The sequence below is a fragment of the Sus scrofa genome, chromosome 9 (assembly GCF_000003025.6).
Source record: "Sus scrofa isolate TJ Tabasco breed Duroc chromosome 9, Sscrofa11.1, whole genome shotgun sequence".
Lineage (NCBI taxonomy): Eukaryota > Metazoa > Chordata > Mammalia > Artiodactyla > Suidae > Sus > Sus scrofa.
The window spans coordinates 66239313-66381565 of record NC_010451.4 but is presented as its reverse complement, the minus strand read 5'-3'; the positions used below and the strand labels follow the sequence as shown (position 1 = coordinate 66381565).

The following is a 142253-nucleotide window of genomic DNA, read 5'->3' as shown; positions in this document are numbered from 1 at the left end:
GCGCAGCCCTCCTCCCAGCTGGGTCTTTGATCTGACAAAGATGCTTAACCTTTCGATCCCGTCATTGGACTGTCCCCAGCCCTAGGCCACTGGAAAGGGAAAAAGAGAGGCTCCTTTCCTTGTTCCCACTCTTGTTTCTTTTGAATGAGGAAGAGAAGGAGATCACAGGCTCTTGATACCCTGGTCCCTGTTCCCATCTACTCATCCTGCCTCTGGCACCTCCCAGGTCCAGGCTGGGGCCAGAGGTGCAGCTGGAAAGAGCTCCTGGCCTTTGAAGCCAGTAGTTAGAGGGCAGGGGGCCACAGACCACGGCCCCCCGGATAGCCCTCGTCTTCTCACCTTGCCAGTTCCTTCTCCTGTGGCTCTTTGGGGATCAGAGGGCTTGCCTCCTCAAATGCAGAGGTGATGGTAGAGGAATTAAGAGTTGGAAGATAGAGGCAGAGCCCCCCTTGTGTGTGGCTGGTCACAAGGATCCCTCCGCACCCTGCTCAGGGTCCTCCAGGCCATGCCAGTGGTTACTGCAAACGGTTTTGTTCCACGTGTCTCTGTGGCCATCAGTGCTTTTTTTTCACTGGAACTAGTGATACGTCTCCCTGCCAAGCTCACACCTCTCAATGTGACCTTTAAACACATAAATCAGGGGGTCCTGCTATGGCCCAGTGGATTAATGACCCAACTTGTCTCCATGGAGGCATCAGTTCGATCTCTGGGCCCAGCAGAAGTGGGTTAAGGATCTGGTGCTGCTGCAGCTGTGGTGTAGGTTGCAGCTTCAGCTTGGATTCAATCCCTGGCCTGGGAACTTCCCTATGCCACAGGTATGGCAGAAAAAAGAAAAGGAAAGGAAAAAAAAAAAAAAACATATATCAGATTATGTCACTCCACTGCCTGACTCCTAGTGTCCTGTTGCACAAGATCAAATCCACACCATCTGGTTATCCAAGCCCATCTCTGCCTCCTCCTCCTCTGGCGCTTTCCATTCCTGGCACTCACTTGCCTCAAAGGCTGGTCCTGCCCCAGGGCCTTTGCATTTGTGCTTCCATTTTCCTAGTCCTTTCCTCCTAGATCTTTCTGGAATGGGATCCTCCTTGATTTTCTATGCAGCTCAAATGTCATCTCCTCTCTTCTTTGACCTCCCTCCCCAGCCCCAGCCCCAGCTCCAGCCCCCACCATAGGCACCCTCACACGTCAGCTTATTTTACTTCCTTTATAGCCATCTGAAGTTATTAAGCTATGAGTCTGTATGGTTTCCCTCTTGGAATGTATATTCCAAGAGGTAGGGACTTACAGTGTGTCCCCAGCATCAAGAAGGGACTTAACCAATATTGTTTTGGATGACAGGTGCATCCCCCAAGGTAGGTAGCAACAGGACCGAGAGAGGCCCATGTTGTAGGCAGAATGCTGGCTGTAGAGGCTAGAAAACCAAGTTTAAGTGTGCAGCTCAGCTTTGCCATATATTAACTGGGCAGCCCCAGACAAATTGCTTATCTCTTTGCATTTCATTTTCCTCATCTGTGAAATAAAAGCGCTACCACTTGGCTTCATAAGATTTCGGTGAGGCTGAGAGAGTCATGTGAAAGCACAAAATAGAGGGAGTTCCTGTCGTGGCACAGTGGTTAATGAAACCGACTAGGAACCATGAGGTTGTGGGTTTGATCCCTGGCCTCGCTCAGTGGGTTAAGGATCCAGCATTGGCATGAGCTGTGGTGTAGGTCGCAGACATGGCTTGGATCCCACATGGCTGTGGCTCTGGTGTAGGCCAGCAGCTACAGCTCCGATTGGACCCCTAGCCTGGGAACCTCCATATGCTGTGGGAAGCGGCCCTAGAAAAGGTAAAAAAAAAAAAAGAAAGCACAAAATAGGGAATAAGTACTGGTTTAAAAATCAATCCACATGGAGTTCCTGTTGTGGCTCAGTGGTTAATGAGCCCGATTAGCATCCATGAGGACACAGGTTCGATCCCTGGCCTTGCTCAGTGGGTTAAGGATCCAGCTGGAGGCTTCAGCTCAGATTCGACCCCTAGCCTGGGAACCTCCTTATGCCATGCGTGTGGCCCTAAGAAAATAAAAATAAAAATCAATCCATATGGTTATGCAAAGATAGGGCAATAGATCCTAGGTGCTGTTACACACTAAACTATTCACTTTTTTTTTTGGCCACACTCAGGGCATACAGGAGTTCCCAGGCTAGGGATCAAACCCAAGCCACAGCAGAGACAATGCTGAACTGCTAGAGAGGCTGCCTGATGGCAATAAGAGGGACATCGTGGTCCCTGGGGACCACTCCTCTTTCAGAGCTCTCTGCTGGGGAAAGTCTTGTCACCCCCCTGGCCATGGAGGCAGTGCCAACTTCTTGGAGTCCAGTGAGACACTGAGGGGCACTGCACACCTGTAAGCCCACTGGAGCCCCTTGTCCTGTTGCAGTTTCTCTGATCACCCTTTGCTTTTATTTTTTCTAGAAGGTGGGAATGGGGGTGGTGAAAGTGGCTTAACCTCTGGGAGGTCAGGTCTCAGAGACAAAGGCAACCTAGCCAGTGGAGGGGCCCTAGGCAACCCCTCTCCTCCGTGAAGCTGTTGCACGTCTACACTGCACGTCCCTATAGAGGAGGCAGCCTGCGAGAGCCCTGGGAGCTTCTTAGAAAAAAGCAGGAAAGCCAGCTGCTTGGAGGATGTGGAAAGTCTGCTCTTAATGACAGGCCTGTCCCTCCCGGGAGATTATAATCACCTTGGGAGGCTCCCCCTTTGGGCAAAGTCACAGGGCCGAGGGTCAAGGAGGCTGCTGTGCGGCCTCGGGGGTGGGCTGTGTGTGCCCATCCTGGGGCTGTGAAGAGAAGTGATGAGAGTTAAAATGCAAATGCAAAGACTCAGGCCTCGCAAGAGCCACAGGGTCCTGGGGTGAACAGGAAGCCCAGAGCCAGAGGGGTCAGGCTGCCATCCTCAGGGCAAGGCTGAGGCCCAGGGCAGAGGGCGCCCCTCTTCTGCTCCCTTCCATCTCCTTGCTCTTTCTCCGGCACCTTTGGGAGGTTAGGAGGGCAGGGCCAATACCCCACCACTGCCCTACTCCCTCTAAGGAAAAGGTCTTTCTTGGGAGTTCCTGTCATGGCGCAGTGATTAACAAATCCAACTAGGAACCATGAGGTTGTGGGTTCAATCCCTGGCCTTGCTCAGTGGATTAAGGATCCGGCGTTGCCGTGAGCTGTGGTGTAGGTCACAGATGTGGCTGGATTCCGAGTTGCTGTGGCTGTGGCGTAGGCCGGGGGCTACAGCTCTGATTAGATCCCTACCCTGGGAACCTCCATGTGCCTTAGGAGCAGCTCAAGAAAACAAAAAAAAAGACAAAAAAAAAAAAAAAGTCTTTCTCAGGAAGCAGAGATAGACCCTGTCCTGTCTCTCTGTGCTCAGTCCCAGCACCCAGCAGCCTGTGTCCCCATAGCTCACCCTCCTTTAGAGGCAGGCCTGGCAGGGGACCTTTGGTCAGGCCAGGCTGTAGCATGGATGGCGATGCAGCCCTAGCCAGTCACTTTCTTCTTCCTCTTCTTCTTCTCCTTCTTCTTCTCCTCCCCGCTCCCTCTTCTATTTCTTCTCCTTCTTCCTTTTTTCAGCATATGGAGTTCCCACAGCTGCAACAACGCCGGATCCTTAACCCACTGTGCCAGGTCAGGGATCGAGCCTGCGCTCCAAAGATGCTGCCCGTCCGCCCATCTTTTGCATGGGAATTCCTCACTTTCTACTCTTTTTTTTTTTTTTTTTTTTTTTTGTCTTTTGTCTTTTGTCTTTTAAGGGCCATACCTGCAGCATATTGAGGTTCCCAGGCTAGGGGTCCAATCAGAGCTGAGGCTGCCAGCCTATACCACAGCCGCAGCAACGCCAGATCCGAGCCGTGTCTGCGACCGCCACCATAGCTCATGGCAACACGGGATCCTTAACCCACTGAGCGAGGCCAGGGATCGAACCTGCCACCTCATGGCTCCTGGTCAGATTTGTTTCCGCAGTGCCATGACGGGGATGCCACTTTCTACTTCCTAAGTTTACATTCCTGTCCTTTTTAACACCTGCCTCCCAAGGTCACTGTGAGGACCGCATGGGACCCTGCACACGAAACCACTTTGAAAACCGTAAAACCCAGAAAGGAATGTTTATGAGCAAGAGCTGTGGGCTTTGTGCTCACACCACACAATGGACAGGGTCAGCCTCCCCTTGCACTAACGGCAAGCTGGACCCCAAGCGGTTCAGGGACTTTGAAATAACCTACGCACAACCTGCAAGAGCAGAGTTAGAGGGCCTGGAGGCCTCCACCAGGGAGGGGAGGAGGGCCTGGGAGTTCCTGGAGGTGCTAATCATGGGCTCAGATCACAGTCAGGCCCCTGCCTAAGGTCTAATCGCGGCATCTCTCTGGTGGGGCCCAGCCTTCCTGTGGCAGCTCCGGCAGTTAGACGGGGAGAGCTTCTGCTTCCCACCGAGCCTAGTGCCGCAGCTTCTCCTGCTCCTTGGCTCTCCTCTGCTGCTCATCTGCTCAGGGCTGCGAGGGTGCAGGACAGGTTGTGAATGTGTGGATGTCCGACGGCACCTGCCTCTCCCCTCCTTTTTTGGGGTAGCCGCTGGCCTATGCCACAGCTACAGCAACGCCAGATCTGAGCTGCATCTGCAACCTACACCACAGCTCATGGTAACACCAGATCCTTAACCCACTGAGGGAGGCCCGGGACTGAACCTGCATCCTCGTGCATTCTAGTTGGGCTCCTTAGCACTGAGGCACAACAGGAACTCCTCCGCTCTTTTATTCATGGAAGGCGCTGATGAAGTTCTAGAAATCCCTGTGTGACTGCTGGGGAGCTTGGCACAAGGGTGTGGGCCTTGGGGTCTAGTCCAGTTCTGCCGCTCTCGCCACATCACCCTTGGTAAGCCACCTCTCGAGGGCCATGTCCTCATCCCATAAAACACAGAACTGACGCCGTCCTGTCCGGGGCTGAGTGGTGAGGAGCACAGGGGAGGTGTCTGTGCAAGTGCTTTGAAAACAGTGCCATGTACCAGCAAGGACTGCTATTGTCTTGAAATGAGGCCTGGGGAAGACGGGCAGGGCCTGAGCCTGGGGTAGGAAGCAGAGGATGGGGGAAGGGGATCAGGGCAGTAGTGATTTACTGCTCTGTGTCAAGCACGAAACTAAGTGCTCTCTGATTCTCACAAGACTTTCATCTCCATTTAGTGGGGGGGCGGCCTAGGCTCAGCTAAGTTAAGGCATCTACCCAAGTTTACTGCTAGTAAGGCCAGCAAGCCCACATCTGTCTAACTCGAGTCCCTGATCTGCATACCCCACCAACTCTCTAGAGAGCCTATTTGGGGGTGTGGGCATAAGATTAAAATGAGTGTAGGAGGGAGTTCCCGTTGTGGCTCAGCAGTCACCAACTCAACTAGTATCCATAAGGATGTGAGTTTGATCCCTGGCCTTGCTCAGTGGGTTAAGGATCTGGCGTTGCCACAAGGGGTGTTGTAGATGGCAGACGTTACTCAGATTTGGCGTGGCTGTGGCTGTGGCGTAGGCCAGCAGCTGCAGCGCCAGCTCCAGCTCCACCTCCAATTCCACCCCTAGCCTGGGAACTTCCATATGCCCTAAAAAGATCAGAAAAAGGCAGGGGGAGGGTGTGCAGTGGGAGGTGAAGAGGGAGTGTGGTGGAGGGAGGGAGAGAGAGGAAGCATTCCTCAGTGCCAAGAGTGCCTGGCCCATCATAGATGCCGGCTTACTAGTCCCTAAAGGACTTTCATGCAAATTAGGAAAAGGTAGATCAGGCCATGAGCCTTGCCTAGTTATGCTTGTAAGTGAACCACATGTACAGCTGTACATGGGAATGACTCTGAAATTAACTAATCCAAGAAAAGAAACACCGGAATTCCCGTTGTGGCTCAGCCCATTAAGAATGTGATGTGGTCTCTGTGAGGATGAAGGTTCGATCCCTGGCCTCGCTCAGTGGATTAAGGATCTGGAGTGGCTGTGAGCTGCAGTGTAGGTGGCTGCTCAGATCTGGTGTTGCTGTTACTGTGGCTTAGGCTGGCAGCTGTAGCTCTGATTTGACCCCTAGCCTGGGAACTCCCATATGCCACAGGTGCGGCTGTAAAAAGAAAAAAAAAATGTTTGGGAGTTCCTGTCGTGGCGCAGAAAAAAACAAATCTGACTGGGAACCATGAGGTTGCCGGTTCGATCCCTGGCCTTGCTCAGTGGGTTAAGGATCTAGCGTTGCCATGAGCTATGGTGTAGGTCGCAGACACAGCTCCCGTGTTGCTGTGGCTGTGGCGTAGGCTGGCAGCTGTAGCCCCGATTGGATCCCTAGCCCAGGAACCTCCATATGCTGCAGGAGCGGCCCTAAAAAAACCAAAAAGACAAAAAAAAAAAAAAAAAAAAAAAAAAGGTTTTAAAAAAGAAAAGAAAAACCAAACAGGAGTTCCCCCTATGGCCCAAGGGGATAAGAATCCTACTTCTTCAGTTCAGGTCACTGCAGAGGTGCAGGTCCAATCCCCAGCTTAGCACAGCGGGTTAAAGGATCCATGTTGTTGCAGCGGCAGTGAAGTTCACAGTTGTGGCTCAGATTTGATCCCTGGCCTTGGAACTTCCATATTCCCTGGATATGGCCATTAGAAAAAAACAAAACAATCCAGATAGAGATTTTGTGGCTTGTTCCCCCTCGGTTTCCCGGCCTTGGAGCCCAGCAGAGAGATGCCTCCCACCAATTCCTTTTGTCCCTCTGGAGCTCTGGTCTGGGGACTCTCGGCCCGGCCCAGGCACCTAAACCAGGCCTGTGCCTCTATTCCCTCCAGGCCTGGGGATGGATTGTGCAAAAGTGGTACCATAACCTGAGGCAAGAGGTTAGTTCACAATCTAATTATTAATTACTCACTTGCTTATTATCTCAAGCATTGCATCAGGAGCGTGAGAATGGCTTTATAGACACTTAAATTAGTATCAGCTCCCCTTTCCCTACAGACACACACACAAGTCCCGGTACAGTAGTAAATCCTGCCCCAAGTCACTCCAACCCCAGCCTATTGCTCACAACTCCTGGCACATTCAGGCCATCCCTTCCAGAATGGGAAAAGCTGCCTAGCAGCAGGATCCTCAACCTCAATCCTCAGAGATGGGGCTGCTGCTGGTCATCTCACCCTGATCCCTGGGCTAGCATTCATTGCCCAGAATGTGGAGAGCTTGGGCGACAGGTAAGGAAAGGAGGTTAGAGATTTTACACCTTACTGCAGATGCCCAGGGAAGTCCCTCCTCTAGTCTGACTTGCATCCCTCTTGCTGCAGTTCTAGTGTTTTCCCCCTCGTTTGACCCTCCTTGGCCCTGATTGAGTAAGAGTGTGAGAGCACCTGTTGGGGGCAGGAGTAGCAGATCCTTCTTTTATTCCTGCTTTGAGGTTGGAGAGTCAGTCCCACAGGAAGAATGGGAATGAGCTCTCGAGGCCTCCTCCCTTGCACCCTCCTGCCCCCTGCTTGACTCTGGAGACTCTGGAGTCACAGCCAGCAACCAAATCCCCTTTGAGCCCCTCAGCCTCCTGATCTGGGCTCTGTCCGGGCCTGCTGCTGCTACTGCTGCTGCAGGAACGGAGCTCCACTGCGGCACTGAGTTGAGTGAGTCCTGAGTCCCGCTTCTGCTGCTGGGCTGGGGACCAGGGCTCGGAGTGTGCCAGATCACAGGCCTCAGGTCCTCCGTTTCTTCAGCTCTGCCACCGTAGGTAAGCGACTCGACCTCAGTTTCCCCATCCATAAAAGAAAGTGGCACCTGCCTACCTTAAGGTTACTTATGAGAATCAAATGTGCTGATGTCTGTGAAAGTCTCTGAAGTCTTTAAGTATAGCACAGAAACAGGTAATTAGCACTCACGGTCCCCATCATGCTGGCCTCAAAAACCCAGCTCAGAACTTCCTGCTTCCCTGGATTTATCCCCCTGAACTCTGATCATGTTTGACCTCAAGGTTTACAGCTGACGTGTTGCTGAATCATATTTTTGTACCACTTTCTCTTTCCCAGAGGAGTCTGTAATCTCCACGAGGGCAGAGAAGGTACCTCGTATGTTCTTCCCCATCTCCTCAATCACTTTGGGATTCTGTACATGAGACAGAGTTGCGATTCTCCTCTCAGTACATTATTGATGCAGTGGCCCTGCATTCTTCAACAGGCTTTTTGCATAAAAATTAACTCTGCGATTAAATGACTTGTTGGCAGGCATAAAGTTACGATACCCTAGCACTGAGCCTGATCCGTAATTGTTATTTAATACATGTCTGATGAATGAAAAAAGAATGCTTGGATGCATAGCGAAGGGCACTAGACCTGTCTGATTCCAGAGCCCACACTTTTTCCAGTGGAGCACAGGGCTTCTCAGGGATTGGCTGGTGAAAGATCACCATGGGGGGTGTGAGATAGGTGGAGTGTGGTTGCCCTGCCACAGGCATTAACCCCTCAGGCAGTCTGAGCTCCCCAGTAGAATCCCAGGTATTCACAGTGACATAATCACCTCCTTGCTCCAGGCATTTGAGAGCCCAGCCCAGTTAACTAAGTGCTTTTCCCACTAGCGACTTAAAGGGAAGTTGTCTGGTTCACTCCTGAAACCCTGAAGGGGAAAGAGATAGCATTATCTTTTTTGCCTTTGCCTCACTGCCCTGAGCAAGTCCCATCAAGCTTCTAACCCCAGTTCTAATGCTTCCTGTTACCCAGGTTTCTAAAACTAAGCCATTGTAGTGCCAGTTCTAGGCTCCTCAGCTCAGATTCAACTGATGCCCCTTACAGTAAGGGGGTCTAAAGGACTCGGTTCTGGCCTTGAGGGTGGTATTGAGAGGAAAGGTATATTGTGCTGATCCAGGCTCAGGCCTTACCTGGTGCCTGGGAGCCCTGCGAATGTCCCCGCCACGCTTAATCTGCTTAAAGCTGCTTGGGTCCTTCCCCTTAGTAAACTCAGCTGTGAGCTGGCTCCCCGTGACCCTCTCCTCTGGCTTAGGATGGCCCTACGATGCCATTCTTCTTTTTTCTTTTCCTTTTTTCTTTTGCACCCACCAGGCTAGGGGGTCAATCAGAGCTGCAGCTGCCGGCTCACACCACAGCCACAGCAACGCCCGCTCTGAGCTGCATTTGCCACCTATGCCACAGCTTGCAGCAATACTGGATCCTTAACCCACTGAGCGAGGCCAGGGATGGAATCAGCGTCCTCACGGATATTAGTTGGGTTCTTAACCCACGGAGCCAGAGCGGGAACTCCTGAAGGCATTCCTTTTGGACATGGACTTTCCTGTTGCCTACAGAAAAGCCAACATGGCAAAATGGGCCCAGCGTCCCCCACCCACCCCACCCCCTGCTCTCGCTCAGCTGGCTCTCTCTGCTTTGGGGTAATTCTAGTCTCTCCCCTGACTTCCCCATGGGCCTGGGCCTGGTGGGGGGAGGACTCAGGAGGAAGTTTAAATCCAGAGGAAAGTTCTCTTTGTCGAAGGCTTTCTGTTTTCTCACGGTCAGAGGGAAGTTTCCTGAAGAAAGTACCCTCGAAGGTGTTTGTTGTTGTTGTAGGAACTTCCCTGCATGGGGCACCACTCAAATCGGACTGTCCCCAGCTGCGCAGTGGGGGGACCACATTCACCAGCAATTCTAAGGCTCTGCCTTCTAGCGATGACAGTCAGGGGGCAACACAGGGGATCTCAGGACCTAGAGGCCACGGTAATTCCAAAGCTTGAGGTTTGAAAGGGAAGATGCAACTGTTCAGTTCTTTTTTCAGTGGTTTCAATTTCCTCCTCTTCTGTGCCCACACTGCATGTTGTTGATAGTGGACACTCTTCTCCAACTGCTCCATCTTAGTTCTTCACTTAAGGAACAGGGGTGTGTGTGTGTGTGTGTGTGTGTGTGTGTGTGTGTGTGTGTGTGTGTGTGTGTCTTTCTAGAGCTGCACCCACGGCATATGGAAGTTCCCAAGCTAGTGGTCAAATCAGAGCCGTAGCTGCTGGCCTGTGCCAGAGCCACAGCAACCAGAGCCTAGCCACATCTGTGACCTATGCCACAGCTTACAGCAACGCTGGCTATGTAACCCATTGAGCCAGGCCAAGGATCGAACCCAAATCCTCATGGATACGAATCGGGTTCTTGACCCTCTGAGCCACAACATGAACTCCCACTTAAAGAGTTTTAAACCTCTCAGTTGAGGAGGCCCAGTGGTATTCCTGCTCCAGTCCCTGATCTCACCACCCCTAACCCTCTGAACAGAAATGGGGTGTGGGAGGAGTTCCTGTTGTGGCTCAGAATGGCCCTAAAAATACAAAAGAAACCCCAAAAAACAAAAAAAAAATGGGATGAGGAAGTCCACAATGGGGGGCAGACTAGGGGTGATATCTCATTCCTCTTTCTTCTGCTTTTTTTTTTTTTTTTTTTTGCTTTTTAGGGCCACTCCTGCAGCATATGGAAGTTCCCGGGCCGGGGTCGAATTGGAGCTGCAGCTACTGGACTACAACACAGCCATGGCAATCAGATCCCAGCCAACCTATGACCTATGCCACAGCTTTCGGTAACCCTGGGTCCTTAACCCACTGAAGGAGGCCAGGTATCAAATCCACATCCTCCTGAATACTAGTTGGGTTAGTAACCCACTGAACCACAACAGAAACTCCTCTCCCCCCTTTCTTTTTGTTTTTTCCCTTTGGCATTCCCATCGCAGCTCAGGGGAAACGAATCTGACTAGTATCTGTGAGGACACAGGTTCAATCCCTGGCCTCACTCAGTGGGTTAAGGATCCGGTGTTGCCGTGAGCTGTGGTGTAGGTTGCAGATGCGGCTCAGATCTGCCATTGCTGTGGCTGTGGTGTAGGCCGGCAGTTACAGCTCAGATTTGACACCTAGCCTGGGAACCTCTATGTGCCGAGGGTAAGGCCCTAAAAAGTCAAAAAATTTAAAAAATAGAAATAATACTTATTCTTTTCTATTTACAAAAGCAATTTATGATCCACGTGGACTTGGAGATACAGAACAGCTTCCCAAGTGCCTCCTGTCCCCTTCGAAATCATCTTTCACATTCATTGAAAAATCAGTACTCACCTTTCTGTTCTGTTTTGTTTTTTTTTGGCCAGCTGGTGGTATATGGCATTCCTGGGTCAGGGATCAGATCCAAGCTGCAGTTGTGACCTACACCACAGCTGCAGCAAGGCCAGGTCTTTAACCCACTGTGCCAGGGGTGACAACCTGTGTCCCAGAGTGATGCCCCGATCCTGTTTCGCCACAGCAGGAACTCCAGGTTACGCCGCTTTAAAATCATTTCTTCTCTATAGATACACATCTCATTTTAAAAACTTACTTGGCAGTTATTTTATTTTATTTTATTTTATTTATTTATTTAGTCTTTGTTCGCCTTTTCTAGGACCGCTCCCACGGCATATGGAGGTTAACCATTGAGCCACGATGGGAACTCCTGCAATAATTTTAGGTTTACAGAGAAGTTGCAAAAATAATAGAGTTTCCATATGCCCTTCAACCAGTTTCCCTGGATGTAAACATAGCTGTAATATAATAATCAAAGCAGAGAAATTAATACTGGTGGAGTCTACTCACTAAACTACAGGCTTTATTCAGATTCCATTAGTGGGGAGTTTCCGTCGTGGCTTAGTGATTAACGAATCTGACTAGGAACCATGAGGTTACAGGTTCTATCCCTGGCCTTACTCAGTGGGTTAAGGATCTGGCATTGCCGTGAGCCGTGGTGTAGGTCACAGATGCGGCTGGGTCCCATGTTGCTGTGGCTGTGGCCGTAGACCGGCAGCTACAGCTCCGATTAGACCCCTGGCCTGGGAACCTCCAAATGCCATAGGAGAGGCCCTAGAAAAGGCAAAAAGACACACGCACACAAAAATTCCATTAGTTTTCCACTAATGTCCATTTTTTGTTCCAAGATCCAAACCAGGATATCATATTGCATTAGTATAGATCTAATTTTTAAAAAATGTATATTCCACTGTGCACACTGTTTTGTATCCAGCTATTTTCACTGGCAATAAATCATAAACATTTCCCCGTTCAGTTAAAATTCTTCTATGTCATTACCACTTCTTTTTTTCTTCTTTTTAGGACTGCACCTGCAGCATATGGCAGTTCCTAGACTAGGGGTCGAATTGCAGATGCAGCTGCTGGCCAATACCACAGCCACACAATATGGGATCCTAGCCGTGTCTGGAACCTACACCACAGCTCTTGACAGAGCTGGATCCTTAACCTATTGAGCGAGACCAGGGATCAAACCCTCATCCTCATGGATACTAGTCAGATTCATTACCACTGAGCCACAAAGGGAACTCTGTCATTACCACTTTTTTTTTTTTTTTTTTTTTTGTCTTTTCGCCTTTTCCAGGGCTACTTCTGCAGCATATGGAGGTTCCCAAGCTAGGGGTCAAATTGGAGCTGTAGCTGCAGGCCTACACCAGAGCCACAGCAACGAGGGATCCCAGCCTTGTCTGCAACCAACACCACAGCTCATGGCAATGTCGGATCCCTAACCCACTGAGCAAGGCCAGGGATCGAACCCACAACCTCATGGTTCCTAGTCGGATTCGCTAATCACTGCGCCACAATGGGAACTCCTTTCATTACCACTTTTAATGGCAGCATAATGTTCCATTATATGGATTTGCCATAATTTGCCTAGCCAATAGCTTATTATTCTACATTTAAATTGTTTCTAAATTTTCATTATTACAAAGAATGACGAGATGAATATCTTGTACATACTTCCAATATAAATACCTCTGGTCATTCTGCCACAGGAGAAATTCCAGAATGGAATTCCTGTGTCCAGGGGATCCACCCCGTCCCTTCCAAGTCCACAGTTAGAAGGTGGGCCTATTGGTGGCCTTGATGCTTAAAGAGATTGTTCACCCTTCCTCCTGAGGCAGGCGGGGGATGAAGCAAAGAAACCACAAAGGGGACCACAAGCTTTGGGTGGTGGAGATGGCGAAGGAGGTGGAAACCTCAGGGGAACTCCAGTTTCTTTACAGCTTTCTTAGTCTTCTTCCAAACTAGCCAGCCCCTGCTGGAACTCTTATCACTGTAGAAAGAGAATGACGCTTGCTCTGAGCCCAAGCGTAATGGGAAGGGGCTGTGGGTGGGGGGTAGAGCAGAAGCTGCTAATGCATTTTTGCCAGCATCTTTGGTTTCTCCAATATCCAGCCAGACTATTAGCAGTTCCCCAAGGAGGGCCTTGCTTCTCACGTCATCTCCCATTTCCTATCAATAGGAAGTGGCTGGGGAGTAGTGTGTGTATGGTGGGGGAGGGTGAGGGAAGGAAGGGAAAGGGACATGGTGGTTTTCCTATAGCTGACTTAGTGGGGAACTGAAGCCCAGGGAAGCTGTTACTTGTCCAGCATCGTGAGAGTAGTATGGGTGTTAGGACTTTCGTTAAGGCTTTGGAAGTCACCGGCCAGGAGAGATGAGTGATTGCTGCCTCTGCCTTGTTTCTGGGGCCCAGAGACTGTGTGTATTTGTCTTCGCGCATGCATGTATGTAGTAATAGTGGTAGCAATAGCAATAGTAATAAGAGCAATAGTAGTAATTAGACTGAGCAATTGCCTCAGTTTCTTCATCTGAAAATGGTACCCATTTCTTGAGTTATAATAAGGATTGAATGAGTTAACACGTGAAATGCATTTAGAACAGTGCCTGGCACAATCAATACAAGTTAATGATTGTTGGAGTTCCCGTTGTGGCTCAGCAGGTTAAGAACCCGACTAGAATCCATGAGGATTCGGGTTTGATCCCTGGCCTTGCTCAGTGGGTTAAAGGATCCGGTGTTGCCGTGAGCTATGGTGTTAGGTCACAGACACGGCTGGGATCTGGCACTGCCGTGACTGTGGCGTGGGCCTCAGCTGCAGCTCCAAGATGACCCCTAGCCTGGGAACTTTCACATGTTGAGGGTGTGGCTCTAAAAAGACCAAAAAAAAAAAAAAAAAAAGTTTAACGATTATTATAGGAGGCTACCCCAGCAGATAAAAGGGAGGGAGTGTCTTCATAGCAAAGGGCCCTACAGCACTGTGTGCTGGGCAGGGGTGGGGCCCAGGCAGTATATCCACCTGGCTCTTATGCAGGTGGCCGGACCACTGGATGGGGTCCAGGATCTCACACCCTGCTGTCACTGTCTCTGCTCATTCTCCTGAGCCCTCTTCCTCTTTCCTCCAGTCACAAGGCCCAAGGCACGTAGGCCCCTGGTAACATGTCACTGGGGGAGAGAGGGCTCCCACTCCTCGGAAGAGGGACAACTCCCTCCTGCTCCCCCAGTGCTCCTTCCCCAAGCCTGGAAAATACCGCCGTCCATTCTCTTCTGGCTCAGTAATTTTCCAGCTGACCTGGAATTCCCCCTGACTCCTGCCCTCTTTTCTGGGGCAGAGGGGACACCATTTCAGGGACCCAGGACTCCACCCTAGTCTCTCTGCTGGTCACAATGGGCATGCCAAAGGCTTTGGAAAGCCACCAGGGCATGGAAGAATCACCCACTGGGGGGTGGGGGATGAGTGCACCCAGGAAGGCAAAGCTGAGATGGTTGTCAAGTTAGTCTGGACCCAGAAGGTAGATGCTTGGTCCCCCACCCCAGCCCTTCTGTTCTCTCCCGCAGCCACTCTCCTTCCCATTGCTGCCAGGCTCCACTGGTCCCTTCTCCCTTCAAGATGTCTCTTTTTTCTCTGCCTCCAGTTGGAAGTGCCAACTCCTTGTTGTAGAGGCCCAGAATATAGAGAGGACTTGTCCCACATCACACCTGGTTGGTGGTAAGGCCAGCATCAGAGCCTAGTGCCCTGTCCACAGCTACAGTCAACTGGGCTCTTCCTTTCAAAGCCATCTTCCTGCAATTTTGCAGCATTTAAATCAACCATGCACATAAAATTGAGTTCTCTCCCATCCTATAAAACTCCATGGAGGAAGAAAAACACAACTGCCCCCCCTCAAGGCCAGTAGGGACCCCCAGTTCTCTCCCACCTGCCTTGATCCCCTCTTGTCAAAGGCATTCCGGAAACAGCTATCTTTTGAGATCTTGCTCAACAACTAACAAAGAGAACATTTAATGTCAATGTAGCCTATCACTCCCCTTCCCCATACGCACCCCTTAAGGATAAAAAAAAAATTGAAATTTGGCTTCAGGAAGAGGGATTGGGTTAGCCACCAGGAAGCTCCTTCTGCCTCAGAGAATAGCAAATGGTAGGAAGAGTAACTCTGGGCAGAATGTGACATCAAGGGCCGGTCCGGGATTGGGATGGGTGGGATACTGCTCTGCCCGGGGACAGGGGATGGCCGGAATAGCACGTGTGGGTAATGATCCAGACTGGCTCCAGGGACAGGAGGCACCCCGGGAAGCCGGGCAGCGTTTACCTAAATGTTTCGGTGCTGAGGGCGAGGGGGCGGCGTACTGCCCTAGGTAATGACAGGGCAGTCTCGGAGCCACGCGGGGGCTGCCCGTCGCGGTCGCGGCTACAAAGACATCTGGGAGACCTCCTGCTTTCTTCCCTTGGGTACCAGCCCCACCCCTCCACACCCCCTCTCAGCACCCCCACCTCCGTCCCGCCTCGCCCCGCCCCCTCCTGGCCGCCCCAGCGCGCATGCTCTCTCCCCCCGCGGAGTAACCTGGAGATTTAAAAGCCGCCGGCTGGCGCGCGTGGGGGGAGGTGTGGGACGAGCTTGCACGCGCCGGCCTCGGGTGACAGCCTCCCTCCTCCGCCAGGTAAGGGGCGCGCCCGCTCTTCTCCGCGGGGAGGGGGTCCCGGTGCGGGAAGGGGAGGGGCGCTGCGCGGCCGAGCTCTGCGGTGTCGCGTGTTTTGCGCCCCGCGGGAGGGGGCCGCACTGTGGCGGTCCCGGGCCCCGAGTGCCCAGCCCCGCGAGTCCCAGAAGAGGTGGCTGGGCTGCGGGCGCCAGTGCGCGCCCCCTCGTCCTGCGGCGGGCGGGCTGCGGGGTGCCGGGCGTCCGCTCGGGTCCCCACGGAGCCGCGCTTTCTTCCGCGGAGGCGGGCCGTGCAGGAGGCGCCGGGTCCCCTGAGTCCTGGACCGGGCGGCAGGGTGGGCGGGGAGCGGCCCCTTCCCGAAGCCCCGGGCCGGGCCGGGCCGGGCCGGGCCGACGGCAGGCGCACCGGCCGCTCGCTCTTGTTGCCGCCTCCCCCGTCAGAGTTTTCTTTGGAAAGTTGCATTTATTTTCTTCCCTTGTCTAGGCTTCACCGGAAAGGGGCAGGATGAGTCACCGCGGCGCGCACAGTCAGGGACCTGGGAGCCGCTGGGGGCCGGGATGCCGCGGGGTCCTCGGGCGCGGACCAACTTGCTTGGGGAGGAGTGAGCGGTTATTAAAGAGGCAAAGGTGGCCGAGCTCTTTCGGACGTTAGTCCGGGGCTAGGTTCTGGGCAGAGAGTTGGACTGGAGTGCCGGGTCCTGAGCCACAGGGGAGGAGGAAAAAACGAAAGGGCGTCTTTCTCCTCTCCTGCGGGCTCAGGTGGGGATGGTGAGAATCCTGAGATCAGCATACAGGTGTGATGAGGTGGTACCTGGGCATCCACTACAGCTTCTCAGGGCTCTGTACTTAGGCACGGCAGGCCTGCTGGACAAGGCCCCAGGGATCTGCAGTATTCCTCCTGAATGAGGGTCAGCCCTTCCGAGTCTCCTGTTCCCCCTCGGCGCTGCAGCCCTGTGAGTTGCTCTTGCCCTTGACCTCTGAATCAGTTTCCGTCTTCCTGACGGACACTCTTGACCTGCTCAGCTTCCCCTGCTTCCCAGGGCCACACCCCCCTCCTTTCTTTTTCTTCAAGGGGCCGGAGCTGAGGGTAGGAAGAGGTTTGGCCTGGTGGGTACCTGGTGAGGGCTTGCCCTTCAGCTGTTACACAGACCTAGTCTAGGTGGAACAGAGATTAAGAACAGCCCAGCTGCTGTCCTGCTGCCCTGGAGTCTGCAGCTGGGCATAGCCAGTGGACCGGGGCCCAGAGTGACTCTTGCTGGACTCCTGGAAGCCTTGTTCATCAGTTGGGGGTGAGGCTCTGGGGGCCTTCTGGCTGCCTTTTTTTTTTTTTTTTTTTTTTTTTTTTTACTTTTTAGGGCTGCACTTGCGGCATGTGGAGATTTCCAGGCTAGGGGTCTAATCAGAGCTGCAGCTGCTGGCCTACACCACAGCCACAGCCATGTGGGATCCAAGTCGCATCTGTGACCTACACCACAGCTCACGGCAATGCCAGATCCTTAACCCACTTAGCGAGGCCAGGGATCAAACCCGCATCCTCATGGATACTAGTTGGATTTGTTTCCCCTGTGCCATAGCGGGAACTCCCTGGTTGCCTTTCCTGATGCAGTTAGCACTTCAGAGTGGGACAGCCTTGGAGTGGAGGCACCTGCCCAAGGCTGGCATATGGGGTGGGGAGGGCAGGGCCAGGAAGCATGGACCAATAGGAAGCCTGAGGAAACCTATAGAGCAACTTCTTCTAGGTTGTGATTGCGATGTTATTTGAGGCTTTCTGTTGGACGGGTCCCATCCTCTCATTCCTCCCTTATCTCCTCCCCCAGCCCTGTCTGGAGCCAGGACTCTGTTGTTCTAAAAGTGCTTCGGAAAATCGAGCTTGAGTCAGCAGGATGAAGCTGAGGATACAAATACAGCTGTGGATGAATGTACAGCTGTGGACATTCAGGCCTCAACTTAGTGGAGGTGTAGGGGGTGGGGAAGGTTTCCTGTGTACATATGGAGTGTGTGGTGAACTCCCCGTCTCTCTTGGCTCTGAGGTTTCCTGGACAAGGAGGAGGAGGGGGAGAGTGATCCTTGGTGGCCACTGAGGTACCTCCAGGCCAGTGGGTGGTGGAAGGATGGCATGGGTTCCTCTCTTTCAGCCTGGGCAGGGCTCTGGAGAGAAAAGGCAGAATGGCAGGGATGGTCTGAGGACTCTGAAAGTGGAATTAAGCTCTATCATTTGGACCATTAGAGCCTGATAACACAACATTATGGATAACAACGCAGACAGTCGGAAAGATAATGTTTATGTCCTGGCCGCTCCACCAGCTGTGGGACGCAGGGCAGGTTACTTAACCTCTCAGTATCCCTGGCTGCAAAATGGGAATGATGATAATGAAAATGCCTCCTCTGGGGAGTTCCCCTTGGGGCTCAGTGGATATGAATCTGACTAGCATCCATGAGGATGCAGATTGTTCCCTGGCCTCGCTTAGTGGGTTAAGGATCAGTGTGGTGAGCTGTGGTGTAGGCTGCAGACATGGCTTGGGTCTGACGTGGCTGTGGCTGTGGCGTAGGCCAGCGGCTATAGCTCTGATTTGACCCCTAGCCTGGGAGCCTCCATATGCCGCGAGTGCGGCCTGAAAAAGACAAAAAAAAAAAAAAAAAGAAAGAAAAAAGAAAATACCTATGCTGTGGTTTTGTTATTTATTAAGTAGTAAATATAAAAATGACAAATATATAATTATACATATAAAATATGAAAAGCTATAGCTTTATTAAATCACACCAGTAGATCACTGGACTGTGCGCCTGATAGGTAATTAGTGTTCATTAAACGTTAGCTAGTATTCACTCTATCCACTCTGTCTGTACCTGTGACCCAATGGACAGCAGCACCCAGCTGAGGCCTCTGTTCTTTTTTTTTTTTTTTCCTTCTGAGGTGATGTTCTTAGGTTCTGCTACAGATCTTGTTTCTCTGGGACCAAGGTCTCCCAGACTTTGGGGAGTCAGTTTGACTAGTTAAGAGACGGAGCTCTAACGGCCAGGGGGCCTGGGTTTGAATCCCATTTCCTCTTTCACAAGTTACTTGACCTCTGGGTGCTTCCACTTCCTCCTCAGTAGAATGAGGATAATAGTACCTCCCTCATCGTGTTGTGAGGCTTAAATGAGCTGATGTAGGTAAAGCTCTGAGTCCAGCAGCTGCAAGTAAGAAGAGCTTGATACATGTCAGCTGCTGTTCTTTGGCGGTAGCAATGGAGGGAATCACTGTGGTTTACTGCTCAGGAACCAACGTTTCCTAGTAAGGGAATTAATTATACTGCCTACAACTGTACACAAACTGTGAATGACACATTTGCAGTTGAACTTGCGCTTTGGTGCAAAGAACACACCAGGACTTGATGTCTGCTCTCTCCCCTGTCAGCACTGTGTGTGTGTGGTGTGTGTGTGTGTGTGTGGTTTTTTTTTTGGTTTTGCTTTTTAGGGCCTCACTGTGACATATGGAGGTTCCCAGGCTAGGGGTCCAATCGGAGCTGTAGCTTGCCAGCCTACATCACAGCCACAGTGACAGGGATCCGAGCTGCATCTGTGACCTACAGCACAGCTCACGGCAACACAGGATCCTTAACCCACTGGGGAAGGTTGGGGATCGAACCTGCATTCTCATGGAGACTAGTCAGATTCATTAACCATTGAGCCACAAGGCGAAATCCGTGGCTTTTTTTTTTTTTTTTTGAATGGTCCAGAAACCCCTGCCCTGCCTAGCGAGTAGAAAGAGAGTACTATAAAGAGATGGAGGTGTATATCCTGAAAGATTAAGTGCCTTCCGTGCATAAAAGATTATTTGTTCTGATTTTTAGGGAAATTGTGCGAGAGGGAGGGAATTAAGTTCGGGTTCTGCTCTGTCCTCCCTCCCCCACCCCTGGGATTGTTTGCACTGCTTTCTGGTGTCCGTAAGAGAAACCCAGTCTGGCTTTTCTTTGAACAGTCAGTGGCCCTGTTTGCTGGATAGTGAGGGTAGAGGCTGGACCAGTTGGTACCAGGCCCAGTGTCTTGAACGCTGATGCCACTCGGACTCCCAGCAATAGAGCTGGAGTGTGAGCTTTGTCCAGTGTATTAAGTGTCCCTGCTTGGGGGCAGGGGCTGGTGACAGAGCCATCACGGGATGGCCCTGATGTCTGGCCAGAACTTCCTGTTTAATCCCTTTTTCTGCTGCATGGTCTGTGTTTCCTCCTCCATGGGAAAAAGACCACAGTTTTGCCGCTGACCCTCAGTGACTGGGGTGGGGGGCTTCTTGCTTCTGATGCTGGAGACAGGCCTGCCTCACCTGTTGGCCTTAGTTTCTGTGTCTGCAGAATGGAGATGATCATATTCACCTTGCAGGGTTGCGGGGAGGATTCCCTGAGACTGCCCTAGTTAGCAAGGAAGCCGCACAGACGAGGTGCTCAGTACAAAGTTTGTTCCTTCCCCCCTTCTTTGTTAATTCTGGAGCTCTCTCGCTCGCTCTCAGGGAAGCTGGGATGAGCCAGCAAGCAGGGGGTTGGAGCCCACAGTCCCTGTCACCAGATTCAGGCCAGATGAATGCCTCGCCAGATAGGGCGCCCTCAGGAGCAGCCAGCCCGAGACAACCCTCCTTCCCCAGTGCCCCCGTTATGCCCCCTGCCCCTTTCATCTCAAGTGTACTTTAAGCTGGCAAATAGTGTCCAAGCTGGGCGTGCCCGGCCCATCCCTATGGGTGTGGCTCCCACTCCTGGCTCCTGTCCCTAGAGAGAGCTTAGCACCCTGAGTGTGGCTCTGCCTGCATCTCAGCCACGCTGGTGGGTCACATCGGACGGGAATCCTGAAAATCCGCCTGGCCTGTAAGGCCCCTGATTGAGCCTCTCCCTTTGCAAGCTGGGCAGGGGTGGCGCTCCCTGCTGAGGGGTTGGTGGGGTGGGGCAGGGCAGGACCGCAGCCAGAGACCCCGAGGACCGTGAGTGATCCCTGACCTTGATGGGTGTCCAGTGAGTATAGTCAAGGTTTGGGAGAAAGGGGTCCTCACTAGCCTGGGGTCCAAGTAGCCCTCGGGGCGGGGTGGGAGGCACTTGATAGGGTTCAAGTGAAAGGGAGAGGACGTCCAGGGGAAGTAACTGGAACACGGCAACTACTTTTTTCTTTTTTTTTCTTTGTCTTTTTGCCATTTCTTGGGCCGCTCCCGTGGCATATGGAGGTTCCCAGGCTAGGGGTCGAATCGGAGCTGTAGCCACCAGCTACGCCAGAGCCACAGGAACGCAGGATCTGAGCCACATCTGCAACCTACACCACAGCTCACGGCAACGCCGGATCCTTAACCCACTGAGCAAGGGCAGGGATTGAACCGCAACCTTATGGTTCCTAGTCTGATTCATTAACCACTGCGCCACAACGGGAACTCCAAACACGGCAACTACTTTGAAAGCAAAAGTAGGCCCAGTGCTGATCACTGTCCCCACCATTCGGGGTCTGGTATTCCTTCCAGCATGGCCTGACTGGGGAGGGGCTAAAAGGGGAGGTGATGGAGTTCCCTTCGTGGCTCAGAGGTTAACGAACCCAACTAGGATCCATGAGAATGCGGGTTCAATTCCCTGACCTCGCTCAGTGGGTTAAGGATCCGGTGTTGCCATGAGCTGTGTTGTAGGTCACAGATGTGGCTCGGATCCTGCGTGGCTGTGGCGGTGGTGCAGGTTGGTCCCCTAGCCTAGGAACTTCCATGTGCTATGCGTGTGGCCCTAAAAAACAAAAGAAAAAAAAAAGAGAGGTGGATGCATATGGAAATCCCAGCTCCAGCAGCTGTGTTTTGCAGACATCTACCTGCTGCTCTTTGGAAGCTCAGCCTCCTCTAAAAAGCATTGCATATGCCCCACCAGAAGGACTTGGGTCTCAGCTCCTGTACCACCTCGTTGCACCCTGACTGCATCTTGGCCCTTTTGCTGAAGGGGCTGCAGACAGTTGTTTCCGAATACCCAGCCCCTCCACAGTGGGCTTGCACCTCACCAGAGCTTAACAGGAGTGGGTGGGTGGGTGACCGGGCTTTCAACGCTGACATTTCTCTTCAAGATGGACGAACAGGGCTCTGTAACAAAAGCCATCTTTTGTGGAACCCACTCACTCCCTGCTCACCACTGAGTGACTGTGGTGACACATCCTTAGGACTGAGTCTGGCCCAGAGCCCTCTGATGATAAATGGGGCTGGTCACAAACCTTAGGGTATATAGCAAGGCTGAAAGGGCCTTTGAGACCCTTGAATTTGAGGTCCGAGAGGTGAGACATGGCAGAGCCGGGTCCAGCACCCTGGTCTAACTCCCAGCCCCCAGGCTCTGCTCATTTTTAGGCCTGCACAGACCTCCAGCCCCTGGCCTCTTTCCTGTATCCTTCACCTTCTAAGGGAGGCCAGGCTGCGGGGAGGGGACCTAGGTATGCATGGGTGGGGAGAGCTGCCTGTCTGGCTGACTGGTGGAGTTCAAGTTCACCAGGAGAGAGGCTGGTCAGGTTTCCCTTTGCGTGCAGGGGCTGTAGGAAGAGAAGGGAGCAAGGGGAGGGGACTTCCCGGTGGCCTGGATGTGCCAACCTCCCCATTGTCCTCCCTTGTTCCTCTCCCCACACCCTGCTCCAGGGGACTTCTGGGTCCTGCTACCCTCACCTTCTCTGCAAGCATTGATTGTGGCCCAGGTAGAGAAAGAATGGAGTTACAGATTTCTGCCAGGAACAGAGTCTAGCTCTGGAAAGGAGTCGGGAAGAGGGCAATTCTGCCCTCAGATGTCTTGGTCCTTGGATCAGTTTCAGGTGACCTCTGACCCTTGGTACACTGTTGTACTTGAACAACGCGTCGGCAGGTAAGGAATGGGATTGAGTGCCCCTGGGGAGCCCTTCTCTACCTGGTTCTCATTGATGGAGGCCTGTGACCTCCCCAGTGCCATGTGGCCTTGTCATTGAGCGCTCAGTGGGCACCTGTCCACAGTGAGGATCCTGCCTGGGGCTCACATCTCATACGAACAGTGTGCGATCACATAGCCGTTCAGTTGTAAAGAACCTTAGCATCTAGCCTGGCTCTCATTTCACAGGTGGGGAAGCTGAGCCCAGAGAGGTAAGTGGCTTATTCACAGCTATAGCTTTCACAGCTATAGAAGTTGCTGAAACTGGACTACACTGTCCTGGCTTCTAGTTCAGAACACTTTCTAGAATTTTTGAAGGGTTTGGATTTTCCATTCAACCCACTTTACGTGTGCACCCTTGGGCCTGTTAATGAATTTTTCTAAGACTCCCTTTTCTTTCTTTTTTTCCCTCCCTTTTTGGCTGCACCTGTGCCATCTGGACATTCCCTGGGCAGGGATCGAATCCAAGCCACAGCTGTGGTTGCCGGATCTTTAATCCACTGTGCCTAGCCGGGGATCAAGCCGGCACTGCCATGGAGATGCGCCAGGTCGTGAATACCCACTGCCCACAGCGGGAACCCTGAGACTCCATTTTCAGTCTTTGTGAATTAGGAATGTTAAATACTGACTTTCAGAGTTCCCATTGCGGCTTAGTGGTTTAGAACCTGACTGGTATCCATGAGAATGCAGGTTCAGTCCCTGCCCTCGCTCAGTGGGTTAAGGATCTGGCATTGCCGCAGGTTGCGCTCACGTGGTGTAGGGCTCAGATGCAGCTTGGATCCTGCGTTGGTGCAGCTCTGATTCAACCCCTAGCCTGGGAACTTCCATATGCTGCAGGTGCAGCCCTCAGGGGCGGGACAGGGGGGAGACTTTGTAGGTATGTCAGGTACCCAGCGTAGGAGAGACAGTGAACAGGTGTCTGCCACGTAGTTGTTTTCCCTGTGGTTGGGAACCACCCTGTCTCCTAACCGGGATGTTTATCCCTTCCTCTGTCAACCTTCAACTTGGCAGGGGGGCAGTGATCTCACCTGCTGGGGCCAGCACCTGGGGAGGTTTACATTCTCAGCATTCCTCTTGCCTTTGGGGGCTGAAAGAGGCACTAGGGCCCTAGTGGGAGGCACGTGGGTGAGGGGATGGGAGCCCAGAAGAGAGGCAGTGTTGGTCCCCCTCTGCCATTCCTCTTGGGAACGAGAAACCCCTTCCCCGGTTTCTCCACGGTGGTAGCCCAGACAACTGGAGAAGTGGCTGCCGGGAACTTCCACGTGTTTTCTCTCAAACGCACTACACAACTGGTATTAGATTTTCCTTGCCTGTCAAATGGGTATGCTCGTTGTACCCACCTCCTTAGGCCGCTAGAAGATGACAGCGCTCAGAAGAGGGCCCCAGTGTTAGCTGCTCCTGTTAATTGCCGAGGAGGAAACTGAGGCTTAGGGAGGTCAATTGAAAAGTCACATAGTGGGGTCCCCTTTGTGGCTCAGCGGTTAACCATCCCGACTGGGACCCATGAGGATGCTGGTTCCATCCCTGGCCTCGCTCAGTGGGTTAAGGATCCCAAGTTGACATGAGCTGTGGTGGAGGTTGCAGACTCGGCTTGGATCCTTCATTGCTGTGGCTGGGGTGTAGGCCGGCAGCTGTAGCTCTGATTGGACCCCTAGCCTGGGAACTTCCCTATGCCCTGGGTGCAGCCCTAAAAAGAAAAAAAAAAAAAAAGGAAGTCACATAGTTATAGTGATGTAGTATGGCCTGCCACCCCAGGCCCGACTGCCGAACCTAGGTCACCCTGTAGAATCCCCTGGGTTCGGGGAGGTCTGTGCACAGAGGCCTTCCTGGAGTGGAAGAATTCTTCTCCAGGTTGAAGAATACTGACTGTCTTGCTTCGCAAGGCACTTGGTCAAGGTGACCCCGAGTGACCTTGTGTCACAGCTGTTGGCAGAAAGGAAGTCTGATGGGGAGGCTGGGTGCTTGGAGTCAGATGTGATTCCACGATGACTGCCCCCATGGGATGGCCAGGTGATCCTGGGAGGGTGCTTTGCCTGGCCGGGTCCGGGGGAGGGTCAGGCCAGCTCCGGAATCCCTGTCACTGGATGGGAGAAGGGAGGGGAGAGTAGAGCAGGCTCCAGGAACTGCCCAATGTCCTTCCCCCTCCCCTTCCCCCAGCCTCCTCCGCATTTGTTTCCTTTCAGTAGCTGGGCTGGGGCTCTCAGACAGGGCAACAAAAGCAACTTTCCTCCAAGCCACTGCCACCTGTTGGGTTTTCACACATTGGGGGTGAGTGGAGGGAGGGAGCCGTTGCCCTTTTCCCAGTGTCTGCCGTGTGCCCCCTCGCCCCCCCCCCCAGGGACCGGGATTCTCTTTGCTGCCTGATGTGACAGGGCTCAGGAGCTGGAGGGGGTGGGGGCCCACAGCAGCTGGAAGGGGGATTGAGTGGGAAGGGGCCGGCGCTGGCAGCCGGGAGGGAGTTTGATGGATTACTCTGCAGGCCGAGAGGTTTCTCCCTAATCCCTCTTTGTGTCCCGGCCTGCAGCCCCTCGCTCTCTCTGACAAGCTGCTAAGCAGAAGGCTTCCAGTCCGAGTGAAGAAAAGGCAGCGCAGCAGGGCAGACTCTAAATCCCTGGCCTCTGGGCCCTGGGGAGGCAGGAGCTAGGGAGCAGTCTGGGTGGGGGTGGGCTCTTCCTCTCTGCTTACAATTCCCTCGAGGTGGAGAGGTTGCATTCTGAGCGGGGGTTCTCAGTGTCTGTGGAAGCTCTGGGAGGTCTGGGGTGGGGGGTGCCCTTGGCTATTTGTGCAAATCACCGTTGCCTTTGGTAGGGTGGAATTGGGGGGTGCGCAAAACGACTTTTGCTTCTTTGGAAGTGCGTCCGTGAACCCAGAGAGTCAACTGACTATGGCCTGGAAGCCTCATAGACTAGTCCCAGGTCCCCCTCTCCCTGGCTGCCCAGGTAGGACTTCCCACGGCACAGCATCCTGGCCAGGGCGTCTGTGATCACCATGGGGAGCTCACTGCCCACAGGCTCTTCATTTCCCGGCTCCTGTCTGGCCAGCACAGGCTCTTTTGGGGGGCGTTCCGAAGCTCCTTGTGGAGCTGCCGTGGGGGCAGAGCTCATGGGGAGTGCGGTGTGCCCGGTTTTACGAGGTAGGCCAAGCGCACTAGTCCCCTGGGACCAGGGCAAGAAGGGGGGCGAACCCAGCAAGAGGTTTCAGTGACCCTCCAGACCTTTGCGCTGCCCCCAGCCGAGAGCGCCTGGGAGAGGGCAACATGGAGTGAGATTCTGGGGCCCCTCTGGAGTGGAGGGGTCCTGCACCTGCACCCCGGGCCTGGGCTGGCCAGCCTGGGCTGGGGTGCACTGGGGAATCGGGTGTGGAGTGACCCCACCCCTTTCTGCTGCTGAGTCATTATTCCTCAGGCTCGCCTACCCCATCCCCAGTTTCCTCCTCTGCGGGGAGGGGCTTCCTGGTGGCCACGGCTTCCGAGGAGCGTGTGAGAAAGAGCCCAGTCTTTGTGAGCGTGGAGGGAGGACGCAGGGTCGCCAGCTCACAGGGTCAGGGTGGGGGCTGCAGCCGTTTGATGTGCCTGGGCGGGTGTGGGGACGCGGGCCCCGCATAAAGGGGCCTTAGAATTGCTGCCTGACACTGGCCCGCGATGGCAGGGCTGCCCCCAGCCCGGCTCCCTCTGGCCTCTGTCTGTCAGTCAGGGGAGGGAGTCGGTTCCTCCAGCTCCACCTCGGCCAGAGGGGTTGCAGGAACCCCTTTGAAAGCCCTCAAAGGGCTCTTTATACGGCCCTCTGACACTCCCTTCCCCGAGGAGCTACCAGGGGTTGCCTTTCCTCCTGCCTCCTCCACTCCTTTGACTGTTGGAGAAAGTTCAGGCCAAGTTTGTTCCTGTTGCTCAGTTTCATTTCCCTGTACTCCCTGCTGGGGCCTAACCTGAAGGGGCAGTGATGGGGCATTCCAGCCTGGGAAGCTCTTGTCCCACCCTTGCTGGATGTGGGGAGTGGGAGGCGCTGAGGTCTTTCCCATCTCTTCCATCTCCCACCTCCACTCTGCTCTCAGCCATTTATCCTTTAGGTAAGCATTTCCCAGGCCCCTTCTCATGCTCAGGTGGGTACCAGAGGGTTGCAATGGAGCCTGCTCTGGCAGTGCCTCGTGTTACCCCCAGAGTCTCCCAGTGTCACCTGCAGGGCAGATAAAATGCAGGTTCCCCCAACGTACCCAGGGCCTTTGGCCCCCCTGGGGCTTGAGCTTTGCAACCCAGGGATGAGGGAAGAGGGCCTGGGGCAGCGCTCCCTAAAGGTTCCCAGGAATCTTGGGTTTCCTCCAGCTTTCTTGCAGTCCCACAAGGTCAGGCCAGATGCCTGCTTTCTGTACCTCCACTTTGCCCTCTTCCCGCCCCCTCCCCTCCAGGTGAGCACTGGAGGCTGGCTCTTCTGGTTGATCTTCTGTTTGCCAGACAGAATATTCCAGGAGCGGAGGAGCAGGAGGATTTGAGTCGCAAGCATCTCGGAGGCTGGAGGTTAGAGGGGAGGATGGGATCCTGTCTCCCCGCCTGGATTCCTAAGGAGGCAGGAATACAGGGGGACCCAACAGGGATGGGTCACTTTCAAGCTTTGGGCAAAGGTGTGCCCTGGGGCTGCAGGAAAGTGGTGATGGAACAGCTTCCCCTACCCCTGCCTCTCTGAGCCTGGGACCCTGGGACCTGGGCTTCTCTGTTAGTGTCCCAGGGAAGCAGGCCCTGGAGGGACCGCTGGTGACCAGCGTTGGTGCTGCGGGAGTCCTCTGTAGTTCCCTCCGCCTGAGGGCCGGGGTCGGGGTGACGTGGGGGAGACTGGGGGAAGATGTGAGGAAAAGAAAGGGGAGGGGGCTTTGGAAGGGAGAGTATTCTGAGGGGCTTGGGCTTGCTTGAGCAATTCCTGGCTGGGAAGAGTCAAGCCGGGATGACAAGACTGCCCTGGACCCCAGGGCATAGTAAGTGACAAAAGAGGGAAGCCGGGCGCAGCAACCTAAGAGCAGAGGGGTGCTGAGCAGGGCTGGAGCCTGCCCACTTCCTACCAACTCCTTTCAAGGAATTCTTCACCTGGCCCAGCCCCTGGTTACCTGGTAAAGCACCTCTGGGCAGGTGGGGAGAGGCGTGGGCGCGGAGGGGGAGGCGAGGATTTTTTTGTGTTTCTCTCCTGTGGACTGAGGAAGGTCCCGATCAGTGAGGAGCTGGATTCCGGGAGGAAGGCAGGCAGGTGGGGGGATTCATGGTTGTTGGAGAGCGGCAGTTTGTTTTAAACAACTGGGAGCGACCAGGGCTTGGGAATGGGTGTAGGTTGTGGGTGAGGCTGGGTCTGATAAAGTCTGTTTGCTCAGGGAGGACCTGGTCCCTTAAAACCCAGAGCAGGTGAGTGTCCAAGCCCTCCTAGACTAAAGGGAGTGGAAGGACTGGAAGACTTTTGACCCAGAATCTTTCCCTCCAGATCGGATAGCGCCGCACTGTGGTCTCTGCGGTCCCCTGCTTTCCTTCTGGGGGTGCCTTGGCCGTGCAGCAGCTGGGGAGAACTCAGCTCATGCTGAACCCCCAAGCAGCCAGCTAAGCCAGATGTCTGGTCCCCCAACACACTTTTGGGGGCTGTGTGGGTCCATGTTTTACAATTCTCCCCATGCCAGCCCCATAGGAGTCCACGCCCCTTCCCAAAGTGGACGGATGATCTGGGTCCGAGTGGAACTTTGGGGAGGAGGCTGCTAGTTTCCCAGCCTTGTCTGAAGTCCCTTACTTGCTGGTCTACAAGCTGCAAAGCCTGGGAAGGCAATTCTGGGACAGACACGTCTACCCAGGATTGATAGCCCTCTGATTTCTTTGTGGCACAGCTCACAGAGCACCTCCGGCATGCTTTGTAACACACAAGGCCCTGCAGGGCTTGGTGACATTTGAACCGAGTCAAAGCCTGGAATTCTGAGATGTGCAGATTGGAAGAGGGCACGTGGGAGGGTGGAGGGAGCCTCCAGGAAGGCTCCCAGGTGGGGGTGGAGACTGGAGCCACGCCCTGGGCACTGTGACCCCTGTACAGGGGTTGTGTCTTCAGTAGCATTTATGGGATTGAGTCAGTGAGGCCAGGAAGGCACTCCAGACTCAGCCACAAGTGGAGGAAAGCTCTGTCCACGTGTCTCTATGGGATGGATGACAGAAGAGGGGACTCTTGCCCTTGCTCCCCAAGCCCTGCCCTCTGTACCTCCTCTTCAGGGCTGACTTTTTAGGGCTACACGCATGGCATGTGGAGGTTCCCAGGCTAGGGGTCCAATTGAAACTACGGCTGCTGGCTTACACCACTGCCACAGCAAAGCAAGATCCGAGCCGCGTTTGTGACCTACACCACAGCTCATTTCAGTGCTGGATCCTTAACCCACTGAGCGAGGCCAGGGATCGAACCCACGTCCTCATGGATGCTACTGGGTTCGTTAACCGCTGAGCCACGATGGGAACTCCTCTTGTGGTCATTGCAAACATAGCAGACAGCACATTATCAGGAAGCAGGACCTGGAGACCCGCTGACTGGGATGGGGGTGGGGGGCCCAGGGTGGGGTCTCTGCACAGGAGGCGGGCCTAGCAGGAAGGGCTGTGGGGGCTTCTCTGCTGAGAATGGAGCTGTTTAGGGAGAGAGCCTTCCCCAGGGGTCAGTGGCATCATTGTAGTGGCTGCCAGGTGGTGTAGTTTCGTGTCCCTTTGAGGCTGGGACTTGGGACCGGCCCCACTGTCCCCTGACAGTTGGGCAGTGCATGTGGAAATGTTTCCTTCCCGTGGACGTTGAGCATGGAGAGGACCTCAAGGGAGAGGTTTTCAGGCCGAGGTTCTTCCAGGGGAGCACGTTTCGTATGGTTTCAATGACAGGTTGAACCTCAACCCAGCAAACCACAGCCTCTCCTCCCTTCCCTCTCGTCCCCGTCCTTGGGGTGGGAGTTACGGTGCAGCGTGGCTTGTGGCCAGGCAGCGTGGAATAGGAAGTGCGACTCTTAACAAAGGGGTATTGAACAGCCCAGCTTTGGGACATGGAGAGAGAAAAGCAAACAAACCCGGCCTGGCAGAGGGTCTCTGGGGGCACCTTGATAACAGGGCCTGGGGACCTGGGAATTCAGCTGGTCTGATTTTTTTTTTTTTTTTCCTTTTGTGCTGGCAGACAAGGGCAATTGCAAAGATATTCCAAAACAGAGAATTACTGACCTCTAGTTGGCTCTGGAGTGTACTGAGGTTTAAAAATCCTGTTTACCTTGTTAATTATGTCAGCCTTAGGCTAATATTAACATGCACTTCCTGTGAGACAGTGAGGGGTGGCACCTTGGTGGCAGGGCCACACCATCAGCCTGGGAGTGAACAAGGTTCAGAATTCAGAGCCACTCCTGGAGATCTGGTTCCCAGCACTTAACACTCTGTGTGATTGTCCACGTTCTTTCAGGATCTGAGCCATGAGTTATGTCCCACCGAAGCACCCTACAGTGACACGCGGTTAGCATGGCTGAGAAGCTAGACCTGCATGGAGGGCTGGCAGAAATGGGTGCCTGGCCGAGTCCTAGGCAGTTGGTGGCAGCAAGGAGGAGAGGCCGGGGCGTCGGGGGCAAGGCCGAGCTGGAGCAGTTCCGAAGTGCATGAACGGGCCAGAGCCCTACCCACCCGGCCCATCATGGTCCAGAGACTGTGGATGAGCCGCCTGCTGCGGCATCGGAAAGCCCAGCTCCTGCTGGTTAACCTGCTGACGTTCGGCCTGGAGGTGTGCCTGGCCGCAGGCATCACCTACGTGCCACCCCTGCTGTTGGAAGTGGGGGTAGAGGAGAAGTTCATGACCATGGTGCTGGGTGAGTCACACATCCTCCCTCCCTCCTGCCCCAGATATAAGCCACCTGGGAAGCAGCGAGACAGTGCCTCCGCCCACAGAGCTGCTCGGAGGGAGAGGTGGCTGCCTCCTGTCCCTGAGCCTGGTGGGGAGACGGCCAACCCTGGGCTGAGGGGGTGCATGTCCAGATTAAAGAGTACAGGGATGTTCCCTGGTCCTCTCTGTACCCTGGCCCCTGCATGGTGCCTGGCCCATCACAGATGCTGGAGTAGCTTCCCTTTATAATTTATACCTATGGTCTTTTTTTTATTTTATTGTTTTGTATTTTTTGTCCTTTTGGGGCTGCACCTGCGGCATATGAAGGTTCCCAGGCTAGGGGTCTAGTCAGAGCTGTTGCTGCTGGCCTATGCCAGAGCCACAGCAATGCCATATCCGAGCCACGTCTTCGACCTACACCACAGGTCACGGCAACGCCGGATCCTTAACCCACTGAATGAGGCCCGCAACCTCATGGTTCTTAGATTCATTTCCGCTACACCATGATGGGAACTCCTAGTTTTTTTTTTTTATGGTCTTATTTTATTCCTGCAGCAACTCTTTGAGGTTCCCCATTTCCCAGAGAAGATAACGGAGGCTAATGAGAAGTTAGGTGACTTAGCCGGGCCATCCAACTGGTTTAGCTACTGATTAGTAGGGCTGGGGTCGCCCCAGCAGGGCTCTTTCCTGTCCCTCGGGCAGGAGCTAGGCTCCTGACTGCAGATGAATTCTGCAAAAGCCACAGAAGGCAAGCGGTCACCATGAGGGGCCTTCTAGCAAGGGGGGCGGGATGACAGGCTCTGGGGTCAGACTGGCTGCTGAAACCCCGCCTCTCGCCTTCCCTAGCTCTGGGCCTGTGCCCTGCTAACACTTACTGGTTGCTCCATGTCTCAGCTTCCCCGACTTAACGTGGGGGGCATTCGTGATCTTTGTTGTGAGGCGTAAATCGGGGTCCCGCGACACACTCAGCATAGAGCCAGCGCAGAGGTGGCCCTCCCTGTCCTGTCATCCTCATTTCCATCCTTCTCTGGGAGGCTGGTCCCTTCCCCCTGCCCCTGATGGGCTCCAGCCTTTAGCTCATCCTCCTTGCCCTTCTTGCAGGCATCGGTCCAGTGCTGGGCCTGGTCTCCGTCCCACTCCTAGGCTCAGCCAGTGACCACTGGCGTGGGCGCTATGGTCGCCGGAGGCCCTTCATCTGGGCCCTGTCCCTGGGCGTCCTGCTGAGCCTCTTCCTCATCCCGAGGGCCGGCCGGCTGGCGGGGCTGCTGTGCCCGGACACCAGGCCCCTGGAGCTGGCGCTGCTGATCCTGGGCGTGGGGCTGCTGGACTTCTGCGGCCAGGTGTGCTTTACTCCGCTGGAGGCCCTCCTCTCTGACCTCTTCCGGGACCCGGACCACTGCCGCCAGGCCTTCTCCGTCTATGCCTTCATGATCAGCCTCGGGGGCTGCCTGGGCTACCTCCTACCTGCCATTGACTGGGACGCCAGTGCCCTGGCCCCCTACCTGGGCACCCAGGAGGAGTGCCTCTTTGGCCTGCTCAGTCTCATCTTCCTCACGTGTGTGACAGCCACGCTGTTTGTGGCCGAGGAGGCCGCGCTGGGCCCGGCCGAGCCCGCAGAAGGGCTCTCGGTCCCCTCCATGCCGTCCTACTGCTGCCCCTGCCGTGCCCGCCTGGCTTTCCGGAACCTGGGCGCCCTCTTTCCCCGGCTGCACCAGCTCTGCTGCCGTATGCCTCGCACCCTGCGCCGACTCTTTGTGGCCGAGCTGTGCAGTTGGATGGCATTCATGACCTTCACGCTGTTTTACACGGACTTCGTGGGCGAGGGGCTGTACCAGGGTGTGCCCAGGGCTGAGCCGGGCACTGAGGCCCGGAGACACTATGATGAAGGTAAGGCCTGGGTAGGGGTGGGGCGGGCATGGGGAGGGGGTTCTGTGGGAGCTGCCCTTCAGTGGATGTTCAGGCGCAGGGAGAGGCCCACGGCCAGTGCCTGGGCTGGAAGCAGTGTATCTGGGCCCCGATTTCCCCATCAGGAAAATGGGCCCATGTACAGGTTGCGTGTGTGTGTGTGCGGGCATTGCTGTGGTCTCGGCAGAGCCTCCGGCTGCTCAGAGTTTGACCTGTCATCACCCCCACTTGACAGAGGAAGAGGTGGAGCTTTTTAAGGTTCCCAGGCTGGGCCTCAGGTCCACCTGGCCCCAACTTTAGTGTCCCCTCCGCTCTCCTGCTGACTTCCCCATCGCCAGCCCCTTCCAGCTCAGGCATTCTGGAACTCTGTCTTGGAGCCTGTGCAGAACCGCCTTTGTGTCCCTCCGGCTCCCAGCAAGCTGAGCACAGTCAGCCCTTTGAACATCTTCCTCTGCCCTTAGCCAGTGGCTTTGGCCACATCCCCTGAGGTCAGTGGAAGAACCTGGACTCCCGTTCCTATGGGCAGGGTGCGAGAGGCTGGGGAGCAGGTCCGGAATACAGCAGGTGCCTGTGGCTCCTAATTCTGAGCCACCCCCACCCCAAAGATTGTATTGGGCCTCCCCCACCTTGTCTGACCGCCTTTCCCCCTCCCTCCCCAGGGGTCCGGATGGGCAGCCTGGGGCTGTTCCTGCAGTGTGCCATCTCCCTGCTCTTCTCTCTGGTCATGGACCGGCTGGTGCAGCGCTTCGGCACCCGGGCTGTCTACCTGGCCAGCGTGGTGGCTTTCCCCGTGGCTGCGGGTGCCACGTGCCTGTCCCGCAGTGTGGCTGTGGTGACTGCTTCGGCCGCCCTCACTGGGTTCACCTTCTCTGCCCTGCAGATCCTGCCCTACACGCTAGCCTCCCTCTACCACCGGGAGAAGCAGGTACTGGCAGCCGAGCGGAGGTGGGAGGGAGGCTTCCCCCGTCTGGCAGGAGAAGCTGCAGAAGGCATATTCTTTGATGGAGGAGGAAGCCTGTTGTAGCCCTGGGGGCTGAGACTGGGGCTGCGGAAGAAGAGTACAGATTAGATTCTGGGAATGACTTCCTGGTGTCAGGACTATAAAGCCCTTGAGTGGATGATGCAGGAAATGCAAAATCCTTCTCTAGGAATCCTGAAGAATCAGGCCGCACTGGGTGGTTCTCTGCAGCGGCGGGGGGCTTGGATCAGATGACCACTGGGGCACAGCTTCAGCAGCCCCTGGTGAGGGATGGTCTGGTGTTGACCACGCCTCTCTGTATTCGGGGAGGGGCCTTGTGACTGACCAAACTTGCCTGCATCTCTGAGATGGGGAAGGCTCCTCGCTGACCCCTGTCTTTCAGTTTCTCTTCCTTTTCTGTCTAATTCTCTCTTTTCTTTTGCTGCCTCACTCCTTTACCTCGTCCCCTTTCCCTGCCCTCATTGGCTGATCTCTGAGCCTGATGCACCTGACACTGCTCGCTGGGGCACTGTGTAAGGTGGGGGCCTCCTTCCTGCCCTGCCCCACCCTCTCCAGCCCCTCCAGGGGCCCCCTTCTGTGGGACGCCTTCTGACCCAGGTTGTGCGGTCACCTTTGCTGCCCTCCACTGGCCTCACTGAGCTACAGCCCTGGGTAACAGAGCTCTGCTCATGGGGGCAAGAAGTTGGGGTGTCCCAAGGAAAAAGTGATGCCACCTTCGTAGAGCTTCTAGACCGTAGGGAAGGCACATTCTGCCCCTGGCAGGACATGAGTGGGGTGGCAAACACCCAGCTGGAAGGCTGGATAACTGACTAGGTAGCTGCAGGGGTGGGTGTGGAGGGGTGTTGTGTGGGGTGGCAGGAGGAGAGGTCCTGGGACGCCTGTTCCAAAGAGCTGCTGAGGGCAGGGTTGGCCCCACACCCTGGCTGTACCCGCTTTGTCCCCTTCCAGCAGCACCACGAGCCTTGGGCTTCCCTGGTGTCAGGTTTGAGCTCTGCTGTCGCTCCCAGCTCTGATGCAGCCAACTCTGGGAGCTCTTCGTTAGCACTAGTGGGCCCGGGGATGGTGGTCCTGTGAGTTCTGACCTTGTCCTTAGACGGGAGGCTCTGGGGCACTGTGGGCAGGGCAGGGGCAGGTCATGCTGATCCAAGGCAGACAGCGAGAAGCAGCAAGAAGCCTTCAGCATTAGCACAGCCGGGCCATTCCTCTGCTCCTTGCTTCTTCCAGGCCGGTCTGAGGACCCTCCCTGCACCAGGCTGGGGCCACAGACCTCACAGTAGGGCAGCAGCTACAGCCTGGGCCCCGCGCCCCGCAGCGGGAGGGGAGCATCTCTCTGTGGAGGTTGATGAGGGCAGGCAGGAGGAAGGTGAGGAGCTCCTGCAGGGACTTGGGGCCTCGGGGGCCCCACCTTTCGATCCTGTTCCTCTGCTCTTACATGTGTGTCTCTTCTTGCCTGTGTTCATTCTTCCTGTGTCTTTTCCTTTACCTGGGCTTCTGTTCTCTTCCTAACCTCAGTACTGAGTTTGTCTGCCACTCACCGATTCTAGGAGCAGCCAGAGGAGACCCAGACTTCTGGTTTCCCAGCCCCCTCTCTGTGTCCCACTCATGGGGAGGGTCCTTACTAGACCCAGACCAAGCAGGGTCTGCTGTCTTCTGGCCTGCTGCCTGGTTTCTGCTAGCCCCTGGAATAAAGGCAGAGTCTGTTCTCATAGCTGGGGTATGCTTGGGTACATACCTGTCCTTGGGTGTCCCCCCTTCCCCCAGGTTTTCCTGCCTAAATACCGAGGAGACGATGGAGCTGGCGCCAGTGAGGACAGCCTGATGACCAGCTTCCCGCCAGGCCCTAAGGCCGCATCCCCCTTCCCCAACGGACACATCGGTGCTGGAGGCAGCAGTCTGCTCGCATCCCCACCCACACTCTGTGGGACCTCTGCCTGTGATGTCTCCATGCGTGCGGTGGTGGGTGAGCCACCAGAGGCCAGGGTTGTTCCGGGCCGGGGCATCTGCCTGGACCTTGCCATCCTGGACAGTGCCTTCCTGCTGTCCCAGGTGGCCCCGTCCCTGTTTATGGGCTCCATTGTTCAGCTCAGTGAGTCTGTCACTGCCTATATGGTGTCGGCCGCAGGCCTGGGTCTGGTTGCCATTTACTTTGTCACGCAGGTAGTATTTGACAAGAGTGACCTGGCCAAATACTCAGTGTAGGGTACCTCTAACCCGCTGAGAGAGGGCGGGCCTCCCTGGGTCCCAGCTCCCGCTATCCCAGTCTCCTGTGAGCCCAGCCATTGGGCTGGGGGCTGGCCTTCCCGTTTCTATTGCTGCCAAAGTGGCGTGGCTCTCTGCTGCCTCCCTGTGGCAGTGAGGTGCATAGCTGCACAGATGGGGGACTGGGGCTCCTTCCCTCCCACTTCTCCCCAGTCTTTAGGGCTGGTTGACTGGTAGTTCTCCAAAAAGCTTTAGTCTGGACTTCTACAAGGAGAGCAGGGCAGGGCATTCCATTAGCTCCGTGCACTGTAATGCAGGCCTCTGCTAGGGGATAACCCAGGCTCAGGGTTAACAGCTAGTGCCCTGGCCGAGACATACCCAGAGAAGGGACATGGGGAGCTGAGTAAACTCAACCACCTGGTCTCCTGCCACCAAGGCCCCTTATCCTATAGGTTCCCCCAATGTTGCTCTTGCATGGCAGTTTCTAATATGGAACTCTCCTCTATAGGATTTGATGTATGAAAATCACTGAGGGGCATAGTCCTAAGGGGAGAAGGGAAGCTGCCTGGCTCCACAGGGTTACAGCCTTTCTGCTGTTCCCTAATTTTATTAGGATGTGGCTTGTTGGCCCCTGTGTTGCCATCATAGGGACATAAGTCTTTAAATATTTAACTTATTTATTTAAGTAGAAGGGGAATCAGTTTCCAGCTCTGCTGGTGTCTAGGAGTTGGGTAGGATGAGATCCCTAACGACTAGGTCCCCTGAGATGGTTGGTGACTGGGCCAGCATCTCCTTCTCCTGGAGTGATTGGTCCAACCCCCGCGTTGCCTAATCCTGAGCTTGGAAGCTCTGCTCAGCCTAACTCATATCCCAAATCCTGTTACCCAAGGTGGGGAGGGCTGGGGAAAAGTGGCTGGTGGGGTTCCAGGTCTCAGCAGCCTTCCTAGCCTCTCCCCCTCTCTTGGCCGAGCCGCCCCTCAACTCCCCTCTGCTCCCTCTAGGACTGGGCTGATGAAGGAGCTGCCCAGCCCCCACCTTTCCCCACTGGCAACCACAGCCCCTCTCCTTGGGGCTGTTCTGACCAGAAGCACAGTGTGGCTCCTTGAGCCTTTCTCCGTCTCAGCCCCCAGGGCATATCTGTACTTGGGGAATCTAGCACAGACACTCAGGAGCACACCCCCGCCCCCCCCAAGGAGGTCTTATCTCTGGGGGGGTTTTAAGTGCCGTTTGCAATAATGTTATGTCTTATTTATTTAGTGGAGTAAATATTTTATACTGTATGTGAGCAATCAGAGTATAATGTTTATGGTGATGAAATTAAAGTCTTCTTATATGTTTAACTGGTCTTTGTCTCTTTTCTGAAGGGAAAATTTATTATTCTCTCTAAAATCACCCTAAATTTCCTTCTGGGATCTGTTTGGCAGCTTCAGTTCCCAGCACCACCAGCAGATGGAGCCATAGGCCAACATTCTCGAGTCCTTTGGCACTGGGTGTGGCTGTGCCACCCCAGAATTGGGGTGTCCCTTTACAGGGTGAGGGAGAGGGTGGGAAGAGTAAGGATACAAAGGAGCAAGGGAATTTTCCTTCTCAAAGGGCTCACAGTGTGGCCAAGGAGATGGAGCTAGCACCCATGACCAGTTACAGCAGTAGGAAGCCCCTGGGGGAGGGTCTGACACCACTGTGCCTTGGTGCTCACCCTTTCCCATTCCTTCCTGCCAGGCTCAGGTCAAGTTCAGTGTTCTCGGCCTTGCCACCTCTTCTACCCCTTCAAGTGTGAATGACTTTCCTGTCCCTTAAATTTAGGTGGTCAGTATGGTTAACACCCTGTGCAAGAACTAGCTTTATTTTTTTAAATGTTCCTTTTTGTTTGTTTGTTTTTTTGCTTTTTAAGGCTGCATCTGTGGCATATGGAAGTTTCCAGCTAGGGGTCCAATTGGAGCTGCAGCTGCTGGCCTACACCACAGCTCACAGCAACACCGGATCCTTAACCCATTGAGCGAGCACATGGATGGAACCTGCATCCTCATGGATACTAGTCGGGTTCGTTACTGCTGAGCCACGATGGAACTTCAAATGTTCTACGTTTTATTTAATTTTCTATTATAGAAGTTTTCAACATATATGAGAAATGAGCCTAGTATAATTAACCCAACATCGACAGTGATTAACATTCTGCAATGTTTATTTCAAACTCCCTCTCCCACCCTTTTCTCTGGGGTATTTTTAAAGTGTATGTTAGATACACTCAGAAAGTATTTGCAGGTGAAATGAAATTGTATCTAAGAAATAGGATTTTAAAACAATTTGGGGAGTTCCCGTCGTGGCGCAGTGGTTAACGAATCCGACTGGGAACCATGAGGTTGCGGGTTCGATCCCTGCCCTTGCTCAGTGGGTTAAGGATCCGGCGTTGCCGGGAGCTGTGGTATAGGTCGCAGACGTGGCTCGGATCCCGCGTTGCTGTGGCTCTGGCGTAGGCTGGCGGCTACAGCTCCGATTAGACCCCTAGCCTGGGAACCTCCCATATGCCGCGGGAGCGGCCCAAGAAATAGCAAAAAAAGACAAAAAAAAAAAAAAATTAAAACAAAAAACAAGAAACAATTTGATCACAATACCATGAGCATATTCAACAATATTCCTTATTGTCAGATACCCAGCCTATGTACAAATTTCCCCATTGCAAATCTCTCTCTCTCTCTCTTTTTTTTTTTTTTTTTTGTCTTTTTAGGGCCACACCTGCAGCATGGGGAGGTTCCCAGGCTAGCGGTTGAATCAGAGCTACAGCCCTGGCCTACGCCACAGCTCACACAAGGTTGGGTCCTAATCCGCTGAGCGAGGCCAGGGATCGAACCTTCATCCTCAAGGATGCTAGTCAGAATTGTTTCCGCAGAGCCACAACAGGAACTCCAAAAATATCTTTTTACAGTTGGTTCGTTCAAATAAAGATCTTAAAAAACAACCAAGAAGTTGCATTTAGTGGCCACGCCTCCTAGGTTTGTCTTAATTCCCTCTTTGTTTCTTCACCAATGAGTGGCAATTTTTTTTAAGTCATTATTTTTTCTACAAAATTTCCCACATTCTATATTTGGCTGACTGTATACTCAGTGTTATTTAAGGGGTTCCTCTTTCCTCCTTTTCCCCCACAATCTGGTTAGACACAGATTCGATTTTAACCAGAAAGCCACTGGCCTTTCAGTATTTAACTTAATACCTCTGTACACGCCTATGTAATTTTGAAACACATTTCAGGTATCATATTCCATCCCTAAATATTGCAGAATGTATTTCAAAAAGATAAGCACTTATTTAACACACACACACACACACACACACACACTTTGCTATTATCAGACCAAAAAATAATTCTTTTTTTTCTTTTTTTTGTCTTTTTTCCATGTCTTGGGACGCTCCTGCAGCATATGGAGGTTCCCAGGCTAGGGGTCGAATCGGAGCTGTAGCCACCGGCGTAGGCCAGAGCCACAGCAACACGGGATCCGAGCCTCATCTGCGACCTACACTACGGCTCACGGCAACGCTGGATCCTTAACCCACTGAGCAAGGCCAGGGATTGAACCTGCAACCTCATGGTTCCTAGTTGGATTCGTTAACCACTGAGCCACGACAGGAACTCCAAAAAATAATTCTTAGTAAAATCAAATATCCAGTCAGTGTTCACATTTTCCTGTGTCTCATAAATGGTTTTGTATAGTTTTTGTTCAAGCTGAAATCTAAATTAGTTCCTTATGTTGTAACTGGCTGATGTGTCTCTTCAATCTTCTGTAACCCAGAAGGCACCTCCTCAATTTTAATTTTTTCCGTTTTCTTTTTATCTTTATAGAGCCACACCTGCAGCATGTGGAGGTTCCCAGACTAGGAGTCGAATTGGAGCTGTAGCTGATGGCCTACACCACATCCATAGCAATGCCAGATCCGAGCCACGTCTGTGACTACACCACAGCTCACAGCAATGCTGGATCCTTAACCCACTGAGCAAAGCCAGGGATCAAACCTGCAACCTCACGGATGCTAGTCAGATTCATTTCTGCTGAGCCATGGTGGGAACTCCTCATTTTTTCCCTTATTTAAGGAAACTAGGTTGTTTGTCTGGGAGATCATTTGGATTTTACTGATTGCACTCCTGTGGTGATATTTCACAGGTTTTTATTACCCCTGTATTTTCTATAAATTGGTAAAGTCAGAGACCAGATCAGATTTGGGGTTTTTTGTTTGTTTTTGCAAGAATACGTAATAGGTTTGTGTACTTCCATAGGAGGAAATATGTATTGTCTTGTTGTCTTCCTTTTTTATTTATTTATTTATTTTTTCTTTTTGCCTTTTCTAGGGCTGCTCCTGCGGCATATGGAAGTTCTCAGGCTAGGGGTCTAATCGGAGCTGTAGCCCCCGGCCTACACTAGAGCCACAGCAACTCGGGATCCAAGCCGCATCTGCGACCTACACCACAGCTCACGGCAACACTGGATCCTTAACCCACTGAGCAAGGGCAGGGATCGAACCCGCGACCTCATGATTCCTAGTTGAATTCGTTAACCACTGCGCCGCAACGGGAACTCCTGCCTTCCTTTTTTGATGTTAGCAGTCACTGATATCTTTACTTGGATCCATTATTTCAAGGGAATTGATAAATTTGATATTCTTTTCTTTCTTTAATAAATGCTGGGCTCCTTCCTGATGTTTACCACTTTTCAAAATAATGGATGTTTTTTCTTTTTTCTTTTTTTACTGCTGCACCTGCGGCAAATGGAAGTTCCCGGCCTACGCCACAGCCACAGCAACACTGGAACAGAGCCGCATCTGCAACCTATGCTGCAGCAGCAACCCTGGATCCTTAACCCACTGAGCGAGGCCAGAGATCAAACCTGCATCCTCACAGACACTATGTCATGTTCTTAACCCACTGAGCCACAACAGGAGCTCCCAAAGTAATGGACTGATCACTTAGCATCCCCTAGTGACGACAGACGTCTTCCCCCAGTATTATTATGTATTCGTGGGTTTACACATACGTGATGTGTTTCAGTCCTTTGCCTTCGTTACTCATGTCCAGATTGTTCCCATCTTTGGCCAGTGGGAGCCTCTTTAAGTTGATTTCTTTGAGTCCTTTGGACAAATTCCTAAATGATTTTCGAAAGCTTCTTTGCTTTCTGGCATGATGAGATATCTTGGCCCCTCTTGTCTGTTTCCTGCCACAGGCCTGGAATGAGCTCTTTTCTCTAAGTCTCTGCTTTTTGTGGAAGAAGGTATTTTTCCACAGAGACTCTAGTAGCAGCATTGGGAGTGCTTGTTACTGGGTTTGATCACTGGTTTTAGGCCTTTTCAATGGACAAAGCTAGGGAATTTTTTTTTTTTTTTTTTTTTTTTTGGTCTTTTCTAGGGCCGCTCCCACGGCGTATGGAGGTTCCCAGACTAGGGGTCTAATCGGAGCTGTAGCTGCCGGCCTATACCACAGCCACAGCAACTCCGGATCCGAGCCTCATCTGCAACCTACACCACAGCTCATGGCAACACCAGATCCTTAACCTACTGAGCAAGGCCAGGGACCAAACCTGCAACCTTATGGTTCCTAGTCAGATTTGTTAACTGTACCACGAGGGGAACTCCGAAAAAAAATTTTTTTTTTTTTTTTGTCTTTTTTTTTTTGTTGTTGTTGTTGCTATCTCTTGGGCCGCTCCCGCGGCATATGGAGGTTCCCAGGCGAGGGGTTGAATCGGAGCTGTAGCCGCCGGCCTACGCCAGAGCCACAGCAACGCGGGATCCGAGCCGCGTCTGCAACCTACACCACAGCTCGCGGCAACGCCGGATCGTCAACCCACTGAGCAAGGGCAGGGACCGAACCCGCAACCTCATGGTTCCTAGTCGGATTCGTTAACCACTGCGCCACGACGGGAACTCCCCGAAAAAAGAATTTTTAATGTAAATACATGGTGAGTATCTATTGAAACTCCCAGTTCAAGTTCAGGATTATAGGTTGGATATATATACATACACATGTATTTTACTGCTCTATTTAATTTCTACCACACTGAAACAGAGCTGAAGGCCTGGCCCAGGGCTTTCAGCCTGTAGGTATGTGTGGTGGGAAGAAGCAAAAAGAAACACCGGTCAGCCATTAACGTCAGCCTGTCTGTGCCACCGGAAGGTAGAACCTGGCCCAGTGTGTTCATTCTTTCTCCCTTGGACCAGTAGCCATCCTCCTTACTTAGGCAACCTGGTTCCGAGTACACAAAAGGAGACTGCGAACTGTCAGGGAACAGGAAGCTTGGGCTCAGATGGACTTTCTTTTTTCTTTCTTTTTCTTTTTTTTTCTTTTTAGGGCTGCACCTGCAGCCTGAGTAGGTTCCCAGACTAGGGGTTGAGTTGGAGCTGCAGCCCCTGGGCGATGTCGCAGCCACAGCAATGCAGGATCCGAGGCTCATCTGCGACTTACACCACAGCTCACAGCAAGAGTGAATCCTTAACCCACTGAGCAAGGCCAGGTAATGCGTCCTCATGAATACTAGTAAGGTTCATTACTGCTGAGCCCGTTCTTTTTTATTGTTATTTTTATTTTTTTGTCTTTTGAGGGCTGCACCTGTGGCATGTGGAGATTCCCAGGCTAGGGGTCTAATCAGAGCTGTATCCGCTGGCCCATGCCACAGCCACAGCAACACCAGATCTGAGCCAAATCTGCAATGTACACCACAGCTCACGGCAAGGCCGGATCCTTAACCCACTGAGCAAGGCCAGGGATCAAACCCGCAACCTCATGGTTCCTAGTTGGATTCGTTTTCGCTGAGCCACGATGGGAACTCCAGCCCTTTCTTTTTTAAATTGAAATATAGTTGACCTACAATATTTATGTTAGTTTCATGTGTACTACACAATGACATTTGCATATGTTATGCAATGATTACCACAGTCTAGTAAGCATCTGTCCCTATACAAAGCTATTACAATATTATCATGTTCCTTATGCAGGATATTACATACTCAGGACTTGTTTATTATGTAACTGGAGGTTTGCACCCCTTAATCCCCTTCATCTATTTCAGCATCCCCTGGCCCCCTGGCCCTTCTTAGAAACCACCTATTTGTTCTGAGTCTGGTTTTATTTTGTTTTTTAGGTCCCACATATAAATAAGGTCCTGTGGTATTTGCCCTTCTCTGTCTGATACTTCCCTTAGCATAATACCCTCTAGGTCCATCCATGTTGTCACAAATGGCTAGATTTCCTTTTTTATGGCTGAGTAATGTTCCAGTGTGTCTACACACATATGTATGCATTTACTACATCTTCTTTATCCATTTGTCCACTGATGGACACTTAGGTTGCTTCCACGTCTTGGCTACTATATATAATGCTGCAATGAACAGTTGAATGTGTATATTTTTCATACAGAAACATTAATTCTAGTGTTTTTGTTATCTTGGGATAAATACCAAGAAGTGAAATTGCTGGATCATATGGCAGTAGTGGTTTTAATTTTTTGAGGGACCTCCATACTGTTTTCCACAGTGGAAGCAGCAATATACATTCCCACCAACAGTATACTAGGATTCCCTTTTTCTGCATCCTCACCGGCATTTGTTATTTGTTGTATTTTTTAGTAAATGCCATTCTGACAGGTACGAGGTGATATCTCACTGGACTTCCCTGGTGGCTAGTGATGTTGAGCATCTTCTCATGTACCTGTTAGCCTGTTTCATGTTCTGTACATGGTCTTTAGAAAAATGTCTATTCAGGTCTTCTGTCTGTTTTTTTGTTTTTGGCCACACCCACAGCATGCAGAAGTTCCAGGGTTGGGGATCGAACCCAAGCCACAGCAGTGACAACGCTGGATCCTTAATCTGCTGCGTCAGCAGGGAACTCCCAGAAGAGAAGCTTCCCTGATGGGAATCAAACCCAGCTTGTGGTGGTGAGAGCATCTACTCCTAACCATTAGACCACCAGAGGGCGTCGTCCATTTTTAAATCAGTTTAGGAGTTTCTGTGTGGCTCAGCCAGTTAAGGATCTGATGTTCCCACTGCAGCAGCCTAGGTTGCTGCTGTGAGGTGGGTTCAATCCCTGGCCTTTGAACTTCTGCATGCTATGGGTGCAGCCAAAAAAAAAAAAAAAAATAGGTTGTTTTCTTGATGTTGAGTTGTGTGAGTTCTTGTGTATTTTATCCCCTTAGATATGTCATTTACTAATATCTTCTCCCATTTGGTAGGCTGGCTTGTCATTTTTAAAAAATTTAAAAATTTTTAATTTATTAAAAAAATTTTTTTTTGTTTTTTGCTTTTCAGGGCCACACCTGTGGCATATGGAGGTTCCCAGGCTAAGGGTCGAATTGGAGCCAGCCTACACCCCAGCCACAGCAATGACAGATCCGAGCCGCATCATTGGAGGTTCCCGCTGCGTCATTGGAGGTTCCCAGGCTAAGGGTAGAATTGGAGCCAGTCTACACCACAGCTCACAGCAATGCCAGATCATTAACCCACTGAGTGAGGCCAGGGATCAAACCTGCAAGTTCATCGTTCCTAGTCATATGCATTTCCACTATGCTACAACAGGAACTCCTGGCTTTCATTTTGGTGATAGTTTCCTTTGCTGTGCAAAAGCCTTTTAGTTTAACATAGAACCATTTGTTTATTTTTGCTTTTGTTTCCCTTGCCTGAGGAGACATATTTTTAAAAATGTTGGAGTTCCCACTGTGGCTCAGTAGAAACGAATCTGACTAGCATCCATGAGGACATAGGTTCCCTGGCCTCGCTCAGTGGATTAAGGATCTGGCATTGCCTCGGAGATGTGGTGTAGGTTGCAGACGGCTCGGATCCTGAGTTGCTGTGGCTGTGGTATAGGCCAGCAGCTACATCTCTGATTCGACCCCTAGCCTGGGAACCTCCATATGTTGCAGGTGGCGCCCTAAAAAGACAAAAAAAAAAAAAAAAACCCTCTTGCTAAGACCAGTGTCAAAGAGCTTATTGTCTATGTTTTCTTTCAGGAGTTTTATGGTTTCAGGTATTACATTTGAGTCTTTAATTCATTTTGAGTTTATTTTTATATGTGGTACGAGACAGTAGTCCAGTCTGATTCTTTTGCTGTCCAGTTTTCCCAACACTATTTGTTGGAAAGGCTATCTTTCCCATTATATATTCTTGCCTCCTTTATTATGGATTAATTGATGTGTCATAAATTAATATGTCTGAGTTTATTTCTGGGCTCTCTATCCTGTTCCATTGATCTGTGTGTCTGTTTTTGTGCCAGTACCATACTGTTTTGATGACCGTAGCTTTACACTGTAGATTGAAGTCTGGGAGCATGATACCTCCAGCTTTGTTCTTCTTTCTCAAGATTGCTTTTGGCTATTTGGGATCGTTTGTGTTTCCATACAAATTTTAAAATTACTCATTCTAGTTCTGTGACAAATGCCATTGGTATTTTGATAAGGGTGGATTGAATCTCTGGATTGCCCTAGAGAGTATGGCCATTTTAACAATGTTAATTATTCCAGTCCAGGAGCATGGTTGGTGTATCTTTCCTTTGTTTTCTCATCTTCAATTTCTTTCTTTTTTTTTTTTTAGGGCCACACTCACATCATGTGGAAGTTCCCAGACTAAGGGTTGAATTGAATCTATACCTCCACCACAGTCATAGCAACACAGGATCCTAGCCACGTCTGCAAACTACACCACAGCTCATGGCAATGCTAGATCCTTAACCCACTGAGCAAGGCCAGGGATCGAACCGACATCCCTCATGGATCCTAGTCAGGTTCATGACTGTTGAGCCATAATGGCAACTACTGTTGGCTTCAGTTTCTTTCTACAACATCATAGTTCTCTGAGCACAAGTCATTTACCTCTGTGGTTAGATTTATTCCTAAGTATTAAGTATTTATTCTTTTTGATGCAGTTTTAAATGGAATTGTTTTCTTAATTTCAGAGGGCCTTTTTCTAGCACAACTTTTCAGTATTTGGGACTAGCTAAACTGGCTCTCAGGCTGTGGGGCCTTGTGTTGGTAGTTCCTCAGGTTTTAAAGTACATTCCTCAGAGAAATGCCAACTTGCTAAGAAAAACAGAAGGAGAGGAAAGAAGCAGGAAGAAAGCAAACTCTGGAAAGGAGGAGGAAACTGCAAAGACATGACAGCTAACATTTACAGGGTCCTTTCCATGTGGGTTTCAGACAAGTGCCATCTGGCCAATGACCTTAATGACCATTTAATTGGGATGGAAAAGGATAAGCAGGTGTGAATCAAATTACATAGATGTATCAGGCAGGATGTAAGTGGAAAATGCAGAACATGAGCCAAAGATATGAATAGAATTTAGAGGAGGGAAAAATAGGGTTTTTTTTTTTTTTTTTTTTTTGTGGTGGAGAGAAGAAGGGTCAGGCTTTTTCACAGCACTCTCTGCCCTCATCATGCTGGATCCTGCCCATCTCCCAGAAGGGGATGGAGCCCTGGGTCCTGGCTTATGGTTTGAGCCCAGGAATTGGAGAAAGAGGGGCTGTGGTGGGGTTAGATGGGCAGTGCCCTATTCTTTATACATTCAGGCCTGGGCTCTTCCTTTCTGGCCTGGGGTGCCTCTCCCTGCAGAGTCAGCTACAGCAAGAAGGGGGAGCAGGTAGAGTTGGGGGAGGGGAGACATCCAGTAGATGGGCAGCTGGGGTCTCAGGTTACTTCTTTTGCTGCTGGGGAAAAAGCCCTTGGTTTCCAGGAGCAGATTTGATTACAGCAGCCTGGCAGTTTTGTCACTGTTGGCTGGAGGGCTGTTCAGAGTTGGAACTTTCTGACACCCAACACTGACATTGGATCTCCATGCACATTAGCAGGGAGCTTGGTGAGCCCTGGCGACCGGGTCACTTGACCTCAGTCTGCCCCTTTCTAGCCATTGACCTTCAACAGGTCATCCAATTATGTGTGTCTACAGTGAGGGGGGTTAATGGATCATCTCTATTTTATTTTATTTTTTATTATTATTTTTACTAGTTGTAGGCACCTTGTTCAGCATTTTATTCTTTTTTATTATTTTTAACAATTATTTCAATTTTTTATTTTTTTATCATAATTTTTATTTTTTCCATTATAGCTGATTTACAGTGTTCTCTCACTTTTCTACTGCACAGCAAGGTGACCCAGTCACACATACCTGTGTGCATTCTTTTTCTCATCTCTAAAGACACAGCTCTAGACTTCACACTCCGGGGTTCTGTGCCTGTGTTTAGCACTTCACAGGAGACTGCTTAGCACTTTCCAGTCCCTGGTTCCCCAGCCCATGCTCTCTTCTTCCTTCCTTTTCATCAAATAATATTCGTCTACCTTCTTTTTTCTGCCCTTCATTTTTTGGCCACAGGGTGCAGCAGCTTGATAATGCGATCTCAGTTCCAGACCAGGAATTGAACCTGGGCTGCAGCAGGGAAAGCACCAAGCCCTAACCACTAGACCACCAGGGAACTCCCTGTCAACCTTCTTTTTTTTTTTTTTTTTTTTTTTTTTTTTGTCTTTTTGCTATTTCTTGGGCTGCTCCCTCGGCATATGGAGGTTCCCAGGCTAGGGGTCCAATCGGAGCTGTAGCCATCAGCCTACGCCAGAGCCACAGCAACGCAGGATCCGAGTCATGTCTGCAACCTACATCACAGCTCACAGCAACGCCGGATCCTTAACCCACTGAGCAAGGCCAGGGACCGAACCCGCAACCTCATGGTTCCTAGTCGGATTTGTTAACCACTGCACCATGACGGGAACTCCTAAAATTTTTTTATTAATGACTTTTATTTTTCCCATTATAGTTGGTTTCCAGTGTTCTGTCAATTTTCTACTATTCAGCAAAGTGACCCAGTCCCACACATATATATACATTCTTTTTCTCACATTATCCTCCATCATGCTCCATTACAAGTGACTAGACATAGTTCCCAGTGCTATATACATCAGGATCTCATTGCTTATCCACTCCAAATGCAACAGTTTGCATCTATTAACCCCAAATTCCCTGTCCTTCCCACTACCTCCCCCTCCCCCTTGGCAACCACAAGTCTGTTTTCCATATCTATGCTTTTCTTTTCTGTGTAAAGTTTCATATGTGCCAAGTATTAGATTCTAGATATAAGCGATATCATATGGTATTTGTCTTTCTCTTTCTGACTTACTTCATTTAGTATGGGAGTCTCTAGTTCCATCCATGTTGGCTGCAAATGGCCTTATTTTGTTCTTTTTTTATGGCTGAGTAGTATTCCATTGTGTATAGATACCACATCTTCCTAATCCAGTCATCTGTCGATGGACATTTAGGTTGTTTCCCTGTGAATAGTGCTGCAATGAACATGAACTTTCAAGGAAAGTTTTGTCTGGATATATGCCCAAGAGTGGGATTGCTGGGTCATAAGGTAGTTCTATATGTAGTTTTCTAAGGTACCTCCATACTGTTTTCCATAGTTGTCCTGTCTACCTTCTTATATGCTGAACCCTACATGAGCCCTGGGGCTGTGGCAATCACCAGCAGCTCAGATGGGGCTGTGAGGAGGCAGATGGGGTGAAGCCTTCTGCCCTCCATTCTGGAGAGGATGCAGGCTCCAGGGAAGCACGATGTGGGTCTGCCAGTGAGGGCCTCCCAGGCTAGCCCCTTCTCAGTTTTTTCTCCATGTGCGTAGGGAGACTCTGTCATCCTTCTCTCACCAGTGACACAACGGAGGCCTGCTACGATGATGTGACTTGTCTAAGGGCACACTGACTCAGGGCTCTGACCTATTTTATTTTATTTGTTGCTTTTTAGGGCCACCCGCACACTATATGGAAGTTCCCAGGCTAGGGATTGAATCAGAGCTACAGCCGCCGGCCTGTGCCATGGCCACAGCAACACCAGATCTGAGCCGTGTCTGTGACCTACAGTTCATCCAACGCTGGATGCCCGACCCACTGAGTGAAGCCAGGGATCAAACCCACATCCTCATGGATACTGGTCAGATTCGTTTCCACTGCACCACGATGGGAACTCCCCATCACCAGTTTTATAAGGTGGTGAGGAGTAGGTAGGGAGCCTCTGCATCATCTTTGCAGCTTTTCTGTAAATCTAGTATTATTTCCAAAATGAAAAGGTTTATATATATATATATGTATATATATATATATATACACACACATACATATATATATATTTTAATGTGGAGGACTTTTGACCCATCTCCCCACCTTCTGATATGCACCAACACACCAGCCAATCAACCATGACTGTTCACTGCACACCTGATAGGTATGAGGCACCGTGGAACATACAACTGAGGGGTTATGAAGATGGATCAAACATGATCCTTGCTCTCTGTGAGTTCACAGATTTCCCCATGGAAAAATAAGACACATTCAAATGAAAAGTTATTTCTCTTCTTACTTTTTGTCTTTTTAGGGCTGCACCCTGGGCATATGGAGGTTCCAGGGCTAAGGGGTCCAATCAGAGCTGTAGCTGCTGGCCTCTGCCAGAGCCACAGCAATGAGGGATCCAAGCCATGTCTTCAACCTACATCACAGCTCACAGCAACACTGGATCCTTAACCCACTGAGCAAGGCCAGGGATTTGACCCACGTCCTCATGGATGCTGCTCAGGTCCATTAACCGCTGAGCCACAATGGGAACTCCCTGAAAATTTATTTCTAACAGTACAAGACAGTTTGACAAGTGCCAACAACACAGAGGAGAACAAGGGAGAGCTGGGAGAAACCACTGCTAGGAGGATGTTAAATAGGGACAAAGATTGTTTCCTGCTGTGAAACCCGTTCCGAGTGTTTTTGACTTAATGAACACTTTCAAAATACATGAGCGCTTCCATCGATCGCGCATACATTTTCTCAGGCTTCCTGCATTAGTCATAAAGAAACCCACCACGTCTTATTGAGTCTACATCTGAAACATCCCTGGTGTGGACTGCCCCACTGCGAATGTCACTGCCACTGTCATGTCATCCCTCTCTTAGACTGGAACCTCAACCTAGCCATCTGCTTTCTCGAATCTCCAGGCACCCTGACTGCCGGTCTGTTAGGTCTCTGCTGGTCCTGCAGCCTGAGTTTGTTTCCCAATGCACTGGGCTGATCGCTCCCACTTGGGTGGCAGGGGTGCAGGTGTTTCCTTCATATGTGGCTCTGTCCACCTCTTCATCCCCTTCATTGCCACCCCCATTCCCTTAGCCCCTCAAACCCTGCTTCAGCCACCGTGCGTTTCTCTCATTGCTCAACCAAACTTTGCTCCCAGGAGCCTTGTTGCCTTTGCCCTTTACTTGCCTTGGGGAAAGCCCCCTGGGTCCAGGAAGTGCCGTCTTTGCCAACCCTCAGCTTAAACATCCCCTTCTCTGGTGCCCCAAAGTTAATCACTTCCTCCTCTGTTTTCCCATGATATACTGCTACTGTGCTGCTCGTGTACTTTGCACAAACACTTGATGTCGTCATCTACCAATTCTTTCCACAAACGCTTAAAATTTTTTTTGTTGAAGTATGGTTGATTTACAATGGGAATTTCTGCTGTACAGCAAAGTGACTTAGTTCTGCATATACATATTCTATTACATATTCTTTTCCACTGTAGTTTATCACAGGATATTGAACATAGCTCCCTGTGCTATAGAGTAGGACCTTGTTGTTTATGCATCCTCCATATAATAGTTTGCATCTGCCAACTCCAAACTCCCACTCCCTCCTCCACCTTTACCCTCCCCCTTGGCAACCCCACGTCTGTTCTCTATTCAGTGGGTCTGTTTCATAAGTATGTTCATCTGAGTCATATTTTAGATTCCACATATAAGTGATATCATATGGTATTTGTCTTTCTCTTTCCAACTTAACTTCACCTAGTATGATAATCTCTAAGTCCATCAATGTTGCTGAAAATGACATTATTTCATTCTTTTCATGGCTGAGTAATATTCCATGGTGTGTGTGACATATATACCACTTCTTTATCCCTTCATCTGTCGATGGACTTTTAGGTTGTTTCCATGTCTTGGCTGTTGTGAATAGTGCTGCTATGAACATAGGGGTGCAGGTATCTTTTCAAATTATAGTTTTGTCTGGGTCACAAGCACTTTTTAAGCAGCTGTCATGGGCTGGAGGTGTGGAGGGTGAAAAGATAGGAGCAGCCCCTGCCCTCTTGGAGGTCCCCAGCCAGTGAGGCATTTGGAGATACTCAGAAGCAATTATAGAATGTGTGACAGTGCTATGGTGACGGGCACAGGGCCAGGGAAGTACACAGAGGGGCGCTGACCCAGTCTGGGATGAGTCCTGGTGGGGGGGGATCAGAGAAGGCTTCCCCGGAGAAAGGATGCTAAAAGAGATGGGAAGCCCAAGCAGGCATTTGCAATCTGTTCTCCCATCAAGTTTTTCCAGGGCAAAAGCATCTTATTCATTGTTGTGTTGCCCCTTACCTAGATCTGCAGCTACACATAGTAGGTGCTCAATACATTTGCTTGCTTGAGTAAATAAATTACTGAGCAAACAAATTGAATGGGCAAATGAAAACCATCTTAGTTTTAAGCAAGTGGACAACCTTACCTCAACACCCCTGCTTCCAGTATCAGGTGGTAGGACTGAAGATGAAGGCTGTGTTTTGCCTTTTCACAGTTTATTGTAGTTTTTTTTTTGGCCGCACTCACGGTCTGCAGATGTTCCCAGGCCAGAGATCTAACCTGCACCACAGCAGTGACCCAAGCTGCTGCGGTGACAACAGCGATACTTAACCTGCTGCACCACAAGGGGAACTCCTTACTGTGGTATTTCTTTTTGACCTTTAGACTTGCTTTAGTAATAGGTGTGAGTGGTTTCGTGGTTTTTTTTTTTTTTTTTGGAAAGAGTTTGTGGCTTTTATTTCAGTATGCTATAGAAGGAAATATTTCATTGAATTTATTAATGTCTATGACGTTTATGGATAATATTTTCCTTAAAATGCTTGTACAATTTTCTTTTTCTTTCTTTTTTTTTTTTTTTTTGTCCTTTTGCCTTTTCTAGGGCCGCTCCTGTGGCACATGGAGGTTCCCAGGCTAGGGGTCGAATTGGAGCTGTAGCCACCGGCCTACACCAGAGCCACAGCAGCACGGGATCTGAGCCGCGTCTGCGACCCACACCACAGCTCACGGCAACGCCGGATCCTTAACCCACTGAGCAAGGCCAGGGATCGAACCTACAACCTCATGGTTTGTAGTCGGATTCGTTAACCACTGAGCCACGACGGGAACTCCCTAAGATTTTCTTAATGGAAAAAAAGAAAACCTAAAGTTGTGAAGTGGGAGTGGAAAGAAATTGGGGGGCGGGCAGCAGGAAGAGCTGGAATGAAAAACCAAGAATGACCTTGCCTTTGTGTCCGTGGGTTCAAAGCACTCTCTTGTTCACAACCGGGGCCAGGCCTTTCGAGTGACCATCATCCACTTCTATGAGTGTGATGGTTAATTTCATGTATCAACTTGACTGGGCCGCAGGGTCAAATATTATTATGGGTGTGTCGTGAAGGTGATTGGGGATGAGATTAACATTTAAATTAGTAGATGGAGTGAAGCAAATTAGGTGGGCCTCATCCTATCAGTTGAAGGCCCATAAACCAAAAAGGCCGACCCTCCTCTGAGTAAGACAGAGCTCCTTCTTCCTGAATCCCCTCGAATTCAACCCTTTCCTGCCTTTGGCCTTGAACTGAAACTTCGGCCCTTCCTGAGACCTGAGGCTGCCGGCCTTCAGCCTGCAGCTACACCACCTGGTCCTCAGGCCCTGACTCGGACTGGGAACTCGCACTGCCAGCTCTCCTGGGTCTCCAGCTCACCAACTCCCCCTGCAGATCTTGGGACTTGTTAGCCTCCATGAAAAATTGTGAGCCAATTTTTTTTTTTAACTCCACTTGTAATAATATCACTTTAATTCAGAAATTTAAATTTACACATTCGTAGCAACTATCTTAAAAAGTATATGCCTTGTTTAAAAAAAAATGGCATTTCCAGAACAGGAGTTAGCCAAAAGCAATAGCAAAATCACATGATTACAGTCGGCTGAATTTGCACATAACATCCCTTAAACATCAAAAAGTAAAATAATCACACATACTCCTTTCCTGTCATCAAATTATTTTTAAAAACCTAATATCGGTACTCCAATGAACAAAAGTATAAACATCTTCCTCTTTTTTTTTTTTTTTGGCCACATGCACAGCATGCAGAAGTTCCCAGACAAGGGATCAAACCTGCACCACAGCACTGATCTGAGCCAGTGCAGTGACAACGCTGAACCTTAACCCATTGAGCCACATGGGAACTCCTAAACATCTCTTTATGACCAACTGTGTGAGCCAGCTTTTTATGATGACTCTTTCTCTGTACATAAATCGGATTGGTTCTGTTTTTCTGGAGAACTGTCACTAATAGATGAACGTTTTACTAACAGCAGGTAAATCATTGACTCATAGATGCCAGAGCTGGGGCTCAAGCTCCTCCCTCAGTTTATGGATGACGAAACTTAAGCCCGAGAAGGAAGTTTCTTCCCATGGCACACTCCTCCTACTGTGTTCACTACCTAGCTGATGCTGGGATGCTCCTTAACTGGAAACCAGATTTAGAAATAGTTCTTTTTATTTTTAAATTTTTTGTTCTTCTTTTTATGGCCAGACCAGCAGCATATGGAATCTCCTGGGCCAGGGGTCAAATCAGCTGCATCTGCAAATTACACCGCAGCTTGTGGCAGTGCCGAATCCTTAACCCATGGGCATGGCTAGGGATCGAAACTGCATCCTCACAGAGACAACGCTGGGTCCTTAAACTGCTGAGCCACAACAGGAACTCCAACAATACTTTTTAAAAAAAAATACTTAAAACATATTTTTGGCCATGGCTGCAGCGTGCGGAAATTCCTGGGCCAGGGATTGCCTATGCCACAGGAGTGACCCAAGCCACAAGCACATCCTTAACCCACCAAGCCACCAGGGAACTCCTAGAAATAATATTTAAAATGCAAATATCCCTGGGAAAATAACATACTGATCTGAATTCATAAGAGACTATAAATGGCCTGACGAAATGTTTTCTGAAGAGCACTTTTTTAGGGGGAAGACACGGGTACACTGTGAAAAGGTAGGTATAGTTAGTTCCTAGCCTCCTGGAGGTCTTTGGTAAATGAGTTTCAGAGATGGACAGGAGAGAGCCCTGCTCAATGGGCATCGTTTGGTTCTTGAATGTGAAAGGAGGAGAGGAGTTCCCATCGTGGCGCAGCAGAAACACATCAGACTAGGAACCGTGAGGTTGCAGGTTCCATCCCTGGCCTCGCTCAGGGCATTAAGGATCCAGCGCTGCCGTGAGCTGTGGTGTAGGTGGAAGTCGAAGCTCGGATCTGGCATTGCTGTGGCTGTGGCATAGCCAGTGGCTACAGCTCCAATTAGACCTCTAGCCCGGGAACCTCCATATGCTATGGGTGTGGCCCTAAAAAGCAAAAAAAAAAAAAAAAAAAAAAAAAAAAAAAAATAGTGCCTGATGCAGAGTAAGCACTATATAATACTTTGTTAAATCCCATTTGGGACAGTGGGAGGTGGGGTAGAGGAGGGGCAGGGCCGGCCCACAGACCTCACCTCCTTGTGACCTCGAGAGCTGGCCCAGACTGCTGTGGTGCTGGGAAGCTGAGACTTTGCACATCTGGGGGAAGGCATGGCTGGAGCTGGCGCGATCCTTAATTTCAGTGAGCTCGCAGGCAATTTCTGAAAATACAGCTTCTAGCAGTAATGCTTGCATCTTTTTAAAAATAACACTTTGTGTGCATGCGTCTGCCTTCTGGCTACATTGGAACGTGTCAAGGGTAGAGTGGGTGGAGGGTGTTTGGAGCCTATTTTCAGACCTGTGTAACTTTGCTTTTTGCTTGCAAGAAGCTTCTGAGAGAGTTTCCTCTTTGGTTCAGCAGCTTGAGAGAGAAAGCCGTGTTGGGCCGATCTGGCCAGTATTATAACTGTCCTTCCTATTTAGAGCAAGGGCAGTGGGCAAGATGGTAGAGAAACTTGAAATCCCACCACGTGATGAAGGTGTGAAGGAAATGGGGGTTTGGTTAGTAAGGGAAAGAGACTCCCCAGGGGATTTTGGAACATTCTTCAGCTTTTTTTGTTTTGTTTTGTTTTTTGTTTTTTTTTTTGTCTTTTTAGGGCTGCATCCACGGCATGTGGTGGTTCCCAGGCTAGGGGTCATATCAGAGCTACAGCTGCCAGGCTAGCCAGAGCCACAGCAATGCAGGATCCGAGCTGTGTCTGTGACCTACAGTACAGCTCATGGCAATGCTGGATCCTTAACTCACTGAGCGAGGCCAGGGATGGAACCCGTGTCCTCATGGATGTTAGTCAGGTTCATTAACCACAGAGCCACGACGGGAAATCCTCTTCAGCTTTTTAAAGAGCTGTTCTGGGACTGCCTGGTAGCCTAGTGGGTTAAGGATCTGGTGTTGTCACTGCTCAGGTCACGGCTGTGGCATGGGTTCTGTGAGAACACAGAGAGAAGGTGTTGGTTTCGACCTGGGAATCAGGGTCTCACCAGAGTGGGATCAGGCTGCTGCCTCGATCTTGGGCTTCCCAGCCTTCAGAACTGTGAGAAATCAATTTCTGTTGTTTATAAGCTGTGCGGTCTGTGGTATTTTGTTATAGCAGCTTGAATGGACTAAGACATCATGGAACATTTGACTCATTCAGCCCACTCCCTCTGCCCAGACTCTGTGCTCACCAGTTTGCATGATGGCCATGATTTGGCTTTTCATGTTAGTTTCTCTACAGGAAAGGCATATGACAGAAGGACCCTGTCACAGCACTTATCTCAGTGTTCTAAATGTTTGTCCATCTATTATCCTAGACTGGAGTTTCTTGTGGCCCTCTCTGTTAGCACGGTGCCTGGTACTTAGCAGGAACTCATGATATATTTAAGTGATGAAGGCTGGAGGGAACAATCACATCTAATTGGAGTCAAAGTGGGCACAGATCAGGAGAAACAGCATTTGAGAGCTGGGCCTTCTTTTTTTTTTTTTTTATTACTCAAGTGAATTTATCACAGCTGTAGTTGTATAATGATCATCACAATCTGATTTCACAGGATTTCCATCCCACAGCCCAAGCACATCCCCCCACCCCCCCAAACTGTCTCCTCCGGAGACCATAAGTTTTTCAGTGTCTGTGAGTCAGCATCTGCTCTGCAAAGAAGTTCAATCTGTCCTTTTTTCAGATTTCACATGTCAGTGAAAGCATTTGATGTTGGTGTCTCATTTTATGGCTGACTTCACTTAGCATGATACTTTCTAGGTCCATCCATGTTGCTAAGAATGCCGGTATTTTGTTCTTTTTAATGGCTGAGTAATATTCCATGGTGTATATGTACTACATCTTCTTGATCCACTCCTCTGTTGATTGACATTTAGGTTGTTTCCATGTCTTGGCTATTGTAAATAGTGTTGCAGTGAACATTGGAGTACATGTGTCTTGAGCTGGGCCTTCTTTAAAGTCAGAGCTCCTCATTCAGAGTTTACTAAGTCCAGGAGTTCCCTGGTGGTCTAGTGGTTAAGGACTTGGTGGTGTCACTACTGTGGCTCGGGTTACTGTTGTGGCTTGGATTCAATCCCTAGCCTGGGAACTTCTTTATGCCACAGTCATGGGCAAAAATAAATAAATAAATAAATAAATAAATGACTGAGTTCCTATTATGTACGAGGTACTAGGCTAGGAGATGCTGGATGTACAGAGATGATTGACGCTCTTTGCCTTTAAGGAATTCTATGGGATGGAGGGTACATTCCAGGTTGAAGGAGCTACATACACAAAGGTTGGAGTCCTGGATGTGCTTGATGTGTTTGCAGGGGCGGGGATGGGGCCGGGGGCGGGGCTCTAGTGTGTAAGGCTGGAGATTAGGCTGAAAGAGGGCTAGGCTGTACAGGGTCAGTAATCAAAATAGGCCACATTGAAGGATGATCTGGTCTTTAAACCTTGCTCTTCACAGGCCTGTCAGGCCAGAGTTTGGACTTTCTCCTGGAAGCAGCAGAGAAATCAACCACTGGACACTCTCAAGCGGATGAATGATATAATCAAGAGCGGGTTTCAGTGATTTTCCTTGTGGGCTTGCAGAAGATGGGCTGGAATGCTTGGACACTGAGAGAGAAGTTAGAAGGCTACTGCAATAGTCCTAGCAAGAGATGGTGAGAGCCTCTGGGAAAGGTATGAGGAGGGGGCAGAAGCGAGGTATTCCAGACATCAGGCACAATAGACCATGGCGACCAGGTTGTCTGTGGAGGGTGAGGAAGAAGGAATTGTTAGAGACGACTGAAATGTCTGGGTAATGCTTTCAACTGAAATTGGGAAGGAGAATCTAGGGAGGTGTGGCAGGTACAGGTAATCCATTCAAGTTGTATATTCTGAGACGGGGCCAGGGTGGTGGGGTCTATGAAAATATCCAGGTGAAGAAAAACCCTGTAGGAAATTGGAAGGGGATCCAGGGTTCAGGGCAGAAGTAGGGGTCCAAGATAAAGATTACGGGTCATTAGCATTTGGGGGGGTGAACCAAGCCTTGGAGAGAATGAGGTCCCTTGTGGGGAGTGTGTTGAGGGGCAATAGCTCAAAGACAGAACTCTGGGGTAAGGACAGAGCCCATACTTCAGAGCTGGCGGGACACAAGCCCCCAAAGAGACAAAAACCGGCCAGAGAGATGGAAGAATAATCATGGAAGCCAAGAGGGAACTGTGTTTGGGGGAAGGTACCAGGAGGGGACATCTAAGCCTGCTTTGGAGGTCGGGGGTGTGTTTACCTAAGGAGGTGATGCCTGAATTAGTCTTTTTTTTTTTTTTTTTTTGGCCACCCCAAGGCATATGGAGTTCCTCGGCCAGGGATCAGCTCTGAGCTGCAGCTGTGACCTATGTTGCACCTGTGGCAACACCGGATCCTTTAACCCACTGTGCCAGGCCAGGGATCGAACCTGTACCCTGGCGCTGCAGAGATGCTGCTCTTTCCATTGCACCTTAGTGGGAACTCCTGAATTCACCTGAAGAATGGAGAACAGGATGATGCCTAGAAAGAGGAGGTGAGGTCTGGCAATTAGGATGGCTGTAGCCTTCACTGGGGAAGCGTCAATGGTGGGACCAGTAGACAGCTAGTGGTTTGAAGAGTGAGTGGAAGGTGAGAAAGTGTAGGTGGCAAATATAAACCATTACTTTTTTTTTTTTTTTTCCTTTTCTGCTTTTCAGGGCTGCCGCCGCGCATATGAAAGTTCCCAGGCTAGGGGTCCAATGGGAGCTGTAGCTGCTGGCCTATGCCACAGCAATGCCAGATCCTTAACCCACTGAGCAAGGCCAGGGATCAAACCTACCTCCTCATGGATGCTAGTCAGATTCGTAGCTGCTGAGCCATGACGAGAACGCCAAACCATTACTTTTTTGAAGGTTGATATGGAAAGGAAGGGAAGAGATAGGCTGATAGCTGAAGGGTGGCTTGAACACCTCTCTGCATCAGGCATGTTCGTGCCCTTCGCCCGGAAGACTGAGTCATTCTGTGAACATGTATTAAGTAGCTCCCAGGGTAGGGACCATGCTGGGAGGAGCTGGGCTGCAAAGCGGACCTGGTACAAAGGGTTGAAGAGACAAATAAGAAATTTCAGGGGAGTTCCCATCATGGCGCAGCGGTTAACGAATTCGACTAGGAGCCATGAGGTTGTGGGTTTGTTCCCTGCCCTTGCTTAGTGGGTTAAGGATCCGGCGTTGCCGTGAGCTGTGGTATAGGACGCAGATGCAGCTCGGATCCTGCATTGCTGTGGCTCTGGCATAGGCTGGCAGCTACAGCTCTGATTTGACCCCTAGCCTGGGAACCTCCATATGCCGTGGGAGCGGCCCAAGAAATAGCAAAAAGACAAAAAAAAAAAAAAAGAAAGAAATTTCAGGTCAGTGAGGTGAGTGTCACTGACAGGGTCAATGTTGGACACAATGGGAGCCTGGAGGTCACAGGCCCAGTCTAGGGGTTTAGAGGGACTCCCAGAGCCAGTGACATCTGAGCAGAGACCTAAAGTAGAAGACAGCCAGGTGAGGCAGAGCAGGGGAGAAGGCATTCCTAGTAGAAGGTTTTGGAGTTCCCTGGTGGCTGGTAGTGAAGAATCTGGCATTGTCACTGCTGCAGCTCAGGTCACTCTTGTGGCAAGGGTTCGATCCCTCACCTGGAAACTTCCACAGGCCACAGGTGGGGTTGAAAAAAATTATTTTATGTTATTTTATTTTATTTTATTGTCTTTTTGCCTTTTCTAGGGCCACTCCTGCGGCATATGGAGGTTTCCAGGCTAGGAGTCTAATCAGAGCTGTAGCTGCCGGCCTACACCAGAGCCACCGCAAGGCAGGATCCGAGCTGCTTCTGCAACCTACACCACAGCTCAAGGCAAAGCCAGATCCTTAACCCACTGAGCAAGGCCAGGGAGCGAACCCGCAACCTCACGGTTCCCAGTCGGATTTGCCAACCACTGAGCCACTACAGGTATTTATTTACTTATTTAGTGTATTTTTTTGCTTTTTAGGGCTGAACCTGTGGCATATGGAGGTTCCCAGGCTATGGGTCCAACTGGGGCTGTAGCTGTAGGCCTACACCACAGCCACAGCCACATGGGATCTGTGCCACGTCTGCGACCTACACCACAGCTCACAGCAACGCCCGATCCTTAACCCACTGAGCGAGGCCAGGGATTGAACCCATATCCTCATGGATCCTAGTCGAAAATGAATCTGACTAGCATCCATGAGGATGCAGGTTCAATCTCTGGCCTCACTCAGGGCTGGGATGGGAGGTGGGGAGTAAGCAAAGATATAGTGTTTGTTGGGGGGGGGGGACAATTCAAAAAAAATCTAATCAGAATTCTGCTCCATGAAACCTTGCCTTTGGACTCTTTTCCATCATGAGCAGAAGCCCTGTTCTCCTTCTACTTAAGGGCTCTCCGCTTGGAATTTGATTCCTAGACTTTTGAGCAGTTTACATGCATCGCAGCTGCCTTTTCTTAGAAAAGAGGAGGAGCCGAGAAAGAGGGGAGAATAAATGCCCTACAGACCCAGCACTTTGCCTGCTTCACAGGGTGAGTCCAGACAGAATTCAAATTTCCTTCCCTTGAGAGGGGGAAGCCAGAGGCTGCGTCACACTTCTGAACTGGGTATACAACGCACAAGCTAAGGTCTCCGGCACAGCAAAACCCATTTTGTTTTGCAGCTGGATAAATAAAGTAAGGAAGAAAAAAGCTGGCATCACCATTTTTGAATTAGCACCAAGTCTTTCAGGCTCCACCCCTTTCAGGAAATGTTCCTTAATGCGGTGGGAGGTGGTAATTTCACTCCCTCTCCTAAGCCCTCCTCACCACAAGGCTCCCTGTTTACAGCAGCGCTTACCCCTTCATTTGTCAGCCTGACTTTGCTTTTTCCACCATCTCTGGATCCTTCGCTGAATTGTTTGTCTATGTCTACAGGATCAAAAGAGATAATGTGAGAGAATCTAAAAACAATGCAAGCCACCGATAGTAATGACTGTCTCCGAGGGTGTCAGTGGGACCGGTCCAAGATTGAAAGTTCCTAGAAAAAAGAACAAAGCCTCTTTGAGTTTCTTCTACAGTCAACAGCATAGTATTATGCTGAGTAATAGTATTGGTGGCTCCTGAATTAATTGAAAGAGCAACATTTTCCAACCAGTTATAACACATACAAGAGAGAAAACAAAACTTCTAGTTTAAAATTCAGAGCAAGATACATCCTACAAGGAGTTGGACAAACTACCCAGAAAAAATATATATATATATATGTGTATATATATATATATATATATTTTTTTTTTTAGAGCCGCACCCTCAGCATATGGAGGTTCCCAGGCTAGGGATCGAATCAGAGCTACAGCTGATGATCCACACCACAGCCACAGCAACATGGGATCTGAACTGCATCTATAACCCACACCACAGTTCATGGCAATGCCGGATCCTTAACCCATTAAGTGAGACCAAGGATCGAACCTCTGTCCTCATGGATACTAGTTAGATTTGTTTCTGCTTGAGCCTCCACGGTAACTCCTACATATGTATTTTTGGCAGCTCCCACATTCCAGAACCAGGGATAGAACCCATGCCCCAGCAGTGACCCAAGCCACAGCAGTGACAATGTGGGATGCCTTAACCTGCTAGGCTATCAGGGAACTCCTAAATCACCCAGAATCTTGTCCAGTTCCACACAAGGTGGATTTCATGAGCTTTTGTCAATTAAGTTATATCTTTTTCTAAAGGGCAGTTAGGAATGAAGTTTCCTCGTCTTTCTCTAGAAGACACCCCACATCAATTTTCATAAGCTGAGAAAAAAGTACATTTATCGAAGACCAATAAAACTATTTTTGGTGAAAAATATTTGTGGAGGAGAAAAAAAGGTGGACTGGGCGTAGATTCCAAAAATGAAAATGACATGAAATTATTCCTGAGGTATGTTTATGGCGGGCCATCAAATGTCTTAGGTAGTTGCTATGCCTCAGGCAGGTAACTGCAATAACTCATGTCTCGTCATGTTCTCTCTGACAAACCGTGTGTCGGTGGAGATTACAGCTGGGGCTGCGAGATGTTGCCAGGAGCTTTCCACAGTCTAGAGGCCACAAGCACCTTGTTCAAAGACTTTTTCATGGATTTTTCTCTGGATCTTGAATATTCTCTGATGATGTCTTATTATTGGGGAAAAAAACCATCTTAGTGAAAAGACATTTCTAACCATCATCTCGCTGCTGGTCTTTGGTGAATTTTAGGCCCTTGATAGGCTAAGCAAACACCCCCAAGCTCAACAGATGGCTAACATGCATTTTATTTTTAAAGATAAATTTTCCTCGAAGATTTCAATCCCGACAAAGGCAGTACCTATGGGGTCATTTAACAAGAGTTCGAAGCAGAGTTTGATCCACCATCTTTTTCTTTTACTCTTCTATACCACAGTCTAGAAGGGAGAGGTATGGCTTTCTTTTATTCATTATTTCTTTTCCTTTCTTTCTTTCTCTTTTTTTTTCTTTTCTTTTCTTTTTTTTGGCTGCACCCACGGCTTATGGACGTTTCTGAGCCAGGGACTAAATCTGAGTGACAGCTGTGACCTACACCACAGCTTCCGAAATGCCTGATCCTTAACCCTTTGTGCTGGGCTGGGGATCTATCCCGCGTCTCAGCAAGGACCCAAGCCTTTGCAGAGATAACACCAGATCCTTAACCCACTGTGCCTGTGCCGCAGCGGAACTCCAACGATACGCATTCATTCTTTTTTTTTTGGCCACCCCTGCGGCATGTGGAAGTTTCTAGGCCAGGGATCAAACCCTCACCACAGCAGCGACAATGCCAAATCCTTAACCTGCTGCATCACAAGAGAACTCCAGACTTTATTTTTGAAAATGTTCAAAGTGAGGCCCCCCAAAAAATAAGGATATTACTTCCCTAGGATTTCAGCAGGAGGATTTCCTCCGGAGGATCAAGCTTTGAGTATTCAGAGACTGAAAGGCTAGAACTGAGAGTTCCCTGGGTTTTCTTCTTTCATCTCAGTGGTGGTGCAACTTGCCTCACGTCTGTTCCCACCTGGGGTTATGCTGCTTCCTTTGACTTAAAGGTTATCTCCTCTCTATTTCATGTGCTGTAAGACATTGCCTGAAAGACACACCAGGCAATGGGATGGCTCCATGCTTGCTCCGTGAATCAGAGTCCATGAACTGTCTTTAGGAAAAAGGGATCCAGTCACCCCTTGGTATCTGTGGAGGGTTGCTTCCAGCACCTGCCCCGCACCAGGATACCAAAATCTGAGGATGCTCAAGTCCCATGTATAAAATGGTGTTATATTTACACACACATATGCTCTGGTATACTTTATTTTTCTTTTCTTTCACTGCTTTTTAGGGCTGTACTTGTGGCATACGGAGGTTCCCAGGCTAGGGGTTGAATCAGAACTATAGCTGCCGGCTTATACCACAGCCACAGCAACACCAGATCCCAGCCACATCTGTGACCTACACCACAGCTCACGGCAGCACCGGATCCTTAACCCACTGAGTGAGGTCAGGGAGTGAACCCACAACCTTATGGTTCCTAGTCGGGTTTGTTTCCACTGAGCCACTATGGGAACTCCCCACTGGTATACTTTAAATCATGTCTAGATTATTTATAATACTTAATACAATGTAAATGCTTAGTAAATAGTTGGCATGCAGCAGAGTCAAGTTTGGCTCTTTGGAAAATTCTGGAATTTTTTTTCTAGTATTTTTGATCCTCGATTAGTTAAATCTGTGAACATGGAACCCCTGGATACAGAGAGATGACTGTACTAACTTGGGGTAAAGATGAGGCAGTGAAGTAGAAGAGAGGGAAGGGGAAGTTGCCTTAAGAGGAAATGAACATAACTTCTTATTGGGGTAAGAAATGCAACCACACAGGGAACTATATAACTAATCACTTGTGATGGAATGTGATGGAGGATAATGTGAGAAAAAGAATATATGTATATATAGCTGGATCACTTTGCTGTACAGCAGAAAATGTCAGAACACTGTAAATCAACTATAGCAAAACATTTTTAAAAAAGAAATGTAAGTAAATTAGGGGCACTGGGGTGGCTGGGCTGGGACAACTGTAAAGGTTAAACACACAATCTAGGGCAGATCAGGCAGAAAACATGTGTGTAAACAGTCAATAAAATCTACAAATTTTAGGAGTTTCCGTCGTGGCTCAGTGGTTAACGAACCCGACTAGGAACCACGAGGTTGCGGGTTCCGTCCCTGGCCTTGCTCAGTGGGTAAAGGATCCGGCGTTGCCGTGAGCTGTGGTGTAGGTTGCAGAAGCAGCTTGGATCCCGAGTTGCTGTGGCTCTGGAATAGGCCGGCGGCTATAGCTCTGATTCAACCCCTAGCCTGGGAACCTCCATATGCCACAGGAGCAGCCTAAGAAATGGCAAAAAGACCAAAAAAAAAAAAAAAAAAAAAAAAAACCCTGTACAAATTTTATGTGAGATAGCCCTGGGTAGCGAAGGCTAAGAATGGGAATTCATCTATTTGCTGGGAAAATGACCAAACAAGATAGCAAAAAAGCACAGTCTTTTTGGTTGACCAACATACATGCCATGGAGTTTGCAAAAACAGAACCATCTGTTGTGTGAGGAACCATGGAGAGAGATTCTATATTTACAGAATCCTGAGTGGGAAAACCAGGCACATTAATGGACTTTTTAATTTCAATGCACTCCTCTGAAATCCACTTTTCTTCTAGTTTCTCTGCTGTCAACATACAGTGTGTTTAAAAAACAAACAAGACAAAACAGAAAACCCAATCAATTTGAAAGCACACAGACTTGCTATGACTAATTTAGGAACTCCCAAAGTAGGCCCTTTTCCAAAAACACCTCAGAATTGACAATACTGTCAGCCCAGTCTACAGGGTTATGATACAACTACAGACCCTGAGGCTAAATCAGATGTTTACTGCTAGTTTGGGCACAGCAGGGTAGTCTGCAGAGAAGCTCTGAATGCTTAGCTGTTCCAAAATCTTTAACTGGCTTTAAAATAAAATCTTCCTATAAACAAATGTTTCTATTGGGTGCATCTTAAAAAGTCTACCTTAAAAATTCTTATTTCTGGAGTTCCCTGGTGGTTCAGTGGGTTAAGGATCTGGTGTTGTCACTGCTGCAGCTCCGGCCACTGCTGTGGCTCAGGTTTGATCCCTGGCCCAGGAACTTCTGTAAGCCAAAGGCGTGCTCCCCCCCCCCCCAAATCATATTATTTCCTTTTGGTTTCTAAAATGGAAGTTGTTGCAAGGAAAAAACTTGTAGCAGGGGCCAAAACTGCTAGTGCTTTTCAGATATTTCGTGTTCCTTTTAAAACACATCTTAATGAAAATAAGTTTACGATCCTTGGGTAAAATTATTTTAGAAGGGTTAACATCTTCAGAGGGCCGTTGCTTTTCCACGAATAACTGTGTATCACAATTACTCTGTATTATGGTGGAGGAGGTTGGAAATGAAAGGAAGTGATGACTCTTTTCCAAAAGCCTTCAAAGGGATGATAGGATCCCATTTCACTCAGTGAGGTCAACTAATTTCACCACGAATTCAATTGTGGGAATGAGGAGGAGGCAAAATAAATGACGTCACTATTTATTGGGTGTCCACTATGTGCCAGGTAAAATAAAATCACATTTTCTCAGCAATGCCGCACGTTATTTCCGTTTTACATAAGGGGACTGAGGTTCAGAGAGGTTAAGCAATTCACTGCAGGACACACAGCTAGTACATGACCAGGAAAAACAGAGTCTAAGACTTTGGTCTGTCCTTGATTTCCTGTTAAATGGGATATGTAATCCATTTCTTGGAGGTTTTGTTTAGCTGTCTCCACCTTCTGTTGATAAATTCTTCAAGGAGTTTCTCTTATCAAGTGTGACCTGGTTTCTTAAGAATTGTACTTAATGAGAACCTATGCGCTGGACACTCTGAGAAGTCACCTATGTACTTTATCTCTTTTAATCATTAAACCCTAAGAGATTGGGTTCTCTCCATTTTACATATGATGAAACCGTTTGGAGTTAAAGAAAGTTGCTTAAGATTGCCAAGTTAGTGAGAAGTGGAGCTACGACTGAATGTCTCTTGACTCCAACGCCAGAACGAGCTTTCCCAGCGAAAGTTCGGGTCGCGCGCCTCGGCAAATACTTAGCAACTGTTTAGAAGACCGGCGGACAGTGCAAAGCAGGGAACCCCAGGCGGCGCCCTCGCAATGCCTATCCCCGCACCCCGGCCCCCCAAACCCGGAAAGGGGGCGGGGGCGGCTGGCAGCGCCCCTCTGCAGCCCGCCCCTCCCTTCCCGCCCCCGGAAGTGACGCGCGGCGGCTCCGGCGTCCGGGAGGGGCCCAGACGCTACTCGGGGGGGTTTGAGAGTGGCGGCGGCCGCGGAGCTACAGGCAAGCCCGGCAGCGGCGAGAACGCCCCAAGCGCGCGCCCGGCGAGTAGCGGCCTCGACGACCCACGCCGCCGCCGCGTGCGGGGGCGGGGAGGGCGGGGCGCGAGACGCCGCGGCGGGTGCGGCGGCGGCTACAGGAGATGCGGGAGGCTGCGGACACCCGGCGGGCTCTGCTCGGCCGCCGCCGCCTTCTCCGGCTCTGCCGCGAGAGTCGCAGCGGCTGCTGCGCCGTCTTCGAGTTCCCAGCGTGAGGAGGAGGCGGCGGGCGGAGAAGAGCATCGTGTTCGAGGCGGAGACTCGGAGGGAGCCACGCGCGCGGCCTCGGTGAGCGGCCAGCCTCGCGCGCCTCATTTACCCCGAGCCCCCGTCTGGGTCTCGCGGCCGCTGCCTCCAACCGCAGAGAGCGCGGGCGGGGGCGAGGGGCTCGCGACACAACAGGAAGCGAGCGGGCGGGGGCGGGAGCGGGGTTGAGGCGCGCGCTCCCCTGGGGACCCGCCCCCAGCCCGCCCTGCCCGCTCCAGTGGCCCCAGCCCAGAGGCGCGCAGGTGGACGCGGCAGCGCCCCGTTCTCTTCGCCCCTTATTTGGTCCCGCGAGGTCCTCTGGTTAAAAAGGTGGCAGTGGGTTGCTTTTTTTGTTTTTTTGTTTTTTTTCCTTGGGGCGGGGGGAGGGCAACAGGGGAGCGATTCTGACTTTCTGTAGTGACAGGAAGTTGGAAAGTGAAAGTACGGTAATTCAGTGCTTACCCAGGCACGGTGAGGTTGCGGCTCTTCCCCGGGACTTTGATCTCCTCGGGGGCACACGGTCATCCGCGTCTCTTCCTCTCCCCAAGCTCGCTGTTCATCCGGTGTCAAGTTTCATTTCTTTAACTGCTTCTCTCCAGCAAACCTCCTCCCCCTTTACTTTCCGATTAATATACAGCTGCCGCAAGGCTGGTGGCTTCTTCATTCTTCGGAACTGTCTTTTAAGAGCTGAATATTAACTGGCCTTGGCGGGAAAGAAGGGGCAGTCTTGATTGAAGTAGTCGAAAGATAGAGTTGGCTTTTTCCCAGGCTATCACTGTTTGAAGTTCGGGGCATTTAAGTAAAGACCCTGGAGTTTTATTCCGAATCAGAACGGTTCGCGCATCTCTTTGGTTGGTGGATCAGGTCCTCCCTCCCCCTTTGCCATCTCCCACTTACCGCCCCACTGCGTGGAAAACTTGGTGCTGCACTATTTAAGAGTGTCGGTAGTGTTTTAGTTACAACGTATTGTGGTTCTATCTTCCCTTCTCAGGAACTCTCTCTTGACTTTTATTTCAACATTAAAACTGCGTTAAGTGGAATCCATTTAGGGAACTACTGTTTTTAAGTTTAATGGTAACAGTACACTTTTAATATTCTGTTAGTGTAGGATACACAAGGTACTTTTTGACAACGACGATGGTTTTACCTCAAAATTAGTCTTGATACATGTCATAATTGGTTGTTTTATTGAAGCAACCTTCTGAATTTGGAGACATGTATTTTTTGGGTCTTAGCTACTGTTTCTGAAAAATAGTTGGGCTGTGGGGTCACCACAGCAACTAGGCTATGTGTATTGTAAACATGTTTAGGGTGGAAAAGGTTTCATTTAATAGAGACTTCCTTTCCCTAGTGAATTCCTCAGCATGGTCCTTTCATTTTAGCACAGGGATTAATCTCCTATCTTTGAAGCGTTATGTTAGAATCAGTTGTATTTTCCACATTTAACCTCTGAAGAATCAGTTTCCTTCTTTTGGATCAGTTAAGTATTTCTCTCCCACATTATACTTCTAAAAACACTTTTAAAAATGTAACTTTGGGGGAAAATACTGTAATTGTAGAAACACTGAGATTTTTGTGAGAAGAAAAATAAAGGATTTGGGGTTTTTTTGACTGAAGATAACAAAAATAAAAGTGTATTTTTTTACTTTTTTTCACCTTTGTATTTTTAAATAATTGTTTTCTGTAACTTTTTTCCTTTTATTTTTTTATGGCTGAGGAAATCTCTTTTATGGCTAAGAAATTCCATCTTAATAGCACACTTGTAGGAACTAAAATGAAGAGGTTCTACTTAACTATATGCCCAGTGGTTCACCACTCTTTCTTTTTTTTCCCCCCCACTTTTTATAATTTTTTTTTCCATTATAGCTAATTTACAGTGTTCTGTCAATTTTCTACTGCACAGCAGGGTGACCCAGTCACACATACATGTATACGTTCTTTTTTCTCACATTATCGTGCTCCATCACAAGTGACCAGATATAATTCCCAGTGTTATACAGCAGGATCCCATTGCTTATCCATTCCAAAGGCAATAGTTTGCATCTATTAACCCCAAATTCCCATTCCCTCCCAGTCCCTCCCCCTCCCTCTTGGCAACCACAAGTCTGTTCTCCAAGTCCATGATTTCAATTTCTGTGGAAAGGTTCATTTGTGCCATATATTAGATTCCCAATATAAGTGATATCATATGGTATTTCTTTCTCTTTCTGACTTACTTCACTTAGTATGGGAGTCTCTAGTTCCATCCATGTTGGCTGCAAATGGCCTTATTTTGTTCTTTTTTATGGCTGAGTAGTATTCCATTGCGTATAGATACCACATCTTCCTAATCCAGTCATCTGTCGATGGACATTTAGGTTGTTTCCCTGTCTTGGCTGTTGTGAATAGTGCTGCAATGAACACAGGGGTGCAGGTATCTTTTTCAAGGAAAGTTTTGTCTGGATATATGCCCAAGAGTGGGATTGCTGGGTCATAAGATAGTTCTATATATAATTTTCTAAGGTACCTCCATACTGTTTTCCATAGTGGTTGTACCAGTTTACATTCCTACCAGCAGTGCAGGAGGGTTCCCTTTTCTCCACATCCTCTCCAGCATTTGTTATTTGTGGTCAGTCAGATTTATTTTCAGTCAAAGCCAATAAATCAATATCAAAATTGAATGAGTAGAATATTTCTTTAAAGTACCCACTGAAAATGTCAATTTTGTCTCTTTGTTAGTTTCTCCCCGAAGAAAATTCCTTTTCCAGTACTTCAGTCCAAAATCCACAGTGCCCTTTTTCTTTCACAACAATTGTTTAATCCCAGTACGCGCTGTAAAGAAGCTTCGGTGTTTTCCACAGTTAGGTTCTGCCCTGCAATGTCCAGCAGCTCCGCCAGCATGTGGCTCAGTCCATGCTCTCTCCTAATAACCAAAGGGGTGGTGGTGAAAGTTAACCCCTCACCACCCTGGGAACACTTCCTATTTGCTCCGCATAGCACTTGGGTGTTCACCGTGGAGATGTCGATGGTGATTTCTGTCTTTGTGCGTGTATAGCTTAGTCATTATAAACGTGTAGGGCTCAAGCATTATGTCCCTGAGAGGCATTAAGATTCTAGGATTTGGTTTGGTGAATGTTTCCAAAAATAGATGGAATTATAGGCACCACATTTGTAATGGTCTTGAGATTCCAGTTCTCTGTCTTTCCTTTTTTCTTTCTGACTCCCCCACTTCCCCCTCCTTCTGGCATCGTCATCATCATCATCTTTCACCTATTCACACTGCTATAAGCATTCTTTTTTTTTTAATTTTATATATTTTTTCCACTGTATAGCATGGGGACCAAGTTACATGTATACATTTTTTTTCCTCCCTTTGTTCTGTTGCGATGTAAGTATCTAGACATAGTTCTCAGTGCTACACAGCAGGATCTCATTTAAATCCATTCCAAGAGCAGTAGTTTGCATCCGTTAACCCCAAGCTCCCCCGATCGCTTCCACTCCCTCCTTCTCCCCCCGGGCAACCACAAGTCTATTCTCCAAGTCCATGATTTTCTTTTCTGTGGAAAGGTTCATTTGTGCTGTGTATTAGATTCCAGTTATAAGTGATATCATATGGTATTTGTCTTGGTCTTTCTGACTTATTTCACTCAGTATGAGAGCTCTAGTTCCATCCATGTTGCTGCAAATGGCATTATGTCGTTCTTTTTATGGCTGCGTAGTATTCCATTGTGTATATATACCACATCTTCCTAATCCAGTCATCATCATCATCTTTCACCTATTCACACTGTTGTAAGCATTCTTGATAGGAAGATGTCTGGAAATGTAGAGATTTGAGTTCTTTGGGTAAGCCGAAATTTGCTAGGGAGTAGTTGTAACAGATTTAGACTAACAAATAATTGTTTAAATGGGAAACATGTAGTTAAAAAGTAACTTGCCATGAACAGGCATCATCAGAAGAAAAGCCTCTGGTAAATTCAGAGAAATGACAGGGAACTCCTCCCCCCCAATACTTGATGGACATAATATAAAACCACTATTTTAACCCAGCTGAAGTGAGGCTGTGGAAAAGTATGATTCCTAGTGGGCATGGTTATTTCCCACTAAAGTAGCACTTCATGTTTGCATATTATTATCCCTTAGTATCTAATAATGTAATACTTCTTTACAACCCACTGGTGATGTGAATGCTTTTATCCACCTAGAGATGTGGTTTCCCTAATGAACAGGGTACTCAACTGTGACTACAGATACTTGGATTCATGGCCTGTTTCTCCATTAACTCTAACTGTGGGAGGCACCTCCTCCTTTCTATTCTTTAATATTTTCCCTTTTTTCCTGCCTTTTTTTCAGGGCCACATGAGTGGCATACGGAGGTTCCCAGGCTAGGGGTTGAATCAGAGCTGTAGCCACCAGCCTACACCACAGCAACAGCAATGGCAGACCGGAGCCACGTCTGTGACCTACACCACAGCTCGTGGCAACACCAGATCCTTCCCAACTGAGGGAGGCCAGGGATTGAACCTGTGTCCTCATGGACACTGGTCAGATTCGTTTCTGTTGAGCCATGATGGGACCTCCTTTTCACCTTTTTAATTTTAAGAATTCTTTATATTCTTTTTGATGGAAGTCCTTTATTATTTAAAAGTACTTTCTCCCATTCCAAGGATTGTCTTCTCACTTGATGGTATTATTTGCAACACAGAGTTTTAAATTTTAATGTACTCCTGTTTACCTGTTTCTATAGTATTCTTTTTGGCCGTGCCCATGGCATGCAAAAGTTACCGGGCCAGGGATCAAATCCATGTCACAGCAGTGACCTAAGCTACGGCAGGGACAACGCCAGATCTTTAACCCACTGTGCCCCCAAGGGAACTCCTGTTTTTATAGTATTTTAACAGAATAAATTTGATTAACTTTCAAGTCCTGTTCTGATCCACTGAGATAAAGAAAGGAAAGTTCTTTTTGTGTGTGTGTGTGAAGTTGCCATCATAGACTTCTTAGGATATGCTTATATATATTTGGCCAGAGTTTCTGCCCTAGAGAATGTTTCCTTATAAACAAGGTGTTTTGAAGTTTTTGTGAGGAAAATAACTGTGAGAAACATTTCCTTGCTGCTCCATTGCCTAAACCAGTGGTTGCTCACAGGGATGATGATGTCCCCCAGGAGAACATTTGGCAACATCTGGCGACATTTTGATTGCCAAACTGGGCAGGAGGTGCTACTGGCACCTAGTGGCTAAAGGCCAGGGATGTTGTTAGGCAAACTACAAAGCATGGGACAGCCTCCAGGAACAAAGAGTTATCTGGCCCCACACATCAATAGTATCGATCTGCGCTAAATAGGAAGATCCTAAAACTTGAGATATTGAAAAATTTTCAGGACATTCCTGTCATGCATGGCTCAGCGGTCACGCACCCGACTAGCATCTGTGAGGATGCAGGTTTGATCCGTGGCCTTGCTCAGTGGGTTAAGGATCCTTTGGCATTTCTGTGAGCTAGGATGTAGGTCGCAGACGTGGCCTGGATCCAGCTTTGCTGTGGCTGTGGTGTAGGCCAGTAGTTGCAGCTCCCATTCCACCCCTAGCTTGGGCACTTCCATATGCCCTGGGTGCGGCCCTTAAAAAAAAAAAAAAAAAAAAAAAAATTTCAGTTCAGATCTTTCTAGTCAATTAAAGGTTGCTATTCAAATAAAAGAGCAGTCTACACAGATGGAATCCCTGTGTATGGGATGGTGACTTGTAATTTGTAAATTAAGAAACATTTTGCTGAATTTTTAGTGCTGCCAACTTATGTGTAAATTACATTTATGCCAGTGGAAACTGTTTGGAGGAGAAATACCTGCAGAGCAAAAGTTGGTTATTTCCTCTCCCTCCGGACCTCCTGAAGACACACACATACATGTTCTGGCAAATACGAGAGCTGGGCTAGTTTAGATGGATACTGAAAAGATAGTCTCCTCAGAGAATAGGACAAAGAGTTTTTAAGATAAAACTTAATGACAATTATAATCTTATTGATTGGCCTTGATCCGTCTGCTCCTATAATTTATAGAGCTAGCTTTATCTCTCAGTAAGACTTTCCTTAAGCAGAGTGGTGTGCTTAAAAGTTTCAACTCTGGATCCAGATTGCCTGGGTTTATTTTTATTTTATTTTATTTTATTTGTCTTTTGTCTTTTTCTAGGGCCACTCCCATGGCATATGGAGGTTCCCAGGCCAGGGGGTCTAATCGGAGCTGTAGCCGCCGGCCTACGCCACAGCCAGAGTCACAGGGATCTGAGCTGCGTCTGCAACCTGCATCACACAGCTCACGGCAATGCTGGGTCCTTAACCCACTGATCAAGGCCAGGGATCGAACCCACAACTTCTTGGTTCCTAGTCAGATTCGTTAACCACTGAGCCACGATGGGAACTCCCCCCAGATTGCCTGGGTTTAAATCTCAGCTTCACCATTTACTTGCATGATCTTGGACAAGTTACTTTACTCTTATGGATCAGCTTTTTTGCATGTAAAATGAGGCTGCAGTAGTATCTCTCTTATAGGATTTCTGTGGAGATGAAATGAAGTGATGCAGTTAATACTTGAAACTGCCTGATGTATACACTATTGGCTGTTAACTGAGTATCTTCTCTGATGCCTCTTTCAGCTCATTGCTATGGACAGTGCTATCACCCTGTGGCAGTTCCTCCTTCAGCTCCTAAAGGAGCCTCAGAATGATCACATGATCTGCTGGACCTCTAATAATGGGGAGTTCAAGCTTTTGCAGGCAGAAGAGGTGGCTCGTCTCTGGGGGATTCGAAAGAACAAGCCCAATATGAATTATGACAAACTCAGCCGAGCCCTCAGATACTATTATGTGAAGGTAATACACATCCACCTCAAAACAAGAATTGTTCCTTCTGTTGAGGTTCGAGGTACTCATGCCCTGGCTTATTTATTTATTTAAAGAAGTTTTTGAAAAACTGAGGTATAATTGATATTTACAATTATATTAGTTTGGGGTACACAGCATCATGATGTGATATTTGTAAAAACTGAAATGATTACTGTTCTGGTTTATTTTAATCCAGTTTATTTTATAGCTAGAGTAGTTCGGAATTAGAATGAAAGATCTGAATGTTCCAGCTGTACTTCTGCAAATTCTGATTCAGTAGCCCACTCCCATTGTGCATATTTTATTCCTAATCGGAGTCGTTTTTAAAGAAGAAATGAGTATACGGAGTTCCCATTGTGGGGCGATGGGATTGGTGGTGTCTCCACAGTGCCGGGGCACAAGGTCCATCCCCAACCTGGTTTAGTGGGTTAAAGGATCACAATGGCAGTGCAGATCTGATCCATGATCCGGGAACTCCATATGCTTCAGGGTGGCCAAAAAGGAAAAAAAGGTTAGAGTTGGAATGAAGAAAAGGAAATTTGAGGTTCTTAAAGATAAATAAACTCTTGCCCGTGTCATAATTTACTTGGAAATTATATTTATGTATTTATTATTTTGTCTTTTTGCCTTTTCTAGGGCCGCTTCCCGCGGCATGTGGAGGTTCCCAGGCTAGGGGTCCAATTGGAGCTGTAGCCGACGGCCTACACCAGAGCCACAGCAACACAGGATCGGAGCCGCGTCTGTGACCTACACCACAGCTCAGGGCAATGCCGGATCCTTAACCCACTGAGCAAGGCCAGGGATTGAACCCGAAAACCTCATGGTTCCTAGTTGGATTTGTTAACTACTGCGCCACAACAGGAACTCCGGAAATTATCTCATATTTAAATTGCCTCATATTTACTTGTTTTTTAGCTTTACTTAATTCTTCCTCTTTTTTTTTTTTTTTTTTTTTTTTTTGTATTTTTAGGGCCATACTGCGGCATATGGAGGTTCCCAGGCTAGGGATCGAATCAGAGCTATAGCCACTGGCCTATGCCACAGCCACAGCAATGCAGGATCCGAGCTGTGTCTGCAACCTACACTGCAGCTCACAGCAATGCTGGATCCTTAACCACTGAGCAAGGCCAGGGATCGAACCTGCGTCCTCATGGATACTAGTCAGATTTGTTTCCGCTGAGCCACAACAGGAACTCCATAATTCTTACTTTTTAATTTAACCCTAGAACATAGATTAATTTCTTAAAGAATAGCTCTTAATACCTAGATTTGATTTTTTAGTGAAAATTTACTTATTTTTGTCTAATTTCTTATTATTTTGAATACATTCTTGGGCATGGAGGTAAAATAAATGGTTCAGATGGATAGAATTAGAATGAGAAGCTGGGATCTTAATTTCTTTCACGTTGGAGTGGTTGATTGCACCCGCTTTCCTGTATGGAGAGGGGAGGTGAGAAACAAAGGGAGTTTCTGAAGGAAGCGTCCTAAGCACAAGTAATGTTCTCAATTCCTTTTTGCTTCCTCAGGGTGTGAATGGCTTGTATCATTGGGGTCATTTGAGATTGCAGTTCAGTGTTTTGTTTTGTTTGCTTTTTAGGGCCGCAGGTGGGGCATGTGGAAGTTCCCAGCCTAGGGGTCGAATCAGAGCTACAGCTGCCAGCCTGTGCCACAGCCACAGCAACATGGGATCTGAGCCGCATCTGTGACCTGCACCACAGCTCACGGTAATGCCGGCTCCTTAACCCACTGAGCGAGGCCAGGGATCAAACCTGCATACTCATGGATGCTAGTTGGGTTCGTTACCGCTAAGCCACAATGGGAACTCCATAGTTCAGCGATTTTTGGCTGTGTACAGATATGTGGTTGACAGGGTTGAGCAATTAAAATCTTTCCACTTTTATGTAACATATCATTTTCAGTTATTTATAGGACATTTAGATGTTTTTTAACTTGTACTCCATAATAGTAGGAACTGTGTTTGTGATGGCTAGATACATTTGGACGATTTTGAAGTATTCGAGTAGACTACCTGTCAGATAGAGAGCCGCGTTAGGTCGGTCTTTTCATGAACCGTGGGGGTAAATTTATCAGAAAGTATAAGAATGCTTATCTTGTTTATCTCCAGAACATCATTAAGAAAGTGAATGGTCAGAAGTTTGTGTACAAGTTTGTCTCCTACCCGGAGATTCTGAGCATGGATCCGATGACAGTGGGCAGGGTTGAGGGAGACTGTGAAGCTCTGGGCATCGCTGAACTCAGCAGCAACAGTTCCAGAGACGTGGAGAACGGAGGGAAAGAGAAGCCGCTGCAGCCTGGTGCCAAGACCTCTAGCCGCAATGACTACATCCACTCTGGCTTATATTCTTCATTTACTCTCAACTCTTTGAACTCCTCCAGCAGGAAGCTTTTCAAATCTATAAAGGTTGAGAATCCAGCTGAGAAGTTGGCAGAGAAAAAATCTCCTCAGGAGCCAACGCCATCTGTTATCAAATTTGTAACAACACCTTCCAAAAAGCCACCAGTTGAACCCTTTGCTGCCACCATTTCAACCGGCCCCAGCATTTCTCCATCTTCAGAGGAAACGATCCAAGCGTTGGAGACTTTGGCCTCCCCCAAACTGTCTTCCCTGGAAGCCCCAACTTCTGCATCCAGTGTAACCGCCGCCTTTACCACCGCACCTCCTAGTTTGTCTGGATCCCCCTTGCAGGAGGCTCCTGGAACACCTTCACCACCGCTGAGTTCCAACCCCGACATGGACACAGACATGGAGTCCGTGGCTTCCCAGCCAGTGGAACTTTCAGAGAACTTGTCCCTGGAGCCTAAAGACCAGGATTCAGCTTTGCCAGAAAAGGACAAAACAAATAATTCATCAAGGTCCAAGAAACCCAAGGGGTTAGAGCTGGCACCCACCCTCGTGATCACAGGCAGTGATCCAAGCCCACTGGGAATACTAAGCCCATCTCTCCCGACAGCTTCTCTTACGCCAGCACTTTTTTCACAGGTAATGCTTTCTTTCCTTTGAAGGCTTTCTTTCGTTTTTGGTTTTTACTCACCTCTTTAAACAAATCCAGAGTTTATAACCTCACTTCTCATTCTGCTATGTATATAACCTTAGGGAGGTTGTATATGACCTGCTTCCTCCTTTCAATTAGGATTGTCCAAATAAAAAGTTTGGAGTACTTGTTCTACAAGTAAATAAATGTTTTGGTTTTTCCATTTTCTCCTAAAGAAAGTAAGTATATAGTTTTTCTCTTTTTTGGGGGGTGGGGTCTTATAAAACAATAGTCATAATCTCAACAGATCCTTGAGGACCTTAAGAAAAATGGGGGTGATGGTGAGTAACAAGGTTGCATAGTTACATTAGATATTTCTTAAATTGCCTGTCTCTTATAATGTTTAAATAGTTAGTTTACTCCTAGATCTCATTATTAAGGGGAAAATATGTTTGTGACCATAATTTCTCCATACCTGAGTCCAGATTGTGTTTTTTTTTTTTTTTTTTTTCTATTTGAAAAAGACCCTACAAAAACGAGAGAGGAAATATTTTGACCTTTGTCTTTCCTGGGTTGCAAAAGTGATTTCTGAGGTTTTGCCTGTGGTAAAATTTGAGACTCGGGGATATTTGGAGTGGAGAATAGGACAATATCTGGGTTCAGGGCTGTGAGTGTTTATTGCAAGGATAAAGCATAATCCTGATAAACCATTGAGTTGTATCTTTATTTTGTATATTACAGACCCCTATCTTACTGACTCCGAGCCCCTTGCTCTCCAGCATCCACTTTTGGAGCACTCTCAGCCCCGTTGCTCCCCTGAGTCCAGCCAGACTGCAAGGTGCTAACACACTCTTCCAGGTAAATTACATAAAGCTCATCTTTTGTAATTGGGGTGAAGTAAATGAAGAAAGAGGCAAAAAGGCAAAATCTGCTTTTCAGTCTTTGTTTTTTGTTTTTTTTTCTGGCCACACCCACGGCATATGGAAGATCCCAGGCCAGGGATTGAATCAGATACACAGCTGCCACCTATGCTGCAGCTGTGGCAACACCGGATCCTTTAACCCACTGTGCTGGGCTAGGGGTTTGAACTCTGCCTCCAGAGTCTTAACCCCCAGCACCATAGCAGGAACTCCTGCTCTTCAGTTTAATGGTTGTAAAACTTCTGCTTAATAAACATTCTTTAGATTTATTTTTGAATTCCTAAGTGTTAATTTTCTGGCCAGTAAACAACTCAGGTAAACATTCACGGCAGAGTTTCCTTTTCCATACATTTGAATTGGACCAAGAATTGTACAAGACTATAGTGGATTTTGAGTCCACCCAATTTTTTGGTCATTCTAAATGCTAGAACTCCTCTTTTCCACCCCCCCCCAAAATATGTGTGTGTGTCCACACACACACACACACACACATATATATATATTTTAGGAGGGACCTTTGCAGATAGGTTTCCCTTTTTAACTGAGAATTTTTAAAAAATAGAGTTCCCTCATGGCCTAGTGATGAAGGATTCAGTGTTGTTACTGCTGTGGTTGGGCTTGATCCCTGGCCCGGGAACTTCTGCATAAGCAAGTGTGTCCCCCCACCCCAAATAGAGAAAACTTGAGAATCGTGTATCAAATATCCCCATTTCCCCCTCACTCAGAATTGATATTCATCAACATTTTGAGTATGTATTTAAAAAAATGAACATTATATTACCTTTTAACCAAGACCTTAGGAAAGGTCTCACAACTTTAAACCATTATTTTGCCCAAAATATCAATGGTTTATAACTGAAAGTCTTTCCTGAAGTTGATTCATTTACTTATTCAAGGGTAACTCCCTGAGAGATTTTCTTAGATTTTTGTATATAACTTTCCAAGAACAAATGAAATGGTAAGGGAAAAAAAGAAAATAGGAGTTCTCCTGTGGTGCAGCAGGTTAAGGATCCAGCATTGTCTCTGTAGTGCCTTGGTTCACTGCTTTGGCGCAGGTTTGATCCCTGACCTGGGAACGTTCATATTTTGTGGGCATTTAAATAAATAAATAAAAATCTTTCTACTTCTGAATTCTTTTGGCAAAACGTCTAAATTATTGACTAGAAAAGTGTTGAGAATTTTCCATATTTCTTTTCCATATTTTTCTTTGCCTCTCACAGATAATTGAGTTGTTGAAAGTCATAGTGCTCATGTAGCTTCAGCCTGGACTCTCAGAACATGTGATGAGGAGCCCTTTTCAGGAACGAGCACTCTGTAACTGTTTGCACCAATTATAAATAGGGTTAAGAGATGGGCATCTCATTCTGGACCTCTTTTTGACAGTGATTTGCTTTATAATTAAATTATACTCTGTAGTGCCTGCTGTCATTTATGGCACTTTCTAAAACCTTCATTTGAAGTCAGATGTAAACCTGTGTACCCTAGCATCTGAAGGAAGGTATAGCTTTGTTATTTCTATTAGGCTGGAGAGTGTTTTTATATATATATATATATATATATATATATATATTTATGGCTGCCGCTCCTGTGGCAAATGGAAGTTTCCAGGGTCGGGGATTGAATCAGAGCTGCAGTTGCAGCCTATGCCACAGTTTACAGCAACAGCCAATCCTGAATCCACTGAGGCGGGCAAGGGATTGAATCTGCATCCTCACAGAGACAATATCAGGTCCTTAACCCGCTGAGCCACAACAGGAACTCCGAAAGTGTTAATATTTAACATGTAAGACAAACAGTGTTTTTCTTTAAAGTGTTTGTGACATCATATTTTTCTATGATAAACAATTGCTGCCTTTGTCCTCTGAGCCACTGCAGGTGGCTGTCGTGTTCTGCCTCAGGGAATATAATAGGGATAGGAAGTAAAATTTGAGGTTGCATAATAGGATGGTGATGTGTTTTATTTTCTTTCTCAGTTTCCTTCTGTGCTGAACAGTCATGGGCCATTCACTCTGTCTGGCCTGGATGGACCTTCCACCCCTGGCCCATTTTCCCCAGATCTACAGAAAACATAACCTATGCACTTGTGGAATGAGAGAGCCAAGGAATAAAGAAACAGAGAGATACTCAACATGATTACATTTAAAGTGAGCGATCGATACTTCCACACTGCTGATAATAGACTCTTGGGATTTCTGCCGCTCCCATTAAAATGCTTTTGTAGGATTCCCTTTGAATGGGACTCAAGTTAGACTGTGTATGCAAATGCCTTAATTGGAGTCCAAACTCCACCTCCCTCTTTTTCTGTTTAAAAAATATTTTGAACTTTGTGTTAAAGACATTTTTGGTGGGGTTTAGCAGCTAGCTATGCTTCGTAAGAGCAATGATGAACAAAGTTACTCCTCTGCCTTATTGGGACCTTAGGCTAGGGAAAAAAAAAATTATGCTTTGAGCATATTCTATAAAGAAATATTAGGTGAATGAAATTGGCCATATCTTTAGGACCTAAGTGTGCTCTGTTGAATAGTAAACCTGAGATGTGCATAAGCAGTGGAGGAAAAAGAATCATCCTCTTGACACTGCCTAAGACTGGGGTAGGACTATTGGGGAGGTTCTGTTTTGTGGTGAACTGCAACGTATGTGAGCAACTCCACAAATAGGCATGGTCTTTACATTTATTCAGGGTGGGTCTTTTAGCCATAAGTGTGATCTTGTCTGAGCCTGTCAACAGAGCTTGGAGCTAGTTTGTTCCCACATAGAAAGATTTGTAAACCCTGGGGCTTAAGGCAGTGTTTGGAACAACCAGTGAGAATATGGGACCCCATATCTGGCACAGAAATGTCATCTGCACCCATGCAATGCAGCATGGTAAATGATGGCCTGTAGGGGGATGAACCTGGGCTTGGAAATTTTGAGGCATCTCTGGGTCAAAAAGATGGGGTTGAATAACTTGAAACAACATGCAGGGCTTTTCCCAGTTATAAGATACCCAGTGTGAAGGACCCTGTTTTCTGTTCATTTTATCCCATTTTCTAGTCTGTATATTTATCCTTTTAAATTTAAGGATGTTAGAGGTTGTGATGGTTTGAATGATGTAATTAGGAAGATGAAATGCAAAGTGAAGCCTCCAAATCTGTAGTGAGGTAAAGATGAGCGTATTTCTTTGAAAAAAAATTTTTTTTTAATGAAGGAGGAAGAGAGTTGCTTTGGAAATGATCATAAGTGGGATTGGATTATTCAGATTAGTGGTGAAACATTTAGGCCTTCGTCTCTTCCACATTCATAAAATGTTACCATAATGTCCTCCCATCACAGTGGAGTCTTTTGAAAAATTTGGCTTCAAAGTCCAGGATTAGATGATATCCTGCCACTGTCACCACCACTACCCCCCTGGCCATTAAACTAGTCTTTCAGCCCCAGAAATAGTTCCTATAATTGAACCACCTGAACCAAATGGAATGAGGGAGTCAGGACTCGACACTGCTATAAACCAACATTTTCCCGGTGTATAAAAGTCACTTTAAATTTGCTGTGTACAGTGTAGAGAAACTCTAATAGACGTCTACGCTAGTTCACTAGTAGCAGAGGGACAGTATTCAGGGAGCTGCCTTTATATTTGTAGCTTTGGAGACCTGTTACTGGTTCAGTTGTGGTTATCAGCTGAGAAGTTCTGTTCCTGAGATGTGCAATAATAGTGTTGAAAGGTAGTGTTCAGTAGTGACGGGGAACAGACATCCTGGATTTTTTTCCCACATCGAATCATTTAGTTTGCATGCCTCTTTGAAATTAGCTTGCTCTGCAGCACTTTGGAATAGTCTTATTAGGTTAATTCACATTTTGTACATTAAATAAGGAAATATTGATGGCTTGATTGAACTAGATATTTTCAATTTTGAAAGCACAAAAAGTATCTTTGAATCAGAGGAGAAAAGCCATTGGTTTGTTGTCACAGATAATATCTTTGCTAATTAACTGTGTCAGCACAGGGGTGCCTGGGAACCAAAGGCACCTTTAAAACTCAGTCAAAGCAACTTCCTAGGAGCCAGTTTGAGTGAGTCCTCTGCCTATAAACCTCTCCCGGGAGTCTCTGAGAGGTGCGGGCCTGGGAGGTTGATGATGATCTGCTTTCTCTTTGAGATCAACTATTCTGGGGAATCTGGCGTGTGTGTTTGTGTGTATGTGTGTGTTCACTTTTTAAAAAATGAAACTACAACCGTAGCACAAATGTTTGAGGCAGATGGTTCTATTTGTAAACTACCTCCTTCCTGGAAAAGTCTCTGCTTTGTAGTTATTTGAACATCCATAGAGGAGTTCTTTGCATCAGAAGGTGACATGCCACTTAAAATCAGTATTCACTGGAGGGAATTATATTTGGCCTAGCTGTAGCCGCTATCCATCACTAGTCACTTGGCCAGGATGAATGCTGGTGGGCAAACGTACCCAAGTTAAGATAGGGGAGCAGGTTGAATGAGTTTTTGAGACTTCTGCTATGATTAGCTTAACTTTTCGTTTGCTCTCTCCAATAGCTAGTAAGTTGTATGCTGGGAAATGTTTAACAGCCAGGCTGTCGAAAGGGAAAAAGAGGCCTTAAATTGTAGTATTTGCTGATTTCCATGATGTAAGTTACTCCCTTGTGGCTGATTTTAAACCTTGGAGTTGAGAAGGGATGTTGGCTCAGAGCCACACACACTCAGCCAACAGACCACTACATTTATTCCACACTAGGGTGGATTTTCACATAATTTTTTTTTCTTTTCTTTCTTTCAAGGGCTGCACCCATAGCATATGGAGGTTCCCAGGCAAGGGGGTCGAACCGGAGCTTTAGCTGCCAGCTTGCACCACAGCCACAGCAGCACAGGATCCGAGCCATGTCTGCCACCTACACCACAGCTCATGGCCATGCTGGATCCTTAACCCACTGAGCAAGGCCAGGGATCGAACCTGCATCTGCATGGATGCTAGTCATATTCATTTCCACTGAGCCACCACAGGAATTCCCTCACATAATTTCTAAAATAATTTTTTCTCTTTGGTTTGTCACAATGCTTTCGTGATGTAATATCCCTCATGGCATATTTTGTGTGTTCAAACAAAGGTGGAAACTTCCATTGATGTAAAAAAAATTTATACATGATGGAAGAATCCAGAAACCCTCAAAAGGTCACCTTTAAGCTTTTTAGAATTAAAGTATAGGTTTAATTTTTCTACATTTTGGTGGTTAAAATACAGGAATAGTAATTTTTTTTTAGATTTTGATGGGAAAAATATGCCCAGGAAACTATGTAGTAAAAGGTACTGGATTTTTTTTTTTGTTTTTTTACACTGAATTTTTCTTTACACCCAAAGAATTCCTTAAAGATTTGCATATTATGTTAGAGATCAAAAAAGGCAGGACTGACCATTGAATCTTTTCACACGGCACAATTTCTAGTTTTCTCTGTATGATGTGTCACTTAGGCTTGGAGGGGAATACAAATCAGAGGCTTGGAATTTGGGAGCTGTCACTGCAGGCTGTTGAGATTATCCTTCCCAGCTGGCATTGTATGATGTTCAGTCTAAGGACATTGTTTCATCCTGATCCCAGGATTTGTGCTATGATTCTAAAATTCTCCAAGGCCGTTTCTTGTGTTGCTAGTGAATTTATGCACATTAGAGGCACTCACTGACATTTCGGAAAAGCAGTCTCCAACCTTTCTGAACACTCATCTTGATCAATAAAAGGTTTTGAACATAAATCCCTTTTGCAAATTCATATGCTGTATGCTAAGTTATATATTGCTATGCTAAAGTCATATGTACATTATAAGATATATGCAAAACAGAAAATAAGGGCAGCATAAAAATATGTCTTGAGTAGATATTCTGGTATCTTCTTCCTGTACCCAGTAGATTGTCTTGTGCCCTGCCCTTCACAGTGTGTACTCTATTTTGAAGACCCCTCACTGATCAAGGTATTCTCAGTCTAATCTTGAAAACCAAAAATGTAGATGCTTTGGTTGTTAATATGGGGAAATCCTTTCCATGTTTGATCTGACTTTTATGTAAAATCTCTGGAAGAGATATAGGAATTTTTCAGGAAAGCTTGTCATCTAACTTTCTGAAGCTTCATACTAATTCTTTTTCATCACTTGCCAAATAGCCCATTACCAAGTATTTTCCAGAGCTTTACGCATATGATTTTTGATAGCTTGTCATCTCTTTCCTTTTCATATTAGGTGTGACTTTATAACTTCTCTTTTATTTGCTGTTCACCAACTTTTTTTTTGACCTTATTAATGTTATATTTTACCAACAATTTCAGAACTATTTCAAGTTGCTTTATGTTAAAATATGTAACAACCTTCATTTCTTGCTGCATTAAGAAGTTTTAATTTTTTTAATTTGTAAATTTTGGCATCTGAAGAAATACTTTCTTGATGGGCCTGTTCTGTCTATCACTTCATTTACTGTATGAAATGTATTATTTACCCGTACCAGAAATGTAGAATTGTGGTGAGGTGCCACTTTTAGGTGTGTCAACAAGTATGGTGACTAGTGCAGGTCTCTGTGCAGAAGCCTGGAGCTCAGAGTGAAGGACCACGCAGGAGAGCTTGACGCCTCACCAGGTGTACAGACTGTGACCTGAAGGGCAGAAATGGAATCGAGGCGGTAATTGTTCAGTTCACAGTAGTGAAGCAGAGACCAGCCATAGCTGTCGTGAGCAGGTACTCTGACCAGAGAATGAGTTGGATGGAAAATGTTTGATTAATTTTCTTTTTGGTCTGGGGTCAACAAGTAAGTGTCTTGTTACTTGTAATGCTGCTGGTGTTCTACCTGAAACAAGGTGCCCTGTGACTCCTCTCTGTCATCAGAACTCTGCTTGTCGACGTTGAAGTTTTAATCTTAGAATCTAGAATTCTTGTGGGCGGTGGTGTATTAAGCAAGAAGGTGGTTTGATTTCATTTCTCGTATTTGGTGGAATCTGTGAGGCTACATGTCATGTTTTTACCTGCAAGCTGAGCAGATCGGAAAGGTGAGCTGTTGATGTGGAGTGTAAATGTTCCATTTGACTCTGCCAGTTTCTTTAAGCTGCTTTTCTGGAAAAGAACTTGTGATAGATTGATAGCCTACCAGAAAATAGTGATTTCCAGGGTGCTGCCTTGCACACTTAGCCATTGTGAAATGGAACCCGGAGTGGTTTGTGAGAGGGAATGTCGGATCTACGCTTTCTATAGAAGCCAGGAAATTCAAGCTGTTGTTATTAATATCATTTTATTTTTTTTTTTTGCTTTTGGCTTTTTAGGGCCGCACCCGCGGCATATGGAGGTTCTCACGCCAGGGGTCCATTCAGAGCTGTAGCTGCCAGCCTACACCATAGCCACAGCAGCGCTGGATCCTCAGCCCACTGAGCAAGGCCAGGGATCGAACCCGCCTCCTCATGGATACTATTTGGGTTGGTTAACCGCTGAGCCACGACGGGAACTCCTTAACATCATTTTAAATGAAACCTTTAACAAGAGTATTTCTGAAGGATACAATCAAACAGTGTAAGTCTCCTAAACTTTAATCTTTTGAGTATAATATACATCAGGAAGTTTTATGAGGTTAAAATTTTTATTCTAAAATATTTAATTGGGAGACTAGAGCACTTCTTTTATGTCATTCTGATTTATCAGCTGAGTGCATATTTGTGTGTGTGTGTGTGTGTATATACTGATGTGTTGACTGAGTATATGTTTGTGTGTATGTGTATAAATAAGTCTATTTTTCAGAGGGAACATATATTCATCCTAGTCTAGGATGGTTCCTAGGCTATTTTATACTCGAACTTAAAAAAAAATAAAAAAACAAAAATAAAAAAATGGCCGCACTTTGCAGTTGCCACTTTTTAAAAACTTAATGCCTCGCACATTTCAGTTTTTTTTTTTTAAATACATAGAATCATAGGCCTTAAAAACTAATTGCTTGTCAATGTTTTAGAAATACTGTACAGAGCTCCATGTAACATACTCTAAGCAAAGTCATCTTAAAACTGTTGTCTTATGTTCATGTTGGTACTGAGCACATAAGGATGTTCTTTCTTAAAATTTCTACATTTATCTTTGTGTAAAATTCTTGTTACATTGGGTTCTAGGTTTCTCAGCAAGGAGGATTATCCTGAAAGTTGTGTTTCTAAAATACAGATTTGACCATGATAGACATAGTGCTGGAGGAATTCTGGCCTTGTAGCCTCATTTATCCTTTTGAACTGTACATAATAAGCATTAGCAGAAAACCTCAGCGTATCTTGGGCTGAATGTTCTTCTCAACTTTGCCTTGTTTCCCATAAGGGCCCATTCTGGTTCTTGTCCCCTCCAAGGATTATGAGCCCTGTGAGGACAGGCCTGGGATCTTCTGGACGGGGTGGGGGTGGGGAGGTGCCCCGTGGCTGGACCTGGGTTCTAGCCAGTGGCATCATTCAAGCTTGCCTAGAGTTCAGGGGTGGGAATGCCATAGGTTGATGTGAAATCACTTGGCACTTTGGCGGGGCGGGGGGGGGGCACCGTTATTAGCACTCTGTAGTTTTTAATAACTGGAAGCACTTAATGATGATTTTGTTTGTTTTCAGCTTTCGGATATTGAGGGTCAGGGATTTAAGGCTTCTTCCTTGTTAATGTTTTCTGGAATTTAAGACTGTTTGGAGAGGGGCTAAATGGATTCCCCAGTGAGCCGGTCTAGGCTCTGTAAGGTATGTTCTTTTGGCTAGGAGATTTTAAAATAATTTACAAGCTTTTACTGATGTGCTTTGTAGAAAGGTTTGCCCTTTAATGCTTTGCAGTTGGTGGATTTTACTCAACTTTGTGAACTCGCCAGCTTTGTTTCTTTTCTGTTTAATCATTGTTACTTCTTGTCTGTCATGTAGGGGACACAGTCCCTTCTAAGACATTTCATACTTTTTGTTTTTGATGGCAGTATTACCAGTGGCCTTTATGTGTACATTACATTCATTGCTTATGAGATAATGTAGCATATTGTATGAACTGCACTGTTCAGTATTACTGAAATTAACTGAGATGCATCTGTGTAAAGATAGAAATGAATAGTTAGTTTTTGATTACTCGAGACCTGTTTATTTGGTTTGGCCATTAGAGCTTTCCTAATTGCAGTCAAATGTATTTCTTCACTTTTACCTTCTAGCAGTTTCATTTATCTTTGTGGGTAGGAAAGATTAAATATGAAACTTAGTGCTGTCATTTTGCTACTCGTTGGCTTGGCTTTGGTTTGAGGCAAATTAACTAAAATTGGTTTCTTAGAATTATGCCCTTTTCACCAGATAATCAAGCTGGCTTTCAAAAAAAGCATGTAATTTTGTGTTCTGAAGAACAGACTAACAATTTTTTTATGAGCTCTAGTGGATCAAGTGTAGACATCACTTGAAAATTAATGTTAAACTTTTGATTTTCACCCACCCAATCTATAAATCAGAAAAAAAGCATATGTCTGCTATGGTGTTAACACAGAGAGATGTATTCTGGTATATCAGTGCCTGAGTTTGGGCTCCCTGGTAATAAGAACTTGTCAAGGTGCTTTCCTCAAACCTCGAGCCATTCACCTGAGAAGATCATTATTTCATTGTACATTTCCCCTCCGGTTTAGTTTATTGAAATCTATCTCTCATAATATCTAGTATCCACTACTTTTGGATTAATAGAATACTTAACATACGCCAGTGCATACCTACCCAAAAGACTGCATTTACTGTTATAGTGTCACTAATAACATGTCTTGATTTTTTTTTTCTTTTTGGTCTTTTTAGGGCCGCACTTGCGGCATATGGAAGTTCGCAGGCTAGGGGGTGAATCTGAGCTGTAGCTGCCCGCCTTTGCCACAGCCACACGGGATCTGAGCTGCATCTGTGATTTATATACCACAGCTCATGGCAACACCGGATCTGTAACCACTGAGTGGGACCAGGGAATCAAACCCGCATCCTCATGGATACTAGTCAGGTTCGTTACCCCTGAGCCACAATGGGAACTCCTAACTGTTTTGATTAATCTCAGTGTAATTTATATTAGAGAGACCGTCAAAGTATTAACATCGCTTTTCTTTCTTTTTCTAAGAAAGCAATTCAAATGATGGTAACTGATAACATTTATTAAAATGACATTGTTATTGATGCAACTGGAGAGAAACTGCCACATCTTCTCACTAAGCAGTCTGACTTAACCTGTTGGGAATCTAAGGGAAGTTGTTTTAGGGTGATCAGCGTGTCTGTAGCCAGAGCCTTGAGCTCTACGTGCATGCATGTGCAGCAAAGAAACTTTAGAGTTTAGGTTGGTTGAGGAAGAGAATGCTCTAGCACTTTGAGGGCTTTATAACATGCTGCTTTTAAGAGGAAAAAGTGTAGTTGATACTCAGTGCATCTCCAGACATAGTAAGGGGTTGCTCTGAATAACCAATCAGGTGATTTTTTTTTCTATCGCTTTGTTTTATGCAAAAATATTGTTAAATTCTATAATGACATGAATCTTTTTAGAAAGATGATACACTTAAACTATTTTATGTAAGAACTGACAGAGGAATTTGCTTTGTATAACGGCAAGCTGGCTTTAAGAAAGCATTGTTTCAAATTTACTAAAGTCCAAAATTATAGAGATATGTTAATAGATGTATGTGCAACTAGATATGGACAATTGTATTTTTTTAAATAAATATTTTTAACAAAATGACTTTCTGCATTGATTACTTCCCTCCTTCCACATCCATTGGGGTAGTCTCTGTGTATTATATTTTCATCTATGCTAAGTGTGGGTAAGGAAAGTTCAGCTTTCCCAAAAGTTGTCATTAAAACCTGGCCTTCAACTGTTTGATGGGCACCTGCATTAAAACACTTCAAGCCTGGGTTGAGGTAGGTACTAAAAAGGGGAAATTGTAAAGTGATTGTTGATATAAAAAGGAATTAAAAGAATACTGACTGGCTAGAAAAATGATTTGCCATGTGAAATCTTTATTTTACTTATAAAATTGATTTACATTTTTATAAAGGCTTCAAAGTTTTAATTCTTTTGTTTCAGCCCTTTGTAAGCAGCAACCGTGGCTTATTTCTGCTCCAGGCCCTGTTTCTTCATGTATTTTTTGAGATTAGAAACTGGAGACTTCAACTCACTTAGCAAAGGTAGGCCTTTTCAGAACTGGGCTGATAAAATATGCACAGGGACAAGTTGGGTTAAGAGGTGGCAAAATCCAGAGTTCCCATGATGGCTCAGTGGTGAATGAACCCCACTAGCATCCAGAGGACGCGTGTTCGATCCCTGGCCTTGCTCAGTGGGTTAGAGATCCAGCGTTGCTGTGAGCTGTGGTGTAGGTCACAGACGAGGCTCGGATCTCATGTGGCTGTGGCTGTGGCTGGCAGCTACAGCTCTGATTAGACCCCTAGCCTGGGAACCTCCATATGCCACAGGTTTGGCCCTAAAAGACAAAAAAACAGTGGCAAAATCCGTGGTCTGCTTCATATCTAGGTGAAAATAAGTTAGAGTGGTAGACTGTTCTGCGGTGGGCAGCAGTCTACTCGCCCTGGTGAGATGCCCCTTTTGGATGGTAAGGCCATGCTCAGCACGGTTGGGTGATTACCACTTGTGAGGATTCTCCTACACCAATGTAATTAAAGGTATTAACTAGAACAGTAGTCCCATGAGGGCAAATAAGTTTGGGAAATGGGGTCTCTACCTCCTGGAGAGTCAGAACACGTATTAGACCATCAAAAGCTCTAAGTCTTTTCGTTTACAAAGCCTGTTTCATCCACCTCTTACCTCTGACCATTGACCCATCCTCTTTGGAGAAGTATAATGTCTATTTTGCAATTACTTGGTGTTTCATAGACGCATGTCATGATACACTCACTCCTAATATTGGGTAGTTTTCCAGGGCTGGCGTTATTAGGTAGGAGATAATCATTAACGGTTATAAGATTTCACATTGTCGCCGCAAAGCACTGTGCTTGTTGGATAGACCCCGTAACTGAAGGGAGTCCATGAAGTTGCCTTCCTTTGGAATAACTCTACAATAAGCGGACATTATATACTGAAGAATGAAACAGGAACAATAATTTTTCTTTTTCTTTTTTTTTTTTTTTTTTTGGCTGCATCCATAGCATACAGAACTTCAGTTCCCTGGCCAGGGATTGCACCCACATCACAGCAGTGACAATGCCGGATACCTTAACCTGCTGAGCCACCAGGGAACTCCAGGAACAATCACTTCTAACAGGTGTGCAAGTTAGGTGGCAAGCATTGGTGTCAAGGAGGTTGCTGGGACATCAAATTGATTTTTAGGAGTGTCATGTGTTTTGAATTCAGCATCCTTTGATAGAAACCCCTCTCCAGTCAAGGTCACCTTCATATTGCCAAACCCATTCATTGGCAGATGCTCCATCCACAGGGGACCTTGTGGTAGCGCTGATTACTTCCTCCTTCTTAAGATAGTCTTCACGTGCCTTCCAGGAAACCACATTCTCTCCTGAACTTCCTCCCGCATCTCTGAGTGCTTCTCTCTTTCGATCTGCTGGATCCTGTTTTTTCGCAGTCTTGCAGAACCCCAAGGTTCAATCTGCAGTCTCTCTCTACAGTTGCTCCCTAGATCATCTCATTCATTCCCACAGCTTTAAACACTCTAAAGTAGGTGACCATGAAATTTGTATCTTTAGGCTTGACTCTTCTTTGAAGCTCTAGATGTTATATCTATCAGCCGCCGTTTTTTTTTTTGCTTCCTTGGCTGTGCCCGTGGCATGTAGACGTTCCTGGGCCAGGGATCAAACCTGCGCCACAGCACCAACCCAAGCCACTGCAGTGACAAACTGGATCCTTAACCTGCTGTACCACAAAGAGAACTCCCTCTATCAGCCTTCCTGACAGCCAAGAGAGTATCGTAAAATGAACATGTCCTGAGACAACTTTTGAGTGACCTCTGCCGTCCAGTGTTAAATGACCTTATCACATACCCATTACCCAAGTCAAATGCCTTGGGGTTATCCTTGAGGCCCATCTCATGTCCTACACCTAATCTATCAGCAAATTGTCACTTTTGACTTCCAAATATACTTTAACCCACTTTCACTACTGATTTTATCAACGTTGTCCAAGCCACCATCATCTCTTAGTTTATTGCAACTGTACCCTTTCTGGTGTCCCTGGTTTCATCTTTGACCCCACCCCCCTAGTCTCTTCTTCACACAACCACCAAAGTATTACTTGTAAAGCAGCTTGTGTCCCTTGCTTGCCCACAACTCTCCCAACAACCTCCCATAACAAAAAAAAATCCATATTCCTACCATGGCTGATATGATCTGCCCCCAGCTGCCACTCCAACCCCTTCCCCTTCCTGACTGCACTTAGCCACACCAGCCTGCTCACTGTTCCTCAGATACCATAAGCATATTCAGCGAAAGGCCCTCTCACTTGTGTCCCCTGCCTGAGAGGATCTCCTTGGGTGTTGCGGTAGGTGCTGACTGGAGGTCAAGGATGATAGGTCTCGCCTCTCATTTCAGTTTCTGCACAAAGGGTACATCTTTAGAAAGGCCTTTCAGAGCATCTCTTGACATCCCTCTTCCCAAGCCCCCTTTCCTGCTTTGAACTTTCCTTACGTTACTCTTCTCACTCACCCTGTGACATGTTACCTGTTTCCTGTCTTTGTGAGGCTGGGACTTCTATCCCATTCTCTGCTGTATCTTCCCCTAGATCGGCACCTTAAACCCAGCAGGTGGTCAGTAAGTTTTTTAAATGAATAAATGCACTGTTGGGAATGTAAATTTGTACAATCACTATGGAAAACAGTATGGAGGTGCCTTAGAAAATTATATATAGAACTATTATATGACACAGCAATCCCACTCTTGGGCATATATATATCCAGACAAAACTTTCCTTGAAAAAGACACATGCACCCACATGTTCATTGCAGCACTATTCACAACAGCCAAGACATGGAAACAACCCAAATGTCCATCGACAGATGATTGGATTAGGAAGATGTGGTATATATACGCACAGTAGAATACTACTCAGCCATAAAAAAGAACAAAATGCCATTTGCAGCAACATGGATGCAACTAGAGTCTCTCATACTGAGTGAAGTAAGTCAGAAAGAAAGACAAATACCATATGATATCACTTATATCTGGAATCTAATATATGGCACAAATGAACCTTTCCACAGAAAAGAATCATGGACATGGAGAACAGACTTGTGGTTGCCAAGGGGGAGGGAGTGGGATGGATTGGGAATTTGGGGTTAATAGATGCAAACTATTGCCTTTGGAATGGATAAGCAATGAGATCCTGCCATATAGCACTGGGAACTATGTCTAGTCACTTATGATGGAGCATGATAATGTGAGAAAAAAGAGTGTGTATGTGTAACTGGGTCACCTGTGTTCAGTAGCAAATTGAGAGAACACTGTAAACCAGCTATAATGGAAAAAATGAAAATTGTTGTAAAAAAAAATGAATTTTCTAAAAGATTTCTAGGTCACTGTGTCTTCCTTTTGTGAATCAGGTGTGCTGATTTCCTAGGGAAATCTGGGAACAGGGCGACTCCAAGAAGGAGATCAGGAAAAAAGCCCTCCTTGCTGTGTAACTGCTATTGAAGCCTGGTGTAAAACCTAGCTGCCTTCCCTTATTTTGATTATATGTAAGAGGGAAGAGTGGTTCTCAATCATCTCTGGGAGTTTTGTTTCTTCTAAAACATCAGCCACATGAAGCTATAGGATGAGAATGGTCTGTATTCAGGGAACACCTGGTCATTTGTTTCTGAGCTTATATAAAAGGTTCCGTGTCCTTTAGAATGGAGAACACGCTTATTCAATTTAAAATATTTTATTTTAGGAAAGGTACTCTTAGATCTGTTTCCATCTTGTTTTCTATAGTCACAAATTAATCATGACCGCCTTAGATAGAGCCATTGATTCTTCTAACTGTATAAAAAGGATGTTTTCTTGAAAAACCACAAGAAAAATATAGTTGCTTTCTATTCCCCCAGGTTAGTTACTCGCTATGGTTAGAATGCACATGTAATTTTGGCGGCCATCTAATACTTTTAGGTATTTACAGACATAGTTAAAACTCAGCACTCTTACCGCGCCAAGCTGCCTAGACCACCAGCTTTCAAAAGCATTTGGATCTGTTGGATTTACAATAAATACGTACCAAACATATGAACGATCTCCAAGCTGCTATGGGGATGTTATAAAAATGGCTAGCAGTTGTTAAGCAAATTTCTATGTCAGGCATATAATAATCCCTTTACACAAAGTCACTTAATTCTTTCAGAATTCCTTTGAGGTAGGGCAAGTTTCTTTTAGAAATGTCTCTTTACAGATTAAAAACAAAAAGAAGCAAGGCTGGAAGAGCCTCAGTGATCTGTCCAGGGCCACACAACTAAAAGTTGCTTGAACCAGATCTCTCTAGGGCCAGTCTCGTCTCTGTACCATGACGATGGCAGGTGGAGCTGGCTTATAAGACGATGCCTGCAGTTCCAGGATAAACCTTTTAGTACGGGGCCTGTGAAACACACCATTTGGACAGGCTACTGAGAACCATGGTCCACTTGTTTTGGATATTTATACATGTATTTACACAAAGTGCAGGTAAACGAATACACAAGCTGCTGTCAACAGCCGTTTCACTACTTACAGGAGTCTCGGCACTCTTACCCCGCCAAGCTGCTGAGTTTGCCTGCTCTCTCCGTCTTACTGCCAGATCTGACCTGGACAGAAAGTGACACTCCTGGACAGACATAGCTTTCAGTATACCGCACAGCCTGAATTGTTCAGTAGTCCAGCTTTGTGTTATAAAGAACTTTGACATGGAATATATAAATAGTTCCCCCTGCCCCATAGAAGATGTAAAGTAAGATATCTTTGAGAAAGTCATCATGCTATTTCTATACCTTTTACATAGGCAGTAAGGAAAGCCGAACATCCATTCCATCCTCCCAGGCATCTTCTGGACCCATTAGCATGAATAGCTAGCAGTGGTATGCTGGTGTATCTTTATCAAATGGCTCTCCAGGGGGACAATAGAGCCACTGGTTATAGCTTTTGCCAATTTCTATGGTGTAAATACCCCCACCATGGCTGATCTCAAGCCGCTAACAACGCTGAAAGTGGAGTTGGAAAGACACACACAGAAGCCCACCTTTACATGGTTTATGTCTACCCTGCAGATACAACACATACCCTCAAGAGCATAGGTTTAAAAACAATTAGGGAGTGGTGAGTTTTGAGGAGTTGTAGTTAAATTCCACTAAAAACGAAGATAATCATTTCTAGGATTTAATGTTAAATAACGGCTGTGTCTAACAACCAGCTCTCAAAATGCAAGTGTAACAATTGGCTTTTATAAGCTGGAATGCACTAGCCCAGCATACCACCAAATTAATGTCACAAAGGTAGCAAGATGCAACTTTTCCTGCCCATGTTTTAGATTATAGATGAACTCCTGATAGCAGCTGCAGGAATTGGAGGGACTTTGGCCTATTAATAAGTAAAAGCACACAAATCCTTTGAGCATGCCAGGGAATAACTTCGGGTTTGTCTTGATTAACTTAAAATTTATCTACAGATAGCTCTTTATAATTTCAACTTATTTTGTCAAACTTCAACTAAGAGTGATCTTCAAACCCAGGGTGTGGTCCATGCAGGAGGCAGCCAATGGAGGGAAGCATCTAGCCATGTTCTTCCCTCCCGGTGGGTATCCCGGCCCGCTCTTACCAAAAGTCTGAGCCAGGGAAGGGGGTGGTCGCTTGGATAGCCAGGTCAGCTTCTAATGATTTGCCCAGGGAGGACCCAGGTACCAGAACTCAATTTAATTTCTTCTACCCAACCAAGTGTCAGTGAAGATCAGAACCGAGGCATTGAGAGGTTGCCTCTGCTGCTACCCCAGCCTTCTTCAGCCCTTTGTTCGAGGGGCCAGAAGTCTTCGCCTGCCTCTTTCACCTAGTTTTACCTCTGGTAGCGCTCCAGGCTTTCCATTCCAAGTGGTTTGTCCTGGGGAGGGGCTACAAGAGAAGAAAACAGGTAGCATGTTTCAGCAGCTCTGATGAGTTGTGGCCCTGATGCATTCCCAGAGTTACCCAGGCTTTTTGTGTCTCTGCCGGTCAATGGCTCCAAGAAAGGCCGACCTACTAGTTCTGGCAAACTCTTAGTGGGGGCAGTAGGTTGAGACTAGTGTCTAGGGCTTGGGGAATCCATATTTCTTTTTGTCTCCTGTGAATAGGGAACTCATTGAGTATTACTTATTACTCAGCAATTTTTTTTTTTTTTTTTTGTCTTTTGTTTTTAGGGCTGCACCCACGGCATATGGAGGTTCCCAGGCTAGGGGTCGAATCAGAGCTGTAGCCTCTGGCCTACACCACAGTCACAGCAATGCCAGATCCTTAACCCACTGAGCAAGGCCAAGGATCGAACCCTCAACCTCACGGTTCCTAGTCAGATTCGTTGACCACTGAGTCATGATGGGAACTCCAAATATTTCTTCTTAAAAATATTTATTTGTATTGAGGTATAGTTGACTTATAATGTCATGCTAATTTTTGCCGTAGAGCAAAGTGACCCAGTCGTGTATATACATATTATTTTGTCATATTCCATCATATTCTGTCGCAAGAGACTGGACATAGTCCCCTGTGCTGTACAGCAGGACCTCATTATCTGTCCATTCTACATGTAGTAGTTTGCATCTAGAATCCCAAACTCCCAGTCCATCCCACGCCCCCTAGGACTCCCCCAGTACATCTTCTTGAATGGTAGCCTGACTGAAGGCCCCAGGCTGAGTGCTGGACTGGACCACACCGATACCTGCCACCTTGGGTGTGAGGCTGTAGTGGGTGCGACTGGAAGCCCCCACACTGATGTTTAAAGGGAGCATATGGCCACCTACTGAGAGACAGGACTGGACCTTCAGCCGTTTTGTGACAAGTATGGATTCGTGTGAAGGGGATGAAGGTTCTGCCTGGGCACTTCCTCTGGAGACCTGGCTGCGTGTACAGCTAGTACAGCTGCTGGGACTTGGAGATCTCTGGGCGGAAAGGCAGGGAGGACTCAGGATTATGAAAATAGCTTTGGGACTTCCCCTGTTTGGGGTCTCCGGGAGCGAGACTATTCTTAGGAGATGTCTCTGCCCCGAAGGGACTTTTCTTTGTCACTTGGCCCGAAGGACTTTTTGGAAAAGAGATTTGGACCAGTGTCAAATCCCAAACTGCAAAGAGATGGCCAATGAGGAGGCTGCCGGGCCAAGTTCCAGCCAAGGAGGCAGGCTCTGTTTTTCAGTGCCCTGCACAGGCTAGAAAGTGATTCTTGGCCCGTGGTCCCACAGCCTGGTGGATGCAGGAAGCCAGTTCACAGCCCATGCCCCTCTCCCCATGGACAAACCATGAGTCAGCCTATCCCTTTCCCTCCTGCTCTGCAAGCCCCGTGCAGACAATCGCAGGGCAGAGCAGGAAGAGGGGAAAAGGAAGCTGCAGAAAAATAAACATTTCCTTGCATTTGACTTGGAACAGAACATCATTCATGGTGTGCTAAGATCCACAGTATCTCCCACGCCCACCCCCACGCCCACCCCCACCACCCTGTTTTCCTCCTCTTGTGTAGACCCGGATTCTTTCCTTACCTGATGAGAGTCCAGGGTGCATCCTGTGGAAAAACAGGAGCAAGATATAGAAGGTAAAAGCCAAGCAACCAAAGATCACGCCACAGACCAGGAAACTATAGCTGCCCTGAGCCTGGAATATCTGCCAAAGGGGAAAACACAGAGATACAGGCCATCAAAACCTCACACGAAGATGTATTGGAGGAAGTGGGTTTCTCGGGCCTCAGCGGACTTTTCAGGCAACTGGAGGCCGGTCACACCAACAGACAGAAACGCAGGTAGGAGGGATGTCTTGGCCTCATTTCAAGGTCATGTTTCTGGAGGTGGCAGAAATCCTGCTGTAAGGCAGGGGTTGGACCCAGTGAGCTCTGCAGCCCTTTTCAGCGCTATGTCCTGGAACCTTCTGAAAATCTCCATATCTTCCTGAAAACTCCAATCAGAGGCATTTTATACTCTCAAGGCCTGATCAGAACTATCTATATATGGAACTATATATATAAAAAACCATATATAGAGAACTATATTATAAAACTATATAGAACTATTTTATAGAACTATATCTAGAACTATACTATAGAATTATAGGACTATATATAGAACTATATTATAAAACTATATAGAACTATGTATACATAAAACTATATTATAGAACTATATTGTAGAACTATATATAGAACTATATTATATAATTATAGAACTGTATATCTAGAACTATATCTAGAACTATATTATAAATCCATAGAACTATATTATAAAACTATATAAAAAAATAAAATAAAACTATATAGAACCATAATATAGAACTATATTGTAGAACTATATTATAGAACTATATATATAGAACTATATTGTAGAACTATATACATAGAACTATATTATAATTATAGAACTATATTATAGAACTATATTACAGAACTATATTATAGAAGTATATTACAGAACTATATTACAGATCTATAGAACTATATTATAAAACTATATAGAACTATATTATAGAATTATATACATAGAACTATATACATAGAATTATATTATAATTATAGAATTATATCTCTAGAACTATATCTAGGACTATATTATAGAACTGTATTATAGATCTATAGAACTATATTATAAAACTATATAGGAGTTCCTGTCATGGTGCAGTGGTTAATGAATCCGACTAGGAACCATGAGGTTGCGGGTTAGGACCCTGCCCTTGCTCAGTGGGTTAACAATCCAGTGTTGCCGTGAGCTGTGGTGTAGGTTGCAGACGCGGCTCGGATCCCGCGTTGCTGTGGCTCTGGCATAGGCCAGAGGCTACAGCTCCGATTTGACCCCTAGCCTGGGAACCTCCATATGCCGCAGGAGTCGCCCAAGAAATAGCAAAAAGACAAAAAACAAACAAACAAACAAACTATATAGAACTATATTATAGAACTCTATTGTAGAACTATATATAGAACTATATTATAGAATTATAGAACTATATATCTAGAGCTATATCTAGAACTATAGTATAGTTCTATTATAGAATTATATAGAACTATATTATAGAACTATATTGTAGAACTATTGTAGAACTATATATAGAAATACATTACAGAACCATAGAACTATATATCTAGAACTATATCTAGAACTATATTATAGAACTATATATACAGAACTATGTAAAATTACATATATAGAACTATATATGTAGAACTATATTCTAGAACTATAGATCTCCTGAATGCTAGTGATCCCATGCCACACAGAGGAGAATCCACCCTTGCAAAAAACCGGGGAAACCATTGCTTGCAAAGAGGACAAAAACACAAAACCCTGAGGCATCTTGAAATATTTCAGGAACTAGTTGAAGGCCTGCTTGGTTGGAGCATACTCACTACAAGAAGAAGCAACTGGGGATCCTAATTCTGACAACAAGGAGGAATTGCTTGGCTAATTGGAAGTGACAGAAACTTTGGGAGAAAACAACCACATATCAAGGATAATTATAGAAGGGAGATGGGATTAAGATGGCGGAATAGAAGGACTGGAGCTCAACTTCTCTCCTAAAAACAACAAAATTCCCAACTAAAGGCTGAGCAATCTTCAACCAAATGGACCGGAAACCTTAAAAAAGATATCCTACTCCAGAAGACAAAGAGGAGGCCACATCAAGAGGTAGGAGGGGCGATTACGTGATATAAACAACCCCATACCTCCCGTGTGGGAAACTCCACAGACTGGAAACTAACTGGCTCACAGAGACTCACCTCCAGGAGTGAGAGTTCTGAGCCCCACATCAAACTTTCACGTGTGGGGATCTGGCACTGGGAGAAAGAGCCCCTGGAGCATCTGGCATTGAAGGCCAGCAGGGCTTGTGTGCAGGAGCTCCATGGGATTGGGGGAAACGGAGACCCCATTCTTAAAAGGCGCACACAGACTTTCATGTGCACTGGGTCCCAGGGCAAAGCAAAGTCTCCATAGGAATCTGGGTCAAACCTGACTGCAGTTCTTGGAGGACATCCTGGGAAAACAGGGGTGAATGAGGCTTGTTGTGAGGGAAGGACGTTGAAAGCAAAGCTCTCGGGAATATTCAGCAGCAGCGTACCTTTCTCTGGAGGTGGCCATTTTGGGAAAATCTGGCCCCACCCATCAGGGCTGAGAAGCCCCAGGGCAAACAACAATCCAGGTGGGATCACAGCCCCGCCCCTCAGTAAGCAGCCTACCTAAAGACCCTCCAGGCACACAGCCCCTGTAATCCCATCCAGAGACAAAGCTCCACCCACCAGAGGGATAGGAATCAGCTCCTCCTACCAGTGGGCAGGCATCAGTCCCTCCCATCAGGAAGCCTACAGCAAGCCCCCAACTCCAGCCACAAGGGGGGCAGCTACCAAAAGTAAGAGAGGCTACAGCCCTATTATCTGTAAAAAGGTCACCATGCCAAAAACTATAAAAATGAAAAGACAGGAGTTCCCATCATGGCTCAGGGGTTAACAAATCTGACTAGGAACCATGAGGTTGAGGGTTCGATCCCTGGCCTTGCTCAGTGGGTTAAAGATCTGGCGTTGCCATGAGCTGTGGTGTATGTTGCAGACATGGCTCAGATCCCATGTTTCTGTGGCTCTGGCGTAGGCCAGTGGCTACAGCTCTGATTGGACCCCTAGCCTGGGAACCTCCATATACTGTGGGAGTGGCCCTAGAAAAGGCAAAAAAAAAAAAAAAAAAAAAGACCAAAAAAAAAAACAATGAAAAGACAGAGAACTATAACTCAGATGAGGGAGAAAGAAAAAACCCAAGAAAATCAGCTAAGTGATGAGGAGATTCTCAGCCTCCAGGAAAAAGACTTTAGACTACTGATGCTGAAGTTGATGCAAGATATTGGAAATAAACTGGAGGCAAAGATGGATAACTTACAGGAAACACTGACCAAAGAGATACAAGATATAAAACTTAAACAAGAAGAGATGCAAAATACAATAACTGAAATAAAAAATTCACTAGAAGCAGTTAACAGAAGTATACAGGAGGCAGAAGAACGAGTAAGTGAGGTGGAGGACAGATTAGAAGAAATTACAAATGTGGAACAGAAAAGAGAAAAAAAATTGAAAACAAATGAAGAGAGTCTCAGAGAACTCTGGGACAACGTTAAATGCACCAACATCCATATTATAGGTGTGCCAGAAGGAGAAGAGAGAGAGAGAAGGGGACAGAAAAAATATTCCAAGAGATAATAGCCGAAAACTTCCCTAACATGGGAAAGGAACCACTCACTCAAATCCAGCAAGCACAACGAGTACCATATAAAATAAACCCAAGGAGGAATACACTGAGACACATGTTAATCAAACTGACCAAAACTAAAGACAAAGAGAAAAATCTTGAAAGCAGCTAGGGAAAAGAAACAAGTAACATACAAGGGAACCCTGATAAGGTTATTGGCAGATTTTTCAGCAGAAACTCTGCAGGCCAGAAGGGAGTGGCATGATATACTTAACATGATGGAAGGAAAAAACCTCCAACCAAGATTACTCTACCCAGCAAGGCTCTCATTCAGTTTTGAAGGAGAAATCCAAACCTTCACAGACAAGCAAAAGCTGAGAGAATTCAGCAACACTAAACCAGCCTTACCACAAATACTAAAGGAACTTCTCTAGGCAGAAAAGAAAAGACACAACAGGAAACAAAAATTCCACAAATGACAAGGCTCACCAGTAAAGGTATATATACAGTAAAGATACAAAATCATCCATGCACAATTATACCCCCAAAATCAGAAATCATGGGAAGAGGTGGGTACAAACACAGGACACTGGAGATGAACTTGCAATTAAGAGAACAACAACTTAAAATAATCTCTTATACATATAGACTCATATCAAAACTTCAGAATAACTGCACACCAAAAATCTACACTTGATCCACAAACAAATAAGAAAAATCAATTCAAATACAACACTAAAGATAGTTATCAAACCAGAAGAGGAGAGAACAAGAAAAGGGAAGAAAAAAGAGCAACAAAAACAAATCCGAAGCAACTAATGATATGGCAATAAGAACATACATATCAATAATTACCTTAAGTGTTAATGGACTAAATGCCCCAACCAAAAGACATAGACTGGCTGAATGAATACAAAAACAAGACCCATATATATGCTGTCTTCAAGAGGCCCGTTTCACTTCTAGGGACACATACAAATTGAAAGTGAGAGGATGGAAGAAAATATTTCATGCAAACAGTGATCAAAAGAAAGCTGGAGTAGCAATACTCATATCAGACAAAATAGTCTTTAAAATGAATATTTTAAGGGACAAGGAAGGTTACTACATAATGATCAAAGGATCAATCCAAGAAGGAGATATAACAATTTTAAGTATTTATGCACCCAACATAGGTTCACTACAATACATAAGGCAACTGCTAACAACCTTAAAAGGACAAATCGACAATAACACAATAATAGTGGGGGACTTTAACACCCCACTTACAGCAATGGACAGATGAACCAGACAGAAAATCAATAAGGAAGCAGAAGCCCTGAATGAAGCATTAAACCAGATGGACTTAATAGATATTTATGGGACATTCCATCCAAAAGCAACAGAATACACATTCTTCTCAAGTGCACATGGAACATTCTCTAAGATTGATCACATCCTGGGCTACAAACCCAACTTCAGTCACTTTAAGAAAATTGAAATCAAATCAAAGTGAAGTCAGCCATACAATGAGACACCAACATCAAATGCTTTCACTGACAGGTGGAATCTGAAAAAAGGACAGACTGAACTTTGCAGAACAGATGCTGACTCAGACATTGAAAAACTTATGGTTTCTGGAGGAGACAGTTTGGGGGGTGGGAGATACGACTGGAAATCAACAACAAGAAAAAAACTGCAAAAAACACAAACACATGGAGACTAAACAACATGTTACTAAACAACCATGGGATCACTGAAGAAATCAAAGAGGAAATTTAAAAATACCTAGCAGCAAATGACAACGAAGATATGACACGCCAAAACCTATGGGATGCACAAAAGCCGTTCTAAGAGGAAAGTTTATAGCAATACAAGCTCACCTCAGGAAACAAGAAAAAGCTCAAATAAACAAGCTAACTTTACATCTAAAGCAGCTCCAGAGAGAAGAACAGATAAGACCTAAAGTTAGTAGAAGGAAAGAAATCATAAAGATCAGAGCAGAAATCAATGAAATAGAAAAACATAGAAAAGATCAATGAAACAAAAAGCTGGTTCTTTGAAAAGATCAACAAAATTGATAAACCGTTAGCCAGACTTATCAAGAAAAAAAGAGAGAGGACTCAAATCAATACAATTAGAAATGAAAAAGTAGTAACAACAGACATCACAGAAATACAGAGGATCATGAGACTACTACATGCAATTCTACACCAATAAAACGGAAAACCTAGAAGAAATGGACAAATTCTTAGAAAAGCACAATCTTCCAAGACTAAACCAAGATGAAATAGAAAAGATGAATGGACCCATCACAAGAACTGAAATTGAAACCGTGATTAAAAAACTTCCAACAAACAAAAGTTCAGGACCAGATGGCTTCACAGACGAATTCCATCAAACATTTAGAGAAGAGCTAACACCTCTCCCTCTGAAACCATTTCAAAAAATTGCAGAGGAAGGGATACTCCCAAGCTCATTTTATAAGGCCACCATCACCCTGATACCAAAACCAGACAAAGATACCACAAAAAAAGAAAACTACAGGCCAATTTCACTGATGAACATCAATGCAAAAATCCTCAACAAAATGCTAGCAAGCCACATCCAACAATACATTAAAAGGATTGTACATCATGAACATGTGGGATTTATCCCAGGGATGCAAGGGTTCTTCAATATCCACAAATCCATCAGTGTGATACACCACATTAACAAACTAAAGAGTAAAAACCATATGATCCTCTCAATAGACATGGAAAAAGCCTTTGACAAAATCCAGCACCCATTTCTGATAAAAACCCTTCACACAGTGGGTATAGAGGGAATCTACCTCAACATAATAAAGGCTATATATGACAAACCCACAGCTAACATCATTCTCAATGGTGAAAAGCTGAAAGAATTCCTGCTGAGATAGGAACAAGACAAGGATGTCTGCTCTCGCCACTACTCTTCAACATAGTTTTGGAAGTCCTAGCCACTGCAATCAGAGAAGTAAAAGAAATAAAAGGAATCCAAATTGGAAAGGAAGAAGTAAAACTATCACTCTTTGCAGATGACATGATACTATACCTAGAAAATCCTAAAGACTCTACCAGAAAACTGTTAGAGCTCATCCATGAATTTGGCCAAGTCACAGGATACAAGATTAATACACAGAAATCAATGGCATTTCTATACACTAACAACGAAAGATCAGAAAGAGAAATTAGGGAAGCAATCCCGTTTACCATCACATCCAAGAGAATAAAATATAGGAGTAAACCTAGCTAAAGAGACAAAAGACCTGTACTCTGAAAACTGTAAGACACTGATGAAAGAAATCAAAGATGACACAAATACATGGAAAGACATACCATGCTCTTGGATTGGAAGAGTTAATATTATCAAAATGACTGTACTACCTAAGGCAATATACAGATTCAATGCAATCCCCATTGAATTACCAAGGACATTTTTCACAGAACTTGAACAAAATATTTTAAAGTTTGTTTGGAAGCACAAAAGACCCAGAATAGCCAAAGACATCCTGAAAAAGAAAAATGGAGCTGGAGGAATCAGGCTCCCTGACCTGAGACTATACTACAAAGCAACAATCATCAAAACCATATGGTACTGGCACAAAGACAGAAATATAGATCAGTGGAACAGGATAGAAAGCCCAGAATTAAACCCATGCACCTACAGCCAACTCATATATGACAAAGGAGCCAAGGATATACAATGGAGAAAGGATAGCCTGTTCAGTAAGTGGTGCTGGGAAAATTAGACAGCCACATGGAAAAGAATGAAATTAGAACACTCCCTAACACCATACACAAAAATAAACTCCAAATGGATTAAAGACCTAGATAGAAGACCAGACACTATAAAACTCTTAGAGGAAAACATAGGCCAAACACTCTCTGACATAAATGACAGCAACATCTTCTCAGATCCACCTCTTAGAGTAATGACAGTAAAAACAAAAATAAACAAATGGGACGTAATCAAACTTCAAAGTTTCTGCCCAGCAAAGGAAACCCTAAACAAGATGAAAAGACAACCACAGAATGGGAGAAAATCTTTGCAAGTGAATCAACTGACAAGGGATTCATCTCCAAAATTTATAGCAGCTCCATACCAAAAAAACAAATGACCCCATCAAAAAATGGGCAGAAGATCTAAACAGACAGTTCTACAAAGAAGACATACAGATGGCCAAAAAACACATGAAAAAATGTTCAACATCACTCATTATTAGAGAAATGCAAATCAAAACCACTATGAGGTACCACCTTACACCAGCCAGAATGGCCATCATCCAAAAGTCTACAAACAGTAAGTGCTGGAGAGGGTGTGGACAAAAAGGAACCCTATTACACTGTTGGTGGATTGTAAATTGGTGCAACCACTGTGGAAAACAGTATGGAGGTTCCTCAGAAAACTAAACATAGAACTACCATTTGATCCAGCAATCCCACTCCTGGGCATCTATCCAGAGAAAACCACGACTCGCAAAGACACATGTACTCCGATGTTCATTGCAGCACTATCTGCATTAGCCAAGACACGGAGACAACCTAAATGTCCATCGACAGAGGAGTGGATCAAGAAGAAGTGGTATATATACACAGTGGAATATTACTCAGATATTAAAATGAATGAAATAGGAGTTCCCGTCGTGGCGCAGTGGTTAACGAATCCGACTAGGAACCATGAGGTGGCGAGTTCGATCCCTGCCCTTGCTCAGTGGGTTAAGGATCCGGCATTGCCGTGAGCTGTGATGTAGGTTGCAGACGCGGCTCAGATCCTGCGTTGCTGTGGCTCTGGCGTAGGCCGGTGGCTACAGCTCCGATTCGACCCCTAGCCTGGGAACCTCCATATGCCTCAGGAGCGGCCCAAGGAATAGCAAAAAGACAAAAAAAAATAAAATAAAAATAGAATGAATGAAATATACCAGCATTTTTAGCAACACGGATGGACCTAGAAATGATCATGCTAAGTGAAGTCAGCCATACAATGAGAAATGAGACACCAACATCAAATGCTTTCACTGACATGTGGAATCCGAAAACAGGACAGACTGAACTTCTTTGCAGAACAGATGCTGACTCACAGACATTGAAAAACTTTTGGTCTCCAGAGGAGATAGTTTGGGGGGGTGGGGAGATGTGCTTGGGTTGTGGGATGGAAATTCCGTGAAATTAGATTGTGATGATCATTATACAACTACAGATGTGATAAATTCATTGAGTAATAAATAAACTAAGACGACCTTGAAAAAAAAATTTTTTAATTATTATAGCCGTTTAAAAAAGAACTCTATATATAGAACTATATATATGTGTATGTGTATATATACACATACCCTTTTATTATGGAAAGTTTAAAACATGCCAAAGTAGCATATAGAATTCCCATGGACCTATCGGCAACTTTAGCAATTAGCACGTTTCCTTTGTTACCCTCGCTTCTTCCCTGTGTGAGATCACAAGGAAGCACATCCCAGACATGACATCATTTCAACGCAGAGGGTCTCATAGGTGAGCTCGTCCCCCTGTCCAGTAGGCAAAGGAGAAGGAAAGGGGAATCGAGGGGTGGTTAGAGGGACTTTTTTGTGTGTGTGTGTGTGTTTGCCTTTTCTAGGGCCGCTCCTGCAGCATATGGAGGTTTCCAGGCTAGGGGCTGAATTGGAGCTACAGCTGCCGGATCCAGCCAATGCAGGATCCGAGCTGCGTCTGCAACCTACACCACAGCTCACGGCAACGCTGGATCCTTAACCTACTGAGCAAGGCCAGGGATCGAACCCACAACCTCATGGTTCCTAGTCGGATTCGTTAACCACTGAGCCACAACAGGAACTCCTAGAGGGACTCTAGAAATGGAAAGACCTGGGTTTGAACATCATCTCTGTTGGTTCCTGATAGTGCAACCCAAGGCAATTTGCTTAATTTCTCTGAGTTTCGGTATATCTTCCTTTGTACAAAGGGGCACCAAATATCCAGAGTAAAAAAAAATAGATCTTTTTCCCCACCCGATGAACAAAGGAAAGGTGGGTATGTTTGAAACAAACTGGGCGAGTTGGCCCTTGATCAAGGCAGGAGTCAGGCAGGAAAGCGGGGCCCTTTGTAGGGTGGGCCGAGGCAGGGCAGGGCAGGGCGGGGCAGGGAGTGGTGGGTTGAGAGGGGTGAAAGGAACTCTGCCTGCAGCCCAAACCCATCCTGGGCTTTTTGAGAGCTAAACATTCCCACGGAGCCTTGTGGCCCTGCTGCTGGACGTGGCCTGTGTTTGCTTTGGATAATACCCTGCATCCCTCCACATCCGCCGGCCCCACATTTGGAGGCTCAGCTTTCAAGGCTGGATCGGAAACGGGGGAAACAGGTGACACAGCCAGAGTGGGGCCCCGCTTGCTGCGGGAGCCTGAGGGAAGGGGCAGCTTGGGTTCAGAAGGGGGCTTGGCACATCTTCTCACCTGCCCGGAGGGGCACGTCCCCATGACTCCTCCACCCCCCCGCCCCGAGTTTCCCCACATACCGAGCCGACCAGCATCTGGAGGACCATCTCGCCAATGCCTGCCCCTGTCACCAGCACTGTGGTCGCACAACCTAACCGAAAGAGGAGGATTTGGCTTAGTGAAAAAAGGTAGGGAGACAGAAGTCCACTGGCATAATTTGATTGTTTCTGGGAAGTCTCTAGAAAATGGTATGGCTGCCTGAGTGGATGACGTTGGATTCCTGAGATTTCTTAATTTTGCTTTGGGAACTCTAAGTTTCTGCTGTCATGATGTTCCTTCCTTGTTCTGAAACTTTCAATTGCTCGCGACTGTCTTTAGGGTAAATTCCAAGTGACTTAGCCTGGCATTCAAGGCCTTTCCCAATCTGACTGCCAATGACCTGTCCAGAAAGACTTCCTGATCTTCTCAGGCCAGCCCTCTGCTAGGCAGCACTGCACTGACCAGCCACACCCCTGATCAATCTGGCAACGTGGCACGGACCTTCAGATCAGACTTGAGTTCCAAGCCCACTATGTCCCCTCCTGGCCATGTGACCTTAGGCCAGTCCTTTCTCTGGGCCTTGGTTTCCTTCTGTGAAACAGGAAGGACGACTATGCTGAACAGGCTGCTGTGTGGACAACTCTGACACAATATGTGACAGCGCTCAGCGGCGCTGGCACACAGCAAACCCTGGAAACCGGGCCAGTGCTCTCCTGAAACCCTTCAGTGCTGCTATCAGGATCAAGTCCAAAAGTTTGAATGGGGTTCGCAGGGCCCTCTACAACCCACCCCCATGGAGCGCTCAGACTCCTCTGTCACACTGTCCACGCACCGTCTACCCTCCAGCCAGGAGAACCTCTCTTCCGTTTCCTGAGTCTGCATACTTTCTCCTTCGACTTCCCTCCCTCCTCGACGGCACTCCTCCTCTTTGTCTGGCAAACTCTTGTGCATCTTTCAAGCCCAGTTCAGATAGCCTTCATCCTCTTCCCTCCTGAATCCATCCTCCCTGAACCTGGGTTAGCTGCTGGTCTGTCCCATGGGCTCCCGCAGCCCCCTGCCCCCTACTCTCATGTTCATGGGCCACCCCCACCCCCCGTCTGTTCACCAGGCTTCCCCACGAGGCTGGAAGCCCATCAGAGGACTGTGCCTTGAGTTTTAGCCCAGTGGCATATGCTACTGCAGGTTATCACCACCATGGCCAACAGATGGGAGACACTTAGTGTTGTTCCTTTGTTTTTTGTTTTTTGCTTTTTAGGGCCACACCTGTGGCACATGGAGGTTCCCAGGCTAGGGATCCAATTGGAGCTGCAACTGCCAGCCTACGCCACAGCCACGCAAGAACCGAGATGCACCTGTGACCTATACCATATCTCATGGCAATGCTAGATCCTTAACCCACCGAGCGAGGCCAGGGAGCGAACCCTCATCTCACGGATACTGAGCCGCAATGGGAAATCCCACTTAGTGTATTTTGAATCCAATAGAGATCATCACTTCTGGCCTTCAAGTTCCTTGTTTATCTCACTCACCTTTACACTGGCCTCTGTGTTCACGGCTGCCTCCACCCACCCCCCCCAACCCCTGGCCAAATGCCTTTCCTTGCTCTTTCTGACTTCCCAAATCCTGGGCCAGCTCCTGTCCCATCCCCTCCATGAAGCTATCTCTAGCGTCAACACTGGTCACTAGCAGCCCCTGTCTATTCGACTCAAACATTCAAAACCCTTTCCTTACCTTCCAAGCATCAGGTACTGGACTGAATCCTGAGGGCATTCAGGTGAATAGAGTTCACTTTTATACTGAGCACCTGTGAGCCAGTTAGGCTGCTAAGTCCAGAGCATTCCGTCTCCTCCAAGGCACAGAACACGCCAAAAAGGAAGGCGTTTGTCACCCAATTTTGCACATAAGAAAACTGAGGAGGTTCCAAGATGGGAGGGGAAATTGAATTGCACAAGGGCATAAAGCCAGAAGGTGTGGAGGCAGGACTGACCTTCAGGGCTGCTGATGACCTCAAAGCCCATGCCCTTGCCCTTGTCCCTTGCGGGTGCCCACTGGGAGTGCATCAGCAAGGAGAGGACACAGCTAACATAGATACAAAAGCCTTGAGGTGGGACAAACACGAGAGGCAGGTACCTGCCTTCCCAGTGGAAGCTTCCCAGAGGGGGGGCATGTGGAGGGACCTGAGCAGGCAGGTAAAGGGTGGGAGGCAGAGAGAGGGCATTGCAGGCAGAGGGGTCGCCCTACGCCAAAGTGTGCAGCTACGGAAGGGCTTTTGTGCCATTGGAATAGCAAGTAATTCAACAAGGCCAGAATGCGGGCTCCGAGGGAAGCTGGAAGGGAGAAGGCTGAAGAAAGGAAAGAGCACCACAGGCAGATATGAAGGCTGCGATCCGCTCCACGTGATCCGTGCTGGACCAGTTACACAAGACTTTGCGGAAAGGAAGCCCAGGCATTGGGCTTTGTTACAAGGGGGCACCAGGTGATTTTAATGCGGAACCGGCATTGGAAACCACTGGTGGAGGCAATTCTGAGAGTCAGGAGACAAGCCAAGACCTGCCAAGGCAGGGGTGGAGGTGATTAGAAAAAAGCCAGGCACCATTAACCACTCCAAGCAGTAAGTGGTGATAAAGGCCTGAACCAAGGCAGGGATGGTGAACAGAGGATGGATTTGAGTGATCATTTGCAGCAGAATGAACCAACATAACATTATTATTGTTATTAAACTAACTTTTTTTTTCATTTTAGGGCTGCACCTGTGGCATATGGAAGTTCCCAGGCCAGGGGTCCAATCCAGCCACAACAATGCTGGAACTGAGCCACATCTGTGACCTACACCACAGCTCTCAGCAATGCTGGATCCTTAACCCACTGAGTGAGGCCAGGGATTGAACCCAAGTCCTATTGGATACTAGTTGGGCTCGTTACTGCTGAGCCACATTAGGAACTCCAAACTCTAACATTTGTTGATCACTTAAAAGTCTGTGGGATATACTATGTGACATGTGATCTCAATCTTGCCTCTTTACCTCAATTACTTGTTTGAGGTTTGGGGATTTAGCCTTCAATTTCAAGCATCCAGGTCTGGGGATCAACTCAGGGGATAACTGAGTGGGCCATAGCTCTAATTGTTCTGATCTCACACCACCACCCCCATATCCCAATTTCTCCCACTCCTGTTCTAAAGAAACCACTCATCTTTAATGCTGGTTTTCCAACACTCTAGGGTGTCTCTGGTTACTTCTAAGGGTAACTTTAAATGTTCAAAACATGATCTTTTTTTTTTGGCTGTGCCCATGGCATGTGGAAGTTCCTGGGCCAGGCATGGAACCCACACCATAGCAGTGACCTAAACCACAGCAGTGACCACATCGGATTCTTAACCACTGAGCCATCAGGGAACTCCCAAAACATAATTATTTTTAATTATTTTATTTTTGCTTTTTAGGGCCACACCTGTGGCATATGAAGGTTCCTAGGATGGGGTCGAATTGGAGCTATAGCTGCCAACCTACACCACAACCATAGCAATGTGGGATCTGAGCCATGTCTGGGACTACACCACAGCTCACAGCAATGCCGGATCCCTGACCCACTGAGTGAGGCCAGGGATACGACCCACATCCTCATGGATACTAGTCAGATTCATTTTCACTGCGTCACAACAGAAACTCCCTTAATTAGCTTATTTCAAAGAAAAGGATTTTTTTTTTTTTTTTTTTTACCATTTCTTGGGCCGCTCCTGAGGCATATGGAGGTTCCCAGGCTAGGGGTCTAATCGGAGCTGCAGCCACCGGCCTATGCCAGAGCCACAGCAACGTGGGATCCAAGCCGCATCTGCGACCTACACCACAGCTCACGGCAATGCCAGATCCTTAACCCAATGAGCAAGACCAGGGATCGAACCTGCAACCTCATGGTTGCTAGTCGGATTCATTAACCACTGTGCCACAACGGGAACTCCCTCAAATAAAAAGATCTTTCCTATACGAACTTGGGAGGGTGCAGAAAGGGATGCAATTAGAGGTTTCTGACATCAAAGAAGCTCAGGCACAGCCCCAAATCCGGTGTGGCATCATTGTAATCCTCTGTGTTTCAAACAACATCCATAAGAACAAAGCAAGGAGGTACTTTTACTCACAAGTTATAAAACCCTTATCCTATGCCATAACTTTTCCCATGCAAATTTGCTTTTCTGCGAATTTGAAATTTCTAGCATGTGTGTGTTACACAAAATGCCAGCAGTGGGTCAGCGGACACTACTCTGGGGAAAAAGAAAATGGGAAAGAGGGGCCCCCTGCGAGCAATGATACAGGTATGATGTTGAGTGCAGGGAGCCACGGGGTCAGCTCCCTTCCCCTTCCCGTTTGGGGGCCTGTTCCCACCAGAGTCAGGAAGGAAGCATTTATTTCTATGAGGAGGTGGAGCTGGGATCTTCTAGCTGGAAGAGCCCAGGAAGAGGGGGCTGGGGGCGGGAGTGCCCCTTGGTTCTTGGCTCTGCACCCACTCACCTTTGTACTGCAGGATGTCCTCAGTGTAGGCCAGCATGCTGGGAAAGGTGCTACTGAGGAACAGGCCCAGGCTGGCTGTCCCCACGAACAGGAAGACGACGTTGTAGGAGAAAACGAGAAGCACCAGGAACGTCACCACCACGCCAACCTGTCGCAGCCCAGATGGAGGCGATTAGAAATGGGGGAGAAGCTGGGTGGCCACGGAGAAAGGAAAAACCAGTCTCCAGACTTTGGCAAGTTCTGCTCCGGCCCCAGGGGCAGCGCTGTGTGACCAGTGCGCTACCTTGTGGAAAATATGGGAACTGCACCTCCCCGCAGTCCTATTGGCCCAGGAAGCCGGAGACAGGGACAAAGCTTGGAGGGGAGCCCACCCAACATCTCTGCACACCGCCTACCTACCCTGCCTCGATGCTGAAGAAACATGAGCTCCTCTGCAGACACTTGGCCACTCCATTTACAAACCAAGCCTTGAAGAGTCACCCTGAAAATTTCTAGACTTGGGAAGTTTTTAAAACACCTGATTCTCGGGAGTTCTTGTCGTAGCTCAGTGGTAGCCAACCCGACTAGTATCCATGAGGACTCGGGTTCCATCTCTGGCCTCACTCAGTGGGTTAAGGATCTGGCGTTGCCGTGAGCTGTAGGTTGCAGACGCGGCTCAGATCTTGTGTGGCTGTGGCGCAGGCTGGCAGCTGTAGCTCGGATTCGACCCCCTAGCCTGGGAAATTCCATACGCTGCAGGTGTGGCCCTAAAAAGAACACAACCCACCTGACTCCGATGTTAGGAAGATGGGAAGATGGAGGATGCCCACAGCGAATTAGCAACTCTGCTCCCACTCAGCATGCGCCCCCCCAACCCCTGCCACCGTCTGTGGCGCAGCTTGGCTCTCAGCCTGCCTCCCACTTGCCTACCGGCCCCTCATCCTCACCTTCCTGCAAGGGCACATGCTTCCTCTCCCCTGCCCATCTTCTTCCCCAGCCAACTGTAAGCTCCTTAAAGGCAGAGCCCTCACCCTATAGAACCTGGCACCCCAGCAGTTCCCTATAGGCCCCACCCCTGCCCCCACCCTGAGTGTGTACTCACTAACCAGCAGATGGTTGTGGGGACCCAGGAGAACATCAAAAACAGGGTGGCTATTACTTATAAACTGAGCGGGAGTTCCTGTTGTGGCTCAGCAGGTTAGGAACCCGACATGGTGTCCGTGAGGATGGCGGTTTGATTCCCCGCCTCACTTAGTGGGTTAAGGATCCAGGGTAGCCACAAGCTACAGCGTAGGTCGAGGATGCAGCTCAGATCTGGCACTGCTGTGGCTGTGGTGCAGGCTGGCAGCTGTGGCTCCGATTTGACCCCTAGCTCAGGAACTTTCGTAGGTTGCAAGTGTGGCCATAAACAAACAAAGAAAATGAGCCGAATCTGGGAAGAAGCTGCAGTGAATGTGAGAGAATCACTTGGCAGCTGCAGCACTGGGAAGCTTGCTCAGGGCTGTTTAGCTGTAGTCCCAACAGGCTGACCACTAAAAGCACCTGAAATGCTTTCTTTTCTTCCTTCTTTTCTTCCTTTCTTCCTTTCTTTTCCCAGGCTTGACACCCCAGAGGTTCATATCATCAAGCAGGTTTGGGAAAACACTATCCTAGAGCAAGTGATGACTGCTAATTGGAGCTGTAGCTTCTGGTCTACGCCACAGCCACTGCAACCAGGAATCCGAGCCTCATCTGTGACCCACACCACAGCTCACGGCAATGCCAGATCCTTAACCCACTGAGCAAGGCCAGGGATTGAACCCCCATCCTCATGGATGCTAGTTGGATTCGTTAACCACTGAGCCATAACGCGAACTCCTGAAATGCTTTAAAATCACCCAGACACCCAGGTTCCTCTCCACACCCCTCCAAATCAGAATCTCTAGGGTAGAGACCCAGGAATCTGTATATTCCAAAGCCCCTCCAGGAGGTCTAATGTATTTGGAAATCACTTGCTCTAGGATAGTGTTTTCCCAAACCTGCTTGATGATATGAACCTCTGGGGTGTTTGTTGATGATAGAGATGCCTAGGTCCCTCCCCTGGACATTCTGATTCACGGCGTCCAGGCTGGAACCCAGAAATCTGACCTTCCTTTTGAAAAACCAGCATCCCAGGGGAGTTTCTCATCAGTGTCCAACTCCTATGGAGGCTCCAGAGTTCTTTCTCTCAAACCCCGAGTCATACCCACTCTCTTCTCAAGAGCTGGCCTGCCGGGCTACAGAGGCCGGCCACCAGCACACCTGCACCCTCGCTCCACCTCTCGGACCCTCAGAGGCTTCCCGCCTGCATCACACTAACTCCCCTGAACAGGGGCCCTCTTCTTACTGAGCCTAGCACCCCCCACTGCCCATCAACCGCCCCCTCCCCAGGCCTTCCTCACTCACTCTGACGAGGGATCTTCACAGGCTTCCTCCCTTCCTCCTCTGCCCTCAAACAGACTCTTCCCACCTGATTCCTGTCAAACAAAACTCCCTCCAGCTCAGAATCATTTGCAGTCATCACAGCTCCACTTCTGGTCTCCTCATTCTCAACTCCTGAGGTTTGGATTCAACCCTCCTGACCTCCCATCTACACTGAAAGGAAATTTCCTTCTTGAAAGTCATCAACCAGCACAAAGGCCAAATTCAAGGGCCTTTCTTGGGGCCCATGATCTTTGGCCTCTGTAGCCCCAACATTATTTCCTAACCCCCCTAGAAACTCAACTCTAACAAGTACTTTCTGAGAGTGGACGGGACTTGCTGGAAAAGTGGTGCATTTCCAGTCACTGGAGGTGTTTAAACAGACCCTGGATCCCTGGGAGGGGATATTATAGAGGTAATTGGAGCCCTGGTTGGAGATTGGGCTAGATGACCTTACACTAACTCTTTGTCATCCATGGCGACATGGACACACATCAGGCCCTGACCTCCTGCCTCCAGAGCAGACCAGTTCCTTGAAGGCCATTCTACACGCCAGCCTGGCTACTTGAGCCACCTGGGAGAGATGCAAGATGCAAATTCCCAGGCCCCAGCCCAGAGATGAAGACTGGGGAAATCCTTGGCCACCCTTGGCCACAGGGCTCTGACCAGCTGGGCACTAAGGTGAACAAGGCAGGACCAAGGGCAGCACTTGGTCCTGACTACTCCTGGCAGGCCGTCTGGGATCTGCTCCAGACACAGCACCAATCATGTCCTTCAGCCCTTCCTTCAATGGGCACAAGATTAGAGGCCCAGAGAGAAGAAAGAACATTTCCAAGATGGCGCAAGCAAGCTCCACCCCTTAGATTTGCTTCCCTTCCCCACCAGCATCTCTCCCCTCCCCTCCCCTCTCCTCTCCTTCCTCTGCTCCTACACCCCCCACTACCACCACTGGCAGAGTCTAGTACCAAGCAGATGTCCTGGGGCAATGGTGGGGCCCGAGTGAATGGCTCTTCTGAGTTTCCAAGAAGTGAAAGGAGGCCACTTACCACATTGACGAAAACCATGGTGGCTGGCTTCACTCTGGAGGAGATGGGAATGGAGATGAGCCGACCCAGGGTGATGAAGCCCCAGAAGAGGCTGGGGAGGTAACCGGCCACCTTGTGTCCCACAGACAGCGGCTTCTCCACTGCGTAACTGTACACGAAAGCGGAGTATGCCCCCTGCGGGGAGACAGGGCTCACTGAGCATATGTGCAGGGTACCCTGGCAGAGGTGGCCCAGCTGGGGCAGGTGTGGGTGGGCTGGTGGGGACCCGTCCTGCTCCTAGTGGCTCAACTAGGTGTGGGCTTGGGGTGGAGGTATGGCACACATGGGCCCGAGCTGAGAGTGGAACCTGGGCGCCACAGCTTACAGATGGTACCTGCAGGGGCCAAGGGTTCCAGAAAGGTGTCTCTGGGTCCCCACAGGAGCCCTGAGGAGTCTGGGCACGCAGGTATTACTCCCCACTTCAACCAGAGCAGAGTCAGCTGCATGTCTTATTTACAAGGATGCCACAGAAGGGTTTTGTTGTTGTTGTTGAAGGAAAGGTGCTGCAGCTAGGGAGTTCCTGTTGTGGCTTGGTGGTTAACGAACCCGACTAGTATCCATGAGGTTACAGGTTCAATCCCTGGCCTTGCTCAGTGGATTAAGGATCTGGCATTGCCATGAGCTGTGGTGTAGGTCACAGATGTGGCTCAGATCCTGTGTTGCTGTGGCTCTAGCATAGGCCAGCAGCTACAGCTCTGATTAGACCTCTAGCCTGGGAACCTCCGTATGCCTCAGGTGCGGCCCTAAAAAGACAAAAAAAAAAAAGCCACAGCTAAAAAAAGGTGTGTCTAGGCATCTCATTTTACAGCTGAGAGGGCAGAGAGAAGTGACTTGCCCAAGGTCACAGAGTTGGAAGTCAACCAGTACTGGCACGAGTACTTTCCACCAGGTCATCTAGTTCTTTAGGGCCCTGGCTTTGGAGAGTCCCTTAAATGGCCATCAGTTAATCAATCAGCCATTCAAAACTGTCTGAATCTAATCCTTAGAGATTTCTGGGGGAAAAAAAAGCACTAAGGAGTGTAACAGAGGTCACTAGCAGACTGAAGAGCGGGGGCCAGATCCTGCCTGTAACTTGTTTACCGCATGGCTTGCAAAGCCCAGGTTTGGAACATATTCCAGGAAGCAGGGTGCCCTGGAGCTTTTATGGTGTGACCTCTACTCGGGTGAACAGGGCGCTGCCCCTTTAAAAATAAATCTGGGGAGCCTACCCTCAGTATCAAACCAGAGTCCCCCATCTCCAGAGTTTGTGACAATGAAAACAACTGAACAAGACAGGAGACCACAGTTCCAAGGGGCTGTATTAAACCCTGAGGAGAGGCTTCCGCGGGACTTGGTTTATTACTTTCGGATCAACTGGACCACAGGTGAGGCCTCTAAGAAACCTGATGCTCCTCCCTTCTCTTACCATCCCCAGGATTGAGGCTCAGGGGATCCAGGGGGGGCTCCCTTAGGGGCCCCCTCCGAGGGCAGGCTCACCGTCAACCCATCAGTCATGAACAGGACCAGGGCGGCTGTGACATGGATGGCGAAGAAAGACGAAGGGGCTCCTTTGAAGTTCTTCCTCTGGCAGCAGCTGAACAGGTCCTCATGGCCTGGATGAGACGAGAGAAGAGCAAGGACCCGTCTCAGCTCCTGCTCTGTCCCTCTGCATGCCCAGGAAAAGTGGCCGGTGGTCAGAACAGCCGCGAGAGCCTTGGCAGAGTGGGAGACCACGTACGCCTCCCACCTTCTCCAGCTCCTAAATGTCTAGTAGGAAGAGCCCCTGTCCATCTCACAGCGCTGTTGGAAGCAAGGCTCAGAGAGGTCAGGTACCTCGCCCGTGGTCACACAGGCGGGGTTAGGCGGAATGGAGGCTGGAGTCAGGGGTCCACCTGCCTCCTGCTCTCGGCCAGTGTGCTCCATCTCTTGCTTCCCGAGGCCAGCAGTGCCAAGGGTTTGTCCCCAACCTTTACCACCTGTGCGCTATGCTCTCCCTCTGGGCGGGAGGGAGGGCTTACCAGGGAAACCTCAGCCTGGGGCCGTGAGCCTGCGAGTTCATGGGAGCCCCCACCTGAGTGAGATTTTGGGGGCAGCGAGGCAGTGTCTTCCTTCTCAGGAGGCTGTGTCTCCAGGGCGAGCTCATCTGCAGACAGGAGCAGGGGCCTCCTCTGAGGGCAGCAGGTCAGCAGCCTCTCTTTGGACAGCAGAAACAGCACAGCCATGGGCACCGGGAGCTGAGGGTGGGCAGAGGGTCAGGAGAGTCTGGTTCCCATCAGGCTCCCCACTTCCCATGCCCAGGTCCCCGCATACACCTCCACACGGCCATGTGGCAAACATCTGCATGGTCCTGGGAGAAGACGGCTCTTATCCAAGAGTGCCCACCTACCAGCTAATGTGGCTGGGGGCCTTGACCCTGGGCCAGCCTGGTGTCCTTGCTGCTCAACTTTAACCACAGGTACTTGTCACATCTTGTCATATGCAAACACCCCAGGCCTCTGCTGGCATAAGAAGTGCTTAGAGGAGTTCCTGCCGTGGCTCAGTGGTTAATGAATCTGACTAGGAACCATGAGGTTGTGGGTTCGGTCCCTGGCCTTGCTCAGTGGGTTAAGGATCTGGCGTTGCTGTGAGCTGTGGTGTAGGTTGCAGATGTGGCTTGGATTCCTTGTTGCTATTGCTGTGACTGTGGTGTAGGCTGGTGGCTATAGCTCCGATTCGACCCCTAGCCTGGGAACCTCCATATGCCGCTGGAGTAGCCCTAGAAAAAGGCAAAAAACCAAAGGAAAAAAAAAAAGTGTTTAGAGATAAACTCCTTTCCTTGTCCTGAGCAGACCCGGAGCATGGCCCCCACACTCCTTTATGCCAGTAGAGCAGGTGATGTTTCACCAAAGAGTTTGGCTTTCATTCTGCAGAGCTCTGTGAAACAGGCTAAGTCCTTACCCCCATTTTCCAGATGGGGCAACTGAGGCCCAAAGTTCTCCCTCAGTCAAAACCTGTCACAACTGGAAGAGACCTGAGAGCATTAGTGCCAGTCTCACAGCTGATGGGTGGCAGAGCCAGACCGGCACCCAGGCTTCCTGACTCTGTCTCCACATGCTACCTCCATGTCAAGGGCTGTCTGGGTGACAGTGTACCTTATGGACATACAGAGGCTGACCTCGGAAAACAGAGACGACGAATCCTTCAGACTGAAAATTGCACACTGCTAGCAACACACACACAGTCCGGTGTCTCATTTGCTGATATTTACACGAATAATTGTAAATATAAGCTTGGCTTTCATGAACTCCCCAGAGCAACGAGAAATGCCTCCTGCTCCTGAGGTTGCTTGGAGAAGCCTCCGCCACCTCCCTCAGGTGCTTGCCTGGGTCTGACCCGCCTCATTGCCAGAAAGCTCTTCAAGTCTAACCTCTGCCCTTCCTGCTGCAACTCTATCCCAGCGCCTTTTCAGAGGGAGAGGACGTCCAGGGACCTGTGGACGTTTCCAGGGGCTACTGAGGCTCCTCTGGGCTGGCAGGTAAAGCTGGCCCGGTAGAGACAGGAGGCAGGACCCTGTCCTGGTGCTGCTCTGGGGGAGCCTCCCCCCTCACCTGCTCACACAGGCACTTGCCCCAGTCACCTGAACGCCACCTCCTGGGCTGACACCTCCCAGTGGGCACCTTGGGAACCTCCCTCCACTTAGAAATAAATCAGTCACACCCCAGTGGCATCAGAGCCACAGATCGGGCCTGAACGGAGGAGACGGCCCTGCCTTCAGGAGTCCTGGGGCTGACGCCAGAGGCGAAGCCCTCCCTCCAGTCTGATGGGGGAAACAGGAAACCCACACACAGAGGCCGGTGGCAGCAGAATGCCTGGGTGAAGGCCAAGGGGAAACAGCTGTAAAAGAGGTATGCTCCCTCAGCTCGGGCTTTCCAGGGAGGTGGGTGGGGGGAAGGACCTGACAGCGGATTGGCTGCTGTTCTGGGCAGGAACACACAGAATCTTTATAAGAGGCCAGTTAAAGAAAGCAGGCTCCACCTTACACTTCAGAGAATGCCAGGCGGCCTGGCCTCGTGTGTGTGTGCTTGTGTGTGTGTGTGTGTGTGTGTGCGTGCACATGCGCCCATTCTCTTCTGGGGTGGACTGTTTATCTTCAGACACAAACCAATGGAAAAAGTCCGGAAATCCTGCAGCAAAGTACCTCCAGGCTGTACCTCATGGGGCAAGAGAAAACAGATCTCAGGCTTAAGCTGGACCTTCCTGCTTCCTGGTCCCAGAGCCTCAGCCTTGACATTGTACTGACAGTGCTCTTTGCCTTTATAGGTCCCCCTTGGGGGGCAGGACCAAAGCTGCATTGTTTCCAAGACAATGATGGGCAGAACAGGGAAGACGCAGAGGGAGAGGGGTGCGTTTTTGAGAGCCCCTGGGGAAGCTTCTGGTACAGGGCAAGTTACAAAAGCGAAGGGAAAATGAGCAGGGATCACAGGGCCGTTGGGAGGCATCTGTGCTGGGAGTCAGGGTTCCAGCTCGGCCAAGCCTCTGGCTAAGCCCTAATCAGTCCCTTGAGTCAGTGATGGTATGACACCCCCTGCCCTGCTGCTCGGAATTATTCTGAGGCTCTGCCTGCCTGCCTCAGGAGGGGTGGTGACAAACAATGTGGCACCAGGCGAATGGCCACTTGGAATACTCCCCACCTCCAGGGCATGCTCCTGTTATTCCCGGGAGTGCCCCCCCCCATCCCTGGTCTAATTTGGTTGGCAGGGCCCTGGAGGAGGTTTCCAGCCAGAGACCAGAGTCAGTCCTGACTTAGCAGCAGAGGACAAGAGCTGGGGTACAGAGGGCCTCGGCATCTGAGCCAGTCACAGTGAGGTGACCCCCAGGGCAGTCTTGGCAGGCAGGGTCCCTCGGAGGTCATCGTGTCTATCCCCCAGCCTCCAGAGGGGCCCACCTCACAGCAGGTGCACCAGTGCCTGAGGACCCGGAGAAGAGCCTGGCATGTCCCTCAGCGCTCCGTCCCAGCACTTCATCTGACCTTGGAGGAAAAGAGCTAGTTCCCCAGGGAACCCCAATGACTTGGAAGTTGACCCTGACCTCATCGCATGAAACCTGTTCACTGTTTTACCTCCCTTGAGAAGTGCAACCCCAGGATGTCACAAATGAAGGCCCTTAGAGGTGGTCTCCTGCAGCCCCCTGTGTTCAGATGAATCCCCAGGGGTCAGTTTTCCCATCTTTGTTCTTCCCTGTAGGTACAACTCAGCCCTGGCACATTTCTCAGGAACAGACGAATCTGCACTGGGAGCTGGCATGGACGAATGTGGGTGACGATTCACGAGTGCCCACCCAGCCCTGCCCCAGCACCACTCACATTGATCAAGGCCATGATCCAGAAGGCATAGGACACGCGGGTCCCTGCCCCGTCCTGCGAGGGCAGCCCAGGGAGTGTCTGGTTGGACCAAGGTTGGGCCGCAGCGTGGTGGTGACCCAGGACCCCGGAGGTATGGAGCAGGTGGCTGCCAGAGGTGCTGTTGTCTGTGCTATTGGTAGGCAAGCAGTTGGCCTCAGACAGGAAGGGGTCGGCGATGAGGGGGCTCAACAGAGCTCCAAAGCCCACAAAGAAATGGAGAACCTGGGGAGGGAGGAGAATTGGGATGGGTGGAGGCAGGGCTCAGGTTTCACACCCCCTGCCCCAGTCTTGCGTCCTGCCTGGGGAGCCCCTGCCTGGGAGCAGTAGGGAGTAGGCGCAGGAGAGGTGAGGAGTGACACTCCTGTCACCTCCTTCCTGCCTGGAATAACCTGATGACAGTGGTCCACCCCTCCCTCCCTCTCTCTTCTTTCTCAAATCTTAACCCCCAGCTGGGGGCTGTTCACGTGTTAGCATCTACCAGTCGACACCCCGAAGGGAAGGGGGCTTAATAAAGGGAAGGGCTGGACCAGAATCTTGGGTGACTAGGAGAAGGAAGGAGAAACAGAGCAAGGAGGGAGGAGAGGCATGAGGAACCACTGATCCTCCCATCACACCCCTTTCCAACTTACAAAGAACATTTTCTCATTAGCACTTAAATTCTGTGACACCTGCAGGCAGGGACAGTCACCCCACTTTAAAGATGAATAGACGAGGGAGTTCCCATCATGGCTCAGCGGAAATGAATCTGGCTGGTATCCACGAGGATGTAGGTTTGATCCCTGGCCTCGCTTAGTGGGTCAGGGATCCGGCGTTGCCGTGAGCTGTGGTGTAGTTCACAGACACGGCTTGGATCCCGCGTTGCTGTGGCTGTGGTGTAGGCTGGCAGCTGTAGCTCTGACTTGACACCTAACCTGGAGTCCATATGCCGTGGGCGCAGTCTTAAAAAAGCGGACAAAAAAAAAAAAAAAGAAGGTTAAAGAGATAAAGTCCTTGGCTGGCCCAGCTGGAAGCAGTCACACTGAACTTGACTCTGCTGCTTTTTCTGAGTCACTGCCTTGGCCCTGGGAGAAGGCTGAGGGAGGTTCCCCGGGCCCAGCCCGCCCCCAGCCCCACACCTGCTTGTAGCTCACCTGGAGGAAGACCGCAGAGTCCTTTTGGTAGATTCTCACCAGCTGCATGTTGGCCACGGTGTCGATGCAGCCCATGGCCAGGCCTGCCAGCGCCATGACCGAGGCCAGCACCTTCACGTCGCGGCAGAAGGGGATGGCGGCGAACACCAGAGAGATGGCCAGAGAAGAGGTGAAGAGTGCCCATAACGACTGGGCCAGCCTGCAGGGGCCGAGGGAGGGGGGCGGTCAGGGGAGGAGGGCCTTAGAATGAAGAGCCCCCAGCCCACTCTCTGGGTGGCCCTTGGGAAGCTGAGCCATTCCCGTCACCCTCTGGTGGAAAGGGGAAGGGTGCTGTGACAGAAGCTCTGTCACTTATTAACTATGGGTCCTGGGCAAGACGTTTGCCGGTCTCCTCAGGTAACAATCCCTATGGCACAGGGTGGTTGTAGGAACTCAAGATAACTATGTGATGGGAGTTCTTTTGCGGCGCAGTGGGTAAAGGATCTGGTGTTGAATCCACCACAAAAGATTCCATGTAATGGACCCTTCCCAAAACATAACTGCTACTTTGTATCGTTTACCTAAACTTGCAATTGTTTACTTCTAAACAATTCTTTTTTTTTTTTTTTTTTTTTTTTTTTTGTCTTTTTGCCTTTTCTTGAGCCGCTTCTGCGGCATATGGAGGTTCCCAGGCTAGGGGACTAATCAGAGCTGGACCCATCAGCCAATACCACAGTCACAGCAATGCAGGATCCGAGCCGCGTCTGTGACCTACACCATAGCTCACGGCAATGCTGGCTCCTTAACCCACTAAGTATGGCCAGGGATTGAACCCGCAACCTCATGGTTCCTAGGTGGATTTGTTGACCACTGTGCCATGATGGGAACTCCACTTCTAAACAATTCCGTGCAAAAATATTTCCATCTCCCTCAGGGAAGGTGTGAGGGGAATGGGCTTTGAGCACCTCAAGGGATCAGTGCCATTCACAGGAGCTTGGAGATGGGGCCCAGGAAGGCCCCTGAGCTGGGCTGCAGTGCGCCCTCCCCACACAGGAATGGAACATGCCAGGCCCTCTGCGAGCACCAGGCCTGAGCTGCCAGAACCAAAGCCCACAGCCGAGGTATCTGGGTAATTTGGTGACCCCTCTACGGAAAATGGTATTGGACTCTGTGCTTGGCAACTGTCCAGAAGGGAGGCCCTCAGCCAAGCGGTCCCCTCCCCCCCGAGGAGCCCACAGCAGGCAGGCGGGATGCATGGATGTGTGAACATGGGATGAAGAACTAAGGCTCTGTTGGGGCCTTTCGGGAACAGTCGGCCCAATAACCAGCCTCTCGGAGAAAGGAAGGAAGCCCTGTATTTTCTGGGACTGGTCTGGAAGGCTCATGTGGGGGCAAGGAGAGTGGGCAGCACGAAGGTTCTGGAAGGGAGAGGTTGTAGAGGAACGGTTTCAGATTGTGAAAGGCCAGAGAGCCCCAGGCACCTCCAGCCTCACCTCGGGACCTGGAGAGGTGGGGGGAGAGGTGTTGATGTTTATGTGGCAAGACCTGAGTTTCCAGCTCCTCGAAGGAAAGGGAGAGCCCCCAGGAGACCCTCTCGGGATGCCTTTTCCCAAAGGTTCTCGCCTTTGATCCCACTGGCTCTCAGCCTTTCCTCTCCGTCCTTTGATTAAATCCTTTATCAGAAAGGCTCGGCTGACAGCGGCAGTGCGTTATTTTCTCATTTTCAGACTGATCTGCTGTGGAGATTACCGATCATGACCTCTGCCTGATCCCAGCTCAGAGCTGGGGGTGGGGAGGCAGTGGGACTCACTGCACCCCGGCCCCCAGGAAGGAACCAAAGAGGGTCGCCGCGTGTAGGGAACCCTGTTCAGGTCCCTCCAGCACCCCCTCCCTGCTCCCTGGCCCCCATCCCTGCACTGCAGGCCTCCAGCCCTGACAGCCTGGGCAGCTCACCCGCTTCCAGGGTTTCTGCTTCCTGCTCCTTGGTGGCCTGTCTCACTGGTCCTGGCACAGAGGAGATGCCCACACCCCCATGGGCTGAGAAAAACAACAGGTCTCTCAGAACAGCTCTCTCTTTTGCCTTCCTGTCCCTGCACGAGATGGACTAGGCAGCTTCCTGGGTGGCCTGACTTTGGGGATAACAAGTGGCCCCATCGCCCCTTCAAATGTCCCCCCCTGACACTGAGCCAGCACACGGGCCCCACCTTACCACTTGGCAGTGAAGGACGGGCACCCCAAGTTCAAAAATGCTCTCTTGAACATTTAATACATTCTCATTACTGCCCTGAAAACCCTGGATGAGCGTGGTTAATCAGTCCTGCAGCACAGTCCTGAGGGAATGGGACCCGGGATCAGTGACCTGAGATGGGCAGGAACTGTGGGAAAGTGGGGAAAACAAAAGAGAAGTGGGAGTTCCCACTATGGGGCAGCAGAAACGAATCTGACTAGCACCCATGAGGACCCAGGTTGGATCCCTGGCCTCGCTCAGTGGGTTAAGGATCTGGCGTTGCCGTGAACTGTGATGCAGCTCACAGACGAGGCTCAGATCTGGCGTTGCTGTGGCTGGGGTGTAGTCTGGCAGCTGTGGCTCCGATTCAAACTCTAGCCTGGGAACCTCCATATGTTGCAGGTGCAGCCCTAAAAAGACAAAAAAACAAACAAACAAAAAAAACAAAAAACAAAAAACAAAACCAACAACAACAAAAAAGAGAGAACTAACATGACAGGGCGCTGGATAACAACTAACATTTGGTGCATATGACCATGCTGTGTTAGACTTTATAACTGTGCCTCACGTGACCTGTGAGCAAAGTGAGGCTGAGAAAGTGGAGGACACATCCTGGATGCAAACCCAGGGCTTCTGACTTGCTGTTCCTTATGCCCTACTGCTTTGCTGTGGAGGCATGTGCACGTGCATGCATACGTGCATGTGTGTGTGTGTGTGCATGTGTGTAAAAGGCTGACACTGGGCCATAGACCCAGTCAGGCTGGAGCAGGAGGCCAGATTCAGGAAGCAATGGCAAACAGCTGCAGTTGCTAGAACGGGAGCTGGAAGTGGATCCTCTGCAGGTGTTACAGGAGTTCCAACTGCTTCAGCAATAACAGTTGGCTCCATCTCAAGCTTCCCGGGGTATCTGCTGCATCCTTTTCGTGAAGGGACCCTGTGCCTGGACTGTGCTTGGCCCTGAGGTGTCTGATCCAGGGTTGCTGGATGTTGCCAGTGAAATGGGAAAGCTTGAGAAAGGTTTATCTTATCCCCCTATACATCAGGGCCTGGAGAAAGAGACTAGAGGCTGGTAGGGGGCTGACGTGGGATTGTATGGGGGTGACAGAGAGAGAGGGAGCCAGAGCCAGAGGTAAAGAGAGAAAGAATAAAGTGAGCCAGGTTGCCAGAAAGGTGATGAGTGGAAGAGCAGGAGGATAAGGAGATGGGGTTGGGGAAGGGCTGGTGGCCAGTGGGCAGCCCTGTCTGGCCTCTCCTCCCCCTAGTTGGTACCCTCTCACCTTGTTATTCCAGAGAAGGACATTTAATGCTCAAAGGGGGCTCTTTTGTTCTCAGGCCCAGTGACAGGCAGGAAGGAGGGATGAAAATAGAGCAGAAGGAAAGGAGAGGCTAGAGGGAGGCTGGTCTAGGAAGTCCCTTCCTTGTTACACCTGCCAACCCCTGGGCTGGGCTTTGAGCTTGCAGCCTGTCAGCTGGGTTCACGGGTATGGGAGTGGCTCGGAGACCTGTTCCCAGTAAAGGGGGACAGCTGTACCACAACAAACCTTGGGTTTGGATCCCAGGCTGCCCACCCAGTTGTTTCAGCAGGGCTGTCGCTTGGCATTCCAAAGATCAGCCTGAACACATTTCTTTAGAATGACATGTCGTTGCCAAGAAAAAAAGGAGTCCTAGATACATCCCAGAGCCAGACTGAAATACACTAATTGGCTTGGTCACTTAATGGTTTGGTCAAAGGCCCCTTCCAGGAATGTGGGTAATTGAAGATTATAGAATCATAATGTCATGTAGCTTTGGCAGCAATGTAGTGGGATTTGTCAACTGAAGACTGGGCCTGGGTCCACCTCTGCCACTTCCCAGTGGGTGGCTCGGGGAAAACCACTTACACTTAGCTCTTCTGAGCCTCAGTTTCTCTGCTATAAAATGCTGATAGTAAGCACTGCCTCTCGAGGCGTCTGGCAGTTCCCAGGCTAGGGGTCGGATCAGAGCTACAGCTGCAGGCCTACCCCACAGCCACAGCAACACAGGATCCTTAACCCACTGAGCGAGGCCAGAGATCGAACCCGCATCCTCATGCGTACTAATTGAGTTCGTTTTTGCTGTGCCGCAAAGGGAACTCCGCAGCCAGTTCTCTTTGTGTACTCACTGGAAGCTTCCCCCTGGCCACCTGCAGCTCACCCCCTCCCTGCAGGCCCTGGGCTGCCCCAAAGAGCATCGCCAGACCCAGAGACGCATACTCGGCAGAAAGGATCCAAGAACTGGAGACAGCTTCTGACTCTTCCATGCACCCCGCCTCTGTTCCTGCTGCCAGGCCCTCTGGGATGATCCTAGGAAGCCAGCTGAGAATTGCCAGAGTGGCAGCAAGGACCTAAGAGTCCTATGCCTCATTTTACAGATCAGGAAGTGGGCCCCCCGAGTGGGGGGAAGAGAGCGAGCCATGCTGAACAGGGACCCAGAGTCTCGATGCCCAATCCAGGAAAAGGCCAGCCTGTGTCACTGACCGTCCCTCCACTGGCTCTGGGTTCAGAGGTTAATTCAGGCCAATGAGAGGAAGGATTCCACTCCCTCAAGGCCTGGGGAGACCCAGGAGCAGCCCAGACAGTCTAGGGAACCCTTCCTTGGGGAACCCAAGAAACGTCCAAGTTACTTATTAACAGCGCCACACGGAAGGTGCACATGGGGAGGGAGAGCAGGGAACAGGTCCTCCCCAGCCTTGCGCTGGCTCTGCTGGAGGTGCCTGTCCCGCCAGTTTGCTGTGTGACCTTGAGCACATGGCTGACCTGTTTGCCCAGGTGCTCTGCCCTACCCCAAGGGCGCATGTGATCTCCTTGTCTCACTGTGGGTACCTGCCCGGGCCCTCCTGGTTCTGTGATGAGAGAGGAGCGCTGCCTGGCTTCAAAAGAGGGGAAGGGCTTGAGCAAACAGTAAGATGCCAGCCAACCGTCCTGCCCACCACTCCCCAGAGGTGCGGAAGAAAGCTGCCCAGGGCCAGCCGCATGCCACCGCATTCTCCTGGCGGTTTTACCTTGGAGGTTCCCCTGTCCCCCCTGGATGATCTCTTTCCCAGGGGCAGACTGCAGAACCAGGAGGAGTCAGAGGCGACCCCAAAGCCCCTCTCCGCCCTGCAAAGGGGCAGGTAGCATCTCAATAGAGGAGAAGGATCTAGGACAGGACACCCTCTGGGAGCGAGGGCAGGCTGGAGACTGCAGCATAAGCCAGGGCCATAGGGAAGGGGTGACAGGCTGAGGGTAGGGGGCAGGGGAAGAGCCCCCTCCCAACTGGGTCACCCCACACGGACACCTTGGCTTGTTCGCTGCCCTTGGCAAGACTGCCCTGTTAGACTCAGGTCAGGGCGGCACCCTCGCTTGACCATATTCCCTGAGCCCAGTGGGTGCTGGGCCCACAGGGAGCGAGTACTCTTTGCACTTTGGTGAGACTTGCAGCTCTGTCTGCCTGGAACACCTCTCCCCCCGTTCCATGCTGGCATGGCTCTTTCCTGTCATTCAAGTGTCAGCTCAGAGAGGCCTTCCCTGACCACCGAGCTAAAGTAACCCCCACCTCTGTCACTCACCATCCCTACTGCTGCTTTATTTCCTTCATGTCGCTAAAATGGCCCCTCCAGAATGTAAGCTCCATTAGAGCAGAGATCTTTGTCCTACTCACCCTGAAAACAGGGTCCAGCCCAAGAGATAGTTGTTGAATAAGTAAAAGATAAGATGAGTTTCGAGATTTTTTTTTCTTTTTTTTTTTCTTTTTAGGGCCATACCTGTGGCATTTGGAGGTTCCCAGGCTAGGGGTCTAATTGGAGCTGTAGCCACTGGCCCACAGCAACGAGGGATCCAAGCCACATCTGTGACCTACACCACAACTCACGGCAATGCTGGGTCCCTAACCCATTGAGCGAGGCCAGGAATGGAACCCACATCCTCATGGATGCTAGTTGGGTTCATTAACCACTGAGCCACAGGAACTCTGAGATTTTTTTAAATTAAAAAATAGAGCTGTAATTTACATGCCATAAAATTAATCTGTTCAAAGTGCACAATTCAATGGTTTTTTTTTTTTAGTATATCTAGAATCATAAACTCGTCACTGTGATCTAAGTTTAGAGCATTTACATTACCCCTGAAAGAATCCCCTTAACCCTTAGTAGTCACTCCCCATTCCTCTCCACACCCCACGTCCAGCCCTAGGAAACCACTCATCTACCTCATGTCTCTATAGATTTTCATACTCTGGAGCTTCACATAAATGGAATCATAACAGTATGTGATCTTTTGTGACTGGAAGCTTTCACTTAGCATAATGTTTTCGAGGTTCACCCAGGTAACAGCATGAGTCAGTACTTCACTCCTTTTCATGGCTGAATAATATTCCATTGTATGGATGGACCACATTTTGTTTGCCCATCCATCCGTTGATGGACATTTGGTTTGTTTCCACTTTTTGGCTATTATGAATAATGGTGATATGACCATTCATGTTCTAGTTTTCTTTTTTTTCTTTTTGCCCACACCAGCAGCACATGGAAGTTCCTGAACTAAAGATCAAATCTGAGCTGGAGCTGCAACCTATGCCGCAGCTGCAGGAATATGGGCCAGGGATCAAACCAGTGCTGCCACAGAGACAAGGTGGATCATTAACCTACTGTCACAGTGGGAACTCTGTCACATACAAGTTTTTGTGTGGTCATGTTTTCGGTTCTTTGAGGAATATACTTAGCAGTGGAATTGCTGGGCTACCTCCATGTAGAGATGGTTTTTTTGTTTTGTTTCCTCTTTTAGGGCTGCATCTATGGAATATGGAAGTTCTTGGGCTAACGGTCGAATCAGAGCTGCAGCTGCTAGCCTACACCACAGCAACGCTGGTTCCGAGGTGCATCTGTGACCTATGCCGCAGCTTGTGGCAACACCAGATCTTTAACCCACTGAGCGAGGCCAGGGATCGAACCCGTATGCACATGGATACTAGCTGGGTTCTTAACTTGCTGAGCCACAGTGGGGACTCCTGAAGATAGGTGTTTAAAGCAAGAACCATGTCTAGGCCAGGCTTGCTGCAGGCTGAAAAGTGGCCAAGTGGCTGGAAGGAGAGGCAGAAACTTTCTAGATGGAAGACCAACCAGGGCCTGGCTCATAGAAGGGAACCGGCTGCAGGGGGCCAGCATCCTAGGGAAGTAAGTCAGATCGCAGTGTGGGAAAGCTTGCATGGAAGACTGGGTTTCACACAGGGGGCAGGAGAAAGTCAGAGCTGGGAGTAGGGAGGACAGGACTTGCAGGAAATCAAGAAAGCAAAGAAAGATAGGGAAAGAGGGAGTTCCCGTCATGGCTCAGTGGTTAACAAATCCAACTAGGAACCATGAGGTTGGGGGTTCGATCCCTGGCCTTGCTCAGTGGGTTAAGGATCTGGTGTTGCCGTGAGCTGTAGTGTAGGTCACAGACGCGGCTCGGATCCTGCGTTGCTGTGGCTGTGGTGTAGGCCAGCAGCTGTGGCTCCGATTCGACCCCTAGCCTGGGAACCTCCATATGCCGCAGGAGCGGCCCAAGAAATGGCAAAAAAGACAAAAAATAAATAAATAAAAAATATAATAATAATAATAAAAAAGATAGGGAAAGAGATAATTAATAGAGGAAAGAAAAGAACTCAAGCCTTCTGGTAACAGCTTGCATGCAGAGGAGAGGCCCAGGCGAGGCTGATAAAGACGAGGGAAACTCTGAAAGCTGTTCATCTACCCTGATGCCTTTGAGATAAGGGGAGGGTCTCCCAAACTGCCCAGAGAGGTTAGACTGGTCCCCATGACTAAATACACCTCCTTTTTGCTGTTTGACCAAGCATATACCTATACCTGCTGACAACCAGGTGGTTTTGGGTTTTTCTCTTCTCTGAAAGGTTTCCTGCTCTCAATAAGCAAGATTTTTCTAAGGAAGGTCTAGTCCAGATTCTTCTGGCCCTAACTGCACCCCTCTCCCCTCTTGGCCTGCATGTGGTGGCCTCCCTCAAAATCTCTATCTACGTTAAAAGAGAGAAAGCTGATCGCACACCGAGCAGAGGGCTTCCACGCTCCGCTGCACCCACTCTAACATCTTGGGCTCTCCACGCTTAGTCCCTCCAATGCATGTCCCTGCGGAAGCATCAGAAACCCTATTCAGCCCTGATTCTCGGTCTGGGCCAAGGAGTAGGCAGGACTTGAGCAGGAACCCTAGAGAAAGAGGCGCTGCCCTGACTCTCTTCTCCCCCGTGTGTGTCATCCAACACTTTCCCCCACACCCTCGCAACAGCTGGCGCTCCCATCCAGATTTGTCCAACCAACCCCCCACTCGCAGTACCAGCCTTGCACACTGGCAGTAATCACTTAAGCTGAAAAGCACTAGCAGAGGTATTAGCATTTTAACTGGTGGTGAGGCCATAAGGAATCAAGCTTTAGAGGCTGGTTTCAGGGCTGGTGGAGGTTCTGTTTGCTTTGAGGGATGGAAGATTGCGATGAGCTGTCCAGTCCTAGCCAAGTAATGACCTCCTTCTAAACACAGGACACCCCGTGATGTCTTTTTCCACCAAAGTCTACTTTGCTCTTAACCAAAGGAAAAGGTGCTTTCAGACATTTTGTCTTGGAGTGGGACTGAGGTACAGATTTTGTTTTGTTTTCTTTAATTAAATTTTTTTTTTTTTTTTTTTTTTTTTTTGGCCGTACTGCAGCTTGTGGAAGATCCGGGGCCAGGGATCGAACCAGCACCACAGCTGCAACCTGAGCCACAGCAGTGACAACACCAGCTCCTTAACCCGCTGCACCACCAAGGCAACTCCCAAGGTCCAGATTTTATTTTTTTATATTTTTGTTTTTGTTTGTTTGTTTGTTTATGGCTGAACCCGTGAGATTCCCAGGCTAGGGTCGGATCGGAGCTACAGCTGCCGGCTTATACCACAGGTGCAGCAACACGGGATGGGAGCCACATCTGCAACCTACACCACAGATCATGGCAACACTGGATGCTTTTTGTTGTTGTTGTTGTTGTTGTTGTTGTTGTTGTTGCTATTTCTTGGGCCGCTCCCTCGGCATATGGAGGTTCCCAGGCTAGGGGTCCAATCGGAGCTGTAGCCACCGGCCTACGCCAGAGCCACAGCAACGCGGGATCTGAGCCGCATCTGCAACCTACACCACAGCTCACAGCAACGCCAGATCGTTAACCCACTGAGCAAGGGCAGGGACCGAACCCGCAACCTCATGGTTCCTAGTCGGATTCGTTAACCACTGCGCCACGACGGGAACTCCCTTTTTTTTTTTTAAAGCACTTTTTTATTTATTGATTTTGTCTTTTTGTCTTTTCTAGGGCCGCACCCACAGCATATGGAGCTTCCCAGGCTAGGGATCTAATCGGAGCTGTAGCCACTGGCCTACACCAGAGCCACAGCAACGCGGGATCCGAGCCACATCTGTGACCTACACCACAGCTCATGGCAATGGCAGATTCTTAACCCACTGAGCCAGGCCAGGAATGGAACCCACGTCCTCATGGATCCTAGTTGGGTTCATTAACCCCTGAGTCATGAAGGGAACTCCCCCGAGGTTCAGATTTTAATCCTAAACCACTGACAGGACTTACTCCCCCTATCGCATCCCACCCCTCAGATCCCAACAGGGAGCCCCAGAGGCCTGGCCAGCTCAGGAATACTCAGCTCACAAGTCTTCACAGAGTGACTCACGCCACTCCACTGCTGGACAAGCATAGGGTATAACTTGCACCCTGCAGTAATGAAGCTACTATAAGTCAGCTTGCTTTTTGAATGAAAAAGCAAGAGGCATTTCCAAAGTATCTGGTTCTAGGCACAAATGTGGGGGTTCAAATCCTGGCTAGGCCTCTTAAGAGCTGTGTGGCCTGGGGCCAGTTTCTTAACCTCCCTGTGCTTCAACTTCCTTGTGCACAAAATGGGAATAGTAGGGCTACTCTACAGGGTTGTCATGAAGGTTAAAGGAGTCGCTACAAGTGAAATACCAAGGAAGAACGGTGCCTGGCCTTGAGGAAATGGTCCATAAAGTTAGTTATTACTGCTACCTTTACTCTTCTCTTCTGTGAGCTGGTTTCCTGCAGCCAGACCCTTTCGTCTGCCTGCTCAGAGCCCCTCGAGGAGCTGTGAGGGAGGCACAAAGCAAACTAGAGCTGGCCCAGGTGGGTTAGTATTGCTGCTGTTTTCATGAAGCCTGACTTGCCAACCTGTCATTTCTAATTATCCTCGTTCCCCTTCCTGTTCCTTGCACTACACATGTTCCTAAAAAGTTCCAGGCAAGGGAGCTTTTGCAAGTCGAAATACTTACAAACAAAAACAGAAAAACACCCTGATAGATTTCTAATTAAACCTCTAGGCAGGATCGGAAAGGATCTTGCGCTTTTTCGTAAGATTTTCTGCGTCCCCCACAGATCCAATCCGGTCCCAACCCACAGAGACACTAGTGTACCCAAGGAGGCTTGCTTCTGAAGAGGAAAATTATTCGGTTTGCAAGAGGATTTGGGTCGTGGGGATAATCACTCCCTAATTGATCATGTTCTGTCCGCTATGGGGTCTATATAGGTGACACCTGTGCACTAGTAGTGAGGTGGAGAAGAAAACCCACCTCACGGATGGATGCCTCTAGCAGTGAGCCAAAGGGCAGAGCCCTTGGCCCAGAATGGCCCCCAGAGGCTTCTGGGATAACTCAACTGTGGTTTTCGACCCAGGCATCTGCTTGTTTGAGTCCACGCAGTCTAGGAAACCACCCAGCCAGGAGCTAGGACTGGGGAAACCTCCAGCAGCCTCCGACTTGCAAGTCATCTACCCCCTGCTTCGGGTCTGTTCTCCCAGCTGCACCAGGAGAGTGAATCCTGCTGCCGTTTGAAAGAGCTCTGCGGAGGTGGCCCTGCCGAATTTGAGCCGGGAGAGTGAGGCTCTGCGAGGGGCATCTCTGGGGGCCAGGCCAGACAAAGGCCAGGGAGGTGGGGCAGGGGAAGCAGATGGGGGACCCTGGCACCAGAGATGGAGGGTCACCTCACTAAGCTATGCGTGAGTCATCCTCTCACCTACATGGACCTAGCCCTGAGGTCCTGTGTGTCTCCTCTGGGTGCTGCCTCCAGGGGCCAAGGTAGGAACCCTGGATCCCCCAGGAGCAGGAACACACAGGACCCACCATGCCGGTGGCCACCCCCCCGGGGGGGGGCGGGAAAGGACACTCTCTGTCAGCTGATCTGGAGCTAAGGATCTGAGTGGAGCCCGCCCCAGGGCACTCCGTCCAGCCGCAGGCAGCCCTGGCACTGGGCACGGCCCCTGAGTTGACACTCCCTCTCTCCTTCCACCCCACTCCTAATTCCGCCCCCAGCAGCACGGGCTAAAGACAAACCTCAGACCCGCAGCGTGCAAGAGGGCAACCCTCCCACCTCCGCCAACTCCATCACCCCATTCCCCAGGGGTTTGGGTGGGAGAAGCCGAGTGGGAGCTGGGTTAATGCCTTCATAGGGGTGAGTGAGGGCAAATAAATAATCCAGAAGTCACCTTCCGTCTCCGGAGAGAGTTTTGCAGGGAGAGCCCGGGTGGGGGAGGCAGCCCTTTGGTAAGGTGCAGCGCGGCTGGCTGAGCCGGGAGGGATGATCGCCGCCTGCCAGAGGTTGGGGACAGCCTGTGGCCGGAGCCCCCATGGGGTCAGAGGGCGGCGGGAAGGATCGGGAAGGGTCGAGGGGTGGGGGGCTCGGGGACTGCGGCGCTCAGCCTGGCACTCACGTCCTCTTGAAGACGCCCCCGAGGGCGCTGCCCAGCAGGAGGCAGAGCTGCTGCGAGAAGAAGACCCAGGAGATCTGGGGCAGCGAGCTGTGCGTCTGGCAGCGCAGGTCCAGCAGCGTGGGCCCCAGAAAGGCGATGCACAGGCCGAAGCTGAAGAAGACGCTCCAGTAGGTGAGCGTGGGTTGCAGGTTGCGGCGGAGCAGCCCCGACACGCGGACGTCGCAGCCCATGGCCCCGGCCGGCGGGCTCGCGGCTGCTGGTCCGGGCGCGCGCGGGTGCCCGAGTGCCGCTTCGCCAGCGGGAGGGCCGGTAGAGCTGGGGAGGCCGGGGCCGGGGAGGGGCGGGGAGGGGCGGGGAGGGGCCGCCTGGCTAGGGGCCCCGCCCTCGGGCCCAGGGAGCGCCCGGGGCGCCTGGGTTGCCCGTGGGCACCGCGTCCGGGCCAGCGGCTTCCTCGTGCGGTGCCAGGCGCCGGCCTCCTCGGCTTCCCGAACTCACGTTTTCACCCTCCCCCGGCTTCGGGAGACCAACCGGGAGCCGCTGTTCACCCCCACCCCCTTCTCCCACCCAGCTCCGCATCCCTCCAGCCTCCTTATCCAGCCCCCTCAGGGTCGGCGGGGCCTGGGCGCCCATTTCAGAGCTGGGCAAACTGAGAGCCTGAGACATCCTGTAAGTACACGGAGAGGCTGCGGAGCGGGATCTCACAGAGCTTTGCTGAGGCTTGGGGAAGCTGCAAGCCCTCCCCAACCCCGAGCCAGCCTGCGTCTGGGCGGTGGAGGAAGCCCCTCCCCCTCCCCTTAAACCTAGGGGCTTCGCAGATGGACTTCAGGGGGCTGACAGCGCCCCACCTGTCCTTGAAATAAAAGGCAAAATCTACATACTTTCTTTCCTTGGGAGAACAGTCATGGCTTTCATCAGAAAGGTGATCACTCTGCTCCACAGAAGGGCCTGAGAGCTGGTCTTCACCTGCCGCATCTCACCGGCGCCCCGTACAGGTGCGGGATGGAGAAAGATGTCCTGGTTCTTCCAGACTCCATCTCTTTCCTGTCCTCCTAGTCGGAGGAGGGGTGGGGAGAGGGCGGGAAAGGAAGGGCAGTGACTTGGAGGAATTTCTGGAGGAATTCTGAAATAATCCTCTGGGGGGGGGGTTCTGAGGAAAATTGCCCTTTTTTTTTTTTTTTTTTTGCTGGAAAAAGCCGGATAGGGGGTGGCGTGGGAGGGTGTTAGCCTCCAGACTGGGAGTCCTTCCAGGAACCTGCAGCTGACACAGGCTGTTACTTCCCCCAGGTGGCCACCAGGCTGTTGGGTCCTATGTGGTCCTGCTCTAGGGGCGCCAGACACATTTCCTGCACTGGCCCCTGGAGGCGGAGCAAAAAGGCCCTTCAGGGTCATCTCTGCTAAGGTGATCTAGTGGCAGGAGCAACGGCATCATGACCACCTGCCCATGAAGGGGACCATCCCTGAAAGGGCATGGGTGTCCCTATGACAGCTTGACATGTGGTGAGAGCAACCAGCTTCTCCCGCAGGTACTGGTCTCATCTCACAGGGGCACCCCAGCATCTGCTCCATCCTGTCTAGGCTGTGAGCACCAGGGAGGGAGGCCCCACAGTCCCTCTGATGGTGATGACAGCAACTTATTCAGTGGCGATAATGATGGACCCAGTACAGTACTTGCAATTAAGTAAAATGTTATCCTCTAGGGGAGTTATGATTTATCATAACTGCAAGCATTTGGAGTTCCCGTTGTGGCTCAGCGGAAACGAATATGGCTAGCATCCATGAGGACAGAGGTTCAATCCCTGGCTTTGCCCAGTGGGTTAAGGATCCAGCGTTGCCCTGAGTTGTGGTGTAGATCGCAGATGCTGCTCGGATCCCAAATTGCTGTGGCTGTGGCATAGGCAGACAGCTGTAGCTCCTATTTGACCCCTAGCCTGGGAACCTCCACATGCCTCGGGTACGGCCCTAAAAAAATTTAGAAAAAAATAGAAAATAACCGCAAACATTTAATTAAGTCTTCTCTGCCACTCTCAAAGAATTCTAGAACGACAGAAGCTCAGAGTTGCAAGGTGCCATCCCCAATTGAGTCCCCTATCCTTACCCACCCTATCATTGCTGATAAATATTTGTCAGTACCATTCTTTTTTTTTTTTTTTAATTTTAGGGCTGCACCTGGGGAATATGGAAATTCCTGGGCCAAGAATTGAATTTGAGCCCTGGCTGCAACATATGCCACAGCTGGGGTGACACCAGTTTCTTAACGGATTCCTCTTACTGATAGGGACCTGACTTATTTTCTGGGGGGTCTGCTTCCAGCATGGCTGTAGGGTTTTGTGTGGAACTGAACTACTTCTCCCTGTGGCTCCACTGCCACCCTCAGGACAAGTCTAATTGCTTTGTGCATAGTAGCCCTTCACACACATAACCACTTCACCCCAGCCCTTGGCTTCTCCAGCCCAAATGCCTGAAATTCTTTCATAATTTTCTTAGACGGTGCTCAAGCTAGTTACATCAGCCGACAGGTTCAGCTTCTCTGGCCACAGTGGCAGGGACTCTGGTACAGTGAGAGAGCCCAACAGTGTCTGGAATGTTAGAAGCAGTCTATAATTTGATCTGGGTTCTTTACAACTGTAAACATGTAAATATTGCTTGGGCTGTATGCTTATGATATGTGCCTTTCGCTGTTAAGTTAGACTTTGATAAAATAGTAAAAAGTAAAAAAGGGTAAACAAAGACTAAATGAGACACCCCACCGTGAATGCACTACCCAGCCTCCTCAGAGTCCTTCTTTCCTTTACTTCCCTCCCTCCCTCCCTCTTCACCCCCTTCCCGCCCTTTCTCCCTCCCTCTTTCCTTCCTTCAGTGCAGGGCCCTTGAGTGGAGACAGATAAGGAAACAAGCAATAAGGTATATCCTGTAATAGGCGTGCTTTGAGAGTCTGGGGGAAGTGTCTAATTCTGCCTAGGAAGGCTTCATGGGAGAGGTGGTTACTGAGCTAGATCTGGAAAGGCAAATATGTGAAAAGGTTGTGCTTACATGCTCTTTCTTTTCTTTTTTTTTTTTTGTCTTTTTTTTTTTTTGGTCTTTTCTAGGGCCGTACCCACGGCATATGGAGGTTCCTAGGATAGGGGTCTATTCGGAGCATGGCTGCAGCAACACTGGATCCTTAACCACTGAACAAGGCCAGGGATTGAACCCACAACCTCATGGTTCTTTTTAGGGCTGCACCCACAGCATATAGAGGCTCCCAGGCTAGGGGTCTGATCGGAGCTACAGCCACTGGCCTAGACCAGGGCCATTGCAACACCAGATCCGAGCCGTGTTTGCCACCTACACCACAGCTCACGGCAATGCCAGATCCTTAACCTGCTGAGCAAGGCCAGGGATTGAACCTGCCACCTCATGGTTCCTAGTCGGATTCGTTAACCACTGAGCCACAACAGGAACTCCTCACGTGCTCTTTCTTCTTCTCTTTCCCTATCTCCTCTGCTTTCCATCATCATCATATTGCCCACCTCCTCCAGCAGGCTTTCCCGGAAAAATTCTATCCAGCCTCCAAATTCCTGCAGCCCCCTCTCCCTACAGTCTTCAAAGAGTCAGCTAGTATATTCCACCAATGGTTAGCTTCCTGTTCTGGCCACCCTGCCTCCCCTGCAGCCAGTTAAACTGTGAGTTCTTAAGGACTGGGGCTATAATTATCGATATTTCTAACTCTCCCCACCACTAGCCAAGCCTTACAGACCGCCTTTGCAGATAGCAAGTTCCAGATAAAGAGCTGGGGACGGAATTATTTGCCTAACACCTTTATGATTATTTTTTTACTTTCATTTACATAGGTTATGCCCAGTAGGAACACGTTTCCCAAGGGCAGAGTCTGTTTTATATTTCCTTTGTGCTGTGGATTGGGCACCCTGTGGTCATTCTTAAATTTGAAAGAAAACCTTGGGTAGTCCCTTAGCCACTCTCCGATTTCCCTTCTTGTAAATTGGAAGGAAATTAGCCCTCTCGAAATCTCTGAAAAGCAGTTTGAGACGCCCCCACCCCCAAATACGGAAAGATGGGACAGACTGGCAGAAAACACCTCAAAGAGTAAAGGGTTCTCAAGCTGTAGCCTGAAATCTATTCATTTGCCTCAGGTGGCACCTCCTCCAGGCAGCTTTCTCTCCTCTTCCAAGAATTTCTGCTTGGGGCTTGCTCATGACCTGTTTGCTCCAGCTCTTTCAAGGCAATGATCCTGGGGTTTGCCCCACACTGTGTGGGGATTGACTCCTTGCCGGAGGTGTTGGCCCTACACTGACTTCTGCTTACACCTGGAAGTTTATGAGCAATGAATCAACTGCTGTCTTGGATTCTGGATGAGTGATCTACATCCTGGAAACACTTGAGGAGAAAGCAAACAGGACAATGTCAACACAGGGTGGTTTGAGAGCCAGATACCCACGCCACAATTCTTTTGCAGGCATCACAGCTGCCCAGATTCCTTAGTGTATAAACTCATGATCTATATTTTTGCTTCTGTTGCTGTTTCTGTTAGAATTGAAAGCCCTAAATTAAAAAAAAAAAAAAAAAAAAAAAAAGGACAAAGAGCAAAGGTCTGATTATAGCAACCTAGAGGGGAGTCCCTGGGACTTGGGCCTGATTTCATGCTCGGCATGATCTTCTAAGTGACCATGGGCCTGCCCTTGGTCCCCAGGGCCCTCTACTCTCAGCTTCCCAGACTCTCAGGAGGCCAGGCGGGAGCAGAAGAGTGAAATCTCCAGTTCAAGATCATTAAGCACATCCTGCCCTTCCTCTGGCCTTTCTGGGGCATGAGGCTGCCCCTCCCCCACCTCCGGATTTTGTCTTCTCCTCTGCATCATTGCCTGGCTGGCCAGACTGTGGAGAGTGGATTGACAGGCTCTGTCTGGCGTTGGCATGGGACGAGTGGCAGACAGCTTGGTGCCAAGGATTGCACCCAGATGACCCGGCCACCTTACCACACATGAACCCAAACAGTAGAGGTGGGTTAGTGCCTTCTTTAGCAAATAGCCAGGTGAGCTGTGTTCTCATCTGCATGGAGGGTGACGGAGGTGGTCATTGCAGGTGCTAAGAGGGGCAGGAGGAACAGCTGAGGCGGCCCAGAAGCATCTTAAGAGTTAGATCAGGAAATTCCCTTTGTGGCTCATCAGTTAACGAACCTGACTGAAGGATCCATGAAGATGTGGGATTGATCCCTGGCCTCCCTGGGGTTAAGGATCCGGTGTTGCCCTGAGCGGTGGTGTAGGTCACAGATTCGGCTCAGATCCTGCGTTGCTGTGGCTGTGGTGTAGGCCGGCAGCTGTAGCTCCGATTCACCTCCTCGCCTGGGAACCTCCATATGCCACAGGCGTGGGCCTGAAAAGCAAAAAAAAAAAAAAAAGAGAGAGACCGGTGGCTGCATGTATCCCACAGGGAATGGTGCATAGCCCCTGGTGTTTAGGTGGTGCTTAAAAGTGCTAATTGAAGCTAGTCCAACTTTGAGATTCCCTGAAATTGTCTGGTTATCTAACTTCCCACTCGGAAACGGAATTTCATTTACAGCATCCCCGCAGGTAGCTACTCACCTCAGCTTATGCGTGCTCAGACTTGAAGCCAGAAGAATCTAGTCTAAGCTGTAAGACCTGTGAAAAAACTGAGCCTGGGAGCTCCTGCTGTGGCTCCGTGGGTTATGAACCCGACTAGTATCCATGAGGAGGCGGATTTAATCCCTGGTCTCGATCAGTGCATTGGGGATCTGGCGTTGTAGCTCAGATCCTGCCCTGCTGTGATTGTGGCACAGACCGGCAGCAGTAGCTCTGAGTCAACCCCTAGCCCGTGATAGGCTTCACGTGCAGCCCTACAAAAAGCAACATGGAAATCCTGTGAAATTGGATTGTTATGATCATTATATAACTACAGATGTGATAAATTCATTTGAGTAATAAAAAATTTTAAAAACCCACCAGCAAAAAATAATAATACTAAATAACAAAAAAAAAATAAACACCCCTGAGCCTCAGTTTTCTCCTCTCTGAAATGGGGTGAATCATACCTCCTTTACTGCGAGAAAATGTAGACAGTGTGTACAACACAGGAACTCATATACTAGGTTTTCAATAAATAATTTTTATCATTATTACTATTACTATCACTGTCATGAACATAAACGGATCTCCTGGTGGTGTGCACTAGAACAGTGACCAGTAACACGGAGCCTCCCTCAAACCAAGTCCCTCTTCTGAGTTTATGCTGCACATCTTTAGCCAAAACTTTAATCCCCATCTTATGCCCTCTGACCTCAAATCCTGTGCTAACTGAATACCATCAACCAGAATCAGAGGACTAAAATTGCTGTTAATAGCATTGTTAACACACAGACTCAGCTTGTTTCTCCAGGGCAAGATGAGCTCACAGACCCCTGGGTCATGGACCCCCCAGAGCAGAGACTCATAAACCGTAGGCATCCTGACTCCCAAAACCACAGTTAAGAAATGTCGCAGGATGATGATTCATTCCAGATTCTTTTTCTTCCCCTCTAACAACCCTTAACTCAAAGACCAAGTTGGAGTGGATCTAGGTGCCCTGCTTAGCCCTGACTTTGCTGCAAACACCTGGCATCAGAGTTTGGCTTTCTGTGTGGCTGGCACATGAGCTCTTTGGCGAGGCTATAATTTTAGCTACTGTGAAGGGACCTCTCAGGCTCTTCTGAATTTATTGCCTGTGGTCTACTGGCCCTCTGACAGTGCAGAGCTTTGATGTTGTTTTATTTTATTATTATTTTTTTTTTTTTTTTGTCTTTTTTTGCCTTTTCCTGGGCTGCTCCCGCGGCATATGGAGGTTCCCAGGCTAGGGGTCGAATCGGAGCTGTAGCTGCCAGCCTACGCCAGAGCCACAGCAACTCGGGATCTGAGTCTCATCTGCGACCTACACCACAGCTCACGGCAACGCCGGATCCTTAACCCACTGAGCAAGGCCAGGGATGGAACCCGCAACCAAATGGTTCCTAGTCAGATTCGTTAACCACTGAGCCACGACTCGAACTCCTATTTTATTATTTTTAATGTAATTTTTTTATTATGTCTGGTTTACAGTGTTCTGTCAAATTGCCACTGTACAGCATGGTGACCCAGTTACACATACATGTATGCATTCTTTTTTCTCACATTATCATGCTCCACCATAAGTGACCGGACATAGTTCCCAGCACTACACAGCAGGATCTCATTGCTAATCCACTCCAAGAGCTTTGCTTTAGTAGATCCAACAGCTGCCCAGGCCATTTGGGCCTGGAGATCAAATCAGAGAATGCCCCTTTTAACCAAGCATCAGCAAGCTTAGGCAATATTCTAGGCTTATAGCAAACGAATGGTTTTTGGATTGGAAGATGTCTTTTGTAAGCAGCCAGCAAAATGGTGTGAGCTAAACACTTTTTTTTTTTTTTTTTTTGGCTGCTACTGTGGCATTTAAAAGCCCAGGATCCAACCCATGCCAGAGCAGTGACCCAAGCCACAGCAGTGACAATACCAGTTCCCTAACCTGGTAGGCCACCAGGGAACTTCTGAAACTTTTAGGCTTATATGTTGATGCCCTCCTAGACCCATTGCTGGGTATTGGATTTGATAAAAGAGCTTAAGGTTGCTTTTGGAATGGGTTTGACTTTAAACCTTTTGGAACTGGTTTGACATGTCTTGTGGGTGTGTGAGTATACATTTGTGTTAAAGAAGGTGAATTTGGGGGGGGGGGCAGGGGGCTATGCCCGTAGCATGCAGAAGTTCTCAGGCCAGGGATTGAACCTGAGCCACAGCAGTGAGAGCACTGGATCCTTAACTGCTAGGTCATCAGGGAACTCCTAAAGGTGCAGTAGTCTATTTATTTGGCAGGCGTGGGGAACAAAATTTCAGTTCCTAAAAAATAGCCTTTTAGGATACATCCTGCAAAATTAGACCATGACTAGGGTTCCATGACTAAAGCAAAACTATATATATACTATGTGCCACAAGACTCTTTAGACTCTGGAGAAAAATGCCTAAGATGGGACTCATTTGACTTTCCCAAACTGGGTTGCTAACTTGATAAATCATCTTTTCAGAATTCTGACCCTAGGGAACAAGTCCTTTTAGGAGGGGATTTGCTTATCTCTACTTGTGCCTTTGGGATGTAAATATTCTACCAGGGCTCTCAGGAAATTTCTTCTTACTCTTGTCTAGACCACCTTCAATTCCAAGGGGGAAAAGGGGAAAAGAGATCCTTTTTTTAAATTTATTTATTTTGTCTTTTCTAGGGCTGCGCCTGAGGCAAATGGAGGGTCCCAGGCTAGGGGTCTAATCAGAGCCGAAGATGTCAGCCTACACTGAGCCCAAGGCCGGGGATCCCGGCCTACACCACAGCCACAACAATGCGGGATCTGAGCCGCGTCTGCAACCTACACCACAGTTCACGGCAACGCTGGATCCTTAACTCACTGAGCCTGAGGTCAGGGATCGAACCTGAAACCTCATGGTTCCTAGTCTGATTCATTAACCACTGAGCCACGACAGGAACTCCAAGAGATCCTTTTAAACTTAACTTATCCCAACTGTTATTTATAATTAGCAAGTTTTATATTGTACTATATTTCTTATTTTTTATTTTTGCCTTTTTAGAGCAACACCCATGGCATATGGAGGTTCCTAGGCTAGGAGCTGAATCAGAGCTGCAGCCACTGGCCTATGCCTCAGCTACAGCAATGTCAGATCTGAGTTGCGTCTGCAACCTACACCAGAGTTCACGGCAACACTGGATCCTTAACCACTGAGCAAGGCCAGGGATAGAACCTGTGTCCTCATGAACCGTTGTCAGATTTGTTTCTGCTGAGCCATGAAGGGAACTCCCTGATTCACCATTAAGATTTAGAATGAAGCTATGAGATCTCTAGTTGTGCCTGTCTCTAGGGCTATGTGTGCATTACAAACATAGGTCTTTACCTTTGGATAGTATTATCGAAGTTAATTTGTAAATGAGCTTTATTTAATAGGCTTAAAGGAAATTAAGCACTTATATAAATTCTCAGAACTATAGAAAAAAACTAACCTGAATGAATTTCGGTTCATGTGTCCCATGAAATATTCAGTATTAAATTAATATCTGCTGTTAAAGTTAGTTAAGCTTGTTGGTTTAATTAATATAAACATGTCTTTAGGGTCATCAGCATTAAGTATAATACTTTTATTTTACCTAGGTTTACTGAAAGTCAAATGAAATCTTATTTCTTCCTTTCTGTTGTTTTTTTTTTTCTTTTTTTTGTCCTTTTGCCATTCCTTGGGCGACTCCCGTGGCATATGGAGGTTCCCAGGCTAGGGGCTGAATCAGAGCTGCAGCCGCTGGCCTACACCAGAGCCACAGCAAAGTGGGATCTGAGCCACATCTGCAACCTACACCACAGCTCACAGCAACGCTGGATCCTTAACCCACTGAGGAAGGCCAGGGATCGAACCCGCAACCTCATGGTTCCTAGTCGGATTCGTTAACCACTGCGCCACGACGGGAACTCCTTTTTTTTTTTTAATTGAGGTGTATTTGATCTATAATATAAAGTAAGTTTTAGATGTAGAATATACTGATTCACAATTTTTAAAGGTTATACTCCATTTATAGTTATCATAAAATATTTGCTATACTCCCTGTGCTGTACAATATAGCCTTGTGTATTTATTTTGTATGTCGTCATTTGTACTTCATAACCCCTACTCTTATCTTGCCCCTCCCCACTTCCCTCTCCTCACTGGTAACCACTAGTTTATGTCTATGAGGGATCTAATTATTTTTGTTACAAAAATTTGTCAGCAAGAAAAATAACTCGATATAATAACATTTTTATAAGTAAATTAAATCTAAAATGAGAGCTTTTAGGTAACCTCTTTCAGAATAATTATGTTTTAGAAATGTTTACTTAAAAATAGTCTCTCCAGGTTTTTGGTAGCTTTTAGAGTTTTGCCAAATTAAGTTAAATGATGGAAGTTTATTAAATATCTAGGTCATTCCCAAATAAAATAACATGCTGGACCATTAATTACTGAAGGTAGGCTTCCTCTTACAGAAAAACTAAAGATAGTTAGGGCTATTAATAAATATTTTTGTTGCCACACTGAGACATTTTCTGTAGGAAAGCATGTGTATTTTGGAAACCATAAATAATATTTACAAGTTTGTCAACCTACAGAATGCTAATGAAAAAGTTCATGATCGCTTACTTTTTAGTTTGTGCTGGAAACTAAAGTTTTTAAAGGTTAAGAATTCAATTAATGTATGTAATTAAAGGAAAACATCTTTGTATGCAAGGAAAAAGAGGCCATAAGGAATGGAGATGCATTTTGTTAAGTGAAAAGAAAGTAATTTTATCCTAAACCTGATTATTTCTCAATGGGAAAGGAAATAAAGGGCAAATTAATATGGATGCAGAAAATTGTCGAAGGCTAATAAGAAAAAGAAAGTCTTTAGAAGAGAACTGTATGTGTGGTCTAAGATTAGGAATGATTAAGCGAAATTTATTTATTGCTTTTTAGGGCTGCACCTGAGGCATATGGAGGTTCCTGGACTAGCAGTCTAATCAGAGCTGTTGCCGCCAGCCTACGCCACAGCCACAGCCAATAAAGGATCCAAGCGGAATCTGCAACCTATAT

At 48.4% G+C, this 142253-nt stretch overlaps 3 protein-coding genes and 1 long non-coding RNA gene across 8 annotated transcripts; 2 read left to right on the top strand and 2 right to left on the bottom strand.

Moving 5' to 3' along the window:
• Window positions 15567-36824, top strand: SLC45A3 (solute carrier family 45 member 3). 4 transcript variants are annotated; one of them, XM_005667537.3, is made up of 6 exons: window positions 15580-15704; window positions 26965-27073; window positions 29991-30387; window positions 31503-32288; window positions 32966-33231; window positions 35047-36822. In XM_005667537.3, the coding sequence occupies exons 3-6, from the start codon at window positions 30069-30071 to the stop codon at window positions 35482-35484; spliced, it is 1809 nt and encodes a 602-aa protein (XP_005667594.1). In that variant the 5' UTR covers window positions 15580-15704; window positions 26965-27073; window positions 29991-30068; the 3' UTR covers window positions 35485-36822. The 4 variants fall into 4 exon arrangements, with proteins under 4 accessions (XP_003357445.1, XP_005667594.1, XP_013835071.1 ...); XM_003357397.4 differs by lacking the exon at window positions 26965-27073 and having other exon boundaries at window positions 15567-15704; window positions 35047-36824; XM_013979617.2 differs by lacking the exons at window positions 15580-15704; window positions 26965-27073 and adding an exon at window positions 16887-16989.
• Window positions 55796-66225, bottom strand: LOC106504941. Its single transcript, XR_001298900.2, has 4 exons — window positions 66119-66225; window positions 59827-60006; window positions 57783-58031; window positions 55796-56706 (listed from the first exon to the last, which is right to left on the bottom strand). It is a non-coding gene; the product is annotated as an uncharacterized LOC106504941 (long non-coding RNA).
• Window positions 65327-88528, top strand: ELK4 (ELK4, ETS transcription factor). Of its 2 annotated transcripts, none has more exons than XM_003357396.4 (5): window positions 65327-65698; window positions 72283-72498; window positions 74636-75511; window positions 76245-76361; window positions 78397-88528. In XM_003357396.4, exons 2-5 carry the CDS (start codon window positions 72292-72294, stop codon window positions 78493-78495), a joined length of 1299 nt encoding a protein of 432 aa, XP_003357444.1. In that variant the 5' UTR covers window positions 65327-65698; window positions 72283-72291; the 3' UTR covers window positions 78496-88528. The 2 variants fall into 2 exon arrangements, with proteins under 2 accessions (XP_003357444.1, XP_005667593.1); XM_005667536.3 differs by lacking the exon at window positions 65327-65698 and adding an exon at window positions 65884-65986.
• On the bottom strand, window positions 89084-132132 carry MFSD4A (major facilitator superfamily domain containing 4A). Its single transcript, XM_003357394.4, has 10 exons — window positions 131605-132132; window positions 119667-119865; window positions 118498-118758; window positions 115228-115390; window positions 114654-114769; window positions 113139-113312; window positions 109675-109822; window positions 105211-105281; window positions 95044-95164; window positions 89084-93433 (listed from the first exon to the last, which is right to left on the bottom strand). The coding sequence occupies exons 1-10, from the start codon at window positions 131832-131834 to the stop codon at window positions 93378-93380; spliced, it is 1539 nt and encodes a 512-aa protein (XP_003357442.1). The 5' UTR covers window positions 131835-132132; the 3' UTR covers window positions 89084-93377.

Excerpts from the sequence above, each read along its gene's own strand:
- SLC45A3 (XM_003357397.4), top strand. The coding sequence starts at position 30,069 with ATGGAGGGCTGGCAGAAATGGGTGCCTGGCCGAGTCCTAGGCAGTTGG. Across the intron at positions 30,388-31,502 it reads GTTCATGACCATGGTGCTGG|GCATCGGTCCAGTGCTGGGC; the intron begins GTGAGTCACACA and ends CCCTTCTTGCAG. Across the intron at positions 32,289-32,965 it reads CCGGAGACACTATGATGAAG|GGGTCCGGATGGGCAGCCTG; the intron begins GTAAGGCCTGGG and ends CTCCCTCCCCAG.
- ELK4 (XM_003357396.4), top strand. The coding sequence starts at position 72,292 with ATGGACAGTGCTATCACCCTGTGGCAGTTCCTCCTTCAGCTCCTAAAG. Across the intron at positions 75,512-76,244 it reads CGCCAGCACTTTTTTCACAG|ACCCCTATCTTACTGACTCC; the intron begins GTAATGCTTTCT and ends TGTATATTACAG. Across the intron at positions 76,362-78,396 it reads GTGCTAACACACTCTTCCAG|TTTCCTTCTGTGCTGAACAG; the intron begins GTAAATTACATA and ends TTTCTTTCTCAG.
- MFSD4A (XM_003357394.4), bottom strand. The coding sequence starts at position 131,834 with ATGGGCTGCGACGTCCGCGTGTCGGGGCTGCTCCGCCGCAACCTGCAA. Across the intron at positions 114,770-115,227 it reads GCCCCCAAAATCTCACTCAG|GCCATGAGGACCTGTTCAGC; the intron begins GTGGGGGCTCCC and ends CGTCTCATCCAG. Across the intron at positions 93,434-95,043 it reads GCACCCTGGACTCTCATCAG|CCCCTCCCCAGGACAAACCA; the intron begins GTAAGGAAAGAA and ends CTTCTCTTGTAG.